This window comes from Amphiura filiformis, chromosome 6, assembly GCF_039555335.1.
Source record: "Amphiura filiformis chromosome 6, Afil_fr2py, whole genome shotgun sequence".
In the NCBI taxonomy this organism is placed as follows: domain Eukaryota; kingdom Metazoa; phylum Echinodermata; class Ophiuroidea; order Amphilepidida; family Amphiuridae; genus Amphiura; species Amphiura filiformis.
Genome location: NC_092633.1, coordinates 71,198,514 through 71,308,867, shown reverse-complemented (window position 1 = coordinate 71,308,867; position 110,354 = coordinate 71,198,514). Strand labels below are relative to the sequence as shown.

The 110,354-nt window shown below is 36.3% G+C and overlaps 2 protein-coding genes across 5 annotated transcripts; one reads left to right on the top strand and one right to left on the bottom strand.

Moving 5' to 3' along the window:
• Positions 1–12,821: 12,821 nt before the first annotated feature.
• Positions 12,822–67,992, bottom strand: LOC140155966 (plexin domain-containing protein 2-like). 4 transcript variants are annotated; one of them, XM_072179001.1, is made up of 17 exons: positions 67,874–67,992; positions 48,278–48,448; positions 41,769–42,055; positions 38,866–39,006; positions 35,122–35,191; positions 33,392–33,514; positions 32,799–32,852; positions 32,144–32,161; positions 28,930–28,994; positions 28,252–28,345; positions 26,813–26,833; positions 23,491–23,586; positions 23,070–23,209; positions 22,070–22,175; positions 19,937–20,062; positions 16,529–16,737; positions 12,822–14,028 (listed from the first exon to the last, which is right to left on the bottom strand). In XM_072179001.1, the coding sequence occupies exons 2-17, from the start codon at positions 48,369–48,371 to the stop codon at positions 13,930–13,932; spliced, it is 1,743 nt and encodes a 580-aa protein (XP_072035102.1). In that variant the 5' UTR covers positions 48,372–48,448; positions 67,874–67,992; the 3' UTR covers positions 12,822–13,929. The 4 variants fall into 4 exon arrangements, with proteins under 4 accessions (XP_072035102.1, XP_072035105.1, XP_072035104.1 ...); XM_072179004.1 differs by lacking the exon at positions 19,937–20,062; XM_072179003.1 differs by lacking the exon at positions 26,813–26,833.
• Positions 67,993–70,084: 2,092 nt separating this feature from the next.
• LOC140155964 (vacuolar protein sorting-associated protein 18 homolog) lies at positions 70,085–105,503 on the top strand. Its single transcript, XM_072179000.1, is given in 25 exon segments — positions 70,085–70,205; positions 78,865–78,973; positions 80,055–80,128; positions 80,835–80,944; positions 82,214–82,353; positions 87,160–87,244; positions 87,891–87,970; positions 88,097–88,298; positions 88,963–89,061; positions 89,270–89,441; positions 89,909–89,966; positions 90,680–90,783; positions 92,964–93,089; positions 95,093–95,228; positions 96,338–96,487; positions 96,759–96,852; positions 97,519–97,647; positions 97,650–97,747; positions 98,204–98,344; positions 99,190–99,321; positions 101,969–102,178; positions 102,648–102,769; positions 103,507–103,624; positions 104,165–104,364; positions 105,153–105,503. Coding segments are annotated over 24 exon segments (2,940 nt in total). The 5' UTR covers positions 70,085–70,205; positions 78,865–78,877; the 3' UTR covers positions 105,217–105,503.
• Positions 105,504–110,354: the final 4,851 nt, after the last annotated feature.

Sequence of the window (110,354 nt, the reverse complement as noted above, 5' to 3'; positions counted from 1 at the left end):
ATGTATACGATGGAAAACAAACAAATTATAAGATGACAAGATAATTATGAACTTTATGAACTTAATGAACTTAAGATGGAGGATACATAATTAACTAATCATTAATATTCCTGATAATGAAATCAAGAACAAAATAGAAAACATGATTGGTGTTTCTACAATAACTCTTTCATGTAGATGACAAATCAATAAAATCAATATCATGATGATGAATGAGACATGACATCATAAAATAATAAAACATTTGGTGAGTAGCTTTTTGGAAAAATGTGATGACATGTTGCGCAAAATTAAGATCATCTTTTTCTGTGATCCTCATGCCAAAAACATAATTCATAAAATAGGTTCAGTTTATAAAACCTACACTACTCAAGCAAAATAGTGAACCAAATAGGTCCTGAAATATAACCTTATAACACTTCTAAATACAATACTAGCAAACCATAATCTTTATGATATGATTATTGAACAAAATAATAGAACACAATGTTAAGGTTCATAACTTAGCTTAGGTCATATCAAATGACATGTTTAAAGAAAAAATAAATTATGAGATAAATTTGTTGGCAAATTACTCAAGATGGTATCATGATGGAAATGAAAAATGCTTTTGTTTAAATAACTGATGCCAAAGAAATATTCAGATGATTTGATGATAATTTTGGATTGACAATTGCATGCAAATTGGATCAAATTTGGTAATGATCTAAAATATGCCAAAACACAAAATACCACAACAATAGGTTTAGTTTGGAAACCTGTTCAAATCAGTTAATAAAACATCAGTTTGCATAATGAAAATCAATAAACATGTAAAACAACAGGAGACTATCAAAAACTCTGTTTTGAAGAGAAATTGGTTATGTTGGTATTGAGCAGTTATGATGCTCAACTCAACTCTTTTGGCCTACATAAAACATGGAGTGAAATAAAATAATGAAGTAAACAATTCAAACTCAAAGCAATAACATGATTAATAAAATGCCATGACATACTCAGATTTTTATGAGCAAAATAATAGAAACGCAAAAGAGGACCGCAACTCTTAATTTGAAAGAGGAACTAAGTTTGAATAAGTGCACGTCTTCAAACCTACTCTTTGCCAAACTATATATATATAAACATGATAAACACCTCTAAAATAATGATTGAAGAATTTAAGTTGTACACAAAGAAGACAACAAACTTGTTCATGATCATAAAATGAAGCATTAAGGCTAACCATTATCTGACAAACATATAAAGTTACTGAGATAGGGGTGACACCTACATTCAACTCTGCTGTGAGGAAATGGCGTCCTCGACATTTATATAATTATGACAGTTTAAGACATGATGACAATACTGTTTGATTTGGATTTTAGCAAAATACACTTCATATGATATTTTATTTTGATAGAGTCAGTATTTGAAAGATATTGTCCAGATTCACATTGTTTGATATTAATTATGTAGTCCATTGCAATTATAATTTAAATTAAAGTCAATTCACTTTCCCTGTTCATGTTTGTAGTAAATCCTCCATCTCCTATAGCAATTGTATAAAGTTGTAATAATGTTCTGTTGTTCCTTACTGATGTAAAATAAATGGCATAATTGATCCAGTAATTGTCCATATTGTTCCAAGTTAGTATGTTGATGATTGCGTGAGAGCTTGCTTGCGTTGGCACTAGTTGCGTTGACAATTTCAGAGTCTGAATAAAGGATGGCAGAATCATCAGAATATAAACTGCGATATGAGGGGTGAGAGTTGATGGCTACATATCCGCAGGAAATAAAAGCATGGTACTTCCTAAGTACTGTCACAAATGGTGGTATAATATCAGTAAGATGTCCATGGTGGTCAATGTCTAGAAGGTGTTGGCATAAACATAACAGTACTTCCAAAATATCTTGGGATGGGACACGACGGGAAATATCTTCAAGTTGACACAATATAAGAAAATTAAACTTTCTGTCCAGTAACTGGTCACAACAATCATCAGTTTGTAAGTTGCTCAATTTCTCCCAAGCTTCAGACATAGCAATTTTATCATGTTCACTAACCAGGTGACTATCAAGAGTAGCTGCAGCTGGTGTGTCAATCAGTTCAGACTCAGAGTCACAACATGTATCAGATTCAGATGGTTCAGATGATGGATCTTCAGGAGGAATGTCAACTTGGGGAGCAATGTCATCAGGGATAGAGTTTTCACTTACATCACTAGTATCACACGGGAAGTCGTCGGAATTGTATTCAAACATATCATGATCAGTGTCATTATCAACATGTTCAGGTTCAAGATCAGATTCACTGTCCAATATATCCAGATTAGAGTTGTTACTACAATGGCTCTCATGATCTGTCTGTGTATAAGAAGTCACGCATGCAGGTTGATGTTGTACATTATCTGGTCTGTCCATGGCAAAGCTACTTCCAATAACGCATACGCCTCCAGGGCCGGTGACATGAATGGCTTCAGGAGTGCGTCCTGGAATAAGCACGATGTCAAATACAACCGCTTCACCGTCGCCCACACTCGCTTGAACTTTTGCTGGATTGTTCCTGGTGATTCCACGCCAATGCACGAACACATCTTCTCTGGTGTCATCGCGCGTGATGAATCCATAACCATTCTTGACGTTGAACCACTTTACGTGTCCTGATATCTGATGAGCAAGATATGATGGAGATGAACGCTGTCTAAGGTGATGGGGATGACGAAGATGATTCACTTCAGCTTCCAGGGCTTCCAGCCGGGAGATAATATCAGTTATCATGATGTAGTCCAAGGGTCGTGGGTACCCTGATCCAATTCGTTGAAGATAAAGTTCTCACCAAACGAAAACTGCTCAGGCCCACGTTGAAGACGCCAATGTAACAGTGTTGGAAATCCCGGGACGCAGAAATAAATAATATACAATGGAAGACTTGTAGATATACAATGTTATTATGCTCCGGCTTTAATATAATAATATCTGATGATTCGTAGAAACAATGAAGATGGATGCAATATTATAAATATATTTAATGAATATGATGACGATTTAATTGATGTTGACAAGTTGGATGCCTGGATGGAAGATTTGATGTTTATCAGTTGGTGGCTAAGATGGAAGTGAAGTAAAATTATCTAAGAAACAAGTTCATATGGGAAACCAACTTAAGTACCATCTCTGCAACAGCATAAATAATAACCTTAACTAAGCATTTACTTAATGACAAATCTTATTAATACATAACCTGATAAAGAGATAAAACTTTCTCATGAATAATTCATAAGCATATCACCTACCATCTCAAGCCAAAAGATAAGTGGCAATAATTTACACCACACTTAAGTTTTAGGATAACAATACACACTCATATAAAAGGAATCAATTGCTAAAGTGCTCTTAAAACTTCTATGAATGGAAGACAATAAACAATGAAGACATAAACATTTGGAGTACTCATAAACTTGAGAATCAAAGGATGCAGCGTGTTCATGATCAAGGCAGAGGTAAATGACCTTTTCAAATTAAAGATAAACCATGATCTATTAAAAACAGTTTTAAAGACAATAATGATTATGATGGAAAATAAGTTTACTTGATGATGATTATGATCGATTAATTACACAACAGATAGAAATATAATTTGATATGAAACCAAAAACCTACATTAATTAAGAATGACACAATCAAAATAAACATGGTAAACAATGATATTACCTTAAACTCCTAACATTTCAAACCCTACCCTTATTATTAAAACCAACCATTCCGGTGCCCGTTACACAAACATGAATTAGACCCATACAAATATTTTGTTGAATGTTGGCACAATTCTCCTTGGCTCGAACGTTTTATATTGGAATGGATTTGCAGCTGAACTGAGATGGGTATATTAAAACTCCATTTGTGGTGTAGGTGACTAAGTTCCATATCGTTTGTGGCTCCTCAGTCACCTTAAACCTTCTTAAGACGCAAGTCCTTCTTGAACTATGCTTTTCATATTTTCCAAATATCTGGAAAATGTGCTAATTTTTCATTGTTTTGTAGCAAAATTCTGTTTAAAAGAAGTATAGTTTGACTTGAACAGAAAAAAAATTCAAGCACAGACCACTTGGAGTATCTTATACATTTTTGGGTCAATTTAAAAAAAAATCTTAACAGTACTTCAAAAAAAAAAAAAAAAAAAAAAAAGCAAAGGACCACCCCTCTAAAGCAGCTGTTTGATTCAATGTAATTTGAATATGAAAAATTGTAGGCAAGATTCTACAAATTATGTACGGCAGTTTCACATAAGAATGCACTCAGCAACATTGATTTTAAGAACAAATAGTGTTTTATTTAACATGGTACAACAGGTTTTTTTTAGCTCAGTTCATAAACTTTTCAATTTTACAAACTATTAAAACAATTATTTCTGAATAGTGCATTTGAGTGAAAATACATTTGAAAACACAATAATAAGTAATATACATTTATTTAATATATAAATAAAAGCAAATTAATCTGAATACTCATATAACACATAGTATAGAATAAAATGATGTCAAAGAAAGAACAACGTACTATTTGCACCAATTTTTGCACATAGAATAAAAGAAAAACAATGGGATAGTTGGGGAAGGCCAAATGAGGCCCAATGGGAAACAAGGTGGAATAATACATTTTTGCATATTCTTATCTTTTCTATTAAAAATCACTTTACAGGCTTTTTCATTTGGTTAAGTCCGTTAAGAAAAACATCAATGACTAAAAAAGTAACAAAGTGAATTACAAAATTTTGAATTCAGCATGTACCTAAATTAACCAAAATAATTTGGTTGCCAGCTTTTACGCAAACTTGCTGATTGATGCTTAAATAAGCACATATTTCCAAAATAGAACCAGTCTAGAAGGCCTACGCGAGGATTTTAATTTTACTCATTTCAATTTTACTATCACTGATGTAGCAAAAAGGGCTATCTATTGTAAACTTTTGGACTTAAGCCATGTTGAAATATTTCCGTAAGAAATAGAGTGGTATTTTCTTTCACAAATACAGCACCTTAATCCTTGTTTTTTTGCCAAGTATGTTAGTTTATTTAAGTACTTCAAAATTGTGTAAAATTCTGAATTTGACAAACATCCCCTGCAAATGTTACAATATGGCTTTAATTTACATCACATCATGCCTTCTAGTGTATTCTATTAAAAGAAAACAACTTGATATCTTTCTTAGTTGTTCGGGAAAATTATAAAATACATTCACAACTAATATACGCAAATGCCTGAGACCCACAGTATTCGCCAAAATGCGAATGTGATGTAAAGTTAAAATTGTTTTTGTTATCAAAAAGAATATGATAGATAATATTATACAGATGGTATCAAACAAATTGAAAAGTGACAGTTATGATGAGGTTAATGATGTTGGATCAGTTATTTTTCAGGTATGTGAAAAATCAAAACATTTTGCTTGGCCCTCAGAACATTCTCTGAGCTAGCTGCGCCCCTCAGGATATTCCTCACTTCCAAAAGCAAAATGTTTAAATTTTTCACAATAACCTCAAAACAACTGATGCGCAGTCATTAACCTGTTATTAATTAATTCATAGAATAACATTATGCAAAATATTTCATATACATACCAATGTAATAAACATGAATACAATAATGAATTATTACCTCAAGGTTTCTATACAAAATACACAAGCATTACAGAAATTGCATTTTTCTTTAATTAATAACAATTTGATATAATTGCTGCTAAAATAAATAATATTTTTGAGCGAGCTATTATAAAGAGAAAACAATATGAGTTCAAAAGTTCAAAGTAAATATTGATTATTATATACACACATTGATGAGTTGAGATCATTTAGAGATTGCAAGTTTGGATGCCAACACCACTGAAATCAATTGAAAATGAGCCACTAGCTTGATTTGTAACTGATTAAAACGGGTGTTTGCATTGAAGTATACATAATGCGCTGTAATCGATCTTCAATGCCGTAAATATGGGTAGCATTTTAAGCCTTTTTGGTATATGAATGGGTCCTTTTTTCAAAATTTTCTCAATTTTTTCGGAAAATAGCCCAATTTTTCCTTAATCTAGACAAAATTGTCAAAATTGTCCCAAAATTTTGGGAAAATTTGTAAAAACTAAGACAATTTGGGTTAAATTCGGCTGAAAATTTTGACTTTGGTATATCAATGGGTCCACATTTCTTGAAAAATTGGTATATTTATGGGTCCACTTTCAAATTCTCAGCGGCACATCCCTTCCAAAACCAAATTTGAGTACCCCCGGTAACAACAGGACATATTATGAAAAATTTGTCAGTACACAACAATTGTTTGTTTGTTTTTCGCCGCATGCATGTAGAATTGACCATATTTTGGCAAAATAGATTAATTTTGACTAAAAATAAATGCAAGCAAAGCGAGTGAAACAAATTCATAATTTTAACAACATTTTGGCGATTTTCAATGCTTTCTTTAGGGTCAATTGCAAAAAAATAAAAAAATAAAAAATAAACAACAACAAAAAAACAAAAAATACCCAAACAATCAACTGACCCTATATTAAAGGGCTGTTTGCCTTGGACAAAAAACAAAACAAAATAAAAAAACATGTACACCTTGGGCAAAAAAAAGAAGAAAGAACAGCTACCCTTCAGATTTTCTACCGGCTGCTCCCTTGATTGCTCGCCATTATACTTATTTGGCTACAAAGTGATAATAATTGCACACCAAAGCATGGGGTGGGTAAATTGCCTGCAGAGTTGTGTGATGGCATAGGGTCACTAATCTTCATGAATAGAGTAAATCGTATTTTTAACAAAAAACGGCATACCCAACAAATAGTTTTATTGGGTTGTTTTGTTTGAACCATTCATCACACACATCTGTTCTGTTGAAAAACTTCATCATAATATCCTCAATTTCAGTGAGAATTATGCATAGAAATTCAACATCTTGGATGGAATCAATTTTAATGATTTTGACAAATACAACATCTAAACTTTTGGGCTCTGCTAGCATGAGAAAGAATGTCACAGACTCAATAAAAAAATGATAAGAAATCAACCTGAGTGAATAAAGCCACTATAGCAAAAATACCTGATTTGACCCCATATACATGCTAACTAAGTCTTGATCATCTATACCCTATCTACCATAACACTTGAACAAATTATAGTGCCATGGCCATGGTCATTTATTTATACCTAGGTTATTTGCACCATAATGCTTCTCCATAATTTCACATCTACAAAGGGTAAAGTCATCCAAATTTATACTTATTTTGATAGCTCATTTATAAACTTTCCCTTGATGTAATTATTTGCATTTATCCCACCATATAGGATTGTCACAATGAGCACCAAAATAGTGAATTTTTTGGCAAAGAACTGTAAAATCAAACATATTTGGAATTTTGTATGCCTGAGCATTACACATGTAAGTGCATTAACCAAAGAACTGATGATGGCTAATTAAAAATCATTTCTTTCATCCACAAAAAGGGGACAAGCCTGTGTTCACAGGCTGGAGTGCCCATCTTTCTTTTGAAGCAATTGGACTAGAAATAAGACTCCCCCATTTAATATTGCTGCAGGGGGTCGCTACACTTCCTACACAGCGAGTCTGTTACCACCCCGGCATTGATTTAAGCCAGTACACATTTGTACACCTGGATAGGGAGATGCAATATGGGTGATGAGCCATGCCTAATGCACTTAGATTTGAGCTCATAACCTCAAGCTACCTCACAATTACGAGTTGTCTTATAACCCATGCGCCACCGTGCCCTACTAACCTACAACAGCAATGAAATCATCATGAATGTTACTTGCCAGATATGATATCACCACAACAGTGGACAACAATTATTCAGACGGGTCAATTAAGAAAGTCCCATAATAAGTCCCATAATACATGGGTGTGTTTCGTATGGGTGCTGATCTCGACTGTGTATAGATGAGGTGGTATGTGTTTACATTTAGTACACCACCTGTTCATGTGTTGGTATGAGATCAAAATGGTAGAGCAAAACACCTTATAGGTTACATAGAGAGAGTTGCATTTTTGCATAATAATACCAAAAAATAATACCAATATGATATCAAACTTGCTTACAGGTACATGAGGTCAAAAATTATAACAACAAAGGTTTTGGCAAGTTGGGTTTTGAACAGGTGTCATATGCCATTGTCACTGCTGTATTATTTTACTTTGTGTGACACAATAAAGAATGTCCTTAATGTAAACATGTGACATCATAAATCAACTCATCTATAGATACACCATTGTTTTCAATCCACCAGTTACTATAATCAAATGAAGTATTTCTTGGCCAAACTGGAACATGCTCGTTGCGACTATGTAGTGTACTTAGCGTGTACGCAATGTAAGGCGCGTGTATACTTTCTTCTGTACCGCGCTATATTTGTGTGTGTTCATCGCGGAGCCACTAGCGTTCACAGTGTTCCAGTTTGGCCAAGAAATACTTAATTTGATTATAGTTGGATAAAGTTATACTTTTAAGCTTTAAGAACTACAATGTAGGTTGTCAGTTATGATACATAACACTTCAATTCTGAATATAGTGAGGTTCAAGAAAACTCTATTATGCATTATTATTATTGCAAGGTCACATGTTGTTTACAACAATGCCTTTACTATTGCACACAAGCAAACAAAAAAGTCCTGCTTTTAAAAAACTGCAAAATAAATTCATAAGATTATTTTAAGCTCCTGCTTTTGCTACAACACTACATTTCTAAGCACCACATTGCTATACTATCACAATCAAAAGAATACAAGTATTATTTCTACTGAATACAGCAGCTTTACTTCATATTCCCTGCCAGATTCGTATTGTTGCTGGCTTGTTGCCACCAGAGGTACACTGCCGCGCAGCTATTTCGTTGGTACTCTAACACAGGTACACTAACATATATCCAAAGCTTGTTTAGGATGTAATGTGTATCGGACTATATGTATAATTATTTATTTTGGACTGATTTGATAATTTTATCATGTATCTTAGAATATTTGGGTAGTGTGACTGCACAACTTTGTATTTCTAATTTTTGCTGCCATTTTGTAATTTGTTGCTGATTATCTTAATTTGTTAATTTGTTTGCTGAAATGAATAAAAATTATAAACATTGAAATATAAAAAAAAACATATATCCAAAGCTAACATTAAATATGGCGCCTCCGCCTAATGACGTACACACATCACACGTACAGTACACACACTGATACTGGAATGGTAGTAGCCACATAGTAGCTGAACAGCAGTGTACCTCTGGGGTGAGCAGCAACAGGAATCTGGTAGTATATGTGTATTTCTGGGTAGGGGTGTGTAAGGAGAGTATATACCTTGTGGGGACGTGTGTAAGTTGTGTAACACCCTTATGGAGAGATCGCATTCCCTGCGGAAACTTTTTAGCATACTCACTAAGGCAAAGTGGAAAATATACTAATTTATGCTGATCAGTCTGTAAAAATTATAGGTTAATATCTGCGCATTAGTTATTTGGAGGGCATTGTGAAAAATCTAAACATTTTGCCTTTGGAACCGAGGGATATTCCGAGGTCCAAAGCAAAATGTTTAGATTTTTCACAATGCCCGACATATAACTGATGCAAAGTTATTAACCGAATTCATAACAGTCACTTTTAACTCATCATTCAACCAAATCTCAAGATTTTATTCTCCGAAATTTGATGAAATAAACAATTTTTATCAAAACTGATATTGCGCACCTTCAAAAAGTCGAACAGTCTAAAACGGACTTACCAATTACAGCACTGCGCAATCACGCCACGTGCAAATATGGTAGTTAGCGCTGGCGTGTAGAGTTCTGGCGCAACAGATGCGCACTACGCGAAGTCACTGTACCACGTGAGCATACGCGAAGTCACTGTACCAGCGTGAGCATACGGAGGTCATTGATGGATATCAATAACCTCCGCGCCGATGTGCGCGATATTATCTAAAGAGCAATTTGATTGGGACACACATATAGCGGAATACGCGAAGGTTATGAATGAATATTAATTGTTTGACCCTTATGGCTCAAAATGACATGGTTACATCCTCTTCAGTCTAGGCTTCTAAACTTATGATATTAATATTTTAGATTCCATGGTGTTAAGATATAAAGAATGTCCCATATGGTATTAAGGTATATATTATCCATTTTGTGTGTGGGTGCGATTGTAAATGCCTCCAATTGAGGACCTACATATGGATACACACCATACAACGAGGACACACCTCCAAACGAGGACGTCCTCGGTTTGTTACTTTGACCAGGATGACGTAAATGATGCAAAAATGCATATAAGATAGCATATAAGATAGGTCCCCCATAGGGGGTATAGGACGGGTCACAGTTGGATAGTAAGTTGTCTGGTGTGTCTGTGTGAGGTCCACGGTGTGTTGATTAAAAATGGGTGTGTGAGCCCTCGGTTAGATCCTCGTTAAGTCGAGGTCCTTGTTTGGAGGTATTTACAAACATGGGGGTGTGTTTGTGTGACATGTGTGTATGTGGGGTGTATGTAACATGCATATGTAGGGTGTGTGTTTGTGCACCAACAAATTTGGGTGCATGTGTTTTTGCATATTCGTAACTTTTATAGGCACCTGCACATATATAGTATACATTGTATACCAACATCCACATTTTCATGTGAATATGTTTACCTCTTTCAGAGAACAAGAGACGCATATACAAAATTTATACAAATACAACAAATCCTTTTTTAGATTCCAATAACCGCAACCATGTGATTTTAAAATGGCAAGGAAAAAATGGAAATAAAATATATCAACATAATATATATAGTATATTACAACATGTACAAGTCTCATACTGCTACTTCAATAATATATCAGAATTCCTTTCACCAAGCTTATGTCTATCTATTCCTATGTAATTTCATAGTGCCAAATACTGGAATGCTCTTTCTTATTTCTATCTCCTGGGGTCCATCTCACTAAACTTTACAAAATCGTTTGAAACTTACGGCGAATCGCAAGTTCCATTTAACTAAACTTACTTACAAATGTTACCCTTTGTAAGTAATAGGGATTTACTACAGGAACCCTTCGTAAAGTTATGTCTAGTATTGGATATTTATAACTTTAGGAATGGTTCTAGAGTTACGATAAGTTTAGTGAAATGGACCCCAGGTCTGATTTTACAAATGCATTTTAAATATCCAAGCTCAGTCTCTAATCCCTATTTATAATATTGTGAAACTGAGATGGTATTAATATTCACATTCTCTAGAATCCTGGTGAACCAAACACAATAACTTGTCTAATAAATGGCCCAATTTTGGCAAAAATGTAAAATTTATCATTGAGAATGGCAATAGAGGCCATCAGCATTTTCAAGCGCGACTCATTAGAATAGTATTTGTAAACATGATTCGGTCCCACAAGCTTGCTAGTATTGCTCAATACCTATTCACCTGTTGTTCATGCCCTGAAAATTCAAACAGAGTTTACTAGTACCCACAAGATGGTCACTGTGACGTCACACTGACAGCCTCTATTCTGTGCCAATTTCATTTTCACTACACCTTAATCAAGACACAAGGCTTCGGGAGTGAGCACTTCATGTCCATGTCACCTTGAGTTTGGTAATGATGTAGATGTATACTTCTGTGGTTGCAGTATGAATTGTACACACAAACCTAATCCTGCAGAGTGTATACACATACAATGGTCGCTTTGTCAGCACACTTGCTAAAAACCACATAAGACCACCGATGTCACTACCAAACATTAATCATACCATTCAGTGATACTAGAGTGCACTTCCTAATTTAAACCTCCTGGTCTGGTTTCACAAAGAGATGCATATTTTCTAGTAACAATCTACTATTAAGAAGGTCCGCTATTCCAAAGGACTGTTATTCTGAAGGTTTGCTATTTCAAGCCCCAAAACACACACTTTTCTTGTTAAGTCTGCTATTCAAAAAATGGACTAATGTCCGCTATTCCGAATCAATTGAATTATCAGAGTTGCAAACCTTTGGAATAGCTATCAATCTCCCATTTTTTGTCCAATCCTGTCATTCAATCATACCTGAGTTCAATATCCTTATTTGTGCCTCCTGGGTTAATACTGCAAAGTCATGTACTGCCTAAGCTCCATTTTATGAGGCAGGATTAAACCTCTACTAGCCTAATAGATCACACCAAGAGTTATATATGTCCACACCCATGGCGTGTCTCTTCCACACCCCACACATAACAATGAAGTGGTGGTGTAATTACTTACAATTTGTGTAAGTCTTTGTGAATTCAGACCTGGATCAAACACTCAATTTTTGGGAAAAGGACTTCCGACACAGCTGCAAACATTTTGACTTCATCCTCACAGATGACACCAAAAGGCACTGTTACTCATCATCAGATCACACAGACTTATCTCTATTAGCTGCCATTAACCATGTTTGTTAAGGGGCGCACAATTAGATTTCCAGGGGGTGGCATGGGAGTTTTTTGAGAAAAAAACTTTGCCCACTAGTGAGACGAAAAAAACCAAACTTTTGCCCACTAGTGAGACGAAAAAACAACAACTTTGCCCACTAGTGAGACGAAAAAAAAAAAAATTTTGCCTCACTGATGAGTAAAAAAAAATTTCCCCACCCAACTTTGTATAAAATTTACATTAAAATTGAAAAAAAAAAAAATACTTGGCATGAAGGCAGCGAAAAAAAAAATTTGTTGCTCTCGGAGGCTAAAAAAAAAAAATTCTGCCGCCTTTGGCGTGAAAAAAAAAAATTCTGCCTGACCCAAACTCCCATGCCCCTGAGAATCTAATGGTGCGTCCCTAACTGCTATGCACTTGTGTAGAGTTCAGAAGCACAAAGACTTAACTCCAGTTTAGCCATTTGAAGAGTTGTAATATTTTGTGATGAAAATAGCCAATATAAGATGGAGATTTGCCTTGACTGCCTCAGGATATTCTGGGCTTGCAGATTGATAGAAGTCAAGCTGTTACTGAACTTAATCACAGTTTCATTAACAAAGGAGTGAAGCCTTTGTGCAATTCAGCCCACCGCTAATGTATGGTGGCTAATGGACAATCAAGATGCAATCGGTCATACTGCAGCTAATTGAAATATATCTTACTGTTCATCAATACAATCCTACTTGAAATGCAGAATTACCCTGGTGATGTAACCAACAAAGATAAAATACTACGACAGGTGCATGATATGATCCCTTCATTTCAATATAAGGTTAAGGTATTTACAGGCAAGCCTGGAGCTGGGAGCATACCCCTATGCCATCCCCTGGATATGCACCTGTATCATCCAAGAATCAGGACTGTGTCTACATTTAGTAAATTGCTGTATTCCTTTTATGAGAGCATACATTACTACGTATGTCACACAGCTACTTTGTTAAACGCAATTGTCTCTGATTGGCTCCTGACGCTCTATCTGCAGTTGTCGAATCAATGAACTGTGCGTTGAAGACATTGTTATTGTGCATTGTTATGTGACACGAACAGTGTGAGTATGCTTAATATGTAAAAGGAACTAGGCAGCTTGATGATACTTCATTAATTGAATACCTATCAGAAACACACTTGTATTTTCTTGGACATTACATACGACACAATTTGGGGATTGTGATGCAGATTAAGGCTGCGATGTGAAACTATGCACTTATGTGGCGATTTTGCAAAATAAATTTGCTATTAGATACATTTTTTCAAAAGTTTCAAAACAATGATCAATGTTACATCTGCATTGGTTACACCACCAACAATTAATGACATGACATAATGCTTTCATTCAACAAGTCTTACCACATACACACACAACAGTTGTCACAGTAAACTTTGGCAGTAAGATGAGAAGTACTAACTTATTATCATCCACCTTACATATCTTCTTTATATCTTTGCAAGGTAGATGACATTGTTGAGATCTGCATCATACTCGCTCCACTGACTGGTCTGACAAGTCTGGTTTATGGTACTTGTACTTGATGTTACTTTCCCCTGAGCCTTTTCTTCTCAACTTATTTTGTAGCTACAAGAAAACAAAGTAGTATAACAAATGTGTGTTTAGCTGCTATTTACATTTACATTGAATTCTGCAATATAGGTGGTACACATTTCTAACAACTCCATCTAATCTTAACACCCAGATTGTGAGGTGTCAGACCTCAATTTGTACTACAAAGTTTGCATGTTGCAATACAACTTTCAAGGTTGGGGGCAAAATTGCGATACAAAACAAGCACTATATTGTCCCCTGTAATGAACCCCATACTATCATTTTCAATCAACACTGCACCAGAGCTTTTAAAGGTTGAGTGCAATTTGGCAACATAAGTTCTTTATTCCGAGGCTTATGAGATGTTCAGGAGGGTTAGTGATCTCTGATTTTGACACTCTGTGATTCTTTGAGCAAATGATTTTGAGCAGGGTTCATGTTCAGTTGTTTAATTTCAAATATTGAAAATATAGCCAAACTTTGATAACTATCAGGTTTCACAACTTAAGTTCACCGTAAGACTTTTTAGAATAGATGGAAATGTTTTTTATCAAATTAAACAATTATAAAAGTATTTGATAGCACATCGTGTTTGATGCAACTGTCTAATTTACAATGTCACACATTATTGCATTTGGTCACAATGGCTCATTATGCAGGCCTTGCCATTTGAGGCGAGCGATTGCTCTCACTTGCCAACGCTCGCCCAAACTCAATTTCTAGTGAGCGATTTTCCACTCGCTAAGGACACTAAATATCGCTCGTTGCGATTCACCCAAAACTGAATCCAATTTACATTCAAATTTCATTTCAATGTATTCCATTTATCGTAATAAATAGCCTTAATCCCTGAAAAAGTGAGTGATTCACCACTCACCTTTGAAACCTAGACGGCAAGGGCTGATTATGTAAGAAAAAATGCAGTTTTAAAAGTTGCACATTGGTCCATTCCACTCTCAAACAATGCGGGTCAGATCTAATTATGGAACACATGATTAGATCAGGCCTACTGCATTGTAAAGGCCTTAGTGCAACTTTCAAAGCTGCATCTTCACTTATGTAATGAACTGTTGTGACTGAATGCCACAATGTGACACTGAGCATTGGAGCAGGTGTGTCACATATAAAATAACATGAATCTAGGAATTACTCTCAATGATATAAATGAAAAGAAATAGAGTAGGGTGGGGAGTTAGAGTGGGGCTGAATATTTGTGGTTGCAATATTGGTAGTGAAGCCATAGTTCAATCTAGGTACTTTTCTTTTGTAGCAATTTGGACACAAGGCTTTTGTGGTTATTTGATGATTTGTCGTAGAACAAATTTTGGTTGTCGTATAAATCAGTATTTTTAGTTTGGTTATTGGTCGTAGTATAAATTTTGGTTGTATAAAGCAGTATCTTTTAATTTGGTTATTTGATAGCTGGTCGTAGTATAAATTATGGTTGTAGTATAAATCAGTATTTTTCAGTTTGGTTATTTGATAACTAATCGTAGAATATGTTTGGTCGTAGTATAAATTCAGAATTTTATGTTGTAGCATCTTTGATAATCGGTTGTAGCATTAAGTACTTATTGAAGAGGCTTCAGATGTGAATACAATATAGAATCACTGATGCTAAGATACAGCATTTATTTGACCTTCTGCAGTAGTAAATTAAATAGTCACTATCATTTGTTCATCTTCTCTCTTATCGCATCTTTCGTATTTGAAAATTCGGTGAGCTTCTCCCTTATTTTGCTGCCTCAAATTTCTCAACTAAAAAACAAATCAATAATAAATAACTATGAGCTATTTATTGTATTGCCTGTCAGAATGGACTATTCCATTTCAAATCCATACAACCCCATGGAACACATGACTTTAATCTCCCACACAGGGAGTGTAGATTTCAAATTGAGTCACCCATACAGGTAACCCCATTTGAAATTCACACTCCCAGGTGGGAGATTAAGGTCCTGTCTACCATATAGGGGGTGTATGGATTTCAACTGTAATAGCCCAATGACAGGTGGTTATCAATGGTGCCTGGTATAAACATGCAAATCCTACAAAAGATAGAGATATGCAAGATATACACACCCCATATATTACACCCAGTGGCATATAATGACATATTACCACATATTACCTCACAACACTTTTTCACATGTTTCTTTTATAATTCAAGATATACTGTTTAATATGGTGGATGGAGGAGTAGATTGTGGTGGTGGGGGAAGAGAAGGATGAAGAGAAGGCAGAAGAGGAGGAGGAAGAAAAGGAGGAAGCAAAGGAAGAAAAGAAAGAGAAAGAAGAGGAAGAAGAGAAGGAAGAAGAGAAGGAAGCAAACAAGGAAGCAAAGGAGGAAGAGGAAGAAGGGGAAGAGGAGGAAGAGAAGGAGGAAAAGAAGGAGGAAGGAGGAGGAAGTGAAGGAGGAAGATCGTCACATTTCAATCATTATCTAATATAAGGTTGATTGATTTCATGAACCAAGAAGGCAGCTATTTATTTTTGAAGCAAGAACCAAGCATTTGATTACACAACCATTTACCTCAATCAGGAATATTCCTGAATTTGATGTGGGCCTCCTGTAAGCATACACAACCCATGATAATAGGATGGTAACCAAGACGATAACGATGACCACAAACACGATACCACCAATGCTGAAGCTATGGTTACTTGCAGGCTTGGTCTGCGACTTGGTAGGAGCTTTGACGTTAGGGTCATATGAGATGTCTTCATCTTCATCTGGCTTCCCTGATAACAATAAGATAATGAGTAGTTTCAGAAATCTTGTCACAATAGTAAATAATCATATTTCAAAGAGAAAAAACACAAACCTAAGATGTTTGCTTTATGGTTGTATCGTACTATCAGTTCCAGTGGTTGAGATACAAAACCCTGGGATCCATTAATTTAAAGTTCACGCCACCTCTGTGGAGATTACACTTCCATCTCAATTCTTGCTGCACCTTATGTTCAATCCAGTTGTATTCCTTTTATCATTTTTATGTTAAATTCCAGTTGCAAATGTTGAAATTTAATGGATTTTACGCAATTTTGTCTCTATTGGAGGGTCAAAATCTTCATCAGATTTCCTGCTTTTTGTTAATGGAAATCTATTTACACTGTTGGAATTCCAAAAATCTTCCTCAGTGGGGATGTGGTTTTTTAAAACCACAAACACAATTGGAATAGCCCAATGATAGTAGCAATTATTGTGCAAATGCTAGTCATGAGCAATTGCTAGTCATGGTCATGGTACTGATTTGTTATCAGAGTTAGTGAGTTACACTCAAATTGAATTATTGCAATATTGCCAATCGATATATCAATCATTAGCAAAACTGGTACGCTAGCCTGATAGCACTGCTGAGTATGATACAACTATTGGAGCATTAATAATCTTACACTGACATGAATAACCAACTAAAACCAATGATAAAATATGAAACAAAAAACATATAATAAAAACCACAAACAAAATCTCCATTAGTCTTTGGTAAAAAGCTACTATACTTTGTCCGGCATGAAGTATGATACATTTGTGAATACCATGTTTCTTTTATTTATCGTATGTGACTTGGAACTGAAACAGTTTAGCACATACTCACTATACATCAGTTTTTGAAGTTGTGGTTAGGTAAATACCAGAAATGTGTTTTATTCTGATTCTGATTTGTCATAAATAGGTCCTTTGTACCAGGCAAGTTGTTTTGATTTTGCCCATCCACGTAGTCTTTATAATAAGTTATTTTGAGCCAAATTCCACCAGTTTGCTTGGTGTTCCTTGGGAAGTAAATTCTTTCTGTCTTTCACCATCCCGACCCCTTCCTTTTTCATCCATGCAACGTTTACTTGGTGGACTTGGCAAATCAAATCTGTTATTGAGCAATGTGCTCATGCATGCCGCCATATTTTGATCTGACATACAGCATCATCTTGTTAAATTAATAAAAGCTTGCCTGTTTGCTTGCGTGATTGCTTGATTGATTTTTAACCTATATCTTAGGCACAAGATTTGCTAATCTGTGATGGCTAAATGTAAAATTGAGAATTTTTGTGCAACTTTTCACATTACTGTGACAATGAAAATTTCACACAAAAACAACACTTTTGATTTTAAATTAACTAATATTCCTCCTAATGTTAAAACAGGGTGTGTGTTACAGTTTTGTTACACTGCAAAGCACTGCACTCAGTTGGCACTTCATTCTTTACATTATACACAGTGTGATTGGTAAACAGTAAAACTTTCACACTTGATGATGCTACTCAAAAACAATCAGTCAAAACTTCAATTTTCAAATCTATAGATGAGGTGAGGTAAGAGCAACATTTATAAATGACAGGTATATCAATATGTTTGAGAGAACACCACATGACCACTTCACTATGAATAGCCTGGTTGCTTTAACTGATTCGGTGCACACGCATACTGCATGGACAATGAAACTGCCGACCAACTGTTAGTATGTCACCTCATTTTTAGTATTGATTTAATACCATATCTTTTAATTACTAGTCACCATTTCTCAAAGACCTAAATATGATCAACTTTAATTTAAGTTGTGTTATATAGCTCCTATAAAACTGTGGCTAAATGCTCTGATGAGTTTTCCCAAGGCCACTCTTACTTTATTTCAGGTTTCTTTACAAAAATCCATTCAATTAGAATTAAAATGATTATGGGGATGATAACTATGGCAATAACAATGATATAAAACAAAAATAGTATTAGTGAAAAGTAACCAAAATGATTATGATTTTGATTATGACAAAATTGCAAGCAAGAAATTTCATTAAATTAATTATGAATATGATGAAATTGCAAGCAAGAACTTTTAAAAGTAAAATGATTGGCTTAAAATACAGTCTTAATGGTGTATGCAATGTACTGAACTCTCATTGTGTATAAAGATGTTGAGGTTAGAAATACAGATGTCTGGACTCCATGAAGTCACATGAGTAATGCTATCAGACATCTACTGGATTGTCATATATGTGTCCAAAATAGGCATATTTCTGTTAGGCCCACAATGGAATGATTATTGGCCTCTTCAAGTATAAGCATTAAAAAGGTTTGTACTATGTGTGCATAATCATTTCAATGCATGACAAGCAAATAAAAGTTTGGCTGGGGATTGACAAAATAATCCAGTGATAGAGTTGTCCCATCCATGAGTGATACGCAAACATAGAATTCAGATACTTCTAGTCTAACCTCCCTCAATGTACCATGATACATGCATTCCAAATTAGTCCTCTTTTACTTATGTATAAAATGGTGATATGGTTAACATATAATCCAATGTATTACATGTGTCTTTCCTTGCAACAGATAATCTGCTGCGTTTTTGGCTCCAGCAAAAATATATCGCAGCAACAAACATCAAAAAGAACAACAAAGCCCAGAGTCATTGAGTGGAAAATCACAGCAGAGAACTTGTAATTGTTGCGAAGAACCAGAAACACAAATTCTGTCGCAGAGGAAATGCGCATGTAAAAACGCTGGACTATCATTCTGGTCTACACTTGCACAATAGTCACCAACCTACTATTGCCTGTTTACATTACACATTCAATTCTGAATGTAATATACATGGTGTCATTAGTTGACAGACGCAAGGAAGAACCACAAAATTTAAAACATTCAAACCCAAACTGCTCCCAGAAGAGAATGATCTGGTTGGAAGATGCATGATTATAGTAGCTAACATAATATAAACTTGTATATAAAATAAATAAAAATACACACCATTCTTCCCTGGGCCTCATAGAAGAACAGAGGATACTTTATAATATCCACTGAATGAGTAACCCAGGCAAAAGAAGAAAAACAAAACAAAACAAAACAAAACAAAACAAAACAAAACAAATGTGCATGGTGCATGCAATTCCGTCAACGGATGCAAAAGTTGAAAGCAACTTCAAATCAAATGCTGACACGACTTACACACAGCACATCGATCGCCAATCCATGGATATCTACATTTACAGAATGAATTGCCAAAGTTATCCGTATAACATTGGCCATGATGATTGCAGGGACCATCATCAGTGCAGTCTATCGGGCGAGGAGCTAGTATATATATACAACCATGACAAAGTTGGATTCACAAGGAAAAATAGATTATAACAGAAAAAGTTAGTCTAATCATTTGGTGAGTTGTTGACATGTAAAGAGCTCTTATTGATTGGCTTCAAATGAAGAATTTTGAACTAGTGTTCCCAGCTGTAATGCAGTCAATAAACTGTTTTGATCAAACTGTGGTGCATATTTTATATTTTCTGTGGAATAAACTGGTGTGTATATTAGAGATATTGGTATGCTTCTATTGAACAGAGCTGAACATTCGGTTATGATTGCGACTAACTGTTAACAATTATGTCACAAAAAACAAGTTTATTTGACAATTACTGCTCAATATGATGTCAGCCATCAAATCCTTGCTTGGTTGGTAGCCTCACTAAATGGTACGCAAGTCTATGCAAATGATCGCAAAACTAGCCAAGGGTGATGTTTATGGCTAAGTGATATTTTCTCTTTAAATCACAAAAAGCAAGGTATTTTGGCTTGGTTATTATATAGTAAGCAAAAGAATTAAGGTAGCAGTTGTGTTCACCCCTGTATATCCTAAATAAAGACAAATTTGTCAAAATTAAAACAATCCGCCAATGCCTGTACTCTTTAACTCTGATTTAAGACCTTATTTGTTGAAATTAAGAATTAAAGAAATGGTGATCCGAAACCTAATGAAGATACGAAATAAAAAGTTGCACTTTTGTGTTCTAATCAATGAAAGCATGACGCTAGTTTTTCATGCTAATCAATGAAAACACGGCACTGGTTATCTTGTTCGTGAACGCTTTGTGTACAAAGCACTAGGGCATGCAATGTGGCAAACTGCAACTTTTAAGTTTGCATCTTCCTTGGCTATTTGGATAGTTGTGTCTTTATTTCTTGAATAATTTCAACGCATGAGGTCTTAAATTCGAGCTAAAAATGCAGCTATTGGCTGTTGGTTCCAATTATGACATGTCTGCTTTTATTTAGGATATACAGGGGGTGAACGTAACTGGTACCTTAATTATTTGGCTTACTATAGGCCTGTATGACAATTTTTGATTCTCTGGTACTTGTGCATAGCTAAAGTTTGTTCGGCTTATATAAGGCGGAAATTAATAAAGTTCCAACTCACGCTCGCTTAAATTCACAAAAGCGTGCACCAATCACGAATTATGCAACGCACAACTAGCGGTGTCATTGTGCCCAACTGCCATTCTATATCAATACACGGTGTTAAAAGTCTTATTTTTCCGCCTTACATAAGCCGAATAAACTTTATATTGGAAATGGTGTTATGTTGTGGCAGACTGAAGGTAACATTTTTGTGTGAAATACACCAGTGTGTTCTGTGTACAATGTGCAAAATAAACATGCAGAAAATAAAGGAAGATAATTTACATTTATCAAAATAATATGCGAGGCAAACATTATCACAAATATACATGAATTCTATAAAAACTTTACTGACAAAAACTATTATTACACAAACAGTGTGGTAGAATTTACATTGTGTGAAGGTATTAGAGAATGATTGTATCAAATCAAAGCACTTTCAGAAGTCCTTACAAGCCTTTATCAGGTAAGTGACCTACTTTTTCAAAAGATGTTTGTTCTCTACCAGGGTTTGCTTTTAAATGCTGCAGACTTACAAAGATAGATCTGAAGACATTAATGTCACATTTGAGGTATATAATTTGATTCGAGAGCCCAGACCCTGTATTGATTACATGATGACAAACTTGTGCACCTCTGAATTATTATCACCATATGCTGATTTCATGCTACCCATGTAATGGTCAAGCTGAGAGACCCCATTTATCCTGGATTTTGAGCCTTTGTTGATAAATACTGCAACTACTTCATTTAGTTCCCCAACATGGCAATCCAATACTATGGGAGATTCATCATTGCATTTTCACAGGCTTATTTGTAATCTGCACTCTCTAACATATCCTCTTTGGGTAAAGTCCTATTGGGAGTGACAGACTTTGGAAGGTAACAGTCACATATATACAATACCTTTTAGAGTTGGCTTTGGAGTTGATTTTGGTGCTTTTTTGGTTGGAGTAACCACATTAACAATTTGTGGTCTATTGCAATCTGCCTCTACTGTAATATTGCCGATCTGAAAATAAAAACAATGTCAACATTTCAATCTATGTTTCTTTACTAACGGTATTTTAACAACTACATCAAAATATGAAGTTGTGTTGACACAATATGTTGTGTATAGTTTCATAGCTTTCCATGACACAATCTTACCAGTAACATTCAAATATATAGATGAGTTGATTTATGGTGTCACATGTTTACATTCAGGACATTTTCTATTGTTTCACACAAGGTAAAATAATACAACAGTGACAATGGCATATGACACCTGTTCAAAACCCAACTTGCCAAAACCTTTGGTTTAATTTTGTAATACATTGTATTATGTAGCTTTTAGTATATGTAAGAGATTTTGTAACCTTTTTAGTATGATATGCTTTGAAATCAAATCTAATGCAGAAAGTTAACTGTTTCCAGGTAGACTATATAGGGTCTTCTGCCCAGAAGGTTTTATCTCAGACTAACAAATGTCAACTCATCTATAATGCCTGTAAAATCTGGCAATATCACTTCCTACAGCAACTGGGAGATTCTTAGCCTAAACCTTCTGTACATGTGAAGAGGACAGTGCCTGCATACTGCTTCAAAAGTGCAGTAAGGATTGCAATGGAAAGTACATGTAAATTTTGATTGACAGATGCAGTAAGGATTGTACTGCAATGGAAAGTGCAAGTAAATTTCTGTGAGTAAAAAATAAATTTCCTATTTCAGTCAAATTTGGTTTGTCTTAGGGAAGATACTTTTTTTCTTTTTTGCAAATTTACATGTTATGGAAAAGGCACTTTCAGATCCGATGACTACGATTCTCACCCTTGATCCAAGTTCATTGTTGGATATGTTTATCTCATGAGATTTGCCCATATTTGTTTACCCCTTAAGCATGGATACCACACTACCATTTACTTACATGACATCTGCTATCCACCCATTTCTGTCTGTTGCGGTCAAACCCACTAGAACATCGCCCTTGAGAAGGACACCAGGCGCAATCAAATCCTATCTGAGCAGAGACACACTGATGACAGTCAAGTTCTTCATCATGACAAACTGCATGGGGAAAAAGATGCAAACACCATGTTGGGTTGGAAGAGATTATCAGAGATATTCTGTAGAAAATATTTGATGTAACTGCACCACAAAAGAAATTCCTTCCAATATATTGGTCAAGGAATGAAAACTAAAAACAATCAATTCCCTGATGGTAAAATCAGCCTGAAACTTCTTGGTCCATGACCTATGTCCTTTATATCTTGTTCACCCCACTAGATTTCACACCATTTACTCCCAAACCTACCAAGTAAACCCAGTCAATGTGAACATAAACTTACCTGGGTTAGGCATCATCTCAATGGCTGTATTACTGATTATGTTGGAAAAGTTGCAAAATACTTTGTGATATTCATAAATTGACCGCTTCTTCAAAACTGCAATAAATAATGACAGAAATGCTGTTTTAAAAATATCACCATGAAAAGGTTGGAATGTACAAAGCAGAAACGATGAATAAAAATAAATTGTTGAGCAATTAAAACTTGCCAAATTCCCCTAGCTTGGGGCAAAAAGGGAAAAACGGGTGATTGAGACATGTACATCTAGATTGAGATATGCACATCTAGATTGAATCATGCACATCTAGATTGATACATGCACTTCTGGATTGGTTTTGTTTTTCATAAGGATCATCTACTAATGAGTTTCCAGTGTGATTAAGAGAGAGTCGACATTTGTGAGGGTAAGAGCTGGAGAAGGGAGAAACAGGTGATCAAGACATCTGAATTGGATTTGATTTTGCCAAAGGGATTCCCTGATGTGATTCAGGTCAGTGGAATAAGAGTAGATTGAACACACATTACACACAAGATGCAATATGCTACAACAATATCACCTTTTTCAGCTGCAGCCAGGGGGATAAACAGGTTTACAAAATTGTTCAATTATAACATAATAATTATATTGTACAAAGTTACTAGTTGCCATGCAAACTGTAACTATAGCTGGTAAAAAATTAGACTTATATACAAAAATGACACTAAAGTAAATTTCCTAAATATTCAAGTTCCAAGTACAAATGGTGATCATCGAGCATGTAGATCGATGACTTATAGGTCACCAGTCTTATTGTTTTGATTGTTTATCGCACGATGCATAACTCTTACCAAGTACAACATTTACTTTAGTCATATGCATTGAGACTTGTCACAGCAGAAGGTACCTTAAGTCGGATCCCACTTGTATCTGATTTACAAACATTAGAAGCCAATCAATAATAAATACATGAAGAGGATAATAAACTCGCATAACTCTGGTTCCGTCATCTCAGAACAAATGAATCGAACAAGCGTGCCATACCATAACTTAGTTCTTTCAGAACAGTACTGTGCTTGAACAAATGATCCTTTATCTGTACATAGCATTATCAACGAGGGTTGGGTCATAACAACATTTGTCATAGCTTACATTCTATTATTAAACCTCTTGACTTGAAAAGACTGCTGCGTGCTTATGAGTGAATAGTAATGGTCAAACCAGTAACTTGTAGCAAGGGCCGTAAGGTACCTTTTGCTATGACGGGTCACAAATGTATCTTCATAAATTCTAGCTATTCGTACTTGCACACATGGATGTTAGGTATGACTGACTAATGCTGATATGAAATTTACAATGAATAATTAATCATTTAGGGAACAAGCCACAAGATTGGTGAAGCCTTATAGACTGTACTGGTTTTCTTATGAAGTTGACTCCCTCCTCCTCATCTGCCACCAATCCAGAAGTGGGACAAAATACATTGATATTATTTAATACTAGGAGAAATATATAACCTTTTGAATCCTACCCTCCCTAACCAAACTAGTTTCATTTATAGAGCTAATCACTTGTTTGGCGTGTTCCCTTGTACTACATATTAACACTTAATGATGAAATGATGAAACTAATAACAAGTCAAGAGTATTAACATTTGGAGCTGGGGCTCAGTCACATGCACTAGAATACAGCCGATTGTTTCCAAGGGCAAAAGATGTTAGGGAGATAGGGAAGCAATATGGGATCCTAAACAGGTTGATTGAACTTTTCCTTCCCAGTATACCTCAAATTATTTCACAAATAAGGAGGCAGTCCTGTCCCCTTCTCTTCTTATTATGCCCCTGATAAAGTGCTCAGAATCGTACCATCTCTTTTTTGCCCCTTGCCACACCCTTCACACATGCGCACCAAACACCCTCCTCTTCCGCATGATCTATAATCTACAGGCTGGATGCCTCCCCCTTCAGTGGGAGGGGTGGGCACCTTCAACCAAACCCCCTTGGGTGTTAAAGTTAATGGTATAAGTAAAAACATGCAATTAACATATGGTTATTACACTATATACATGTATGGTTGATAAAGCAACATTTGAGTAGTACAAACACACAGGACAATAAGCCTACATTAGAGTGGCAAGTTTTCCGTGTCACGGAAAAACGGACAAATTCACGAATTTAAGAAAAAAACGGAAAACACAGAAATTCGCGGAAAACATGTTTTTTACCTTGAGAAAAATAAAAATGAAGAGAAAATAATGAGATGTAAGGTCAAAATACTGAAAATGAAGTCCGTCTTCAAAGATGTCAGACTAAACAACTAAAAAGATAATGCAAGTAACTTCATTTTACCCCGAATGTGAACATGTGGACATCACAGAAAATCACAGAATTTAATATTTAAAACCACGCATGGAAAATCGCGGAATTCAGTGTTTTAAATCACAGAAAACTTGCCACTCTAGCTTAAATGCAGCAAAAAAAAAAAAAAAAAAAGGCGGACTTATAGCTGTTATTTATATTGGAAATAAATTACAGTTCATCATATTGTAAAATATTGCAAGCCTATAAGCTCATTAATATTAATAAATATGCAAATATGATACAAAACTATACAGCACATCTGGCCACCATATCCAATCACCATACCAAGTTTGAAGTTGATATTTTATTGTGTTGGAGCTGCACACATTGGATTAATAAATTTGCTTCTGCCCTGGACAGCCAAACAAAGAATCAATCGATTCAAGCATTCACGTCAGATTTCTGAACTGTATTGTGAAGCACATTGCTATAAAATGGAAAAACAAAATAGGCTTATTGTTCAGATTTTCAAGCACAAAGGTCACTTTATAATGAGTGATCATGATCTTATTATCAGTGGGTTTGGTGAGATGTGTAAATATTACTTGCCATGAATTTATTTATTTATTTATTTATTTATTTGAACTTTCTTTACACAATAAGGTAGCTCCTTCAATATCAAAACACTGGTTTCCAAGGAGACCCTGCATTTATATTGTGAAGAAGCATAAATCACAAAATATAAATATTAATTATAAATGGAACATGAAAATTGTGAACAAATAGGAAAACTCTAAACCTTAGATGAAAAGATATGTTGCACAGGTTTTTATCAAAAACTGCTTAAATTGAAAATTGAGCAATACTCATGTTTTGTCCTCAAATGGGACCCTAACTAAGAAAGTTTAAATAAATAAATAAATAAATAAATAAATAAACAAACAAACAAACAAACAAACAAACAAACAAACAAACAAACAAACAAACAAACAAACAAACAAACAAACAAATAAGTATGAACATGAAAAGAGAAAAAGATCATTACCCGCCCATGGAAAAATTAAAACTGAAAGCAAGCACAGAACAAGGAAAAACACAATATAGATCAATGTCAAGAACTTCACCTTTTATTAGTCAAGATGCAAAATATATAAAGACTGCCTTGTGTATCATTTTTGATTTAAATTGTTAATTGGTAATGGCCATTGTGGAGAAGCACCTACATAGATTGAATACAATTTAAAAGCTGACGTCCATTTAAAAAAAGATATTACAAATGAGGCTAAAATAAAAAATTTTATGTCTTGTGCCCTGCACATTAGTTTTTCTTGGCGTGTCCATTTCAGCTGAAACAGCAAATTCATTATTTATTTCCTTTTTTTTTGCCATAAAATCATGATATTCTGAGAAATATTTTGAACAAAATTTACTTTATTTGATTATAGGTATAGAACAATTAATATTTGTGTTCAGTTGTGTTAATGAACCACAATTTTTATGCTGAGTACTTTTGAACACTTGGAAATGACATCTTAAAAGGGCATTTCGTGATCCACAGCCTCATCCCCCCACTTTTCTCAAAAAAAGTTGAGATTTTTATATCACTGGAAACCTCTGGCTACATAATGTATATGTACAAAATATTTCTTGCAGATTAATTCGTTTAGCAAAGATATCGTGAAATTTGAATTTCGTTCTGGTGCACCAGAACGAAATTACAACGCATTGTCTATGGAGCAGTGTAATACACAATTACACATAATCATGCATAACTCATGAACGCATAAAATCGGAATCAACTGAAATTTTGGGAATAGGTTTTTTCAGTGGATATCTAATGAAAAATGACATAAATAGAGGATGCTAGGATCACGAAATACTCCTTTAATCTTTTATATATCACAATATTACTTGCCACATATTAACCTTAACTCCATAAAATCTTACAAATTCTTACAAAGCATAAGCACTGTACATGCATACTTCCCATGTGATGCCATGACGCAATCAGCCTAAGTCATATATACGCACGCTCGGTGATCTTGTGCTTTGCACCCGAGGGGTTTTAAGGGTCAAAACCTGGGGGTGGCAAGTAACTTGTTTGTTCATCTTCTATCCTTTTTTGTTTTCCTTCTTTCCTTTCCGATAGCCACTTTAAACATTAGGGTTAATTAAAGGTGTGTGATCCACTTGTAACATGTGATATTTCTACCTTATATTGAGACCCATCACCCAAAGATTCTTAAGTTAAAATGACCCAGTCAATTGGATTCTTCAAGCGTAATGCGCAAGAAGCACCGTCCCATAGAACAGTACACCACTTCTGGAGTGGTAACCACCAAAATCCAAATAATTCTTGCCTATTAAGTTCACAGTATAAACAAAACCGAATAAATATGCCTTCTAATATGGTAAAGTGGGGGGGGGGGGTGAGGCTGACAATCGGGTTACATACCTTTAATTTCTAAACAATGAACTACTTACGTGGACTAATGAAGGTATCATTGTAGTAGGCGTCAGCTAATCCAATTCTCACTGGATGGGAAGCTGCATTGATATTCTCAACAGGAATGGGAATCTGTATCAAACCAAAATGACATTGAGAACAACAGCCAATTAATAGTCACTATTGGGTGAAATTTGGTTAGAAAATGCTGCCTCAACATTTATGGAATAGTTAAGCTGTAGTGGCGAGACATTCTAGACATTCAACAACAGGACTTTTAGTATGAATTTGTCACTTGTCATCAATTATGGACCTCCAAGCCATGTGTACCATAGTCATTTCATTGCTAAGGTATTTTCTAATGTGACCAAAGTATTTGAAGGTACAAATGAGAATGTAAGATGCTTTTATTTGATATCAGATTTAAGGTTTGATGGAATTTTGTAACATGATATCTGACATTTCAGGTATATATGATGTTATTTTCTAGTGCGACATCAGATGTAAGATTTGACAGAATTCAGACTCAATGAATCATCCAATAAGGTATATTGCTCATCGAGATCGATGGGCAAATGTGATGCATGCTGGGAATGAAAAGGACTCAAATAAAATTTGTCACCCGAGATTACAAATTTGAGCCCTTTTCCTTCCCAGCATGCATCACTTTTGTCTATCGATTGCTATTGGCAATATACCTTATCACTGTACATTACCTGCTTATATGCAAATACTATTCGTCCACCTTTAAACAATGTTGTCTGGAAAGTGAACTGTCCAGCTGAAAGGGAGAAGAAAAAGGACAAATTATGGTTATATTTGATGTTAAAAACAATACATTAAAACATACTTGCTATGTAACAGCGCGCATGATTGGTTGAGAGCCGGGCATAAACAATGTCTGTGCCCGGTGACCTTGATGTGTGATCGCCATGTATTGAAAATGAAGGAAAGTTAAAAGTTTTTTAATAACATTACTTGTTATATTTTGTTATTATTTTGATGAAATAAGAATCACAAAATGTTCTGGTATGTATGAACAGCCTCTCGGGCATAAACAACCGCCCCTCTGGATATCCCTTGGTTCCAAAGGCAAAATGTTTAGATTTTCACAATGCCCTCCAAATAACCGATGCACAGTTATTAACCTCTAATGAATGAACCCCTAATTCTCCTGAGTTGAAAAGCCAAACTTTAACAAGAACAAACATTAAGTATAATACAGATTCTGGGGAAAAAGTTGGAAATGTTTTCATTTTTTGCCATTGTACCAAAAATTACATAATTGTTAATCAGTCCTTTACTGTCTGCTACTAGACCGACTTATAATCTACATGTAATAAACATTATATGTGGAAGATCATGACAAAATAAGAAAAATATTCCTCTCCCAAACCTTATTTATTCCACTGCTTGCTGTATGTTGATTAACCATGCATACCAGCATCAACAAGGCACCTCAATCCTACCTTGCTCTGTGACTTTGACTGAATACTGCTGGTAGCATTTGCACAATTGCTATTAGCATTTGTTCACCAGCTATTTGTTTCTCAATAACACCGCTAGTATGATATGACCATGACCATTAAATCACACAACAATTTAAAATGTCAGTCCAGAATTTAATTCATTACTCATTCTCCAACTGGAATATGTCATTATAATATTATATATATGAACTAATATAAGTCTACTTGGGTTTCTATGTTATGAAAATATGTGCATTGTCACTATCATGGATGAATGAATGAATTACATGATTGTTATGGTCCAAATAGGCAAATGAGAAAGATGTATATTATCCAGGGTTGTCAACCGTCATGCATGAAGGCTTGGGTCTCACACTTCTCTCGATTACACTTTCTGCTTAACTATAAACAATCTTAGGTTTTTGCAGATGTCGATTGTTATATCCACCCTTGATTTGATTTTGTACTTTTTGATATACACATCTATATCCACCCTTTTTAACCTTCAATTCCAGAAAGTTAAGGGGGTACTACACCCCGTGGTAAATTTGTGACTATTTTTGCATTTTTCTCAAAAAATAATAACACACTGGTAACAAAATGTATGTATATTATGGGGGCAAGGAATCCAATTGCTACACGGAAATTTCAGTGACCCAAGACAAGCGGTTCAGTGTATATGATAGTAAATGAGGTACATCCTAACGGTACCTTATTTCTTATCATAAATAACGAACCGCTTGTCTTGGGTCACTGAAATTCCACTGTAGTAATTGGATTCCTTGCCCCTATAATATACATAACTTTTGTTACCACTGTGTTATTAGTTTTTGAGAAAAATGCAAAAATAGACACAAATTTATCAAGGAGTGTAGTACCCCCTTAAGACATTTTAGCACTAAAACTATTTTTAAAGTTTTGCAATATCTTGCTGCCTTGAACTATTTGTACACTTTGATGATACTGATTGCCCAAACTGTTATTCAAATGTTAGTTTCAAAAGTAACTGATCTTCCTCCTATGGCAACTTAGTAACCCAGGAACTGTTTCAAAAATCACCATAGACTTCATGCTGAAAATATACTTTACATGTGGCAGCCCTGTATCCACAAGATACAACATATATACTTTGATCAGCGCATAATCGGCGGGTCATTTATCATCGCGGATTAATATCTATATATTTTATTCAGAGAATTGTCTCATGACATCTTGCCAGAAGGATCACAGATTATTCGTTCAAGTCCGATATGTTGTCTGTTTTCTTTAACAAGCATAATACAGACCAGACAGGTCAACTATAATACTTATAATGTGGGTCTACTTTTGGGCGTAGTGATAAAAGCCTAACAATTCCCGCCGATTAAGAGCTGATCAAACTGTACATGTATGCACTCTCACTATGACATGCAAAGTTAGGCAGGGGAACTTCATATAAATGTCATATTATTATACAACACTACACAATCAATGTGAGGAATGTGATAGATAATAACATACATAATTTGGCAGTCTAGAGTAATAAAGGTTCACTTCATTGGAGAGAGGCCTAGAAGTTGTTATTTTTCACAAACACAGGTTTAGCTTTTGTTAGAAGTAGAGTTATGATCTTCAAGAGGTCAGAGTCTTAGAACGTGAACCATTTCCTGAACAATTCATACATGGTTAATGTTTACTTCTTCTTGCAAATTTAGTCGCATACAATTATAAAAGAGTTTTTCATGGGTAAATGCAACAAGTTAAAATTGTCATTTCTTTATTATGACAAGTTAACTGTTCAAGATGAAGAAATTAAAAGTTTTTTTGATATTCATAACAATTGGAACCAAATTTTGTCAATATGCCCTTTGATTGAATACGACTCTCATGATCTTCGTCAATAAATGTAATAGTTTCAATTAAATTTGTTGGAGAAATATGTCCTATTCATAAAGATGTCCTGCCACCTGATGTAAAGAAGTTTGAAAAGAAGAAGAGAAGAACCCTGATCCTGAACAATGTATACCTTTCAGTACATATACATGTATCAACCATATTGTCACACATGTTTAATGTATGGGTATTTTGCTGATCTTAATAATAGCCTTCACAAATCATGCAATGGGTAGTATACAAAGTTGATGAATCATAGAAATGCTGATAAGTATGATAATTTGTTTAGGCTCATATTAAGGAAAGGGTCTACTACCTCTCTACTGTATTATCTTCAGGTTATAACAACAAAACAACTTTATTTATATAATGATGCTATATTAGTACCATATTATAAATCTTATCTCAGTTAGGGTGCACAGTTCATTTATCTCAATATACAAACATAATTTCAAAATTACACTTTGCCATAGTCTGGACACCCTACATCATACCCAATCACCTGGTTAGTGTCCCATGTATATGATACAAATGAACTGTGCCCCTTTCCATGAGACCATAGCTACTAGTGGTCTGTCATCAGACTTACCAGAGTCTTTGGAATTGTCTGATCAGGAAATAGGAAATACACAAATGTATGAAAGCATTAGGGCAGGCAGGCAGGCAGGCAAAGTTACAAACACATGGCTTGCCGGCTGGCCAGCTTATGTGTGTGTATCACAGTGACTGTGTAGCACCTATAAAACTAAGCCAGACAGATAATGATGTCATCACCTTCACAATGATGTAGCACATCCTTTCAAGTATATCATATTTGACCTTTTCACTTTATTTTCCCCTGTTTATATTTGTCTTTACTAGATCAGTCAATATTTATTTATTTATTTATTTAGAATATTGATTACATTCATAATGATTTGTATCTCAAATCAAATGACTCTAAACGAGCACAAAGAAAAGTGGGCATGGGTACATAGCTATTAATTACAAATACTTTAAATTGTTTACAATTGTTTTCCTAAAAAAAAATTTTTTTGCCAATTTTCAACATTTTGGCCTTATTTTGTGCTTTTTGCCCTCAACACAGTTACCATTGAAATAAAACATTGTGAGTATGTTCTTTTCTGCATAGGTCTATGAACTAAAACTCAAAATCGCTAATTTAAGAAGAAAAAAGTAGTTCAAAATGAGCAAAGCACACACAAATGATCACTTCTACAGTATATCATTGAGTCTATTTTTACCTTGGGCATTGTCTGCTAGTGCAATGTTTTTCCATTCACAAGTAAACTGAGTACCTAAAAACGAACAAAACAAAAGAAGATAATAGTTATTGTGTTCACTGTTATGCTCTGGTAATAGGTTAGAAAATAACTCACGGCTTCCCCACAGATAATGTCAAAAAAATGTGATATTCTTTCAGCCTAGGCATTTTTCCCAGTGGTGTTGTAAACACATAATAAATAATACGATACAACAAATTAGCTAATACACTTTCCTAAATAAATAATATATATATGAGTTTGGTCAAATTTTAATTTGTTATTCTTCGCCAAAAATGGTTAAAATAATATTAATTAAGCTCAACTGCAATTAACATCTTTTACAAAATTGCTCTGTTGTCCTACGATACAACAAATTAGCTAATACACTTTCCTAAATGGGAACGTAGTGCAATGGGAAAAGTATTATTGCACTCCACGTAAGCACAGAGTACACCAAGTGCAACATTACTTTTTTTTAGCTCTTGCACAAAAATAACACAAATAATTAATGTAAATTGAGCGATCAAATGATAAGAATCTTTGTACTAACACCTTTTATTGAGCATACTTACTGTTTTTAGCATATCTAATAGCTGCCTTTGGTGTAACACTTGGATCAAAGTTTGCCATTAGTGGTGCTATGTATTGTGTAGCTGCTAGGAAGCGATGTACGTAGTTGCCAACATACAAGAAACCTGCATTGAATGTAACAATCAATTGATTTTATTGTTCTTATTTCATGATTGTAACCTTTGGAAACTTAATAATGCAGCAATCTCATTTTGGACAAATTCATGGTTGGATAATTTTATTATTAGATTTAGTATTGATAATGTATAGAAAATAACATTCACTCTATAGTATTAGAAGTAGCCTTATTTGAAACTTAACTACATGGCTATTATCCAGAACATAAAACATACTCGAGATCAACCAATAATGTTTGTAATTTGCATTTTTGTAATAGAGGCCGTCAGCCTTTCGCCATCTTGTGGGTACAAATGATCTGTGTGGTCATGCGTCGGACACTACGCGCAGGGCGCAGCTTGCCACGCAGCTGTTATCGCGCATCAACGCGGTGATTTTGCTGTTCACGCATGGAGATCGAACGACCATCACAGCGTGTACCCACAAGATGGCGGCATATGACGTCACGCTGACGGCCTCTATTGACTCTGTTGCATGTTGCAGTACACATATTTCTATTTGTAATTATTATCATCATCATCATCAGTATTATTATGGATGGTCAGATTTTAGGATGAACTATTTCAGGATGACATATTTCAGTTATTATATTCTTAAGTTTCAGTCAAACCAGAGCAATTTACAATTTGATATAGAGATGACTTTTGACCTTGGAGGCCCTCTAGCTTCTTGTTTTCTAACATATCTGAGACAAGTTCTAATTTATTTCCAGCAAGCATTTACCCAATCACAACCAAGTTTCTGAAACTTAATAAAAATTGTGTATATGATCCCTGGGTGACCTTTGACCTTATTGTCCTTGAAGAAATATTTTGACCAATCTTGGTATAATGATCTATTACTTCTAATGGAAAAATTTGATTTTAGTATTTGACCTCATTCGACCCCTAGATGAACCTTGACCTAACCAAGTCCCCCACTCAATGATCATTGCTACCAAGTTTGAGTTTACTAGTAGAGATACTTACTTGCAATGGCATCTATTTTACAAAATATTAATCAAATTAGCATATACATGTGTACATATATGATTTTAGGGGTGTTGCAATATATAATTATGTGTACCCCCGGGGTGGTGAATTATGGGGGGGGGGCAAAGTTTTTTTGGAAGGCCAAAAGGGAGGGGGGGGGCAAGCATTTTTTGGCAGGTCAAAAGGGGGGTCAAGCAATTTTGGCAGGTTGAAAGGGGGGGGGGGCGATTTTTGGCACAGATATTTTGGGCACCGTTTCTATATTACGCCCTAAAAGGTGTAGGAAAACGTAAGAAACACGTTCAAATATGCAAAATTTCCTGCTAGCTGCGCTCGCATTATATGATAAGACAATTAAAGGTTTTAAATTCAGGTTCCCAAAAATCTTGCTGTGTAAGGGTGGGCCAACGATTTTTGGGCTTGTCAAAAGGGGGGGGGGCAAAGGTTTTTGGCATGTCAAAAGGGGGGCAAGCGATTTTTGGCAGACCATTTTTAGAATTCACCACCCGGGATACACATAATTATTGCACCATCCCTTATACATATACATTTTTGTAGACACACCAACAGAATGCCTGCATAGACTCTTTCTAAGAAGTTCAGGTGAAAATGTGGTATCTTACCTCCAGTTGTTACAAGCAGTGTTTTAATATCATGTCCATAAAATTCAAAATCAAAGTCCAATGTCACATGCTGTAACAGTAAATAAGAGTAAAGGAAAATGGGTTAGATTTCTACAAGTGGTTACAGACTGTGTCCACTACATTGTGTATGCATATGTGCCCATCCACCACAAACTGGTCGTAAAGTCGGCATTTTCCATTTTGAGATACAATCAAAAACAGTATATGGATTTCTATGTAAAATATATTAGGAATTTGACCTTTGATGAACCACAACTTCCAGATGTCCGATGAAGCTGGTTGAGGTGTCATTTTAAAGCTGAAGATGCATTCTTTCAAAATCTGCAATAAACAGAAAATGGTCTAGAGCCGACTTTACTACCACTTTGTGGTGGATAGTCACATATATGCTACTATAATAATCATAAGCTCTGTCTGTCTGTCTGTCTGTGTGTCTGTGTGTCCGGCTATGCGTTTCGCCGTGCTTCGACGCATCGCGCTGAAATTTCGCATATAGATAGGTATCGGGAAAAGTATGTTGGCCATGTGGTTTTGAAGGTCATCGGAGGTCAAGGTCAAAGGTCAAAATTTCAAACTTTGTCCGATCGGGCCCAAACTTGGTGGGTGGAATCCTTGATAGGAGGGGACTATAATGCGCGAAATAAAATAGAGGTCAACCGAGGTCAAAGGTCATTACGGAGGGGTCAAATTTCAAACTTTGTCCGATCGGGCTCAAACGTGGTGGGTCGAAACCTTTGTATGAGGGGAGCATGAAAAACATTATATGGAGGTCATCCGAGGTCAAAGGTCATGGATTTCAAACGTTGTCCTATCGGGTTCAAACGTGGTGGGTGCAATCCTTGATAGGAGGGGAATATATGTGCAAAACAAAATTGAGGTCAACCGAGGTCAAAGGTCATGTAGGGGCTAAATTTAAACTTTGCCCTATTGGGCTTAAACTTGATAGGTCAAAGGTCATCTGGGGTCAAACAGTATCGCTATCATGCCAGTGCACTCACAGCATCTGGGCTCTCACAGCCGCAGGTGCACTAGTAATAATAATAATAATAATACCTAAAAAATTTGTTTGATTGGCGTAACATAAAAAATATTTGAGGGTAGGTAGGTTGGGAATTTTTAATTTTTTTAAATTTTTTAAGCTGTAAATTTCATTTGATAAAGGCTTTGAAACTTTTTTTCTTCTTTATTTTTCAAATTTATGAATTTTTATTTATTTTTATTTATTTTCTTAAATTTTATTTTTTTATTTTGCAAAAGAAAAAAGTTAGGGTCGGGCTAATTTCAGGGTAGGTCGGGTTACGCCAATCAAATTTATTTAGGCCTAATAATAATAATAATAATAATAATAATTTAATAAAAATAATAATAATTTTAATTTGTTAAAATTTCCATTTATGGCCCTGTACTTGTATTCTGGCCTTTCGATGTGCTGAATTACAGTTTTTGCCAAAGAAGAACGGCAGTTGTTTACATTTTGAGAGTGTGCACAGCGTAAATACGAAAGTGGGTTCTGATTGGCTGATCCAATCGTGTAAGAACAGACGCGGTAATCCGATTGGCAGATTACGTGTCAAAATGTTGGTCGGTGAAGCTCAAGCTCATTAACAGGGCGTTTGCGTCAATCTGAGCGATGGACTGCCGTTCTTCTCTGAAACCGAGTGTAGTCCTGACATTGCTACAGCATTGGCCCCTACAAACCTGAATCCATGTTTTCTTTTCAAGAACAAAATATATTGTTTTGTTCTTTTATGCATTTTATGTAATGTGCAATCTTATGACCTAATGTTTCAAGTGATGTTTTTATTGTACTAGCGGTCACCTGTCTTTGGCGGTTCGTATATAAATGCAATTTTACAAATGCATCATCACCATCCAAGTTTTTATTGCTAACAATTTTACCAACTCCGTAATTTATTACCGATTGATCAGTCGTTTCATTTAATTCATTTTAATCAACTTCTTCTTTGTGCCCCCCCGTGTTGTCCCCTATCCTCCCGTTCTTTCCACTGTTAAATTCCCCCTTTAGCTCACATTCCTCTTCTCCCTCTTATCCGATCTGCCTCTTATCTGTCCCTAGTATCATGGTTTTAGTACTTCTTCCTAGTCAACTGCTAAAAAATTTGTGAATGTGAAACGTAAAATGTACAATTTTTAAGTCAGTATAAATAGGTCCTTTCCCGGGGTCTTATGGTCAAAAAATTTACAACGGCTATTAATTTGTATTTTTGCCATGTTCGCAAAGTTTGATGGTCACCCATGCATCGCGGATTGTTAAATAATATCACCAACTCATGGCACCCATGCACTCTCCTCACTCATTTTGATTTTCCCGTGTTTAATATTCCCACTTGCTTTAGAGGCAGTGTGTTGACGCGATGTCGCCAGATGACGCAAACTAAATGATACGTGTTGTTTTGTTTGACGCGGCATGTTGATACGCGAAGAGTAAGACGCAATATTTTTTGTTTGACGCGATGTAATTGTTAGGCGGACATGGTAACTGATGCTCACTATTTTGAGGCCCTGGATATTTTTAAAGGTATTTTTGCTCATTTTTAGACTTTAATCACTAAGATTTTAAACAATGAGGTGAATATGCAGCGTAACTCGGTGACTGATTAGGTTTGCAAAAGTGAAATTTGCAGTTGCATCACGAAAAGTTTTGCAACTCGGTAATTTATTATAGATTGCTCTTGATTTATTTTGATGTAATGTGTAATCTTATGATATGTTTTAAATGCTGCTTTTATTGTGTTTTTTATGTAGTGCCTTTGTGCCACATGGGCACCAAGGGAGAGAAGTAACAGTGCATTGATTGGTTACCCAGGTTATAATAAATAAATAAATAAATAAATTATAATAAATAAATAAATAAATAAATAAATAAATAAATAAATAAATAAATAAATAAACAAACAAACAAACAAACAAACAAACAAACAAACAAACAAACAAATAAGAATAAAATAAAATAAAATAAAATAAAATAAAATAAAATAAAATAAAATAAAATAAAATATAGACCTCTGGAAAGGCAATCATTACTCACGAGTTTCATGGCATACCCTCACTTTCGATTACTGGGTACCCAATCATCCGTCTGATGATCGGGTATAATCCAATTATTGAAAGTGAGAGTATGCCGTGAAACTGAGAGTTACGATTGCCTTTCCAGAGATCTATACTTTGAAATTTGTTTTTATGCTCCCCTGCAATGGGATTGAGCACTCTTAATTGCAAAGTTAGTCTACCTTAAAATAATACTGTTAAATCAATCAAGCAATCAAGCGATCAATCAAGCAATAAAATAATGAGTAAAATAATAAAAATACGAGTAGAAGTTGTGGAACGAAAGTTGTAACTCAGTTCTACTCGTATTATTAGCTCTGATTTAATGCATCGAGCACTCTGCACGAAGATAGTCATCTTTCTCCAAGTAAAATAATAAAAATAAATGAATAAATAAATAAATAAATAAATAAATAAATAAATAAATAAATAAATAAATAAATAAATAAATAAATAAATAAATAAATAAATAAATAAATAAATAAATAAATAAAGTCAGCTTATTAGGGGAAAGAATATAGTTAGGGTTGGGTTTAAGAAAATGATCTATTACGGAAAGGGTAGAACAAATCTTAGGATTCAGTACCATGCAGAAATCAAGTGATACAGGCTACCAATTAACATTGTTTGCTATGTTTTAATTTTAGCCCTCACCTTTGCACGTCGAGTTGATGTAGCAAGGCTACTACTTTGAATTTGAGCCGGCGCACTTCTAATCATATTGTCCACATCTACCCAATAATTGCCTGCCGCTTCAGGATGAATATACCTCACCTTGTAATAGTCATGGTCATCCTGTCATATATAAAAACAGGTATAAAATATTAGTATTAGGTACTTATCCTAGTTACGTTGCCGCATGTATTTGCAATTGTTACATCGTAAAGCCAATTGAAAAAAAAAAAGGTTGGTCGTTTGATTACCGGTACCTTTTTTCCCTTTAAGACGACCAAAAGTACTAAGTAATCAGCACTATACAAATCATTTATGTTTTAATAATGTCTGAATGTTTTAATATGCCACAAAACATGATACAATATTATCAAAAACAAGTTGCTGAAAATAATAAAATATATTAACAGAATGTTAACACATCTATCGATTTTAGCAGGAAACAACTCATTTTGACTGAGTATTTCATGATCACTATCACTCCATACTCAACTGGATAGAATTTTACTTGAGGTCCGGTTAGAATTGAAGATTAGTAAGTGTGGTATTTATATTTCAACAACTCTTGCTATACCTTTGTACAGGAGCCAACTTATGTTTATCTGTGATGAATCCACACTTTTACATTTAATAGTACGTATGTTAATATGCATGAGTGTGTAAAATTGGTCATGCCTAGAACTTGTGTGCATATACTAAAGTCTTATTCAGATTTCATTTGACAGCTTAACCATCGCGTATACGCGCGCGACGTCAAGCGTGTGCATTGGACCTTGTGCAATTAATATGCGCTGGACGGCTAGCAGTACGCTTAATTTGTAAAAGGGAATCTGAATAAGACTTTATAGACACTTGTAAACATGTTGAATTCAATATTTTGGATGCAGCGCCTAAACATTACCATTTGATTTTGTAATTATATTGCCGATATCAACAGAAAAGTCATCGATCTTCTTGTACTGTTAAGTAACAATGACTAACTAAGATTCCTCAAGAAATAATCACGTGAATTAGATAATCATTTAGTTTGTTTTTGTTGTTGAAAGGAATTCAATCGTGTTTCGCATTGTTCACCCTGGTTTCACAACTTACGTACGGCATGTATATGGCCGGGGTATATGGTTTACTTAATCCATGCAGATGTTGCGGACGCATCATTGCTAAGTGGTGACGAACAAAGATGAAACATGATTGAATTCCTAAATATAATTTCATGCAACAGCCTATTTTGCTTTTTGCATCAGTCGCTTTTGTTGCAAAACCTATTATATTTGTTGTACAAAATGTCACTCAGTCTCAGTTTTATTTCATCTAGTTTCAGTAAAATGAATTTCTGTCTCCAATAATGAAAGTGGATAATGCATTCTGAACAGGTCATAGTCCTTTCTTGGACTAGAGAGTACTGTGTTGACAATTTTCTGTGATTGCAAAGCAAAAGAGAAAAAAATGCCTCGCTAGATAAAGCACTTGTTGGCTTTTTTACCAAATTTATTTTTTGTTTTTGAACCCAAAATTAAAAGTTGTAAATATTTTTGGACAATTTTTTACTCATAATCACTGTATTTTTTCACTATTGTCCATTTTTCTCCTCCCCCTCGTCTTCATTTTTTTTTCTGTGACAGGCATTTTATTTTTCTAGAAACTAGGATGCCACTATGAAACAATGATACAGTGAGAGATTTACCATTCACTTGTTTCTAGCTATCAATGTTATCCTGGGTGTGTACACAGCTGCACTAGTACCCATCAATGGAAGTCAGTTACATGCTAATCTTTATTTATTTCGATTTTAATGCTTAATCAGAAGGGTACCCAAATTACAATGCTAATCTTAAGAACTCTCAATGAACAAACCGGGACAGAGTGGGACAGCCAAGGTAAACGCCCTACTCTTTTTGAAACTGACTGTGATATGTATATAGATATGACTGTTTATACATGGGACCGTTGGCTTGACATCCCCTCCAAATAACTGAGTATTCTCATTGTTTCATTTACCCAATTTTAAATGAACCATAGGAAGAGCTGAAGTCTGAATTTAACTTTTGCCAAAATGTTTTTTTCATTATCTGCAATTTGGATATATATTGTGATAGACAGTGATATTGGCAATATCGACATTGTTTGACAGTTATTATTATCGATATATCAACAGTGCTTACATTGTAGTACCCCACCCCCACAACCAAACAAAGACACACAATTTGTAAAGTTTATTGAGATCTAGATCATAAATTCAAATCTCAGATCAATTGCATGGCAATATATGACATGAAATTTGTCTTTCCGATTTCACTGTGGGTTGCTGCAGGTCAGTTTGTTTTACAAAGATGTTTACAAATGTTTTTGAAGACAATGTTTTGAAGACATTTTAAAGTTATTCCAAACAGAAGGGGGTAGACTTACATGTTTTCATCAAAAAATTGTATTTAAGGGTAGACGAGGTATTGTTGGCCGAAACAACCTAAAAAATCGATTTTCATTATCTAGATCAATATATTATTGAAAATTAACCCCTTGATGTTTTGCAAAAGTTCATTCTACAAATCGTGAACTCTGCAAACTTGCTTAATGTATTGTTGTTAATTAGTTATGGATACGTTTTACAAAAGTGTTGTTGTTCCAGCGCCCTTCACAACGCAACTCAAGACCGCAGCACCTATAAAAGTATATCTGTGATAGTTTAATTATTCTACACGCTCGCTATGAATTGAGCAATGCAATGTTTGCCAAAGCTCACTACCATTCGTAAGATGCTGTGAACTACCAAATCACAACAGTTTAAAATAATTAATAACCTTAAATACTTTGATCTCTTGGCTGTAACCTACAAGCCTTCTGCCTTCATGAAGCACTAAAGACGACTATCCCCCTATGATACATACCTCTATACATAAATATTCACCACTGCAGTTAGCAATTTTATCCTTAATATCTGTACCATTCACTGTTGTCATCATTGGTGTATCAGTAGTAGTCCCACTAGCAGATGGGGATGCATTGGGACTAGTAGCATCACCTGATGGAGTTGACTGGGTTACATTTGTAGCATCTGTTGTTGCAGTGGAGTTGGCTGTTCTGTCACTTGTGTTATCTGATGTTTGTCTTCTATGTCGTACTTGTGGTTCATCAATGTTGTAAATTGTTGGGTCACCAACAATATTGTCATTGTCTAATAAGAAAAATAAAATAAACGTGTATACATTTTATTGAAAATAAAGGGGAAAGAAGGGAGTGGGAAAAGAATGAAACAGGAAGGACTTGAGGGAGTGGAAGAAAAGAGAAACAAGGATATTAACCATATACTATGATCAGCTCGTAATAGGCAAGAATTATTCGGTTTTTGTTACTGCGCAAGTCAATAAATTTCCAACTTACGCCCGCTAATGATCACAAAAGCATGCATCAGTCACGCAATACGCAAAGCTCAGTTCTCGTAGGTTATGCGCCCAGGTGCATGTATGCCATTCATTATCAATCCACAATGTTATGAGTCCCGCCTATTACGAGCTGATCAGATAATAACCTTGTTTTTTGTATGCACTAGCGGTCACCTGTCTTTCGCGGTTCGTAAATAAATGCAATTTTACAAATGCATCGCCACCCTCCGAGCTTTTATTGCGAACAATTTTACCAGCTCTCTAATTTATATACCAATTGACCCTGACCAGTCATTTAAAATTCATTTTAATCAACTTCTTCTTTGTTGCCTCCCTGTGTTGTTCCCTATCCTCCTGTTCTTTTCACTGTTCCCCCCTTTAGCTCACATCCCTCTTCTCCCTCTTGTCCGCTCGCCTCTTATCTGTCCCTAGTATCATGGTTTTAGTACTTCTTCCTAGTCAACTACAAACAATTTGTGAATTAATGTGAAAATAAAATGTACAATTTTTAAGTCAGTATAAGTAGCTGTCCTATGCTCAAAAAATTATAACGGCTATTAATTTGTATTTTTGCCATGTTCGCAAAGTTTGATGGTCATCACTCATGCATCGCGGATTGTTAAATAATATCGCCAACCCATGGCACCCATGCACTCTCCTCACTCATTTTGATTTTCCCATGTTTATTATTCCTACTTGCTTTAGAGGCAGCGTGTTGATACATGATGTCACGAAATGACGCGAACTAAATGATGCGCATTGTTTTTGTTTCACGCTGCGTGTTGATACGCAAAGACGCAACATTTTTTGTTTGACACGATGTAGTTGTTAAGCGGACATAGCAACTAATGCTCACTATTTTGAGGTCCATGGATATTTTTAAAGGTATTTTTGCTCATTTTTAGACTTTAATCACTAAGATTGAAAAAATGTAACTTGGTGAATGATTAGGTTTGCAAAAGGGAAATTTGCAGTTGCATCACCACCGTTCGAGTTTTTATCACAAAAAGTTATGCAACTCGGTAATTTGTTATAATTGACATTGTCACAATATCAAGCAACCTAAATGAACATGAGACAATGCTGCAAGAGTTGGATGAGGCAAGCAGGGTAACCGGACTAAAAATGAATATGAAGAAAACAAAGGTCATGACAGGATTATAAACAGTCCCAAAGATAGTGAAAGTAAAAGGGGTTGAAATTGAGCAGGTTGAGGAATATGTATATCTTGGACAACACTTCTCTCTTTGAGACAAAAATCAAGACTCTGAAATTCGAAGGAGAATTAAAGCCGGGTGGCAAGCCTTTGGAAGATACAGCACCATCATTAAAGGCAATCTCCCAATATGCCTTAAAAGAAAGGTGTACAACCAATGCATCCTCCCAGCTATTTCATATGGGGCAGAATCATGGACTTTAACATCTAAAATGGAAAGAAAACTAGCAGCAGCCCAACACAACATGGAAATAAGCATATTAAACATTACCTACAAGGACAGAAAAACCAACAAATGGATCAGGGAGCAGACCCAAGTTCAAGACATCTTGGAAACCATCAAAAGCAGAAAATGGACCTGGGCTGGCCATATCAGCCGCAGACAAGACAATCGTTGGAGCTCAACACTCACACATTAGACACCTTATGGGAGGAAGCGAAATAGAGGACGCCAACGGAAGCGATGGAGGGACAAGCTGTAAAACTACTGGGGAGAAGTGAACTGGTACCAACAAGCGCAAAACAGAACATGGAGACATCATGCTGAGGCCTTCATCCTGCAGTGGATTGATAATGGCTGAAAAAGTAAGTAAAGTAAGTAATTTGTTATAGATACGGGTAGATATGGAAAGTTCATGAATCATGAAAGAAATCAGGAACAAATTATTCCCCATTTTATGTATCAACATATACTTCTCTAATATGGGTTTAGGTGTACATTTCAACATTGGAGAAAATCCAAACAATACCAACTTCCTTTACAATGCATGTCTCGAGTGGTATTTGGCACAAAAAATGGATTTGTTAGCGGTGATCAGACACGCTTACACTTTCAATCTCAGGATTTTCTGTGTGATAAAATGATGTGATAAACTTTACAATACATGATACTATATAACAGCTTTTATTCTTCATTTGACAAAAATCAAAAGATAAAATCAAAATAAAAATGATTTTTATGTGTGTAATGTATTCCTGGGGAGGGGCTAAGAGTGTATGAGGTGTGTGGGGGGATGCACAGACATCTAAGAAGGTAATTTGGGGCCATTAACCATGTAAAAAAACCCCAAATACATGTATATAGTGAGACAGGTTTTTAACACAAGTCTCCAAATACATAAATAAATGACAGCCAGTGAAAAAATTTCACTGACCATCCAGGATTTGAACCTGGGACCTTCAGATTACCGGACCGATGCTCTACCAAACGAGCTAATGAGTCAGATGTATAAGGTATCTGACCCAGTGTATATTGAGTTTATGGGTTGGGCCACATACTTTTGACATTTTCGCGCATATCAAGCTTGCATTGCGTAAAATCATCCTGATCGAGTCACACATACAAAAAGAATATCTAGCTAGCATGATCCCATATCCAACATTATCATTTCTTGCAGTCTCTCATTCATGTAATATTTAAGTCACATTGTACACATAGCAGCATGGTGGTTTTTAATAACAAAACTGGATGATAAAACTGATGAGAAAGGCCACCTGGATTTACATCATATAATTTAAGTTTGAATGTATGCCTGGATAATCATAAGAGTCATTCTGAACAAATCTGAATGAACAAATTTCTTGTAGAAAGAGGAAGTTAAAATACAAATTATCAATTAGAAATTATCAGATATTTGGTATGGTCATCGTAATATTTTGATCTTATGGGTTAAAGTATCTCTCTCGATTTAACATGACTTGTGTGTAACTTTCCACTTTCCAGTTAGGCAAAAACAAAAAACATCCTGCCTTTATCCTCACACCGCTGTCCAAGAAACATGGTTTGTCAGGATTTTTTTTTTTTTATTTCTTTAAATTTATCTAGTCTACATAGTCATAAAGACTTTGGATCTGGCTATAAGTTATACCCATTTCCCAGACCACGGAGTGGCAGAAAGATAACAATTTTCCACAAAATAAGATTTGCTTTTAATTGCGACACTTTTGGAAAAATGAGAAAAATGAAAATGAAAATTTTAAATTTTAAAACCCCAGACAAATTTTTTTAAAGCAAATCACCTGATGATTGCATACATCCCTCTATTATAAAGTAACAGGTTTTTGTAAGAATTGTCGTTTTCAATCTGATTCATATGGTTATTGTACACACTCCTTACATGTGTAATGTACATAAGACATCAATACTATATCACTTCAAACTGTAAGAGAAGCAATAATCAACTAAAATACAAATTACAGATACATCTATATTGCTATTTTTGGCAAAAATACCACAACGTTTCAATACTACCGTAATAGCATGTTATCATACTTGAGTGTACAAAAATCTATCTATCTAAATTATCTTCTCATGTATAAATCTATATACTATACTATGATTTGCTCATAAAATAGGGGGTACTACACCCATGTGGTAAATGTGTGATTATTTTTGCATTTTTCTCAAAAAATAATTACACACTGGTAACAAAAAGTTATGTATATTATTGGGGCAAGGAATCCAATTACTACACTGAAATTTCAGTGACTCAAGACAAGCGGTTCAGTATATATGATAGGAAACGAGGTACATCCTAGTGGTACCTCATTTCTGGTTATAAATAACAAACCACTTGTCTTGGGTCACTGAAATTCCAGTGTAGTAATTGGATTCTTGCCCCTATAATATACATAACTTTTGTTACCACTGTGTTATTAGTTTTGAGAAAAATGCAAAATAGACACAAATTTATCGAGGGTGTAGTACCCCTTAAAGTAATTTAAATGTCAGGTTTAATGGCTCCTCGGATGAACAAATTCGAGCTTGTTGTAATTTTGTAACCTATATAATCTCCGTAAAATCTTAGGCTGAATTTATAAAAGCTGAATTTATGTCCCTGCATTAAGAACTGTAAGTGTTACACATGATGTATATTTATGTTCAAAAGTCTCATTGTTATCTTGTGAATCAATTGATACTCCAGGTATGGAATAAGTGACCAGGGGTCTTACAATGATCAACCACTGCACTTCAGCAAATAGGAATCTAAATTTTATTAATACAATAAATGTAAGAAATTTTAGTCATCATGAGTCAATTAGAAATTATTATAGTGGATCACATCTTGCATATCTTTGGTGTAATTTGAAATATTTTAACTGTACACACAAATGCACACAGAGCAATCTATGTGAGTTTGATTGTATCTGACAAGGTATATATTAAGAAGCGACAAGCCACTCGCGATATTGCAAAACGATCCTCACCTATATCATGTATAATACTAATAGAATGGTAACTAATCAAGAACTGACCTTGTTTATTAATTATCTCTCTAGAATATATCTACTAAATAAAGAATTCATTACTGACAGAAACCACTGACAATACTGATGAGAAAATATGATGCATGTAATTAATTTCTCAAAATCATAGTGGCTTTAGTCATGATACAGGTGATATACCATATGTTGATTTCACTGTAGCTTGATTAATAATTTAATATTAAATAATCTTCATGCAAAAGGATTGAGTCACTTACAATTCAGTAAAACCACATTAAATTTATGACTGTGACAAGACAACTTTGCAGAATTTCTGTTCTTTCTCATAATAGGTTTCAACAGTATAAAGCATTCAAATGTATATTGAAATTTTTCATTTTAGCAGTCCTACTATTGCCCTGACCCCTATGTCTGCTTTCCTTTTCTGTTCTCATTATTTACTTTCCTGTTTCCTGAAGACTTTCCCTCTTTCTTAGCTTCTGTGCACTAAAAAAATCCAAACCCATAAGATCTGTCACAAACAATAACCTTAATTTCTTGCAGACACCAAGCTTGACCTTATATGCCAAATAGGAAGTAAGTTGCACAGAGATGAGCCACGTACTCTTCTGATAGCATTCTCTTTGGGACTCAAGGGACTGAGTGGTTCAAGTTGTCCAGCCAGACTCTACAGGACATGGCCCATCGCTTTGCAGACAAAGCCTCCATTGCATGCATGTCAGTATTTCTTTCCTTGCCCTTTGAATTGAGGAAGTCATGGAAATCACAAATTAATGTAAGCTAGCCTCAACCTGTCATGTTCAATTGCCTCTTTTGAAAGCTGATGAGTGATTAAGTCAACGGACAACTTGTTCACACTTATATAGGCTATTCATATTGCTTAAAGACTATGTGATGCAACAGGTTGCCAAAAGCTAATGCCTAGAATAGCGCAGGATGAGTAGACAGTATTCATTGTCTAGCTTACATTCTGTCTTGTGTTTTTAGCACTCAATGATAAAATTGCATTGCAGCCATGGCCATTAAAATTTTCAAAGTTGACAAGCTACATTTTAGATGCATGAACATGGCTTATATTTAAAGCTGATGGGTTCAACAGGTTTGCCCTTTGAATACAATACATGTATATGATATGAGAGCAAGCGGTTATGTTCGTTTATCATATTTTAGTGATTTCATCAATTCAGAGCTCAATTGAGTATCCTACCCTCAGCACTTTAACATAGCCAGTATGTTGTCAGGCTACTTCACAACCCATTGCCATATTTTTCATCATCTTCATACTGTAAACGTTTGCCTAATGGCGCTATGGGCTCCCTTGACATAACTGGAATTTTAGACACAAACTAAAAGTGCCCTCCAATAAAAATCCCACCAGCAAATAAGGGCACATGCCCTTAATTCTTGTTGGGATTTTTAGAGGAGGTAGCTCTCTATTTGTACAAGAAATTTACCCCAAGGCAAAGGAACCCAGGTGCGCCATTAGGCGAACGTTTACGGTATATGGCTACAAAATTACCTGATCACAGACAGGTCACTCTAGTATTATTTTATGAAGAGTTTAAGAACTCACCATACAGACTTTGTGAAAGGGCTAGACTAGCTGGTATTGCCAACACAAATAGCAGGATGATGGGGATCACAATACAGCGCCCTGGGTGCACCATGGTTGACTAGCTGGTTGAATCCCACTTGATGACAAAGAACAGGTAGAGCTCTATTTGATGATGGAAACTAGCTTAAGCTGCAACGAAATAAAGACACAAATGTTCTGTGTTAATTTTATCTTTTATAACAACTTCCATGCTTAGGTCTTTGCTTAGGGAATGTGGGCCAGTTGGTTGTCTCCGCTGCTCTCTTGATCTATGCCTGGATCAGGGTTGTTGATAAGCAGGGAGAGTAGATCTTCAAGTTCATGCCAGTCATCTGGTTTTCTGTCTGGTCCCTTTCCTCTGAGTCTTACCTTGGATGTTGACAGTGTACCAGTGCCATACAGTCAGTATCACAAATGGCTCTTTGAAACTAAATGTGTGTAAACAAGGGAAGAGGTTTATGCATCATACACTGGAACATGGAACATTCAAACATTACAAACTAGCGCACAAGATCAAGATCATTATTCTTTAAAATCAATATACAGGGGAAAGAAGTAACTGTCACTGATAAACAGGACTCAAGTCTGTTTATCAGGGACAGTATGTGTAGCGCAGTGGTAGAGCCCTCGCCCGACAAGCGAGAGGTCTGGAGTTCAAGTCCCTGCACAGGCAGGCATATCCACAGATTTTACTCTAGTATATCTGCCTATTCATGTCATGTTTCCATTTGTAAATTCATGTTTAATTGTGCTAGTGTGTGCGATGCGTAATTACGATACTGTTGTCAGAACTTTTATACTAGTTTTTCGCCAGCCCATTCGGGCTGGATCTGTTTCAGGTTTGGGGTCAGTTTACTCAAGAGATTATATTTTAGTGGTATTGGAATGATTTTTTTTTTTTACTTTTTGTGGTTAAATTTTTTTTAAATATTTTAATTCGATTTGTTAGGAAAAGTAAGTATGTTTTGCCGTTTCAACGAACGAAAACGAGTGAGTATTACCAAAGTTATGTTTGAACTAATTATGACTTTAAAAGTCAGGTATAGGCCTAAATGTAACAATAATAGTTAATATATAGCATCATATGGTCAGCAGAAGAAAATCTGACATCACCTATGATATGATGTCATATCAGTGTCCTTGACCAGGGGTCCTTACTCCTTGACCACTGAACAGCGTGATATCATGTTGATAACAGATCTATAGAATCAAAATCTTCATCATATCCCTGGATCATATCACAGATTCTCAACAATCTGTGATCATATGGACCATATTGATGTGAAAGTAGTTATCTATCATATCCTGTGTCGCTTTTATGGATAAAAATGACTCAAAATGTTATTGATGAAATGGTTGCTATCATAAACATCAGTTTTGTCTTTTCAACGGAAAAATCCGATGCAAAATAAAGTTTTTAGGGCCTAGCTATAATATGGGCATAATTTATGCATGTAGGCCTATAGTATTGAACAATGTACCCCATTTGACCTGCACTTATAGATAAATAAATTGTCTTACTTTATTAATTTAATAACTTCTTTATGGTTGCTATCATAAACATCAGTTTTGTCTTTTCAACGGGAAAAATCCGATGCAAAATAAAGTTTTTAGGGCCTAGCTATAATATGGGCATAATTTATGCATGTAGGCCTATAGTATTGAACAATGTACCCCATTTGACATGCACTTATAGATAAATAAATTGTCTTACTTTATTAATTTAATAACTTCTTTATTATAAATAAAATGACACATAACTATTTGATTCATAAAATTACATTCAACAAAATGATTGAAGAGAAAACACACAAGGCACTATAGGCAGACTGTTATAGAATGGAGTATGTAAGATGCCATGTCCATAGCTTCGCAGGAGTTTCCGACTAGCAATCAACATGATCAGCACATTCAGAAAAACACAGTTTAAGAGTGAAGATTGTATATAGTGAGTAACCAGTCCTTTATAAATGTGCTGGCCACTATCTATTATAATATAGTAGGCTTAAACTATACATTGCTAATTAATTAAGTTATTTTAAAATAAAATGTACATGTAAGTTAACTCAAACCGGCAGTGTATTTGTGAAGTGGTATATCGAAAGCAGTGAAATCGGACATTCCTAAGCGAAGATATTGAGTTCGTAAGTTCTGGTATTACTAAATTGGAAATTGAGATATCGTGGGTAAAAAGCTGAAAAAGACAAAAAAACAACAACAACAACAACAACAACAAAAACACCAAACAGACCAGAACAATTTGGAGTAATGAATTAAAAGAGTTGACATGAGATTAGGAATTAATGTTTTCTGCTGTGTCAGTGTGCATGTTCTCATCGTTGATGGTTTGGTGGACTGTCATGTAGATGTAAGCGTGATCCTAAAAATGCCTTTCACATTGACCAAAACTAATTACAAGACCTCTTCTACATTGAGGCTGGCTTTCCTTTTAAAGGGAATTTTTATCTTATACTACATTGTATCTATTTTTGATAGCTAGATAGATAATAATCTTTCTTTATGGGTAAGACAGCTTCAGTGACAAGCACTCAGGGTTCAATTTACTTTGAACAATTTGCATTGCAATTTTTAGAGAAGGGTGATGTTCTTATAATATTAGCATGAATTCTTACATTGTAAACATTTGCTATACAAGGTGAAATTTGTGTACCAGGTTGTCCAAAATGGGGGAGCATTTTGCTCTGCTACATGTACACAAATTAAATCGAACGCTGCAAGCACTGCTTTCCAAGCAAGCCTTCTTACAAATTCATGTACATTTAAATATTAAAAGTGTACACAAAATGTACAAATTAAAATAGAACTAGATCTGGCTACAGATCTGGACCTAGCCGGGGCCGGAAATGCCAGTCTTAAAGTTTGACCTTTAACCGCTAAACTTTGACCTTTAATCTTAAACTTAACATTTGACCCCTAGACCTTTGGGGTCATAATTTTTTTCATGTTTAGAATGTCGTAATAATCATTCCTGTATCACCACCTTAATCCCTCCTTCTTTCTCCCCCCCTCTCTTCCCCCAACTCAACCCTCCGCTTCTCATGATCTCCCCCTCCTCTCTTAAATTTCAAATAATTACTCTGTTTTGTACCAATCGGCACCTTAATCTCTCCTCTCCCCCTCCCTCTTAAATTTCAAATCATTACTCTTTATTGTATTATGGTTTATTAAAATAATGCGACTTTTGCTGGGTAACTTTAAAGACCCCAACACCACCCCTCTACCTTACTCCTTTCTCTCACCCTCCCGCCAGCTGTCCCTCCCCTTACCTCCCAAGTTCCTCTATTATTTCCCCTACCCCACCCCTCCGCTTTTCATAATCTCCCCTCTCAATGCTCCAAATACTATTATTACTCTGTTTAGTACCAATCGCCATCTTAATCTCTTCTTCCCCAAATAATCTTTATTGTATTACTTTTGCTGAGTAACTTTAAAGACCCCATCTACCTTACTCCTTCTTTCTCTCACCATCCCGCCATTTATCTCAACCTCCCAAGTTCCTTTATTACTTCCCCACCCACCCTCCGCTTTCTCCTCCCTCTCTTCAATTCCAAATAATTACTTTTTTTGTAACAATCGCCACCTTAATCTCTGCTTCCCCTCTCTCTCTTAAATTCCAAATAATTACTCTTTATTGTATTGATAAGGTTTGTTAACATAAAATGCGACTTTTCCTGGGTAATTTAAAGATCCCTCTCTCACTCCCTTAGTCCTTCTTTCTCTCACCCTCCCTCCATTTGTCTCCCCCCTCCCATGTTCCTCTATTACTTCCCCTACCCCACCCCTTCGTTTCTCATGATCCCTCCCTCCTCTCTTAAATTCCAAATAAATACTGTGTTTTGTACTAATCACACCTTAATCTCTCCTTCCCCTCTCTCCCTCTCTATAAGTCTTTATTGTATTTATAAGGTTTATTAGAATAAAAATGCGACTTTTCCCTGGGTAATTTAAAGATCCCTCTTTCTCCTTACTCCTTCTTTCTCTCACCCTCCCGCCATTTGTCTCCCTCTCCCAAGTTCCTCTATTACTTCCCCCACCCCACCCCTCCGTTTCTCATGATCTCTCCCTCCCTCTCTTAAATTCCAAATAATTACTGTTTTGTACTAATCGCCTTCTTAATCTCTCCTTCCCCTCTCCCTCTTATATTCCAAATAATTGCTCTTTATTGTATTCAGGTTTATTAAAATAAAATTGCGACTTTTGCTGGGTAACTTTAAAACCTCCCTCTCTACCTTACTCCTTTTTCTTACCCTCCCCCATTTGTTTCTCCCCTTACCTTCCAAGTTTATCTATTACATCCCTCCACCACTCCCCTTTCCATCATTTCTCTCAATCTCCCCTTCCCCTCTCTTAAATTCCAAATAATTTCTGGCTCTAAATCTCTTCTTTTCCCTCTCTTGAATTCCAAATAATTAAATGACTTCACTTTATGTTCAAAGTATCATGAGCATGATCAGCACACGTTGAGTGGGTAGTAGGCGGTGAATCTCAAAGTGCAGTGCTTGTATGTTTACATGACTACTCACATGATATGGCACGTCACCCAAACGGTATCGCTTTCCAATTATTGTATGTCTCGATTCTGGTTTATGTCATGGTCTAGGAAAAGTTGATAAAAATTGGAAATTGAACGCTAAACATTAATATGTATACATGTAGCACATGTATCATCATGCATGATCATCATGGTCGGCATCATTCCCTATCATGATGATGATGATGATGATGATGATGATGGTGATGGTGATGGTATGATGATGATGATGATGATGATGATGATGATGATGATGATATGATGATGATGATGATGATGATGATGATGATGATGATGATGATGATGATGAGATCGGTTCTACCTTAGGCCGAAATTCTGGAAAAAGTTTTTTTTTCTTTCCAAATTTTTGCATTCTGAAGATGTAAAAAAAAAGTATTTTAGAGCTTGTATTCCACATTTGAGTTGTTTTGGAATGTTAGCTGATTCATTTTGACACCAAAAATGTATTATTTTCCATATTTTGAGCCTTAATTAATACAAACAGTAGAGTTAGCTAGTAACTAGAAAAAAAAAGAATAAAAAAAAAAAAAGAAATCCCGACCGACCGACCCAATTGTGAAAATTCAATTGAGGGCAAGCAAACAATTTTTTTTTTCTTGGCCTTATGATGATGATGATGATGATGATGAGGTTTCATCATCATCATCATCATCATATCATCATCATCATCATAACCATAATAGGCTCTACCTTATTCCTTCTTTCTCTCACCCTCCCGCCATTTGTCTCTCCCCCTTACCTCCCAAGTTCCTCTCTTTATTACTGCCCCCACCCCACCCACTCCGTTTCACAGTCTCTCCCTCCCTCTTTAAAATTCCAAATAATTACTGTGTACCAATCGCCACCTTAATCTCTCACGCGTCACGATTCTCGAGTACCCTGCTACTCAAGTATTTTATCTCATGATTGACAGGCACTAATTGACAGGCAAAATGATGGATTACCCAATTATTACAGTATGTCCCACTTATTTTTAGCTTCGTAAAATCGGAGGAACATATCTACAAGGTGTGCTTTTTCTAAAAATTTGTAGGCAAAAACGGATAAATTACTTCAAATATTGTGGCTATTTCAAAATTTAACCCTTGACTCCAAGCAATGGGTAATGACCATGCTGTCAGTGCAGATGGCATCAACGTACTATGTTACATGTAGCAGATATAATTTTTAAAAGCTTTTTAGACTCGGACCGAAATGACCCCTTAATGACCTTTGACCCCAATTCTGTGAACACCCTATAGGCACTAGATATAGCCGATGCATATGTGGAAGTGACGTCATCGTACTATGTAATTTGTGGCAGAAGAAGCATTTTGAAGATATTTGGTTTTATACCGAAATACCCCTTAATGACCTTTGACCCCAATTCTGTGTTAACCCTATAGACACAAGATATAGCCGATCCTTATGTGCAAGTGACGTTATTGTAGGATGTTTTATGTAGGAAGAAAAGCATTTTTAGCTCAAATCACATTTTTGGCTCATTTGACCCCTCTGTGACCTTTAACCCATTAAAAGTAATGTGACATGTATAGTCGTAGTCAATGATGATTGTGACCAAGTTAGGTCAAAATCGGTCAAAGCATGTCCGAGCTGGAGCAAAAAAATATATTTGTTGCCAGAAAAACCGACCGATAGCATTTCAAGACCTAGCCGCAGTCCCGGCTAGGTAAGTAACATTTGTTAGTGTGTTGCTTTAATTTTATTTACATGTACAGTACAATGAGTTATCTGCAATACAAATTGGCCTTTACAGATGTTGGTATTTTATTATTTTAAATCTTTTGCAAAATAACAAATGTTGTAAGCTACAGGCATACATTATAATACAGCTAAGCATTTTATCTTCAAGTTTGTTTCACCTCATGTTTGGTAGTGACATCAATTATACTGCATGACTACAAGCTTGCTGTCAAAAGCCATTATTTTGTGACCATGCAGTGAAATAGAAAATTACGCAACCAAACTGAAGGTGTGAAATGTATTGTCTATTCAGTAATCAGTATGTATAGTTTGAATTATTATGTGACCCCCTAATCATTAGCTTTGAATCAAATTCTGATTCAAATATGAAAACTAAATAAATGTGACACAATCTAGTCATTCAACGCTTAAATTAAGTTGACATGTGAACATAATAGTGTTCAGTTTCTTTGTATTTTATTGTTTGCTGCAATACACAGATATTTGTATACATCTTATCAACCAGAAAGACCAATTTTGATTGGATTATATCACGTTGACTGTAGCATGTTAGTTAGGTAAGGATCAAGTGGGAAACAAAAATGGATTTTTTTTCAAACATCATTCTACATGATTGCATCACCAATACAGGCCAAAGCAAAGGTTGTATTTAGGAAATACGATTCTTAAATAAATCCAAAAAACAAAACACAAAAACAAAACAAAACACAAACGAATAAAACAGAAATGCAGAGGCAGATCATATGGATTTATGCAGTGCATCTACAAACAGGATTTAGTTTGTATTTCAGGTATGTATATAAATGTAATTTAAAAGCTTGTGTGCAGTAGAGGATAGAGACAAACGTAAATCAAATTGATTGTATTTCTGTTCATGTATCTGCTAAACAAAAAAGCTAGCTCTCTTCACACTAATTTGCAATCACACATGTGTTCTTGGGAATTCAATTTTTTGTCTAAATTTAGCCATTTGTATTCATATGCATGCATGCATCGCAGTGGTTGTATCAGGTAGAATATAGCTGCATCCCTGAATGTTGAAAAATGGTTTATCTTAAAGGTACATATATAAAGGGAAGGATTGGGTGCTAAAAACAATTTTTGGAATTTCTCTTAAGCCATTACTTTATAACATTCAGCTTTCTTTTACATTCTACTTAATAAAAATCGCAGTTATGGATGAAAGGTTAGAACTGGATAATTATGTACAACAACAAAAAAAAAAAAAATCGCAAAAAATTATAATAATAAGTTCATAAGAATTGAACTACTAACTAGTATTTTGACCTTGCAGCCTCTTGGTCATATGATGATAGTCACAAAAATAATGAATAATGAAAAAGTTACCTCACTTGTTTTCAGAAATTGTGTGACACTTACTTGCAAAGGAAACTTCGATTGTCAGGGGCCTAACATTGTGCATTGACATGGCGTGCATGCAGTTGAGTGCATCGTTTACGCTAGTTGCGTAATGTGTGGCTGAAGCATGCTTTAATGTTTTAGTTATTCTAGAGGTTAATAACCGTGCATCGGTTATTTGGAGGGCATTGTGAAAAATCTAAACATTTTGCTTGGAACCGAGGGATATTCCGAGGTCCGAAGCAAAATGTTTAGATTTTTCACAATGCCCGACATATTACTGATACAAACTATCACTTTACAAAATAACACAAAATTTTGCTCAAAAATTTGTAAAAATAGATGATTTTTACATCTTCCCTTTCCAAAAATCGATCAAGCTAAAACAGGACGACCAATAACAAAAGCGCGATCACAATCTGTGCAAATATGGTAGCGCACAATCCAAATACGGCAGTCAGCGCACACAGTTTAGGGCGCTTGCGGAGGTTACTAATATTTACTTTCTAACAATTACGCATTTATTGGCCAATTGTGGGATATTAATGACCTCGATTTGCATTCGCATTTTCACAAATAACTAAATGTGATTGGATCGCACTCATCTCCTTTATTAATGAGGTTATGAATGTAAGTTGGTACTTTATTGATGCCAGCAGTAACGAAAACCGAATAATTTTCGCAAATTATTCATAAGCAGAACAAACTATCATCAAGCATGGAGTTATTTCCATTATGATGATCCATGAATCAGGTGAATAGACATAACCATGACAACCACACATATCAGGGCTTTTCCATAGCACGTAAATTTACAAGAATTTCACTTGAAGTGACAACGAATTGAAAATAATTTACTCTTTGCCCAAGGTCATTTAATCATGAAATGCATAATTTGTAATAGATCCTGGCTGAGGGCACCCAGGTTCCCCCATACCCTACCCCCTGGTTATGCCAATGGGTATGTGATTGGTTTCATTTACAGATTTAAATTTTATTTAAAAAAAAATAAAAAAATTTAAAGCCCTTTAAAAATATTTCATTTTCACAACACATAAATTTATGGTCTGGAAAAATAGCATAACCCCTTCGGACACGAAGGAAGATGGCTCGATCAAAAAATTATTTTTTATGCTTATTATAACTATTTTGGATAGTAATTTGTGAAAAACTGAAAAAAAAAAAATTCCCTCATCAATTATGCAAATTAGGGCATGTGTACAATTGTACACATTGTGACTAAGTGACGACGCTTACAATGATTTTTGGATACAATTGTACACATTATGATTAAGTAATGGCAGTAAAACTTGGTAACATGTGAAGCAACAAACTTGAACCCTTTGTTTCTTTTTTCTGTTGCCTTCATACGTCCATATCTGTAGGCTCTTAACTCTCATTAATTTGGTATAAAATGCTAATAAACAGTTCTTGTCTTTGGAGAGACCGAAAAAGACATCACACTTAATAAACTTGATTTCTGAGACTAATTTTGTTACTCCACTCTACACGATCCATTTTCGGGCCCATCAACGACCAGTTACTCCTAACTATCTCTGTAATAATAGGCCTACATAGTGGTTTTTCCAAAAATGCATCCAGAGCAAATTATAAACTGAATGGAAGTATTGACAAAAGAGTTAAAAATAACTTATAATGATGTACAAAGTATACTAAATAACTCCTATATATTGATAAGATTAGTAACACTGAACACAATATATTAGTCTTATATTTACAAGGTGAGACACACTGTGTACAATTGTACACACCATTTAAAAAAAATTCTACACCACATAATATATGTTTGAAGCATTTGATCAAAAATAGTGTTCCATGTTCTCTACAGGTCTTACACTAACCCCCTGACTAGAATTTAGCTTGTCCACAATGATATTTCATATAAAATTAAAAAGGGAAAGTACATGTCTTCTGGCAACGTGCTGTAGTGGGTGATGCCCTCTTAGATTATGAAAAGTGACATTCAGTTAGGCGAGGGCGCTCTGCACTGGAGGATAGCATATGAATGCACAATTGTGCACATGGTGTTTGTTTGCAGTAATAAGCTTCCCCTGGTATACAGGGAGCAATAGAAGTCCATGTGTACAATTGTACACAGTATGTACGAAGGGGATAAAAATGAAACTGAAACCTCACAAAATTATTTCCACCTACAGTATGCATTGTTGAATCCTGACTGAAAACTTTCCAAGAAAGAAAATTCAAAAGAAAATCAAAGTAAAGCACAATTAAATGCATGATACATGATTACATCCATGAAACCTTCCCTTTCAATACAGCATATATTTCCTGTAATAAACTTGATACTTCAAATGGATGTAAATCTATCACACTGGTTTTAAATTAAATTAAATTTAGAGTCCCAGGTCCCAGGTGGTATTTAACCGATTTTAATTAAACATGAATGATCATGTTCAACTTTCCCTTTCAAAACCATATATTTTGCACTTTATGCATTCATGAAGAAGCAAGTTTCAGTGAAATGGCATGCAGGCCCTAAAGACAAGATTTTTTTTTGGGGGGGGGGGAGGGCACAGTATCAAGTTCAACCTCTTTTTGCGGATAATATGATAGTGATAAATTTATTGATACACTTATTCTTAGCCAGTTGTACAATTTGAAAACTGAGAATTTGTCATTCAAATGCTGAAACTTAGCTCTGAAAATAATCTGGTTGATTTACTTGCGCATTTTTTTTAAAAAGCAAATGCTTCATGGACCAATCTCAGAGCAGTTTTGTACAGAATATCTATATCTTTTTTCAGATCTCCATCTATCATGTCCCAGGGGGACTCAACTTTAGAAGTGATGGTATGTGCCTGTCAATAGGTCCCCTTTTTTGAAGTCGAATTATATACCCAATGAAACCCTTTTTAAAAATTCTACCCGATGACCCCCCTTTTTAGGTGCGGCTACCCAATGACCCCCTTTTTTTCTAGAATTGTATCATCAAAATGCCACAAAATTCTGTTTTAAAATGGCCGCAGAGCAGTCATCGCGCAATTTCCTATATTTCACCAAATTTGTATTGTAAATTTGGGAAGTTCGAAACAATAAAAAAGAATTTTGTTCAATTTTTTTCAAAATTTGCTACCCAATGACCCCATTTTTGAAATGTTAAATACCCAATGACCCCCCTTTTTTTTAAAACAACATTTTGATAAGCCCCTACTTCGCGATGCTGGTAGACACATACCCGTCACTTCTGAAGTTGAGTGCCCCTCCAGGATTATGTCCCTTTTTAAAAGCCAAGATTTAAAAAATGTTTTTGTTCCAAAATTTTCTAGAGTCAGCAGAGCAACCATATCACAGGTACATTGTATTCAGCTTCAGTCCTGACTATTATAACCTCATTGATTCATTCAATTTGTAAGTTTGGCTAGACAGGATACCAGTAACCTGATTCAGGTAATAGAAAATAATAGAACATGTCAAATACCAGAACACAGTTACCATGGCAACATTCAGGTGTATATGGACATCATTTCCCTATTCTATCATCCTGAACAGGGGCAGTCAACCTTTAAGCACTGTGGTGTAGAGGCCACATCATAGAAAGGGTGAAAGGGGTAAATGAAATGATGGCAAAAAGGTTGGTCTGGAAACTTTGATCTAAAATAAAGGAAAGGGTGTATAAAAACTGTAGGAACCTGTACATGATTTCTGAAGACTCCATTGTCAGCCAATACATTGTAAGTTACCTTAACATGCTTACATGTATACATCATCGGCCAATGATTGACCCAACCCTTGCATATCAATCTTCTGTATCAAGTTTCATTCTTCTTTACAAGAAATCAAAATCTATTTCACTGTACACATCACAAATATTATGAACTAGCGGGAGTACCACGTTTCGCGTGGGTCCCCGCTAGTTGAGTAAACGGGAGCAGACTCAACAACGGGAGTGGTTAGTGAATGTGATAAACGGTGATGATAATCATAGTGTCTTGGTGTAGATTATTCATCCAGTAATAATTATGTTAGCTTAAATAATTATGTATGTTAGCTCATGTGATGTTAAAGACGATTGCAGTTTTAGGGGGTACTACAATGTACACCCCTGGCCAATCTTGTGCCTATTTTTGCATTTTTCTCAAAAATGATAGGGGCAAGGACTACAACTACTGTACTGAAAATTCAGCAACTCAAAGCAAGTAGTTATTGATTTATTGATCAAATATTAGTTTCCCTCATTTTTGACTGTAACTCCACAGCTGTTGTCTGTGCAGAAATAAAATTTCCAGCGCAGTAGTTGTAGTTCTTGCCCCTATAATATACATATCTTACTACAATGTAGTTCCCAATGCGCTACATTTTTTGAGAAAAATGCAAAAATAGGCATAAAATTGGGCAGGGGTGTACTACCCCCTTAAGCTCCTGTGATGTTATAGCATTAGCCAGAGGAGTGTCCAGGTGTCATTTGGACACACTGTTTTCAATTTGGACACCCTAAAATTGTGATTTTTATAATGGAGTGAATAGGAAGTGGACACCCTGATTTTGTAGAAAAGGTATTTTTGACCATTTTGGACACCCTAAAGACACCCCTCTGGCTAATGCCTTGGACCTCGGATGACCTTTATGGTTTCCTACTCCCCACGTGTCATGGATCATTGCCCCAAGTTTGCAGCCTGGTCGGAGCAACTTTAAATTTGTCTTGGATGACCGTTCAGTTTCATTCTCCCCTAGTGTCAGGGATCATTTTCCACAAGTTACAGCTGGATTGGAGCAACTATAAATTTGACCTGCACTTTGACCTTGGATGACCTTTGCAGTTTCAAACTCCACAAGTGCAGGATTGTTTTCAGTTCACTGAGTTATTATAGCCTGATCGAGCAAATACACAAATATTGTCCTGATGATAGTTTACATCAACTGAAAATAAGTAAACCAGGGGGAGTGATAATTTTACATGTTCATGAAATAAGTGCCGCTGTGTACAGGCGGTTTGCACTAGGGTTGGAAAGAAAGTTTTTTTTAAAATCCCTTAAGGGATCTAGAATGAGCGTTTATGGCGTTTCGACAGTATGTTTTGTGGGACATGAGAGCACCTCAGACCTATCGAATTGCATTCTGAATACGAAAGCATGTCTTTCTGATATCAAATAATTTTCATTTTTTGAAATTCACGATATAATACAAATTTTATGACAAATTATTAAAATTTGATATTTTTCAAATTTTTGATATATATATACAGTCCTTGAAATAAATTTTATAAATCTAATGATATATCCTTTTGTGTATGTAGCTGGGAGGAAAAGCCGACGATCAATTGAAAATTTTGATCTTTTATATTGAAGATATGGATTTTTTTCCCAAAAGACCTTTTTTTTTGGTGTTTTGGGGAAAAAAATCCATATCTTCAATACGAAAGGTCAAAATTTTCAATTGATCGTCGGCTTTTCATCCCACCTACATACACTTTAAGCATAAATCATCAGATTTATAAAGTTTATTTCAAGTACTGTTTTAAAAATATCAATTTTGAATGATTTGCCATAAAATGTGTATTACATTGCGAATTTCAATAAATCAAAATTATTTGATATCAGAAGGACATTCTTCCGTATTCAGAATGCAATTCGATATGTCTGATGTGCTCTAATGTCCCACAATAAATACTGTCCAAACTCCAAACGTTCATACCCCTTCCCTTAACCCCTTGTAACTCTAAAAAGAAGGGTTTCTTTCATAGTTTCTTTTGTAAATCAGGAAAAATTGACTGAAAAATCCAGCACAAGAAAATTGAATGAAAACCTTGTCATGCGATCACTGATATTAAAATAGCTTCCTTTTAATTTTATGTTTTTACATCAATTGAGTTTCAAATTAGAACATCTCCACAAGGCCGTATAAAATTAATGTTTTGGTTCTCGTCCTCAATTTCTGGGATTTGTCAGATTAAAAAAAATATTTTTCAAAATTTTTTACTTTGGAATACTTTAGGAAAATTTTATACATGTATATAAAATATAAGTTTATTACTATTAGAGAACATGGATCACTTCCAAGACTTTTTTTGTACTCTAGGGGATTCATCCCTCAGAATCACACATTAAAAAAATGGAAAAAAGGGCCTCCTCCTTTCTTTTGAGCACTGTTGGAAAAGACAGAAAACTACTAACAATGCTAAAAAAAAACCCACTCCCTCCCTCATCAATTCACAAAAATCCTCTGGACAAGAGCCAAAACATTAATTTTATATGGCCCAATGCTACGCACCGCCCCCGACGTCAAGACCTTCAAGACCAAGCTACATGTATACAGTAGAAACCATCAACATCAAGATGCTGACTTCAAAGGCCCACTTCAATATTAACTGTGACTTTGCACCTGACCCCCCCCCCCACGACGTTGGGCCAACGTATGCAACAACCAGAGATGGTGATTATACTCCTTTTTCTAAGACGTCACCAATCAATCGATATTGGGGGTCAGCATTCAAGTCATCAGCACCCAAACGCAAATACCGCGCCACCACGCGCGATCATCTTTGCGCCACGCTAGGCATCCTGCGCGGAATTGCCAGCTCGCAGTACGCGCTTAGTTCGCCACGGTGTAAAAAGTAGACAAAAATGTGAAACAAAACAAAGATTAATTTTCAAATAGCATGGTGGTTTTTCCATATCTTTTGTATTTTGTGGTATCAAAACAATCTGAAACAAAGGTAACCAGTATACAGGTCCCTTTAAAAAATTTTTTTATGGAAGCTAATGTGAAAGACGACAAAACAGAGGAGAAAATACGCAGTATTTGGTGTTTTCACACTGTGGGCATGTGAGAAACGCATGTGTTGTTTGTTTACATCCGAGACCCCAATATCGATTAGGTGACGTCATCAGAAAAAGGTCTATACGTGCAACGACAGATACAGATACAGAAACTATTTTTGCATGCCAATGTGAGAATTGCACAGGAATTTTAGGATTTATATAGCAGTTCCACATTGGAAAGCATAGTACCATGAGACTATGGCTGTTTTGTTTTTAATAGCAATTGATGCATCAAATCTCGAGCTTCGAATTTGCACACGATAGTTACGCATTCGATGCTAGAGTACTTTACTATTAGTCCTAGTAACTAGGAAGATCGAACACAGACATAATCATTTGGACGTTAAAGGAGCTGGTTCTAACATAACAGATAATACCCAATGTAAAAGTAAATGTCGTCACGTTCTCAGTTACTGGGACTACTTTACTATGGTTTTTCGGTCGGACAGGGCGGTGCAATTTTTTACACCGTATTTTATTACTGTTAATGTTGAAATTTGGATGAAAGTTATTTCGATGAGTCAACTGTATCTTTTGAGCAAGATTTTCGTATTTTGGATAGTCTAAAATTTTGCTGAAGTGTAATTTTAGCAACATTTTTGATGCAATCGCCTGTCGTGATCGGCTGTGTTTACTTCTTAACTTCCATTGCTTTATGCAGCTGTCACTTGCAAGACGCACCTATTGACCCCCGGGAATGGTGCGTCATTGTCCCCATGTGCGTCGTACATTTGTGTACCATGACGCACCCTCAGTCATTAAAAGTGACTCACCATTTAACAGCATTGACGCACTTATGAATTGAAATTGTGACGCACCATTTCATGAAATGACTCACCCAATGACGCACATAAATTTCGTTCTTGTACACAGGAACGAATTGCTTTTTGAGCAACATTTTATATTTCTATCACCCCTGTCACCCCATCCTACAATGGAATAGGCCATCTTTCATTCATAAGCGATCTCAGAAATGATGTATGCAAAAGACCGTACCATTTACACAAAGGATGCACGGATGCATTCACTTCCGCATACGGGCACCATTTTCTTCTCCGATCAATTCATCGAAAATGTTTCCGTAACTCAAAATGAGAGTATACTTAATTCATCAATATAAATTACAAAAAAATAGTTAAGGTATCGCAGAATATAAAAACCAATGTTCATAAATTATATTTACACAAATATTTAAGTAAGATTTGGGTCTCAAAAATCATAACTTTGCAACCCATAGACGGAATTGTTTTGAACGAGGATAGAAATCATCTATCGATCTATCAGGGTCTGCGATCTATCCAATCAGGGAATTTACTATGATATTAGGAATTGCCTGTCACACTTGATCGCACACAAGGTCGAAGGCAATTGGTCGGACTACACCACAATTCGCCATACTGCATTTTAGAAACGCTGGCTGTTAGAATAAGAAAAATTTTAATTGTAATTATTGCACAGGTCACGGCGACCCTGTGACCTTTCCGGAAAAAGCCGAGTGGTAGGGTTTTCAAATAAATATTTTCTGTGTAAAAACTGCACCATCAGATAGGTAATGGAATATATGAATATTAACTGTACATCTATCACAACAATTTTTGATAACAACTTGCGTCACAATTGATCTAGTATAGAAGGTAGAGAATTTATTTCAATCTTATATACGCCATTTTTTTTTTTTAATTAGGTGAAAATTAATTCTGTAAAAACTGTAATTTTTTATGTAATTTTCACATTAGACCCGACAAAAGATTACCGTTTTGTTGTTATGATAATCTAATCTTTTGATTTCGTAAATAAAATTAGGGTCTAATGTGGATTTAGGATGCAAACTGGAACAATCCAATGCCTTGTCAAAAGCATTTGCCTCAAAATGGAGTTCGAGCACTTCGTAATACAACTTCCGCCACTGCGAAAAACCACATGCACAGCAGAGCACGTGGCCGATATCAAAATCGATTTTATGTATTGTGTATATAGGCCTATTCATAGGACCCTCCCTCGTATTAATTGTCTCTATGCGCTTGAGAATTCAACAATATAAATAATGGTAGCTTTATTATAATACACATTAATGTTTTATGCAGATGAAATTCCAAAATATGATGTAGTAGGCCTAATGAAGTTGCGATTTATTAATATTATATGTTTAAATTTTCACGATGACACTATCAAGTCCTTCGTGGTCGAGCGGTCTAAGGCGCTGGTCATATGCATGGTATACGTGATAGCGGCGCAATGCAGCGTGGGTTCGAGCGCCCGCCTCTGCTTAATTAAATTTCCTTCTTTTTTTAAATTTCATATTTAATATGTTAGGGAAATGTGGCTGGGAGAATGTATGTATGGCGAAGAGTGGTGTGCGGTCGGACCTCATCTGCTCAGAACATATTGACCCAGGTCAGCATACCGCCATATCCTTCCCGACATGCTTATAGTAGCCAAGTCCGTAGAAGAGTGGATCCAAACACTATGTACACAAATATACATTTGGCCACATTTTATTATACGATTAATGGTCGCATGTCATAAGTTGGGTACAATTTCCATTACATGGTCAAAAATGACAAAAAATGTATTTTTTGATATGTTGTATATATTGACAATCTCTAATAATTAACACAATATTTAACCTTAATACCTGCTTAATTTGTGAGATAATGCTTAATTACTAATTAATTAATACACAGGTGTCTATGTAAATCTCAATTTTCAAATGCGTTTTTCTCAAATCGGACCTCAATTACAAAAATGACTGTAAAATTTTTATTTTATGCAAGAATGTCATCAGATTTGGAGGATATGTTCTCAATACATTAATGCTTCAAATGAACTATTTAAAATAATTGTACGTATGTTAATTACATTGTAAAGGTCAATGACCTTTTTACGAGCAATTAGCGAGAGAGTTATTCTATTATTGAGGAAATGACTATCAAGAAGAAAATCCACATTAGCATACTGCTAAAAATACTGAAATTCAACTAGGATTTCATTAAAAATGAAAAAATGGAACATATAACCTTTTAAGGTGGCACTTCACACCTTAATAAATTTACGACTATGCTTGCATTTTTCTCAAAAATAATATCACACTGGTAACAAAAGTTATGTATATTATAGGGGTAAGGAATCCAGTTACTGCACTGGAATTTTGGTGACATATGACAAGCGGTACGTTATTTATGATAATAAAAGATGTACCGCTAGAATGTACCTCATTTCTTAACTTACATAATGAACCCCTTGTCTTGAATAACCGAAAATTTCAGTGTATATTGGATTCCTTGCCCCTATAATATACATATAACTTTTGTTACCAATGTGTAGTTACTTTTTGAGAAAAATGAAAAAAAAAAAAAAAAATGTATCAGGGGGTGTAGTACCACCTTAAGTAGTCAGTAATTGTTTTAGTTGTACAAATTCAACATTCACAGCTGTCAACACATCATACCCTCCCTAGATTTGAAAAAGTAACCAGTAGTTTTGACATGCTGACATGTGAATTTTCATATAGGCCCTATATTGCACACTCCGCATCCGCCTGCTCCACATCCGCCTGCTCCTCCACCCCTGGCATTTTTCATTTCAACTGATGTGATTTTTTTGCTGAATAATGTATAATTATATGCTTCAGTAGACTGAAAGAGTATAAAATTCGGCTTAAAATGAGGTATCAACCACTGCTGTAGGATATGGGGTTACGGAAAGCCAATCAAATTTGTATCGCAATTTTCAGAAAAGTGTAATCCCTCCACCCTTTTAGCATACCCAACTTATGACATGCGACCTAATATGAATTTATTAAACATGGTAACAAATATTCTCTAGCAATTCGGTTATAGATGGAACTGGTAGGCATATTATAAATTCGGGATATTAAATATCTTCCTGACCAGCCAGATCTGCGCATGGTCAAAGACGAGTATCAGACCGACACAAACTGGCTTAGTCTCCACATCAGCCAGTTTGGTTCCGCCCCTCCACTGGGAGCGTAACCTGTGTAGGTGACTCGGTCGGACCTGGTCGGACCTCATCTCTCCCCATCGATTGTGTCCTATAATCCCCGACATTGCCCTTATGAAGTCACATCGCCCTGGCTATAGAAGCCATTTGAAATATGCATGTTAGTGAAAAGCTGCCTGCGATAGCTTTTACCGTGGGCCAACATGGACGCTCGGTGTAAACAAAACCATCGCGACACAGAAAATGCCTGTAGTAGATCGGCCGTAGAATTATTATTTCAGCACATTATGAACGTATAAAATCAGAATATAGCTTCTCAAAAGGTAGTTTCAACGTACGTGTCATGACAAATCTTTGCCGTATTAAGAGAAAAGATTTGTGAGAAATCATAATGGAACTTGGGAAAGTTTGGAGATATGTGTACCGTGTAGACCGTGTAGCCATGTTATTTTTTCTGACGCACCTTACGACGCACTCATGGCACATTGACTGACCATGACGCATATATTGGTCAAATTGTAGACGGACCTTTTGCTTCCATGACGGTACTATCGTCATCAATATGGCGGTACATGACGCACCCATGACGCACCTTTCCCGGGGTCAATAGGTGCGTCTTACAAATGACAGCTGCATTACACGGTGTCATGCTTCAGCGAATCCGACTAGATTTTGAATACAACGGTCTCTAGCCTAGAATGTGAAGCAATCGATGAGCAAATTCTTGGCTAGAGTTCTCGAGCAAATCAAATCATGTAGGCTGAAGTGACCGTTTGATGACAAATTTGAATTCACCTTTTTTACAAAAAGTTATAATATGTGCCCAGTCCCAAGTTGCCAGGACCCGCCAAGGTCATGTGTTCGCATCATATTTTGAAATTTAATTTGCAATATTGCAGTTGGATCATGTTGGCAGCTGTGTTCACGAAATTCTTACAATATGAACAAACAGTGCATGCATGCTAGACCGAATAATCAGTCCCCAATACAAAATTCACTTGCTGACATTAAGTGATTAACCTGTATGCATGCATGTGTAAAATTCAACGTCACACTCACTCAGCATACTCAGCTCGATCACACAGTCAGTCATGAAGTCAAATGCAAAGCACTATCTTAAAGATTGTTAGCACTGCGTTTGTAAATCAGCTAAAAGCTGAGCAAAATCGTTAAGCTTACCTCAAATTCCTGAATCCGGAAACAGCTCGATCGTGTTACAAGGTCGATCACGTCACGGCGCAGCTCAAGTGTGTGTTGTGTTGTTTTTCCCTGAATCAAGCTGCAGCACGTCGCGTCGCACGCCGCACCCACTTTTCAGCACCCGGCAGCTATTTAATATTCCAACACAGTGGAGTAGAATAAGGGTACATGCACTGAAAGTCTAACCTCATTGATGAGGGAGGGTGGTTAGGAATTATTCATAGTAGTTTTCAGTCTTTTCCAATTGCTCGAGGAAAGAAGGAGCCCCTTTCTGTTACGAGGGATAAAACTCCAAGAATACCACAAAAAGAAATTAGTGGAGACCAGGGCAAAGTCGACCAAATTTTTTTTGTCCAGACCAAACAGGATTACAAAGCAAGACAAGGCAAATCTTACCTTAGGACTGCAACTAACAAATGACATTAATTAAGTTGAGTTGTTTTAGGTGTGAACTTGAAAAAGGTCGTTCCGCTTTGCCCCAGGTTCATTTGGGCGGGGTAGAGTAAGTGGAGTGCGCCAGGGGGCGTGGGGGCATGGCCCCCCACTTTTGTTGGTCATTCGGAGGATTCGGGGGAAAAATGTTAAAAACGTTAAAATTTGCTCCTAATCAGACTCCATTCGGGGGAACTGAACAACCTGGCCCCCCATTTTGTTCGGTTTATATAAGGCGGAAATTATTCGGCTTTTGTTACTGCGCGCGTCAATAAAGTCCCAACTCATGTCAGCATGAATTCACATAAGCGTGCCCTAGTAACGCATGCGTACACCTAGCGTGCAAGGACTGCGCCCAACAGCGTGCACGCCATTCTATATCAATACACACTGTTATGAGTCTTATTTTTTCTGCCTTATATAAGCCGAACAAACTTTAGGGGTCTAGGCCTATTAGTGTAGAAATTTTCAGGAAAAATTGCGGTCATTCGGTGTTGGCAATGTCAAAAATGGGGTGATTTTGTATGGAAGCACCCAAAATTTCACATCATTAACAATAAAAAATAGCTTTTTACACCCAATTTTACAAAACTCATTTATTTTCTTCAAAATGCATGCATTGTAGGCCTACGCCGAAGTTTCAATTTTGAGGACTAAGGGGGCCATTCAGTGTAGGCTACTGACATAAAAACGGTTAACGGGGTCATTGGGTGTAGGATTTGCCAAAAATAATGGGGTCTTTCATGGGCACATGACGTACCGGTAATACAGTGTGGTCAGTGGCGTAGATTCAGTTTTTTGACATGGGGGGGGGGGGGGTTGGAAAAAAATTCTTGAAGTATAAAAGAAAGAATAAATAGTCAATCCAGCATCTTTTGGCGATAGAATAAGTATATCATGTATGTGGTACAACTGCGCGTGAAGCATGAGAAAAATTATGCTATTTTGAAGGTAAACTGTAAAAGTAGAATAGCCTAAATGCGCGCGAAGCGCGCGAAAATTGCACTTTGGGGGCCTAAAATGGGCAAATATGAGGTTAATTTGGTCAGAAACCCATTATCAGGCATCAACATTGGGGGGGGGGGGATGATTGTATGGACCACCCCCGCTGCAAAAGGGGAATATCCCCCCCCATCCCGGGATCTACACCTTAAGGTTCGTTCATACTACGCCGCAATTGCGTTGCGATGCGGTGCGATGCCGCATCTCATTGTACTGAAAATATTGCATTGCGATATCGCAATAAAGTTAAATACATTTTAACTTGGAAATGCGACGAGTTGCGTCGAGTTGCGGCAAAAGTAGGCCTACCGGTAATCGATATATCGGCATCACAAAGCAACCCACCACAAATGCGGTGGTAGTATGAATGAACCTTATGTGTGTGGTAGAGTTAAAAGTTCTTCAAGGACCTTTTCTAACCTTTTGCGAATAATGTGGGGAAATGTTTTGTGTTTGTTGGGGTACGTAATGACCAAATGAAAGATCCTCCCCGGGGGCCCCTGCAAACATGTTTACATTATTTTGTTTATATTTGTTTTCCAACATTATGTAAAATATAAAACACTCCAGAGAATGAAGAATAGTAGACCTGTATACCTTTTTTCTTTTTTTTTTTCAAAAAGTAAATTATACTTTGGTATTTATATTTGGGCCTTTTTTGAAGTCATGGCCCCTTAAAACATCTCTCCCATCACAAATGAAAAAAAGCTGCCACTTGAAACATGTTATGATCAGGGTCAGGTCAAAGTTCAACTCCAATGATCGGTCACTGAAAATCTCAGCGATACATGGATATGTTCAGGATATGGATTTGATCTTTGCACAGGAAGGAAACAGATAAATCGAATGGTCGAAATTTATGTTGAGAAGAAATCATGTACGTATTGGTACAAAAACTAATTGCAAAGTAGCTATAATTTTATTTTATTTTTAGTGTTGTATTATCGGGTTGAAAACATGCCTGTTGAATTCTGCACCGAGACTACATTTTTTTTCAGAGAAGAATTAGGGGTTTATTCATATATTTTCATGACTAAACGGTTGTTTATGCCCGAGGGGCCGCTAGCTCGAGATACTCTAGCTAAAATACAGGTTTACATTTACTATCTTACATTATCTTGCTGTATTTCAGCTAGAGCTCCAAACGACAAGCTTCCGTGTTTTTTTGGAGAACAATCATGACAATACTTAGGTATACTAGGTGAATTCAAATTTGACATCATCATCATCATCATCATCTTCCGATACTGTGCAGAAACCTCCGCTGGAGTATACTCGCACATTAGTTGTGGTGCATTCAAGTAAGTGCAGACAAAGAGTGCTGATCCTATATACAAGGTGAATGTGCAGCTTAAAAGATGACTGGAAAGTGGATTGGTTAGGTGAAGGAGACGCCACACACTCTGGACTTGAAGACGTCTAGGGTTGGCGACTCGACAACTTCCTGGGGCAAGGCATTCCACTGACGGATAGTGTCGGGAAGAAAGAGCCTTGCAGTAAAGCTGTGCGGGAGTATGGAACATGGAATCTCTGAGAGTTGCCCCTGGTGGTGGTGTTTGAGGGTATCAGCTGGCTGTCAGGAATGTCAATGAGATGGTTGACGATTCGGTACATTATGGTGGCTTTGGAGATTGCTCTTCGTTGTTGTAGAGATTCCCATCCGAGGTCATTCAGCATGGATGTAACACTGCTTTCTCGGGAGTAGTCGTTCATGATGTACCTGGCAGCGCTAGACTCGCTGAGTCTCATGGACGCCGTTCCTATGTCCATCAGACTCGTATTTCCCATTTTGGATGTCAATGGGAAATACACACTTAACGATTTGCGCCGGTTAGAAAATAGAAAAAAATTCTTTAAAATTTTATCAATGTATATAAAAGTGGTACCAACCTTATTGTGCTTGCTAATTTAAGACTCGGTTGAAACAAAATTAAGGATCGAATGCATTTTAGTGTCCAAAAGGCAAAATTATCGTCAAAGTTCTGCGAAATCGGCACCCTAGCGAAGGGTTCAGAATTCGAATCGGGAACGAAAATATCCGATCTTTGCGATCAAAAACACAAAATTACAACTTTAAACATACTATTGGCAAAAGACATTATTACCAAACAATATAGAATAGAAAATTTGACATCATTTTCTCAAAATATTGAAAAAATTTGCTCACTAGACATCGAAAAAGTACGCAATCCAATTCCCGTTCAAACGCGTGGGAAACTGAAAGTGCGATAATCGTGACTAGGCAGCGCTGCGTTGCACAGACTCAACCTTGGTGATATTTCTCTTGGTGGTAGGATTCCATACGCAGCTGGCATACTCAACAACTGGTCTGACAAATGTATTGTAGCAACGGGTCTTGACGTCCACGGGACAGCAGCTCAAGTTGCGTCAGTAGGAAACCAAGGGATTTCATGCCTTTCTTGCTGGTGCAGTCTGCTTGTCTGTTCCAGGATAAGTTGTCAGTGAATTCAACACCCAGATATTTGGCGGATGGGACTGCCTCCAGAGGATGGTCATGGATAAAATACGTGGAATTCACTGGCTTGCGGCGTTTGGTAATGCGAAGAAGTTGGCATTTCTCGGGGTGGAACTCCATCAGCCATTTCCTTTCCCATTCTTGTAAGGCGTCAAGATCGTTTTGGAGCTGGGTTGCATCATCGGTGTTGTTAATAACACGGTAAATAACGCTGTCGTCAGCAAACAGTCTCACATGGGAGTCAACAGAGATGCAGTCTGGGAGGTCGTTAATATCGCCAAGAAGAGTAGTGGGCCCAGGACTGTTCCTTGGGGCACTCCCGATGACACAGGTGTTTGGTCTGAAGATTCTCCATCCAAAACCACCTTCTGGACTCTACCCTGGAGAAAGTTGCTGATCCAGACGAGCAGGCTCCCATGGATGCCATAGAACTTGAGTTTATGGAGGAGGCGATGGTGTGGCACTTTGTCGAACGCCTTGGAGAAATCAAGAAGAATGAGGTCGGTTTGGAGGCCTTTATCAAATTGCATCGTTTTATATATCAAATTAAAGCCCTTGAGTAAACTAAGCCAAAACTGAAAACCTTTTTTCATAGCACTTTCCGTAGCAAAGTTACATCTTGTCAAAGATTGACTTTCATCAAAAAAGATTCAGCTAGCAAAATTCCCCAAACGGCATTTCGGGGTGTTTCTAGATCTTAGTCTCATGGCGATAGCAGCTTTTTTAATGGAACTGCTATCAAAATCCTCTAAAATTCCATGTGCGACTTGATTATCACCATAAAAAATCATATATTTGGGTCAAGTGAAGTATAGAAAACATATTTATGTAGGTTTCCTTCAACCACCTATTCTCGAAAAAAATTCAAATTTCTATGTAAATATGCATTGTGTTGGGGCCCCGGTCTCGGCGAATTCGCTGACTAGTAAATGTGTTAACTAAGGTTTGCCTAGGTTACCTACAATACTGTTACGTAAGATGAAGAAGAAACCCGCCTCGGAGCCCGCCCTACTCATTATTTCATTGTACTTATTGCAATTTGCCTCCACACATTACGTAATCAACACAAAGCTTTTGTGAGGATTAGTGAGTGGATAAGAAATTGACAGTGGAGGATACGAAGGACACGCCGATTGTTAGTTGTCAATCATGAATTGCCGCAACGTATTAATATTTTACTGCATGGCATTCCGCAAACACCAAGACAAATTATGCCGTATTTTTCCAAAGATCATCTCATATGAAGTAAGCTGAATGCGATCTGTACTTTTGTAACATTCCGATCGCTTTTGATCACCTATTATCGGCGAATTTGCTTGAAAACATGTGAGTTCATGTTGTGTAAACATAATTAGCATAGACACAAATGAAATTACGATGCAATACAATGCAATTTGAATGCGCAGCAGATCTATAGAAATAACGCTGTCGGTTTTATGCAGAATTAGACCCTGTCTGGGGGCCGCTTGACCCCGTTCATACCAGAACATGTTGTGATTCTTATTTCATCAAAATAATGACAAAAGATAACAAGGAACATAAAAAAACAATGAATTTCCTTCGTTTACTTTACCCTGAGATCTAGCTCGAGATAGATAGCTAAAATACAGGTTTACATTTACTATCTTACATTATCTTGCTGTATTTCAGCTAGAGCTCCAAACGACAAGCTTCCGTGTTTTTTTGGAGAACAATACTGTTACGTAAGATGAAGAAGAAACCCGCCTCGAGCCCGCCCTACTCATTATTTCATTGTACTTATTGCAATTTGCCTCCACACATTACGTAATCAACACAAAGCTTTTGTGGGGATTAGTGAGTGGATAAGAAATTGACAGTGGAGGATACGAAGGACACGCCGATTGTTAGTTGTCAATCATGAATTGCCGCAACGTATTAATATTTTACTGCATGGCATTCCGTAAACACCAAGACAAATTATGCCGTATTTTTCCAAAGATCATCTCATATGAAGTAAGCTGAATGCGATCTGTACTTTTGTAACATTCCGATCGCTTTTGATCACCTATTATCGGAGAACTTGCTTGAAAACACGTGAGTTCATGTTGTGTAAACATAATTAGCATAGACACAAATGAAATTACGATGCAATACAATGCAATTTGAATGCGCAGCAGATCTATAGAAATAATGTTGGCCGGTTTTATGCAGAATTAGACCCTGTCTGCTGAGATCGCACATCCGGGCAACAGTGTTTATGCCCGGCTCTCGACCAATCACGCGCGCCGTTATATAGCGTGTATGTACTATGAACTATAGCTATAGTTAGCTAAAATAATATTTTCACGATCATGAGAGCTCAATAGGCACGCAATGACAATTGCGTGCAACGCTTACCACACACGCTGCCTTGGGTTATACGTCGAACAACTGAATACATGCACAACGTACGGACCAATATATTTTTGTAAACATTTTAGGCCTATAACAAAATGTATATTTTCGCAATTGTACAACTATCGCTTTCTACCCTATGACCTATAAAAGTTACCTGTTATCAAAGTGTCCGCAAAAAACTGGTCATCGCAAGTATCTTTGATGCTGAAAAGTCACGATATTCACGCAGGGACAGGCTGAAAACCTTACCTCGATCGTAAAATCCAGCCCATGCATGTCATAAATAATTCATTATTGTATTGTGTAAATGTCACTGATTGTGTCGACGTATTGTTATTGCACCTGTTACAGCAGAAGTCATGCTGAATTTATACTCGATCGCTGGATCACCATGTGAATTCGCTTATTAAAAAAAAAAAACCTGTACGACCAGGTTGTTAAGCATCGAGCATGCTGACTGGCCTAGCAAATATCCAATTATTTTTGTAAACCAATCAGGTTAGACGTACTTTACTGGCGGGTCACATTAATTCATACCGTAAAAGGCCGTCGCCTTGAGAGACGCCTTCATTGATTGGCTAACGATTGCGATGAATGGTGTTTGCAACCAATCACAAAACGGGTTACAAATAAATAAGGCGCCCATCGGAAATTTTGTGTGACGTCATGCCACGAGGTAGCCGGAGGCTTCGCTTTTCTGCTAGCTTTAAAAGTGAGCGAGTGGTATAAAGTCAGTTTCACAGCTGTGATTTATGGAGCATATCATAAAATCTCTGAGCACATACACAGCGGATTTGACAGATAAAATGACATTTGCAATTCTGAGCAACGGATTCCATGAAATTGAAGATTATGTAAGTTATTCTACAGGATCGGTAATAATTAACAGCTGGTCTGCAGTATTTGAAGTGCATATTGAAGTTTGTAAGTTTGTGACTTCGTACGTTATGTCAGGCATGAGAATTTTCAGTTTAAAAACTGAATTCAGTTTTTTATAGTCAAAATTTCCGCAACTTTATTTAATTTCAGCCTGTTTTTGGTACTTTTTGCCCAATTTCACGCGCATTTTCAGTTTTTTCAGTTTTTTTTAGGAAAGTGCAGTCTCATGCCTGTTATGTGCAATAGATATTACAGGAAGCTTAAAAATTGGCACGCTTTCCTGCAATTTGTCTGTCGCTTACAAAAGTTATTGGGAGTTCAGGGCACGTCACACCGAGTGTGACGTGACCTCGCTGGGCATAGCCTTGGGTAGCACTGCATGCATTTCCTGTGCGTGCACCATCGATCGCGCTATCGTGTTATAGTACTACTAGTACAGGGAAGAACGGCGGTATACATGTATACCTAAGTACAGGGATCTATACGGTGATTTTTTTTTGGGTGGATCACCAGATAGGCATTTTACATTGAAAATGATAAAATGATACACGCAATTGAATACATAGAAGACGAACAAGGCGTCTCGCTATTCTCCATAAGTCAATTCACGGTCACCTATCCTACCAGTTTGAAACCTCCTTCAGCCTACCCTCGATCCTCACGGCACTCAAATTCGGAGCTTTCAAACCCTTATCAACATCAAAAGACTGCTATAAACACTCTTTCATACCCAGAACAATTAAAGACTGGAACTCATTACCTGAAACAGTGGTCACAATAACCGAACCCAAACAATTCAAAGAAGCAGTAGAGAATCACCAAAGAAACAAAGCAACCAACCAGAATAACTAATTTTCATCTGCATGCGCACTACCCCTGACCGCTTGATTCCACCAGGGATGTTGGCCAGTATTTGAAAAGAAGAAGAAGAAGAAGAATCCATGGGTTCCTACAGTCACCCATGGAAAACAGGGTACTGAAAAGTAGTACACCATGTCCATATGGGCCAAGGGATGGTTTGTTTACATGGCAATCATTCCATCAGAATAGGCAATACAGATTTCAAACATATAAAACTTACCTCATATCAGTTTTAGTTGCCCAGGCTAATAACTCCAAATTGACATGACAATTAATTCTATTTGCTCAATTTCATACCAAAATCAAGGAAAACATGGTTTTGTTATTGCAAAATAACAAGAAAATCAGAAAGGTTATATCTGGTCATTTGCAGTAGGCCACTTCAGATAATCAATATTGGCACTTGAATTGCATGACTCAGTGACTTTCTGCTCATTGTAAGAGTGATAGTGTTGTAAACTTGATTGCATAACATTAAGATTGCCAACTGACACCCTTTGTATTTGAGTTGTCTGTTGATGGTATTAGAACTGTCATGGATGTAAACATTACACAAAATGTCAACAAAACATGCTACTGCAGAACTCTATGCCTGTATGTGTGTGTCTGAGGGCCGATCTGAGGGCTGATGACACACATTCGATGGGTGTAGCAATTGAATAGCAGCCCGATACTGCACAGGTTCGCTAGATTGCTGGTTACCAGTTGCCAGTTGCTCTCGTCTATGTAATAGGCAAACGCGGAACCTAAAAACATAGCGCACATACATTTTTGTATCATGATCGGGAAAGGAGTCGTACCTAGAAAGGATAAAATTCAAATTGAGAAAATATTCTAGGTACGGTATGACTTGTTGTACTATCATTCCACTAAACTTGCGACATTATGCAGTGCATGCAGTACATTCATACTCTCATGATCGAGAAACTATTATTTTAGCTATAAAATAATAGTTTCTCGATTATGAGAGCTCAATAGGCACGCAATGACAATTGCGTCGGCGTATAACGCCTACCACACATGCTTTGTGTAGCGTAGTCTTGGTCCCAGCCGATTTGTGCTCCTTTGACTTCGTCACTGAACAAACAGTCTGGCGACAACCTCATAGTACGTCTTTTCTGATTGGCAAATCATCGTCATAAGAAAACTTCTGATTGAGAATTGCTGTCAATCAGTGCCGGGCTTCAATGCATGCAACGGTTGAGTGACAGCTATGCGGTTACATAAATCCCCCAATAAAGCCAAACAACGTGCGTGGGTATGCACTGCGAGTGCCTGCGAAGTCGCTGACATGAAAGGCGATATCAGACGATTGGCGCCTCAGTGGCCGCTTAGCTACATATAGCGTACATTTTGCGTTTGCGGTATCTACAAATAGTGAGGGGCCTACAATTACACTTGCACAAGTCACGGATATAGCCAATTGAAAACAGATTTATTTGGAAATTCATTATTCAGCGATCGTCATTTCGGGGTTGTCGCCAGACGGTTTGTTTAGTGACGGAGGAACACAAACTGGCTGGGACCGAGGCAATGGGTAGCGCTGCATTTCCTGTGCGTGCACAATCAATCGTGCTATAGGTGACCCCGGAGGTGACGTCACAAGCCGTTGACCTCCGTTGAAAACAAATTCGATTCAGAAGTCAAATTTGAAGTTTTCTGTGGTTTGTCTCTTTTCAAATCGGCCAAAATACTACCATTTCTATGACTTCTCGACATGGGGCCTCCAGCCAACAACAAAAATAAAGACTCTCCTCTACATGTTCATGTGTTCAGCTTCACATAAAATGCATTTATTTTACCAAAATCGGCCCAGAAATGGGCTTGATTCGAGGTCAAAACAAAATGTAAACAAATTGAATCAGCTCTGCTACAAATCTTCAACTAGTCGCTCTGCTCCACGATATATTGTGGGTTGAAAAGCGTAAGTGTAGGCACTGTAGCATCATGTAAAATAAGTACCCAGATGGCCAGGGTCACCTATTGTGTCATTCCAATAAACTTGCGACATTACGCTGTGCACGCAGTACATTTATACTCTCATAATCGAGAAACTATTATTAGCTATAGCTCGAGATACTCTAGTTAAAATACATTACATTTCACTATCTTACCTATTCACTTCTATTTTGCATGATTTTTTCAGGTTTTCATTATTAGGGAACGTTAATAAATACCTTGGTGGGGGGCTGGAAAATTCCGAGGGGGGTCAAAAAAGTTTGTACCTTCCAAAAAGGGGGAGTCAAAAAAGTTTTTGATATGGCAAAAGGGGGTGGTGTCAAGAAAGTTTTGACACCCATAAAGGGGGGGGGGGTCAAAAAAGTAAAATACAAAATTTTTGCGCACACATTGTCACAATAAAGCCCTTTTCATCCCGATCATGGGCAAAAATAGTGTGAAATACAAAATTTTTGCACTTCATCCAGTAAAGCCTTTTTTGAAGCTCGAAGATACAGTCTCTCCAAAAACAAAACCGGTATATGTATGTAAAGCAACTGCAATTGTTTTTCGTCTGTACCCCGAAATTTTATTTTGCCCCCCACCAAGAAAGCTGGCTACTCTCCAGATACATCCATGCAAAAACAATTTATTTATATTCTATGATGTCATGAACTTATGGACAATTTAGGCGTATAGACATAAGGCCTTTACGAGTGACACTGATAAATGAAGTGTACTGCAGATCTGATTTTTTGAATTTGTAACAAGGTTGAAACTGCATTTGTAAATAAGTAAAGAGTGGGGGGGTTCTAAAAGTTTAACATACAGACAGAGGGGGTCAAAAAAGTTTTGACATCGCGAAATTTAAATTTGCCAGCCCCCCCCCTACCAAAGTATTTATGAACATTTAATAAAATGAAACCTTGTCATGTATGACCTACACGCCTTGCTGAGATTCAAATTCTACTTGAAATTCATGAAATTGTAATCAACTTACGCATCATTTTTTCTTTCTGTGCAGCTACTAATTAACCATGGCCTCCATATTTGAGCAGTATGAACAGCACACAGCCAGGTCATCATCAAGCATCCCTCAGATCTCAAGGGAACCAGGCATTGGTGTACCACCTGTAAGTACTAACCAAAGATCTACTGTCACAAGTCTAAAAACAGTATCTACAAACAGGTTTTAAAAAAGATACTGCCTTCTTTGGGATATAAATATATTGAATCATTCTTCATCGAAGTAACAGGCAGTATCTACCAGCAGCACCAAAAAGCAGATACTATTTTATCTAGGAGGACAAATATCCTAAAGAAAAGATTCACAAATCACTAATGTTTGTCCTGTATGCAGACATCTTGAAACTTGTGGCAGGTGTGCCATTGAGATACAGTGGGTATTGTAGTATTTTATTTCATATCGCAGCCCTAAGGCTGAATTACATGGAAACTTACAATTTTAAAACACATCAAATATATATGATATTATATACAATAATCAAAATTACAATATTGCACTTGACACATTTCAAAACACAATTTATCACACAGCAGTAAATAAGTCATGCAAATGGTCATGTTTTTTTAAGTTGGGACCCCAAATATGGTGGTTTTGTGACATGCAAGACAAAATGTCTCACTTTAGATGGTGATATTTTTCTAGTGCTACATCACAGAGACCTGGTTTTGGTCTTTATATTGGTGATGATGGATGTCAAACGACGAATCAAAATAGCCTACAATGGCTATTGATTTACTGATGATTGTGCAAAATACATGTATCTTGCATATAGAACCTATTTTCGCACTCAAATTACACAGAAACTGTTTTTCATCCAAGTGAATGCTCTGTTTCAGTTGCATTGTATTGAGCATATGGACCGGTGGTCATGTGGATTTTCTTAGTGTGACAATAATGACAACCTATTATGGAATGCTGATTCGGAAATTGAATTAAATTAACAACAAAGGCATAATGACAAAAGAATACAAATATTCACCAGCTGGTATCAAACTTAATCTTCAAACTATTATTTCTTTCATAGTACTTCATGACAGGACAGAATATTTTTGTAAACATAATTGTTAAAGATGACTTAACAGTTACATAAAATTTGTGATTGACCATATATAAAAGCAAAGCAACCCTTATCCTTTATAAAAAAATGCACAAAATAACATGCTTGCATACTTTTCAAAATATTTCAGATTTCCTCAGGGTATGTTACTGCTAGCATGGAAGAAGATGTACACATTTTCAGTAAACAAAGAATCAACTTCACGTAAGTATTGATGTTGTCAAATATTATTCTGTATTTAACCCATTTTGTAGTTTGGATGAGTGAGATAATTAGCTTTAGCAGTTTTTGAGTTGTTCAGTCAATTTGTCAACAAAACTTGTAATAGCAAACTAAACACAATTTTAAAATGTTAAAGGTCGGTGAATAAAGCGTGTCATAAACCAGTGTCAGATCAGATGAAAGATGACAAACAATGTTATCATTTTTATCAAGCATATATTCAGGTTGCAAATGGTCAGCAAGACAAAGCAGGAAGGGGCTGGCAGAGGTGATTTTATTGATTTTTGTTTGAGTGATGGTTATGATGTGCATCTTCAATACTGAAAAATACCCCCAAAGTATTCAAAATTTTAGCAAAAATTGTTGGGACTTTGATTTCTGTTCAAAATGAAGCAAAAATTTTTTTTAAATGGAAAAAAAAAAATAGCAAAATTGGCTACCAAGCAATGCAGAATAGTACTTTTTCCAAGTTTTTAGAGAAAATTTTGAAAAAACCACCATAAAACAATTTTTCTATATTTTTGTGACTCAGTCATATACATGTAGTACCTGAAAGCTTGGAAACGCTACCCTTGTTCTCCCGCTCGTTGAAGGAACTAGAGATGTTAAATTAATACTGTTAATGTACCACAAGGAGGAAAAAAAGTGTGTTAAAATTGATTTCCACCATGCATTTGTTCATTCACAGACCACCAAAGCCTATTACCCATCTTGTAGCCAATAATAATATCTTGATGATGGCTATGTCTGATAACACCATATTACGTATTGATTTGGAGCACCCAGACCAGCCGGACGGTAAGCATCAAATTGGGGATATGTTTTATCTTGAGGTTAAGGGCTGGGTATGAGCGTTTGGACAGTATTTATTTTGGGACATCAGAGCACATCAGACATATCGAATTGCATTCTGAATACGAAGAATGTCATTCTGATATCAAATAATTTTGATTTTTGAAATTCGCAATTTAATACACATTTTATGGCAAATCATTAAAATTGATATTTTTGATATTTAACAGTACTTGAAGTAAACTTTAGAAATCTGATGATTTATACTTAAAGTGTATGTAGGTGGGATGAAAAGCCGACGATCAATTGAAAATTTTGACCTTTACATATTGAAGATATGGATTTTTTACCCAAAAAAAAAAAAAAAAAATAGGTCTTTTGGGGAAAAAATCATATCTTCAACATGAAATGTCAAAATTTTCAATTGACCGTCGGCTTTTCCTCCCTGCTACATACACTTTAAGAATATAACATTAGATTTATATAATTTACTTGAGGACTGTTATATATCAAAATTTGAAAAATATCAAATTTTTATAATTTGTCATAAAATTTGTATTATATTGTGATTTTCAAAAATGAAAATTATTTGATATCAGAAAGACATGCTTCAGATTCAGAATGCAATTCGATAGGTCTGAGGTGCTCTCATGTCCCACAAAAAATACTGTCGAAACGCAATAAACGCTTCATTTTAGATCCCTTAATGTGATGTCAGAGAATCAAATAGCTGCCTAACAATACAGGTGCAAGAATAGGAGAGGACGGGATAACGTTACAACTGCCAAACACTATTGAAAACAAGTCAGGTGCCAGTGAAAACAAGTTGCATGTTTTGCAATTTGAACGTTTGGGATTATGCATCATATCAACACATGTTTGTGGGCTAACCAAATTTATAGCAATTGCAATCCCCAGATGTCTGCCCATACTTTCCTAGAATATGTAACCTTAAGAATTATGGTAAATTGGTATTAGAACATTCCTACTAGCTGGATTGTTTTGAGTAACAGGAGCCACACCCAAAATGAACTGCATAATTGATGACCGTAGAGAAGTTTTACCATCAAAAATATACATTGATATGCATGAAGCATAATATTATCTACCACTGGACCTGTCAAAGAAAGGAGAACTCTGACTACGCATAGCCCTAATATTTTTGCCAGGCACATTCCAGAGGGGCACTATTTGCAACATTGGGTACCTCCAGCATAACTCGGTATAGCCACTATTCAATTTACAAGACATTTCATCATGATTCTTACATTTCAGAGGTTCGTGTTGGTGAGGATCGAATTCACAAATTATTCCTAGACCCGACAGGAAGACATCTGCTTATTAGTACAGAATCTCAGGAGGTCTTGTATTTATCACGCAACGGAAGAAAACCTAAACCACTCCAGAAATTAAAGGTAGGGGACACAAGGTGATGGTGTCAAGTGTAGATAAGGAGCAGGTGGGGAACATTGGAATGGATATACTTTAAATGTTTATGAATATAATAAATCTTAAATATATACAAAGTGACTATAGAATAACTTTATGATGGTTGAATGGAAGAAGGTTGCAAGTGTTACTATCATGCACTTTTTGATAAGGACCTTTATATGACAGGCCATAATATGCAAATGAAGTTATGGTGAGGGTTATAGAAGTTATTTACATATTAGGACTATCATATGAGGCCACAACCCTGTTTTGTTGTCTCGCCTGAACTTTGTTCAGGATGGGACTTAGTAATCACTATTTCTGTCTGTCCGTCCGTGTGTGTGGATGTGTGTGTGTCCGTCCGGAGCTGTATCTGGGGAACCGTAAGACTTACGGCGACTCTACTTGGTGGGAGGAAGGGTATCCAAGTTTGCTCCGTAACCGTATGTTTTCGGTGAAAAATATGCAAAATAACATAGCTAATTTGCATAATTTATGCAAAAATCAGCGCAAATTGATAGCGGAGTTTGTGGACAGACTATCTCAAGATCCGTCGGGCGCATGGTAACGAAACCTGGTGGCAGCTATGATACACATCTGCTGATCACCTGATTAGTTTTTCGGCGAAAAGTATGCGCATTTAGTTGTTAATTTGCATAATTTATGCGCAACGATTCTACAAATATGGTTGGAAATCTGAAGAAATCCGCCTTGTGGAGCTGTATCTGGGGGATTCGTAAGAACCCTAAGCCCTATGATGATGAAACGTGGTAGGGGGTAGTATGACCAGAGGATCTCAACCCGATTCGATTTTCAGCGCAAAATATGGTAATTAAGTACCTAATTTGCATAATTTATGCATAAAATGCAAAAACCTATTTTCTCAGAGACTAGGGGTCGCACGTTCTTCAAACTTGGTGGGTGGGTGCATCTTCACCCCAGACAGAACAAGTTTGTGTTGGTTAGTGCGTCAAGGTCACCCAAGGTCATCCAGGGGTCATCTGAGGTCAAATGACTAAAAACTGTCGTATGGACACGAAACTTGGTGGGTACGGTCAACATAATGTGGTAGGGGGTAGTATGACCAGAGGATGCACACTAGTCCCCCCCCCATGTGGCCCCCCCACACACTCATAGTTGAGGGGGGGGGTCAACAATTTAATGAAATATTGTTTTTATATTATGCATTACATATATCAATTTCGGTCGTAGGCCAAGTTATTAGGCCAAAAAAGACTTTGAAGAATGTCTCTCATGTACAAAAGTATAGGAAACTGAATAATTAAAAGCACCTTTTTAGGGTGAAGGAAGCATTTTTTTTTAAAAATGTCTAAAACAGGTTCCCTAAGCCCTATGATGATGAAACGTGGTACGGGGTGGTATGCAGCGTTCGAAATAGGGCCGGTCAGCCGGCCATTGGCCTGTAACTTTTTGGCCTGGCCGGTAACTTTTCTGACTGGCATCTAGTTGCCGACCCGGCTGGCCGGTAACTTTTTAAGGTCAAGCCCGGCTGGCCTGTAACTTTTTGAGGCATATTTCGAACACTGGTGGTATGACCAGAGGATCTCAACCCGATTCGATTTTCAGCGCAAAATATGGTAATTAAGTACCTAATTTGCATAATTTATGCATAAAATGCAAAAACCTATTTTCTCGGAGACTAGGGGTCGCACGTTCTTCTAACTTGGTGGGTGGGTGCATCTTCACCCCAGACAGAACAAGTTTGTATTGGTTAGTGGGTCAAGGTCACCCAAGGTCATCCAGGGGTCATCTGAGGTCAAATGACTAAAAACTGTCGTATGGGCACGAAACTTGGTGGGTACGGTCAACATAATGTGGTAGGGGGTAGTATGACCAGAGGATGCACACTAGTACCCCCCCATGTGGCCCCTCCCACACACTCAAAGTTGAGGGGGGTCAAAATTTAATGAAATATTGTTTTATATTATGCATTACATATATCATCAATTTCGGTCGTGTAGGCCAAGTTATTATAGTCCAGTCAATCTAAACAAATTAGTGGTGTCACCCACCACTAATTGCAACATAATTTTTTTCACTTTTATACATTTTAGAGATGTCCCTGAACATCATACCAAAAATTTACTCAAATATACTTGGTGGAAAGGTAGTTTTTGGTGGGAAAAGGTCATACAGGGGTCAAATTTCAAAATTGCTTTAATCTTTTTAAAAAGTATACCAAAGCATTCCTCTAGTCTTAAGGATTCAGAAAAAGTATAGTTTGTCATATCTGTGATGTACCATTCTCAAGTTATAAGCAAAAAGGTCAAAGGTCAAATTTTGGGCTCCACGTGGGTCAACTTCAAAAAATGCTCCGATCTCCTTAAAATGGTCTCAATGTGTTCGTCCTTTAAAAACACTCCAAAATAAGAATAGTTTGCCATATCTTGGATGTTTCGTTACCTAGGTAGCAGGGTAAAAGAGGTCATTGACCATTGAACTCTATTGACCCCGACCTAGTTTTTGATGTTACGCATGTAATAAACAATCTAAACAGTGCAAATATTCTTTAAATGAATTATGTTTGCAAGTCGAACAATTTGAGACCATTTTGGTTAAAATCGGACAATTTTAGTTTTTGACCTCTGTTGAACCCAACATTTGACCTTTGACCTTTTCGGTTATAACTCAAGAACCGTACATCACATATATGGCAAACTATATTTTTTCTGAATCCTTATGACTAGAGGAATAATTTGATATAGTTTTTAAAATGATTGGAACGATTTTGAAATTTGACCCCTGTATGACCTTTTCCCGCCAAAAACTACCTTTCCACCAAGTATATTTTAGTATACTTTTTGTATGCTGTTCAGGGGACATCTCTGACATTTATAGCAGTGAAAAAAATTCTGTTGCAATTAGTGGTGAGTCAAAACCCACTTTGACTGGACTATTAGGCCAAAAAAAGACTTTGAAGAATGTCTCTCATGTACAAAAGTATAGGAAACTGAATAATTAAAACCACCTTTTTAGGGTGAAGGAAGCATTTTTTCAAAAAAATGTCTAAAACAGGTTCCCTAAGCCCTATGATGATGAAACGTGGTAGGGGGTAGTATGAACAGAGGATCTCAACCTGATTCGATTTTCAGCGCAAAATATGGTAATTAAGTACCTAATTTGCATAATTTATGCATAAAATGCAAAAACCTATTTTCTCGGAGACTAGGGGTCGACGTTCTTCAAACTTGGTGGGTGGGTGCATTTTCACCCCAGACAGAACATGTTTGTATTGGTTAGTGTGTCAAGGTCACCCAAGGTGATCCAGGGGTAGTCTGAGGTCAGAGGAATAAAATCTGTCGTATGGGCACGAAACTTGGTGGGTACGGTCAACATAATGTGGTAGGGGGTAGTATGACCAGAGGATGCACACTAGTACCCCCCCCCCCATGTGGCCCCTCCCACACACTCAAAGTTGAGAGGGGGGTCAAAAATTTAATGAAATATTGTTTTTATATTTATGCATTACATATATCAATTTCGGTCGTGTAGGCCAAGTTATTACGCCAAAAAAAGACTTTGAAGAATGTCTCTCATGTACAAAAGTATAGGAAACTGAATAATTAAAACCACCTTTTTAGGGTGAAGGAAGCATTTTTTTTTTTTTTGTCTAAAACAGGTTTTATGTCAAAAATGGTCTCTTTTGGGGTGCTACATCGAGTCAAATGTTCACAAGATTATTTCGGGGTCATCCGAGGTCACCCAGGGTTCATCTAAGGTCAAATTACTAAAACTGTCGTATGGGCATGAAACTGGTGGGTACAATCAACATTTAGAGTCAAATGTTCGGAAGATTATTTCGGGGTCATCTGAGGTCACCAGGGGTCATCCGAGGTCACATTACTAAAAACTGTCGTAGGGGCATGCAACTTGGTGGGTACAGTCAACATTTCGAGTACAATTTTCGGAAGGTTATTTCGGGTTCATCCGAGGTCACCCAAGGGTCATCTGAGGTCAAATTACTAAAAACTGTCATATGGGCATGAAACTTGGTGGGTACAGTCAGCATTTAGAGTCAAAGTTTCGGAAGGTAATTTCGGGGTCATCCAAGGTCACACAGGGGTCATCTGAGGTCACATTACTAAAACTGTCATATGGGCATGAAACTTGGTGGGTACAGTCAACATTTAGAGTCAAAGTTTCGGAAGGTAATTTAGGGGTCATCCAAGGTCACCCATGGGTCATCTGAGGTCAAATTACTAAAAACTGTCGTGTGGCCAGCCGAGACCCACCAAAATTTAGGGATTAAAGGTCAAATTCCAATATTGGTCCAAGCAAGCTCAAATTGAACAGGCAAATCGCCATGGGTTGTTGCAGGTTCATTTACTTCTACCAAAAGTAATCGTAAAAGCAGGCGATCGCGAAAGCAGGCGAGACTCGTGGTTCGAGAACCGCCTTGTTTTTCTTGGATTCATTTGAGCAATAACAAAACATGAATATAGATTTAGAAATTAAAGGTGGTGATCAACCTCATTGACAGCATGTCCCCCATTTTACCCTATCAAAATTGAAATTTAGGCATCTAAGCTTATAAGGCCTTAGATATATTTACATTTATGATATGGAACAACAACAAAATTATCTTCCATGATGGTGTGCAACCCCACAGTATGTACATGTACTGGTCTATTTGCCATTCTGATGCACTGTTTTGCCTCTAATATTCAAGTGGCTTGATTTGAACTCCAAACTTGGACTCTGATTGCTTTGGTCACACACCTTTAAAGAACAAATGTGTGAACACATGTATGTTATTGATTATGTTTCAGGGCCACCTGATATCTGCAATGGGTTGGAATAAAGCCAATGCTAGTGAATCAACAACAGGAGAAATACTCATGGGAACTACAAGAGGTGAGTAAATCCATACTCCCCGTATTAAGACATGACCTTCATCTTCCACACAGAGAGTGTGAATTTTAAGTGGGGTTACCTGAATGGGTGACTCCAGTTGAAACTCACAGGGTCAGAATTTTCGGCAAGAATCCGAGAATTGATTCTCGCAAAGATTCTCGTAAACAGATTTGCATGAATCAAAGTTGATTCTCCCAATCTTTGTAGTCGACTCAAAATGTTGATTTGCAAGGATCAAATGATTCCTGCAAATTTATTTTTATTTTGCAAGAATTAAGATTGATTCTCGCACTGCGAAACAAAATTCTTCCTGAGTGGGAGATTAAGGTCTTGTCTTCCATAGAGCGTGTATGGATTTCAACTGGAATAGGCCATATATTGATCGAAAGGCAAGAAAGCAGTAACACATTCATTCAAGCCCATGTGTTACTCTGGCATTTTCCTTATGTTGGAATGTTTTGAGAGTTAATACTTCAAATTACTTCTACCTGTTTCAGTTCACATTATCAGATTGTATTAGGTTACAATGCTTGTGGCTGAAAGATAACATTGGGGAACCTTCCTACCACTTTCCTCATAATTTTTAAGGTGCACAATAGCTTTATGTAAAATTGCATAGCATCTAATGTTATATGTTTGTTTTCAGGCCTTATCTTTGAGACTGATATACAAGCTGGTGATGATAGTAGATTCTTCCAACAGAGCTTGGAGCAGTATTGGAGACAGGTAAGTCAAGTAATTCCATATCCATTTTATTAAAAGCAAATCTCATCTTATTACATGTTCAAGACTCTTTAATTTGTTTAAAATGAAGACATTTGATCTCATTATATAAAAAATTTTCTCTTTCAGGTTTTCAATCTTGGTAAGGAAGGATCAGTACCAGTTACCGGTATAGAGGTAGAGAGGATACCCTCAACATCGCCATCAGAGAGGAGGTTCTTTGTCATGGCAACCACTCCTGGTAGGATGTATCAATTTGTTGGCACCATTCCAAGCTCAGCTGAACCACCAGTATTCCAAACAATCTTTCAAAGATATGAAGATAGTCCTGGTAAGAGAATTATTTGTTTGTTTGTATAATGTTCAAGGACTTAAAATGAAACAAATATATAGGAAAGTGTAAAGTGTAAAGATAGTTATGCAAGATTAACTAACACATTTGGTTACAAGTCAAGAAACAGCATGTCATTTGAATGCTGGTGTTGACAGGGTGTAATTCAATATCACAATTTAATGGTAACAATTAACTAGGCTTCATAAATTAGCGATTTGCTGCAAATTCCATTGTAATTTATGACACATGAGAATTGAGAAAGTCAGTTTTACAAAAAAGAGTAAGAGGGTTTATGATTAATATACATCATATAATTATTGTAGGTATAGGATTCATATCAGGAACCTATTGTAAAGTTACAATGAATAAAGGGAACATTACATTTGGTTGCTTTAAATGAAATTATGAGTTTTTGAAATTGACCCCTGAAGTACTAAGAGTCCTACAATCCAAGAACCCTTATGTTATATATGAGTGCGAAGGAGCTGCATTGCTTTGAGAAATGGAGCGATGCAACATTCATAACCTTATATTACAAGTTTATGAAAGAGACAAGCAATTGAGACATACACACACACTCAAAAGAAAGGAGGCATGATTGTATGCACAGTGTGAAATCAGCAACTAATACCTTGTTTTTGATGTTTTGTTACATTTGCAGCAAGTTTTTTGGAACTTCCTGGTGATTTTGGTTACAGTCAAGTAGAATTCTACTATTCCAAATACAGAGCACCTCCTGCAAATTTTGCGTGGATGACAGGTATGTTCAAAATATTGTCACTTTTGTTGTATAGAGTATTAAGGCTCTTACTGAAATTTGCGAGGAAGGACAGGGCCAGGAATACGCTCACTCAGCATGCAGGGAAATTAATTGATTGTACCTGGCTCTAAAACACTAGGAGCAGTGTGCATAAGTCAAATTGCACGTAAAACATCAAATTAATATTATGTAATATTTGTACCTGTAGGTCCTGGTGTATATTATGGTGGTTTTGATTTCACCAGCAAGTCCAAGGATAATCTTACCACAGAAAGCAGACTCCTACCATATCCAATGAGTGAATCAGAAGCTTCACAAATTCCAACACCATTGTCCATTGTAGTCACAGAATTCCATGTGTTGCTGCTGTTTCAAGACAGGTAGGCCATTATCGTTGCTTCAAATGTGGCAATCTGGTGTTTCCAAGAATGATCAAACTGAGAATAATGGATTTCTGTGAGCTATCAACCATATTATAGTCACACAATTCCATATGTGGCTGCTGTAGGTCATTATCATTTATCTTGGTTCAATTGTTAAATGTCAAAAAGTGAAATATATCTGCCTGGTATTTCAAAGAATTTCAATAATAAGGAATTTATATTATCATAATTATATACAATGGGGGAATTGAATGATATGTGGTATCATAGAGAGTAGGTGGATTAGACATGTTTGCATAATGTTTATGTTACACCTGAAAATAGTGCAAAACAACAAGCACTGGAACTGAGGAATATCCTGAGGGGCGTAGCCATGAGGGATATTCCAAGGTCCAAAGCAAAGTGCTTATTGCAGCACTGTAACACATGTTAATGCATTCAGTACTTGATTTCTTTCATGACAGAATGAAGGTGATGTGTGTCTTAAATGAGCAACTTGTAGATGAAGAAATTTTCCAATCTGTAAGTATGACCTAATTGTTTCATACATTAAAAATGAATGAAAAGGTAGATGTTTTCTCTGTGTTATTTGCTTATCTCAGGGTGATTTAATGGACCTGGGGTTATATTATATGTGTATCAACTGAACTCCCACTTATGCATCTAACCTCATCACAACAACATTTTGATACAAGTGTTGTAATTACATGGGTGTGAGAGGGGTACCGGGGGTACTTGGTATAAATTACCTTACAGGGATGTGCCGCATGTATGGGTCTCAGTTTCAGGCCTAAGGTGTATTGATGGTCCCCTTTTCCCAGTGAATTTTGGTATAAAAATGGGAAATTTTTAAAAATATGTTCATAAAATATATCCCAATTTCAGTAGAAATTGGATTTCAAATATTTTGGAAATTGAATAAACATTTCACAATGTGTTAAGAGTGGCTAAAAGTCTGGGCCTCGGGTATAAAAATGGGTCCAATTTTCTTGGAAAATTTATATAAAATGGATCCAATACGCTGGAGAAATTGATATAAATATGGGTCCACCTTCAAATTCTTGGAGGGATATCCCTACCCAAGCCAAACTTGAGTACCCTCCCTCCCCCCTTCCGGATGGGGGATGTCTTTTGTTTAAAAAACCAACAAATACACAGAACTTAAAACTAAATTAAACAATAATTCTGGTCAGCTTTTTCTGTATTGTAATATTGTGTTATGTGATTATTTTTAGAGATTTGGTCGTCTCCTGGGGTTGACCAGAGATCATATCAAGAAGACAATATGGTGTTACACAGAGCAGTCTGTCTTTAGATACAAGGTCACTAAAGAATCAAGGTAAAATAGTCTTTCTGGCATAACTCATTAAGTTAGGCGGGCAGCCTAACTTATTTCTTTCTTGCCATTTCCTCTTTCTTTCTTCTTTCTTCTTTCTCACAATTTGCTACTACTTCCACATCCTTGATCGGATTTTGACCAAACTCAGTCACAAGCAGTATTGGGTAGCTGGCTACAAAAGCTATGGGTTGTTTAACGTCAGAGGTCATCCAAGGGGTCACAGGGGTCAAAAAAGGTCATTTTAACCAAAAATACTCTGATTGAGCTGAAATTTAAATGCAATGATCCTTATGACATTCTAAACATGTTTAAAATATTTTTAAAATTATTTAAGGTCATTAAGGGGTCATAAAGGGATCAAAGGTCAAGTTTTTCAAAATGCTCCCTTTGAGCTGAAATTTAAATGCAATGATCCTTATGACATTCTTGCCATTTTAAAAATATTTTAAAATTCATTTAAGGTCATTAAGGGGTCATAAAGGGGTCAAAGGTCAAGTTTTTCAAAATGCTGCAATAGAGCTGAAATTTAAATGCAATGATCCTTATGACATTCTTAACATTTTAAAATATTTTAAATTTCATTTAAGGTCATTAAGGGGTCATGTAAATGCAATGATCCTTATGACATTCTAAACATTTAAAAATATTTTAAAATTCAATTAAGGTCATTAAGGGTAGGGTAATAAAGGGGTCAAAGGTGAAGTTTTTCAAAATGCTCCAATTGAGCTGAAATTTATATGCAATGATCCTTATGATGTTCTGAACATTTTAAAAACATTTTAAGATTCATTTAACCCTTTGAACCCGACGAGCCGCCATAGTGGCTCACGGTAACCTGTACCGTAGTCCCGACGAGCCACTATAGAGGCTTCTACCATGGTGTGTCAAAACTCAAGAAGAGTCGCTAAAGCGGCTCACGTAACATCAATTGCGATATGTTTTGTTTACATCGGAATCCTTTGGCTATCTGGGAGACCGGGGCTCAGGGGTCGGAGACCTTTTGTTTTGGCGTGACGGGCACAATGCTGAGGCAATTTTCAAGGTCATTAGGAAGCTCAGGGTTGGATGTACGGGACTATGTGGTAGGCCAGGGTTCAAAGGGTTAAGGTCATTAGGGGGCAATAAAGTGGTCAAAGGTCAAGTTTTCAAAATGCTTCAATTGAGCTGAAATTTAAAGGCAATGATCCTTATCTTATCCAGCACAGTATTGCTGCATAATCAGATCGTCACAATCATCCGCCTAACTTACCTCATGCCCTTGCAAAGGGCACAGTTGCTCTAGTTATTTATTTTTGACCTTGTTCATTTTTCAAACCAAAGCAAACACATGTTTTGCAATTTGAACATGGTACACAGTAGTCTTTATTAAGGATATTTCAAAAATTGCAGCCCATACCAGCAAATTTAGCTCATACCAGTATCCCAGTATTTTTGCTGTTTTAAACATCTTTGTGTATCAGGTGATGTACTACAGCCCTATTGTATTATAGTACCGGCGACAACTCTCTAGTTCGAAAGTTCTCTAGTCCAAAGGCTCCTTAGTCCGAAGGTTCGCTAGTCCGAACATGTAGTTTACCATTCGCTAGTCTGAAGTCTGAAAAAGGCTCGCTAGTCCGAATATTGGGTTCTCTAGTCCGAAGGTTTGCTAGCCCAAATAATAAATAAGGTTCTCTAGTCCGAATATATAATAAGGCCCGCTAACCCTAACCCTAACGCTAACCCTTATTCTATATTCGGACTTGAGAGCCTTCGGATTAGCGAACTTTAATTTGGTATTCGGACTAGCGACCCTTCGGACTAGAAAACAATCGGACTAGAGAGAAGTCACGGTAGTACCATCTTATTGTATTGGCACCTATGTTTATCTGACCACACAGGTGATCAGTGATCAAAACCGATTTTACTCAAATCTGATTTTAAGAATTTAACAGAGAGCGCTTAAAGGCGAAAATCAAAGCAACAGGTTGGCGAAAGGAAACAGCAGATTGTATCATAGTGGTTAGGGTACTCACATATTGTTCACAAGGTACCAGTTTCAATACAGTGAGAGCCACATGTGTGCAATGTAGCAGCATGAATTTTGGACTCAGTTCACCGAAATGATACAATGTATATTATATTGTGACATGTATATTAGCCATAGTGCAATAATTAACATGGTGCATTTATTGACTTTGTAGGGATGTATGGAGAATGTATCTGGATAAAGGAGACTTTGACAAAGCTAAAGATTACTGTCAGGATAATGCAGCTAATCTGGATCAAGTATTAACCAGACAGGCTCAACACTTCTTTGATACACAAGTGTAAGTCGATTTGTATGAATTCTGCCAGTCATTTCCAAAATGGAGGATAATTTAGAGAATTAACAATAGAATTTTTGTTTTTACCATATCTTCTACCGTGTCAAAGACGACAGGCAGGTCCAATATTTTGACTAGTGGATGCTGGCGCATCATTCAGATTCAGTTAACAATTAATTTATTAACTATAAACTATTTAAATGAGCAAGAATTAAGTTATCATCATAAAAACTCCCCTTGTTCTAACATGATGAACAAAACTTGTTTACAACTTCACGTCTTCAGTTGCGCTTACTGCAAGCCTGTGCGAGTATAGCACTAGGTCTACGCATACAACACGCTACATACACGCACATCTACAAGCATGTTACACGTCGTGATGACATAGGGTCATCTACGACCTGATAGATAGCAGTCGAAGTCATGATATTGTCCAATCAGTGTGTCTACGAACTAAACCACTCCTACTGAATAGAAGCGATAAGCAAAGGATATAAATGAAAAACGTAAATAGATAAATGGAATGGACGATTAGTATACCTTATTCTGATATCACATAAACACTTATTAGTGCACTCTTCAATTTAAAGGTGGGTAACCTGATTGACAATCTCATCCCTCCACTTTACCTCATCAAAATGCTGATTTTGGTATCAGATGAAAGCTCATATTTTTCTCATAAACATATTGAAATTTGGTGTTCCAAATCGGTATATTTCCGAAGAAATCATCAAAAAACTGTCAAATTAGTTTCAAATATGGTATACCATATTTGAGACTAATTAGGCAGTTATTTGATGATATCTTCGGAAATACACTGAGTTGGAACTTCTAATTTCAATATTTTTACGAGAAAAATAGGGCCTTTCACTTGAAATCAATATATTACATGATCATGATGATTATCATTAATAAAAACACCGTAGACTACCAATATCACGCTGTATAAATGTCGGTAATTCCATTAGGAATTAGTCACATTTACAAAAAACATTTACATGTTCTTTTTGCATGAGTGCTTGAAAGGGATGACATTTTATGTTATACTTCAGGGCTGGGGTATGAACGTTTGGACAGTATTTATTTTGGGACATTAGAGCACATCAGACATATCGAATTGCATTCTGAATATGAAGAATGTCATTCTGATATCAAATAATTTTGATTTTTTGAAATTCGCAATTAAATACACATTTTATGGCAAATCATTAAAAATTGATATTTTTGATATTTAACAGTACTTGGAGTAAACTTTATAAATCTGATGATTACTTAAAGTGTATGTAGGTGGGATGAAAAGCCGACGATCAATTGAAAATTTTGACCTTTACATATTGAAGATATGGATTTTTTTCCCAAAACACCAAAACAAATTAGGTCTTTTGGGAAAAAATCCATATCTTCAATATGAAAGGTCAAAATTTTCAATTGACCGTCGGCTTTTCCTCCCTGCTACATACACTTTAAGAATATATCATTAGATTTATATAATTTACTTCGAGGACTGTTATATATCAAAAATTTGAAAAATATCAAATTTTTATAATTTGTCATAAAATTTGTATTATATTGTGATTTAAAAAAATGAAAATTATTTGATATCAGAAAGACATGCTTCAGATTCAGAATGCAATCGATAGGTCTGAGGTGCTCTCATGTCCCACAAAAAAATACTGTCGAAACGCATAAACGCTCATTTTGGATCCCTTAAGTTTTAAAGAATTTGATTTTCCAAATATATCAGGTCACCTTCCTTTAACTGGTGTCACAAATGCAAAAGCATTACAAGGTTTGATCATATTTGCATGTAGTGTGTTGTCAATGAAGAATGCATGCACACAAGTAACCACACACCAAAATAAAGCATGTGAGAACATATGCAAAAACATTGAAATCATCCTTCTGTTTCAACCCATTGATTTTACCTCTTCAGCTTATCTTGATTTTGAAAGAATACTATGTGAGCATTATTGCATGTGAATGTTTAAATTTGTTTTAATTTACAGGTTTGAAAAAAGTGCTGTGTACTTTGCCATGACCGAGAAATCATTTGAGGAAGTAGCATTGAAATTTATTGAAGCAAAGCAGACTAGTGCCCTCAAAATGTTCCTGTCTAAAAAACTAGGTGGACTCAAATCGCAGGTATAGAAAGCATGATCATTTCATTTTCTCAAACTTTTACTGTTATTGATTATCGGTTTATTGATCACTTAGAACTTGCGCTTTTCTTTGTTTAGTGATTAGGTTGTCATTTGCCATTTCTGCTCACATCTGATTTCATTAGTGAAGCTTGTTTTGGTAACCTAAATACTAAACTGGACAAGTCCATATTGAATGTTCAAGCAATCTAACAAGCAATACCACTCGAGCATGCGTGGAATAGAAACGTTACGTATCTATTGTACACAGGTGGTGTTCGTAAAGGTACAGGTGGAGTGTTATACTTTGCCTGAAGTGCTCGGCCTTTATCTCGAAACCATAAAATCATGGCGGAACAAAATCACTATACCGTGCTGTTGATTCGCCCTACTATCATGGCAATTTTTTACACCAAGATATAGGGATGATGACGCTGTGCATCGCTGGATATAGGAAAACCTCATGTAATTTCAAAGGTCAAATGCAAAACCTACTATGTAAAACGTGGGTCCAATACGTAAACCTTGTATTTGCAATTTTGCAAAATTATTTTTTGTGTGTCAACTTGAAAAAAATGCCCCAACACAATTTCTGATACTTCCCTTTAAACTGTAATAAATGTCTGTAAACAACCGACACTATTTGCTTTGTAAATCCTGTTTATTTTGAACCATTTTTTGTGTCTCATGTAAGATGACAAAATTGTTACATTAGACATAGCTACAATGTACATGGGTTTTTTCCTACTCAGCGATTGATAAACAGCTCAAAAAATACCACTGGATATTCATACATGTACATAGTGGTCAATGGTATGAAAATTGATTGCAGAATTTTGACCTCAACCCTACAATATTTTGCATTGACTTGATATGTTTCCCTTTGGTAAATTAGCATCTTCAGAAGATGTTCATGCTGTGATAACATGTACCTTGTTTACAATCAGGATAGACAGAAAGTTATCATATTGCCACCATCTGCTGAAGACCATAGGCGACCTAATGAAACAGTTCTAGGTGAGCGCAATTTTGAGGTTAAAATTCCACTCCAAAACAGGCTACCTGTATTTTCATATTAAAGTAATATTTGTAAAATGCTGTTGAACTTAACAGGAGAAAACTCAGATGACCATGCTTGTGATGTGGCTGATTGAACTCTATCTTAATCAACTCGGTGAATTGCGCCCTCAACAGGATGCTAAAGAAGCATACAATAGCCTTCATGAAGAATTCCAGAAGTTCTTGGCTCAAAAGTCAGTCAAGGTAATAAGTTTGTTGGTGGGGGTGTATGTGTATGGGTGGGGTGTATATGTATAATTGTCTGCAATGAAGGACACTCCTTTCTTCTGGCTTCTTCAGTTGTTGACTAACATTCGATCATGAGCAGTTCAACTGATATTTAATTTTAAATTATGGCAGTTTAAGTACTTGTTGACTCATGTTTAAGGTTTGCATACCGGGTATTTACAAGAGTTCTTTGACAGATACTAGATTATACAGCATATAATGTTTGTTTTTATTTTGTTTTGTTTAGGACTGTTTGAGTAGCAATGTAAATGCTGTATATGATCTCATTGCTAGCCATGGAGGTGTAGAAGACATGGTCTACTTTGCTATGCTAATGAAAGGTAAACTAATGCTGGTTTTATACTTTCTGCCACTTGCCACTGAGTGGTGTGACACTTCATCATGCCGCTTGCACTTGTCTGCAAGCGGAGCAGCACACCACTGAGTGGCAGCGGCATGACTCTGAAAGCCACTGTTGCCGCTAATCACCGATCCAAAATCATATTTTGTTCTCATACGTCAGAGCGGCACCACTCCGAGTAACTCCCAGTGGTGCTGCCGCTGCGGCAAAGCGGTGGAGTGAACGATATATCGGCTTGCCGCTGGTCACCGATAGCATTTCTGGTGCCACTGCGCAGTGGAGCAAAATCATCTTCAAAGCGGCAAGCGGCAGGAAAGTATGACACCAGCATAATATTGGCCATTTCACTATCAACCATCAATATTTAATATTGGTTATGTACAATCATGTGAGACAAATTTGAATGAGGCATGTGTTTACATATTAAAATATTTACAGAAGAGAAATATAATGACAGAGTGTTGTTCAGTATTATATTGCCTGTGTATGGTCATGTTTGTATAGTATACATTAAGGTATGCAATGATTTGATGGGAGAGGGGAGATTACTCCTGATGCATTTCTTGGTCAATCGGCATTATATCTCAAGATGTAACACATCAAAAAATTTCGATATTATACACAACTTTTTCTTGTTTTCTAACAGACTATGAGAGAGTCATTAGCCATCACATACAACATGAGGGCTATGAGAATGCCCTGGACGTGCTACGTAAACCTCGCAATGTAGAATTGTTTTACAAATTCTCACCGGTACTGATGCAGCATATACCTCAGGGCTGTGCCAAGCATGGATAGAATTGGGTCGTGATCTAGACCCGAAAAGACTCATTCCTGCATTGGTGCAATTAGATCACAGTCCAGAGAAAAACCAGGTAAGAAAACATTGGAAATGGAGTTATTATACTTTTCACAGGTATCAAGTTAAAAAATTTCCAATACAAAGTATCTGAATGAACTAAGGAAAATAGACCCAAATAGAGTCCAACTTAGAATTTCCCCATGTATAATGCTATGGTAAATCCACCATGTTGGTTTGTCACACATGGAGAGCAAAAGAGCATGCCTTCAGTCTATGTCATCAGGGTTTGTGTATAATACTCTGTGCACGCTATCATTACACATAGCATAACACTTTAAATAAAGTTAGCAGAGAGCATAATGAAATGATGAAGTGATACATAACTGGGATCAAAATAGGATTTAACATTAGCCCACAACATTTTTAATCCAAGTAATTGCATTCCATTATTTGCCATCATTAACTGTGATCTAGATTGTGGGTGACTGATTTAAACCTATGTTTTGTCTGTAAACATGTCCCATTCCAGGTCAATGAGGCCATCCGATACCTTGAATTTTGTGTGATGCAACTCAGTAATACAGAGAAAGCTATCCATAATTACCTGTTATCTCTGTATGCCAAACACCAACCAGAACAACTCATGGGATACCTGGAGCAACAAGGAGATGTGAGTATGCTCAGAAAATCATTTTCACACAGGTTGTATGTCAACTAATGAACAAAACTGTGTGACCATGTAAATATCAAACCTAGATTGCAGCTGTACCTACTGCACAAACAAGGGTTATATTTTCAAAAAAGGTGGCACCTGTTGAGCCCTGTGGATCATGTAATACTGCAACATGAGCATATCACTTATCAGCAAAGATTTGAACAAGATTTGGTTAGAACTCTACCAAATGAGTTGATAGACTACACAAAGGGTCAGGAAGTTTGTGCTCGTTGATAATTACACCAGAAATATGTCCATGCCATAAGTGTATTATTATCTAATGATATGATATGATTACAAATCTTCATGTCTTTACGATAAACCCTGATAAACCAACCAGGGATCTTATTCTAATATGTACATTGTGTGATATGTCCATTGAGTAGGACATTCAACTGCGTAAGTTTACAACCTAGTTTCGAGGACCGGGCCCAGAATGGCAGTAACAACTGGCCACAAGTATTTTAGAATAGCAATTGAATCATACCTGATATATTGTTCTGTGAGTTCAACTTGGAGGACATTGTTTTGACGATGTAGGATGCCATAGTGTTTATATGTACCCATTATTTGAATGCCACTGGCATGAATCAACTGCTGTACACAAGGCTTTATGAATACTGGTTTATGTAGCATGCATAATTAATGTTCAACACCATGTATGCTTACTACAAAATTAAGCCATATCTTCCTATGCACTTTACACTTCTTATATTCATATGGTGATGTGCTGAGTTGGTAAATGACTTATTCCTGAACTAACATTGATTGTATTTTCTCATCTTTTTTAACATTACTAGATTGCAGAGAATGTTCACTATGACCTGAAATATGCCCTGAGATTGAATGCTGAGCATGACCACAAGAGGGCGTGTGTACATATTTACACAACAATGGGTCTGTTTGAAGAAGCAGTGGATCTAGCATTACAGGTATGTGGAGTTGGTACTGTGAGTTATTGGGTACAAAGGCTAATAGCGTGTTTCTATTGAGTCCCCTGCATTTTACCGGTAAAACTCTTCACCGTCAAATAGCGGCGAAAGGCGGATAACGGTCAGTTTCCATTGCACGTTGTTTACCGGTAAACACTGATGAACAGCGCCAATTGACACACCTTAAAAGTTTGCCGGCGAAAGGTCGTGCTCTGGGGTCAATCCCCGGGTCAATTGCAAAGCATTGTTGATTTTAATATTGTAGTATTTTCTTAATTGTTTGGCTAAAAATGAGGTAGCAAACACGAGAAAAGAAGACTGAAGAATAATGTTTTTTTATTAGCGTTTTCATTCGTTCTCGTACATCAAATTACGCCATTGGGAAATCCCCCTCAGTGATATCGATGTGAGTACTCAGTATTGTTACGCGCAAAAAAAATAGGTCTTAGAATTTAATCTTTCACAGTTTAATTTCAGTTAATATTCTTTTTATCGAATAGTAATTTAACATCAACAACATAATATTAAATTCATGAAATCTTTCTAATTTTCTGAAGCACACACCGCCGCGGATCCGAGTTGATTTCTATTTATTTCGCATGCACAGCTGAATTCATCCGCTGATGTTGTTGTTGTTGTTTTATTTCATGGCTTTTACTAGGGTCATAAATCATAACTCATGTTAAATATTTAGCATAATATGTATAATGCAGGGATAATGCATCTATATAAATAAAAGGAAGTCACTAAATCTTGTCCAGAAGCAGTCTCCGAGATGCTTTCACTTTCAGCTCTGATTTATTCATACATTGATCGGGTACATATTGCCATTAAACCATCTGACGTTCATTTTTGCAAAACTATTCAGTCACTATGGAAATAACAAAATAAATTTTCGGTTGCTAGGCCGTTGAGGTCAATAACCGTATGGTTCAGTTCATGACAGCAAACGCGTCAAATGCAAGCGGTGTCCAACATGCGCGGTAAGTGGCGAGTCACGCACCTGCGCGTACACAGCACCATGGTTTCACGCGCATTGCGGCGCATGGCATGGACGCATTTAATGTTGGCTTACCGCGCGTAGGCCTACGTATGTTTGTCTGGGTGTGTACGTGACTGACTGCTTCTCTGAGACAGTGGCGGATCCAGGGATTTGGAAGGGGGGGTCACACTCGGAAGATTTTTGCCGCCACCTTTTTGAATGGCCACGAAGCACCATTGTGTTGCGCGCCGTGCAGCCGGCTGTGTCCCCTCAGAATTGGAAACTGGGTCAAAGCAAAGGCCTTGAAGCCATTTCTGGAGGATCATTGGGTGTAAGCTGATGAAAAGGGGGGGGTTATTGGGTGACAGATTTGCAAAAAAGTGTTCAGTATAGCCCGAAAAAGATTAAATGATAGGGGTGGGTGAGCCCACTTTAGTGGAACTTGAAAGTCCACATTTTGGAAATTCTACGACCCCTGCAAATAAATCCTGGCTATAATGTAGGCCTAGCTATTAACACGGGCTCGCTTAAAATGTTTTGCTGCTTTTCTAGCAACCTCTTCTAATATTAATGTTTTATGTTTGTGGGATAAAGTTAAAGATCAACCATTTTGTCACAAGCTGTTTCAAAGGAAATCTGAGGGATTGAGTGAGTAACAACATTATCTCTGGATTAGGTCTGGATATTCACTTAAAGTTATTTATATAGCTTCGTTAATATGACAGGAGCTAACATATGATTATCGAGCTAACATGCTCATTACTATACTGGATGAATAATCTACACGAAGACACCATCATTATCATCATCACCGTTTATCATGTTTACTAACCACTCCCGTGTACTAACCGCTCCCGTTTACTCAACTAGCGGGGACCCGCGCGAAGCTCGGGTCTCCCGCTAGTTATGAATATTTCTTCCATTTACTTTATTTATAGCAAGTGAGTCAAATATTTGTATGTGATTAGGCCTAAGAATTTTTGCGAACGGAATGGTATAATCATGGTATAATACATAAACAAGCTAGCTCATTGATGATGCAGAGGTCAATTTCGCGCCTCAACTTCCGTTTTCTTCCCTGTATGCGCATTCAATCGAACGGAGTGAGTTTCTATTGACGCTATCGGTAAGCGTCCCCCCCGCTATTTTCCTTCCTCAAGAAGGAAAACGTTACCGGTAAAAACTCGCCTCTGTTTACCGGTAAATAGCGGGGAAGGTCAGTTTCTATTGAGCAGAATTAATCCCTTTACCGTCTTTTTACCGGTAAATGGTCCCAATAGAAACACACGTTAAGCCTAGTTGAAAATAATTTGAGACAGTTTTTCGTCAATCTGGAATAGTGAACCCAGGAGCTCCCGTTTATGAGGTGGGCATTGTTACTGACTTATCGAGGCAAATGGCATTGAAGCATGAGATGTTACATGTATAGGTCTTGGTTCAAATTCCCCAATTTTTCCCACTTCTCTAGTTAAAGCATGATGGAGAAATAATTCTTTATTAATGCTAGTCATAGAGGGGAACAACTGAAGAGAAACACATGTATCAATTTTGATATATTAGGAATTAATGCATATATTTTATTAGCTTAAACATGTTTTTTATAGGGAAAATATGTAATACATATCTATCATTTCATATTACTTCTTTGTTTTATTTCAAATGTAGGTTGATGTTGAATTGGCCAAACTGAGTGCCGAGAAACCAGAAGAGGATGAGGAACTGAAGAAGAAATTATGGCTACGTATTGCCAAGCATGTTGTACAGAAACAGAGTGATATCCAACAGGCCATGGGGGTCCTCAAGGAGTGTCCTGCTCTCAAGATTGAAGATATCTTACCGTTCTTTCCAGACTTTGTAACCATTGACCATTTTAAGGTATGTAAAACTAAGAACGTGCAATACAAACTTCAAAATTACTGGTAATTTTATGTGGTTGTGGTACAGTAATACAAACTAAGAAACTGAGGAGGAATGGTAATTGTATGTGTCCTGGTATTTTTGAAACTAATTAATGATTGAGTGCAATAAATGGTTTCATTTTTGGCATACATGTGACCTGTTCTGTCAAAATAATGAAGGTTGCGAGTAGAATTTTGTAGGATCTCCTTCACAGAACATTGTAATGTTTTGCTTTCCCAGCTATAGAAATACATTACATATTGTGTGGATGTTGTCTGCAAAATTGACTTACTTTGCTAGAAAATTGACATTTTCACCAGATACTGGCATATCATCGTACAATGAAAATAAGTATGTTTTATGTACTAATTTATTGCTCTATCCTGCAATACAAGAAGTTGACTTACATCAATTTCCTGCAACCATATATTGTCTCTTCTTACAGGATGCCATCTGTAGTTCCTTAACAGAATATAATCAACATATTGAAACACTCAAGACTGAGATGGAAGATGCAACAGAAAGTGCTAAAGCTATTAGATCAGATATCCAAGAAATGAGAAACAAGTATGTATATTGATTTAGCCTAGTGCAGTCATTGATGTGAGTGCATAGAGTCAGAGTGTTTGTACACCCATATATGCCCATCTTTAGACATGAGCATGCATGCTAGCTTTTTGAGTAAACGCTTATAATTAAAAGCTGCCACAATTATTTCTCACTGACATCATGACTGTACTTGCTTAAAAAGCACTGTAGTTTGAGTGCTAAGGCTATTTCACCCTTTATCAGAGTTCTTTGGCCTTTTTATTCCTGTGTAACATTTGTATTGTGTACATTTGAAAGTCTGGTCTTGATTGGTTAAATGAATCATGCCATGGAAGTACAGCACCTGGTTTACTGAACAAGCAGCATTAGCTCTGTTCGTGTGAGAGTCACTCATTGCTATGCAGCCTGGCTCATTTAGCATGATAAACTGGGCATGCATCATTATAATCAAAGATCTTGCCGAGAATTGTAGTTTCCATACCCTAGGTTTACCCTATGGATAATATTTCTTTGTAAACATAGAACACATTTTGATATCATATTTAATATATTGAAGAAATCTCAAATTCGAGATGAAAAGGGAGACACTCCATTTACACAATCCCACTTAGCAATTTTAATGACGAATGTATACTCTTGTTAAAGGGATTCTGCTTGACATTTTACTGGTAAATTAAACTGGCTGTATAATGAATTACGTTGTGGTAAATAAATCAAGCCTGATCTGAACATTTCTTTGTCTGTTCATTTAATAGGTATGGTATTGTAGGAGGTCAACAGAAATGTGCATCATGTGGCTACCCATTGCTGACAAGGTCATTCTATCTATTCCCATGTCAACATATGTTCCATTCAGATTGCCTGATATCAGAGGTAGGTTGTATACTTCAAAGGACATTAAAGGTTTGTCATCCACTCACTTTTATTGGGATAAGTTAGACAGTTTTCCTTGATGTATTTTATTTTATCATTGCCAAGACCTGCTTGAGTGGCTGAACAGAAGAGCTTGAATAGATGTGAATTTGGGTATTTCACTACTGCATCACTTTATTCATGTTGTAAAACAGCGTAGAAGTGTGAAGAAAATGGTTAACAATGGTTATGTTATAATCCAGGATGCCAAATTTTAGGAAGGGAAGGGGAAAACAGATTTTTCTGGAAACGCCAAAATTAGTGTCAACATTAGGTTTTTCATAGTAAAAAAAAGTTCTAATTTACAAACTAATGGCTGTTTCAAGGAAAAGCAATCTATGCAAACTTTCTGTATTTTGAATAATCAAAAGTTTGTACAATTTATAACAAAATCCTGATTATAAGATGTGAACATGTATGTATTATAATATTTTTTGTAAAGACATGTCGGTTTGGTGTATATTTGAAGTGGCAATTTTGATACCAATTTGTGTGCAACAGGTGGAACCACACTTAAGTCAAACCAAGCAAAAACAGATGTCTGAATTGCAACACAAGTTAAACAACCTTACTTTACAACGGCAACCATCAACAAGTGCCACTGATGCTATATCCAAGCGTGATGAACAGGAGCAGATGAGAAATGACTTAGATGACATCATAGCAGCTGAATGTGTGTACTGTGGGGAAATCATGATCAAGTAAGTACATTTTATTGGGATTCATGTGTGGGAAGTAGCAAAATTGCTTGTGATGCAACAGTGTATGAGGAAGAATCGTGTATTCACTCCAACCCCCATGAAAAAATAAGTGGATCTGATTTTGCAAATTATAAAAAAATATATATATAGAAGTTTCAGAACTATTGTTTATTTCCATAAACAATTCCAAGGCTATGGAACAAACATTTTCACAAAATCAGAGGTGGTAGAGTTGATAAATGCATTATGTCCCAGAGGTGGTAGAGTTGATAAATGGACTATGTCCACTGATTTGGGTTGTTTAGGCTTTTTGTGTTCTATTGTTGTTTTTGAGTGAAAGTGAAGTATCTTCTGGGAGCAGGGAAATTGAAGTTGGAGATGTTGGAGCATATTGTAAATGTATGTTTTTGAGTCCAATATAGGTTTAAATTGCCTTGTTTTACCATTGTTGTTCATTCTCTAAAGTACACCAAATGAACCTTTGACAAGAGCGTACTTCCACAATGTTGACAAGGCACCTACGACGCGTAGTATGCATGCTTTACATGTTGTATGCCTTGTTAATTCTGCCATATACGTGTAGCCACTATCTACCTCGTCAACATTACACTCATCAAAGGTTTACAGCAATTTACTATAGCATATGTGTTTCGGGACACCGCATATCTATACAGAAGTTGAATAGGCACATGTTGGCCATTATATGCTAAAAGATCTTGTCATTCCATGGTTGTTAAATAAATATTAAGCAAATGATTTGATTTTTTCCATGTCCTTTATTTCTGCAGATCAATAGACATGCCGTTCATAACAACAGAGGAATATGAGTCGGTGATACAGAGCTGGGATTAAACTTACAACCAATCAGGACAAAGGTGGATCAGATTGAGTCATAGATGTCTACCAAGTTGCCATACCAGTTAACACTATTGAATGGAGAAATGGTTGGCATACTTAATCAGCAACTATGAGACCTTATACAGGGAAAGAAGAATCATGTGAAATTACAGGTGGAAACATAACATTGATAGGTAGATAAACCAAGGTAAAAGACTTGAACCCCAGACTTCTTGCTTGCGGGGCGAGCACTCTTTACCACTGAGCTACATAGACTGTCCCTGATAAACAGAACTCAAGTCTGGTACAGCTCAACTTACCATACTTTGCCTAACCAGACAGTCCATTCCAAAATTGTTACTACACCTTTACATTTCATCGAATCTCTTTTTGATGTCTGTCATTTTGAACATCATACTTGAAAGATGTATGCTATGTAGAAACTTTATTTTGCAATTTCATAATTTGCATATTATTAGCATATTTGCAAGAAAAAACATGAAAATCAATAAATACCTATATTTTTCACAATTTCAATATTTTATTAGAAATTAAGCATGTAGGCCGTTTGTTATGACTTGATGAATGAAACTGTTAGACAGATTTTGATATTTTTGCTTATTTTTCCTTTTTTGCCCCAAAATGTGTAAAAATCACAATTTTTGGATGACCTATATTTTCTTTGAATATTTATCATAATACAGTGCAGAAAAAGATGTCCAAAAAATCTGTTAAAACAGATTTCCAATAAATTGTTCCATTTTCATTTTTGGGTTAAATACTCAATTTTCATAAAATGAAAACATGTCCATTGCACTTTTTCCTCGAGATGTACTATTATATCAAGGTTACGGATATATTATAATCCCGTTTTATCTTCACTGATCCATCAGATACCTATTGTTATGAATGATCAATGAAAAGGTTCAGAACTGGGCTACTAATGGTCTTGTCAGGTATCTATAGTTATTTTCATGAATGTGTGAACTCAAAAATCATTCAAGGTCGAATGTAGGCAAAGTACGGTAAGTTGAGCTGTACTTCCAGATATGAGCAGTCAAGATAAACAGTACAAACAACACATAGAGCTCACACCAGTGTACGAGATGTTTGATTGTGCTAGTGTGTGATGCATGATTCTTCTTTCCCTTGTATATTGATATATTAAGAATAACGATTGAGCATCATTAATTTGATCTCGTGCACTAGTTTGTAATGTTTGAATGTTTGTATGTTCCAGTGTGATGCGTAAGCCTCTTCCATTGTTTGTACAAGACCTTATTTACTCTGGACCAAAGTCAAATTCATGTGTAAAACTTAAAGAAATCTGAAAAGTTTTAAGCACAGTGGAAATACTGTACCAGTATTTAATATTGAGGAGAGTTGGGACTCTGTCATAGTTGTATACCATGCTCATAGACGATAAAATAGTATATCTCCAAATTGTTTTGCAGTATATAATACCCAACCAACTTTGATTTCTACTTTGTTTGTGACTTCCATATGATGTGCTATGCTGAGTGACCTTATAGACCAACAAAAATTGTTTGGTTATCATCTACCATAAGATATTCCAGAAAAGGGTTTGTTTCTTTCAGAAATGTTGACATCCTTTAAACAGTTTCTTTACACTTCTATTTTAAAACATGAAAGCTGTGATGCAGTAATGAAATACCACTTAAGCTTTAGATATTAAGCTAATTAGTTAAAAAAATATAATTAAAAAAAGAATTGGACCGACTGACCTGTCTTAGACAGGCTGGTTGAGGACAACCAAATTGTTTTTTTGGTGTGTGATAATTAACAAATAAAAATTGACCACAAAATAATTCCAGAGGTATACTATTATGTTCCCCATGCATCAAAATCCAATGTGATGGATTTCCCATGGAAAGGGTCTACTTAGAATCTGGATTGTCCAAGTCATGTCTCTGATAGTTAAAAAATATCATCAGAACTGACATGAGAATAGGAGAGATTACATGTTTACATGTGAATGAACAGATGTTTTATTAAGGTTTGCAAATTATGTGAAGTTACCCTTTACCTGTGTTTTTCTGATCACATATCTAACACAACTTTACTAGAATGAATAATCAGCCATCAAACAAGTTATTATACATACTACATGATTGTACAGTGGAGAGGGTTACTTATCCAGAGGCTTGTTAGATTTAGTGTTGTTAAAGTGACCTTGGAATTGAAGCCATGGAAAGACTTCAAAATGAAGTCACAAAACTCTTTCCTAGATGAACATAGGCCTACTCTATGCCTTTACTGTACATGCATTGTATTGTATTGTAAGAGGGCCTTTTTATGGGGTGTATGCATTAAGCTGTACAAAAAGAAGCCTTGGTTCGAACAGTAACCACAGATTATGCACTGTCTATTATTTTGAGAATGGTGCATCATACACAGAATAAAGGGCATCTTGTGGGTGGTGTACCTTATTGTACAACTTGGCCAGTAATTGCCCCTTCCTATATCAATTGGAGGCAGATAGATTTTTTACACTATATTGTTATTTGTAAAAAATACTTGGATGCTTTTTTTTTCCAACAAGTTTGTTTAATTAATCAGAAATTCAAGAAACAAGTTTACATTGTTCAAGATACAACTCTGCACATCCCACGTAATGTTTATTTTTGTGTGTATGTAAGGCCATGGCCTGTAGCTTGAAAAGCTCAGATTGTAGATTGGAATGTATACAAAAGGGTGAGTTTTATCTGTTTCAATATTAATTTGATTTTACAGAATGCAGCAAAAAGAAATCAGCGATAATTCTTTTACTCTGTTATGTTATGTTTATAGAGTCTGGCTGGTCTAATGCCATTAACACTGGTATTGAGCTTCCATAACATGCACCCCTTTCTCACATAGCCTGGAACATGTTGACAGATTTGTGATCAAGGTTTTTAAAAGATACATGCCAGAAATTTTGGTCAACTTTCTGAAATTGAAACTTTGTGAGTTTGGATGTAGTACCTGCCGTGCCTAACCACAGGCTGTATCTAAATAGACCCTCCCTCGGGTCCATGGAGAACGACTGGTAATGTAGATTACATAGCATTAAAAATCAACCCAATACATGGACCCTCCCAGTCTGTAAGCAATTTGCCTTCAAGTTCCCACAAAATGCTGGGAGTTCACTTTTACGGATTTGGAGTCACGCAATCTTTCTATATACCACATCCATGTTTTCACTACATTAACGCTTGTGTAAGCGACTAAAACAACGATATTGTATCCGACCAATCAACGCAACTTGGCAGCGCTGGGATATTTGAAAGGCTTCCCTAGCTAAATAATGTGCAAACATTTGCAAACCGCACGCGATTATATACGCAATATGAACAAAAGGCCTAAGTCCGAGTCGAGTGGTTGCCTTTTATTATTGCGCGTACCATGGGTCTATCAGGCGCGTGCCACTTGAGCTCAATACCTCTCAGTTGTTGACAAGTGTCCCATCCGATCTTAAGGCGTCACATCCCGTGGCATAGCTTTGTGCTACCATATTTGAATTGAAACTGGGGCGGGGCTTTCGTAAGTGACATCGGAAACAACGTGCTTCGTTGAACGAATATTTGGAAGGGAGATCTCTAACAGATTGGACCAGTCTCGGAATCAGCGCTCAATGGACTTTCGCGTTCACTTATAATACGAGTATATTTCTATATTGCTGCATGGTTGACTGTGGTGGGTGTAATTAGTGGCGTCGATTTGTGGATGAAGAGGAATGGGTTTTTGGCATTGAAGAAAATAAGGGGGGGGGGGGGTTACAGGACTTTTCATAATTTTTTTCATAGGGCATTATGTAATTATTTATTGTTACATTATCCAGAGATGGAACCAAACCGAGACTGGGGGCCAGTCTATATCTAAATGATTCCCCATGATTGTGGACAAGACATAAGCCATGAAAGTGCAAGATTTGTATATTAGAGGTTATTACACTAAAAGTTGTGACCATTTCAAGAGGATTCATGTTGCATTTGTCTCAAGCATGATAAACCTGATGGGTACAGGCTGTATAATAAAGTTTAATATTATGTGACCAGCTCCAATAAAACCAGGTTTTGTCAGAACGGGTCACTTATGTGGTTCAAACCCCCCACTTTCTGTCATCTTTATAGCTGTATCACACTCTATCAAAATCATTTTGCCAGGTTCCTGGTTTTGTGGAAATGGGTAACATAATGTCTAAGAAATCTCTCTTCAACCATGGATCTTTGCAATAATTTATTTGTATGATCTATTATCTGTTCCAGCTCAAGTGACATCTCATTCATATTGGCATGAAATGTATAGGGACATGTGCTGATAATACCTACATGTAATGCCACAGCAGTGTATAATAATTGCTCACTGTAAATATTGCTTATACTTATTACAATATATCCACAGGTACGTCCAGTGAAATTAATGAGGTGTCATTGGAGCTGGAACAGATCACAATTGTATTAATGTATTATTTGATTTGAAAATCAAATTTGCTTTTTTGACCAAATGAAATGAGTAGCCTCTTGCCACAAAAGTTATAGAAGTGGATAAAAAACAATTATGGAAAGAAAATTTTCATTTATAAAACAAATCACAAAAACTATGTAAAATTAAATTGTGTTTTGTACATATAGATGATATATGATGTATAATAAAGAAGCTGACTATTATGAATAACTTGGTTATGTATAAGTTCTCTGATTCCTTATATGTTCCAAATCATCTTTAAGGTTTGGGTTCAAGTGCATTGGACCTTGACTATTGCCCATAATAGGAAGATAATTAGCATAAGTACTGATGAATGATATTAAGTTCTTCCTAACTGTGCAATAGAATTACTATACATGTAGTACAGAGTCAATAAGCCCCTCAATGGATAATAACGCGGTACAAAAATACAGGTTACTCCAAATGAATGTGGTTCCTACAAATGGTATTTTTACATTTTGTATTGAATCATTGGACAATTAGACATTTAGAAGATTGCAAGGCATCCATATCCTCTCTAATCAGTAAAAAAAGGCCTTCCATGTGTTTGTATATTTGCAAGTCCAGAGTGGTCAAATGATCTGTTTGTATTTGTTTAATCTAGGTCATTTTATTAATTAATTCCACAAATTGTATTTATTTGATCACTATTGATTGTTTCTAAC

Excerpts from the sequence above, each read along its gene's own strand:
- LOC140155966 (XM_072179001.1), bottom strand. The coding sequence starts at position 48,371 with ATGGTGCACCCAGGGCGCTGTATTGTGATCCCCATCATCCTGCTATTT. Across the intron at positions 23,210-23,490 it reads TGAGATGATGCCTAACCCAG|TTTGTCATGATGAAGAACTT; the intron begins GTAAGTTTATGT and ends TTCCCCATGCAG. Across the intron at positions 16,738-19,936 it reads TGGCGATCGATGTGCTGTGT|GGAAGCCAGATGAAGATGAA; the intron begins GTAAGTCGTGTC and ends TATTGTTATCAG.